This window comes from Artemia sp. Qi Xiang Cuo, chromosome 6, assembly GCF_049724085.1.
Source record: "Artemia sp. Qi Xiang Cuo chromosome 6, ASM4972408v1, whole genome shotgun sequence".
Classification (NCBI taxonomy): Eukaryota; Metazoa; Arthropoda; class Branchiopoda; order Anostraca; family Artemiidae; genus Artemia; species Artemia sp. Qi Xiang Cuo.
In genome coordinates this window covers 1482570-1626748 of record NC_142799.1, presented here as the reverse complement: position 1 = coordinate 1626748, position 144179 = coordinate 1482570, and the positions used below count along the sequence as shown (strand labels likewise).

The window sequence follows — 144179 nt, the reverse complement described above, 5'->3', positions numbered from 1 at the left end:
ACTTGTGACTCAGCCTCTTTAACAGCCCCCGACTGTGCCTCCTAATCCCTGTACGTTTTAAGGGTCGACCTTGTAACTCAGCCTCTTTAACTCTTTGGAAAACGTAATTTTTTTCAAATAATTTAAAAAAGAAACTGAGTTTATTTTTAAAGTTTAAATTCAGTATATAAAAAATTTGCTCTAATGGTGAAACGAACCCGGGTTTTCCGCCTGATAGTCTGGACTATCAACCGATGGACTATACAAACACAATAGTAATTGTTGTTTAGCAAATGGAAGCTATTTTTGACGCAAGCAAATTCCCAAAAATCTTGATATGTGGTTTTTGGAAAACAGGGAAGGTGTGTTCAGATTGAGCTGAAATTTCGAGGATAAGCTCCCAGGTCCCAGGAAAGCTTATCCTCTAAATTTCAGCCCGATCATACAACGTTAAAGGGGGGTTGTGGTGGGAAAAATTAACATGGGCTAATATAGGAAAACGAGGTTTTTCGTAAATGTAAATTCGGGGGATAATTTTTTCGGTCTGAAAATATCAAAAGGCCCTAACAGGTCGAATTCTGCTTCGAATGAGTCCTCATTCAACCAGATCCGTTGCCAACTGTGGCCTGTAGGCGTGGCTAAGAAAAAAAAAAGAAATGATGATGATGAATTTTAAGTGGCTATATTTGGTTTTTTGAAAACAGGGAAGGAGTGATCGGATTGAGCTGAAATTTCGAGGATAAGCTCCCGGGCCCTAGGAAAGCTTAACCTTTAAATTTCAGCCCAATCGGACAACGTTAAAGGGGGGTGTGGTGGGAGGGTCCAAACTTCCGGCCCAGTTTACCCCATGAAGATAAAGTCGGAGGAGGATGAAATTTTGCAAGTTTCTTAGTTTGAGCTTGGGCTACAAATTGCGATTACCGCCGTCTCTCTGTGACCTCTAGGACCTGAAATCGCTTAACATTGTGGTGGGTCGCCTCTTTATAGAGGCACAAGTGTGCCTCCTTGATTCTTCCAAACTTTTTTTAAGTGTGAAAAAACCCCCTGAACCTTGGCTATTCTACTTTTGACATCTTCACTGCTGCCACCATCTTTACTAATAATACTACCAAGGTAAATGAAGCTGCCCACCTGATCAATCTTTTCATTACCCAACGTCGCCTTTTCATCTTTACTTATTCCTAGCCTTAGTGACTTAGTATTCTTAACAATAATTTTCAAACCTATTCTAGCACCCTGAACTCGCAAAACCTCTAAAACTTCATTCATTTTGCTCACACTTTCATCTAGGATGCTCAAATCATCAGCATAATCCAAGTCCAGGGGACTTTTTCCTCCCCATTTTATTCTTCGGTCTCCCAGTGCCTTTCCTGTGCTCCTTAAGACAAAGTCCATCAAAATAATCCATATTAAGGGGGATAGAACACATCCCTGCTTAACTCCTGATTTAATAAAAAACCAGCTGCTAACCTCATTTCCTACCTTAACTGCAGCAGTGTTATTCTTGTACATAAAAATAATCACTTTAATGTATTTGTCTGGTATACCATACAAGGACAAAACCTTTACTAAAGCTCTTCTATCAACAGAAATCAAACACTTGCTAATAATCTATAAAACTGAGGACCAGAGGTGTTTGAAAACTCAGGCACTTCTCAATTATTAGCCTAAGAGTGAAAATTTGGTCGACACATCTTCTACCTTTTCTAAAACCGCACTGTTCTTCTCTTAAAACTTTGTCTACGGCATCTCTCAGTCTAAAATATATAATATTACTAAGTAATTTACTACCTACAGAGACCAGACTAATCCCTTGGTAATTACCACACTCACTCTTATCACCTTTCTTATGAAGTGGTTTAATTAAAGTTTTCTTAAAATCATTAGGTACTTCCCTTTTTTTAAAAATCATATTCATAATCTTTAATAGATTATTTTTAACCTCAGAGCCACCATGTTTAATAAACTCATTTACCACCCTATCAGCACATGGATCCTTATTATTTTTTAATCCTTTTAGTACTGTCGCTAATTCCTACTCACAAAACAAATCTTCCTTCAGATCCAAGGTATCACAAACTTTTTTATTTTCCTCTATATCTTTTCCTGCAACTCTTTCTCGGTTAAGCAAATTCTCAAAATGTTCGGCCCATCTCTCTTAAGTTTTTTCCTTATCGCTACTTGCGGCCCTATTCCTATCTTTAACTGGGCAAAGTCCGGATTGACTACTCCCTCTCAATTTGTTAAACATGTCAGTACAATATTTTACTATCATGATGTCTAGCTGCATCTTCAAGATCCTCGGCAATTTTATCCATGGCCTCCACTTCACACCTCCTTAGTTCATATTTTAATGCTTTCTCCACTTTCTTTACGTTCCTTTTGTTTTCATATGATGTATCACTCAGATAGTTCCTGTACAAGTCCTTTCTCCTTTCTATTAAACATAAAGCTTTTTCACTAACATTCTTAGCCGCAGTTCTAGCTTTCTTCCCTAAACACCTTCAGCAACTCCAATCATCTTCCACATCATCAAAATTTAAACTCTCAAGTTTAGTATTCAACTGTTCCTGGAAAGTTTCTTTCAGATTCTTATCCTGGAGTCTACCATTATCATAACTTCCCGGGAGGTAGTTACCCTTCCGATATTTCAGCTTTAAATTAACCCTTGACACTACTAGCTAGTGATCTTTACTCTTAACATCAATAACGGCACTCCTATATACCCTAGTATCTTGTATTGATCCTGCCAGTCTTCGGTTTGCAATAACATAATTAATAAGGTTTGCTGTCTTACCATCATGTGAATACCATGCTAACTTATGAGCCATTTTATGACCAAACACCGTATTGGTTATAACTAGATTGTTATATCTACAAAATTGCCAAAGTCTGTATCCATTACTGTTTTCTTTTCTTACACAAAATTTACCTAGGCTAGGATACCATCTATCTCTATTTCTACCGACCTGGGGGTTATAATCTCTAAGTAAAAACATCATACCTGTCTGTTTGCTCCTGTAACTGTAAGTAAAATTCATCTGAGTCACTGGTATCTCCGTCAGTCGGTTTTACAGGGGTGTATACTATTATAACTGATACTCTGAACTTTTTAGTCATACGATGAGCAATTAGTATTCTATCATTAATACCTTCCAAGCCTAAACAAGACTTGGCAGCTTCCTTATTCATCATGAGCCCTACTCCCTGTTTATGTACCCCATCCTTCCTGCCTGAGTAAACAAATTCTATATCACCTAATTTCATACTTCCCATCCCTGGGATAAGAGTTTCTGAAACTCCTAATAAATCCAGTTCGATTCGTCTTAATTCGTCAGTCAAAATGTCGATACGATAGTCATTTTTTAACGTCGTAACATTCCGAGTTCCGATTTTCGTGTTCTTTGAATCATTGAAATTATTTTTGCCTCGGGAAAAGCAATGATCCCGGATACCAGTGCAGGACGGGGATCACATCTCTTCTCAAGTCTACACCGAAGTGCTTAAGCCGGCTTAGAAGCGGATAGCAAGAAGTCCCTGGGACCTCCATGAATGGAGGCTTTGTGCAATCCTGGGCCCATCTTGGTCACAACATGGTTTTCAGCACTTGGTGATGCTCTTCTATCAACAAGAGTGGAAATCCTGCACAGACAATTTCAAGCCTATTACCTCTGGTTCATTAAATATTCATGCCTACAAATATTATGCTACAACGGGGAGACAGCTCTTAATAGATAAATTAGCTAGGAAGAGGTTTTTCAGCCCGAAGACGCCCGTCAAAACATACCAAGCCAAAGCATAGAGGTTTAGAAAACTACTTATATTAATTTCTGCTCGTTCTGAGTTTACTCTGTTATTTATTTGAATTTCTGTTCGTTTTGGGCTTCATTTGTTTATTGATACTCATTTGTGGTAGTTGTATGCTTGGTAGATTATTTGATTCTATTTTTGTTCATTTTTGGTGTAATGGAGTTTTATAGCTTTCACTACAAACAAGAGTTTGGCTACTGCCCCTTCCCTGATTGTAAAAGTTTAAAACCTACTTTGTAATTGGTGCTTTACTGAAAACGAATTATATTACAAATATTTCCTTTTTTACTTATTACAACATTAAAAATACAAGTCGCTAAAACCTTGAATTCGTTAGCTTTCAGCAATTAATATCATTATATATTAAAAATTCAGTTTAATTTTATTATTTCTTTCCAAGATTGTTCAAAACACATATAGTCTTCAGTGAAGCCTCGACGCAGTAGGCTTTAGACTTTTGCAGTTAGGGAAGGGGGCAGTAACCAAACTCTTGTTTGTGGTGATATTTATTCGTTTTAAGCGTGATTTCTTCATTTAATTTAAGTTTTACTCGTTTTAAGATTTTATTTTGGGAATTAATTTTAAGGCATTAACTTTCAAGGAAAATTGGGAGGGGGGTCATAGACTAACTGGAAAACAATATTTGCCACCAGGTTGTTAAATAGGCGTACCTACAGTATCTCAGGAGTGTTTAAGGGTGTTAAGTAGAAACTTCTAGGTCATGTTAGGGGGGGGGGGACTGTAAAACTAAACTAAAGAGGCTATGTTTATCTGGGTTTCTAAAAGGACACATCTGCAATATCTTAAAAACAGCTTAGGGTATTACGTTGAAACTCCTAGGTAGCTTTGGAGAGAATGTTGATTTGAATCAAAAGACACCATCTGCATCTATGCATCCTTATTTTCAAAACAGTATATCCACAATATCGGAGTACCTCCGCAATACGCTTAGTATTAAGTGGAAATTTTCAGGGTATGTTGAATAAATCAAAGGACATTATGTGCATTTAGGCTGTCAAATGGGTGTATTTGTAATATCTAGGAACGGCTAAAGGTATTAAGTTGAAAATTTCAGGGCATGTTGAGGGGGATCATGAACTATGCAAAGGACACAATGTTCATCCATATTGTCCAAATGGCATGTGTGCGGTATTTCAGGAAAAGATAAGGTATTGAGTTGAAAATCACTTGAAATTTTAAAGGGGGTGTTGAAGTAAATCAAAAGGTTTCAGCATGTTGACACAATATGCATCCAGGTTGTCAAAATGGTGTATTTGCAGTATCTCAAGAATGGCGAAAGGGTGTAAAATAATAGTCTAATGAACTCAGCAAAAAATTTGAGGGAAAATTAGAAGGGGAAGATCAATGAGATTCCAAATATTCCCTTAGGAGGGAAAAAGAAACAGGGGGCGGGGGTACAAAAAAGTTTGGAAAATGTGCTTGTGTTGATTCATGGTGGTGATGTGTTGATTCATGGCTTTTTTTGTTGATATGATTAAAATTTGATGACAGCAAAGGGAATCTCAATTGTAAGCAAATTTGATTGCTTTGATTCTTGACCTCGTACTTTCCTTTAAGCAACAAAGCAAAATTTTTTTAATTTATGAGTAAAAAATTTAAAATGACTTCGACTTTTTAATTACAATCACTTTTTGATTAAAAATACATTTATTTAAATAAAAAAAAGTAGATAAAACAAAATATAATACAATAAGAAATTTAACCCTGAATGATCGATCAATTTATGTCTATGCTCAAGGTTGTAACATAAAGGGGGTCAGAATGGCTTCTGCCCTATAGAAGCCCGAAAATCATTTTTTTTTAATCCATTTATTTGAGTAATATTCCCCGTACCCATCATATAGTAAAACTATTATTAAGGGAAAGGTTGCCCAAAATACAAGTAGGAAGTCAAAATTTTGTTGTCATCGACGTCAAAAACCCTTGACTGGAGGTTTTGAGTCTTCCACCTTTAGCAAAAAAGAATTTAAATTTTTGTATGGGTAGTACTGATGTGCCTATTTTTCTTCGTTTTGTTTATCAGGCGTAATGGTATGGAATTAGTGGAGCTAATTTACGGAAATATACGGGTGAGGGGTAAAATTTATTTTCAAAGTCTAGAAAGGGGCGTTCTTGTTGATTTTTCGATTTTTTCAATGAAAATATCAAAAAAGGTCATTTTTCATTGCCCCCCCCCTCCCCAAGAAAAAAGGTATTTTCCAAAATATACTGAAATATATAGAGGAAAGGGAGCAAATGCCCTAAAATTCGAGATGTAACGTCTAGACCCTGTTACTTATATATAATTAAATAAAAAAAAACAAGTTTTTTTTTTAACTGAAAGTAAGGAGATTAAAACTTAGAACGAACAGAAATTATTCCGTATATGAAAGGGACTGTCCCCTCCTCAACGCCTCGCTCTTTATGCTAAAGTTTTTTATTGTTTTAAAAATTAGAGTTTTGAGAAAGAGTAAAACTTTAGCGTAAAGAGCGAGGCGTTGAGGAGGGGACAGTCCCTTTCATATACGGAATAATTTCTGTTCGTTTTAAGTTTTAATGTCGCTCCCTACTTTCAGTTAAAAAAATTTGTTTTTTTTTATTTAATTTCTGAACGTTTTTGAATTAATGCAGCTTTGATTTTGGTTCACCGTACATGAATAATTAAAACAAAATTTGCTTATTAATTTTGCTTTTTTTGGCTAAATTGCTTTCTCGAAATTTTACTCTGACGTAACTTACGCAACAAATTTCTATATTCATAGGTTTTTATTACGTATATTAGGGAGTTTGCCCCCTAGTCAATACCTCGCTCTTTACGCTAAAGTTCGAATTTTGTTCGAATCACAAACCCTTGAATCACAAAGGCCGGTTAATTAGAATAGATAGCTCTTTTAAAAGTACTAAACAAACTTTAGCGTAAAGAGTGAGGTCTTGACTAGGGGGCGAACCCCCTCATATACGCAATAATTTCTCTTCGGTTTAATTTTTAATTTTGCTCCTTACTTTCACTTGAATAAAACTTGTATTTTTATTTAATTTCTGATCGTTTTTTAAATAATGCTGGGAAATCTGGCGCCCCCTTCATAGAAATGTCCCTTCCACCAAGGAAACATGTTCCATGGACATATTCTCCCTTTTAACCCCTACTCCAACCCCCCCACCACCAAAAAAATTCCTCCGTAAAACGTCTGTAAACTTCCCAACAACCAATACTATCAGAGGCAACGCTGTAGTGTTGCCCCAAGCAAAGGTCAATGTTAATTCGGCTCACAGATGTTATTATTATTATTTTTTTTTTCCCAGAGGCACTTCATATGAAAGGGGTCGTCCTAGAAACTTCAAAGGGGTCTCTTTCGATTTGAAATCGAGAGTTCTAGTGCCCTTTTTAATAGTAAAAAATGATAGTAGGGCAACTTGCCCCCCCCCCCATACCCATCATTCCCCCAAACACATCCAATCAAAATTTTGAGATAGCCATTTTATTCAGCGTAGTTAATTTCCAAATAGAAAATATATTTTAGAGGAGGACAATCCCCCACAACCCTCAGGGTAATGGTTTTAAGTTATGCCCTGGGGGCATATAAGGTTTTTATAGAAAGTGTTGTCGTAGAAACTTCAAAACAGGCTCAATCGATTGGAAATTAAAGGGCTAGTGCCCTTTTTAATAGTCGAAAGTGATTCAAGCGTAACTAGCCCCCCTCCCCCCCCCCACGCCCATCATTTCCCCAAACAAATCGAATGAAAATTTTGAGATAGCCATTTTGTTCAGCGTAGTTGAGTTCCAGATAGAAAATACATTTTTGAGGAGGACACTCCCCCACAACCTACAGGGCAATGGTTTTTAAGTTATACCCTGGGGGCATATAAGGTTTTTATAGAAGGCGTTGTCGTAGAAACTTCAAAAAAGGCTCATTCGATTGGAAATTCAAAAAGCTAGTACCCTTTTTAATAGTCGAAAATGAATGGAGGGCAACTAGCCCCCCCACGCCCATTATTCCCCCAAATACATCCACTCAAAATTTTGAGATAGCCATTTTGTTCAGCGTAGTTGATTTCCAGATAGAAAATATATTTTTGAGGTGGAAACTCCCCCACAACCCTCAGGTCAAGGGTTTTAAGTTATGCCCTGGGGGCATATAAGGTTTTATAGATGCTGTTGTCGTGGAAACTTCAAAAATGGCTCATTTGATTGTAAATTAAAGGGCTAGTGTCGTTTTTACTAATTAAAAATTATTTGAGTGTAGCTCGCCCCCCCCCCAAGCCCATCATTCCCCTAAACACATCCACTCAAAAGTTTTAGATAGACATTTTTTTGCGCGTAGTTTATTTCCAGATAGAAAATATATTTTTTAGGTTGACACTCCCCCACAACCCTCAGGGCAAGGGTTTTAGGTTATGCCCTGGGGGCATATAAGTTTTTTATAGTAGGCGTTGTCGTAGAAACTTCAAAACAGGCTCATTCGATTGGAAATTAAAGAGCTAGTGCCCTTTTTAATAGTCGAAAGTGATTGGAGTGTAACTAGCCCCCTTTCCCCCCACGCCCATCATTTCCCCAAACACATCCAACCAAAATTTTTAGATAACAATTTTGTTCAGCGTAGTTGATTTCCATATAGAAAATATATTTTTAATGAGGACACTCCCCCACACCCCTCAGGGTAATGGTTTTAAGTTATGCCCTGAGGGCATGTAAGGTCTTTATGGAAGGCGTTGTCGTAGAAACTTCAAAACAGGCTCATTCGATTGAAAATTAAAGTGATATTGCCCTTTTTAATAGTCGAAAGTGATTGGAGGACAACTAGCCCCCCCCCCACGCCCCTCATTTCCCCAAACACATCCAATCAAAATTTTTAGAGAGCCATTTTGTTCAGCGTAGTTGATTTCCACATAGAATATATATTTTTGAGGCGGACAATCCCCCGGAGCCCTCAGGGAAAGGGTTTTAAGGTATGCCCTAGGCGCTTATAAAGTTTTTATAGAAAGTGTTATCGTTGAAGCTTCAAAACAGGCTCATTCGATTGGAAATTCAAAGGGATAGTGCCCTTTTTAATAGTCAAAAGTGATTGGAGGGCAACTAGCCCCCCCCCCCCTACGCCCATCCTTCCCCCAAACACATCCAAGCAAATATTTTGAGATAGCCATTTTTGTTCAGCGTAGTTGATTTCCAGATTGAAAATCTATTTTTGAGGAGGACACTCCCCCACAACCCTCAGGGCAACGATTTTAAGTTATGCCCTGGGGGCATATAAGGTTTTTAGAGAATGCGTTGTCGTATATACTTAACAACCGGCTCATTTATAGTGAAATTAAAGGGATAGTTCTACTCCCAAAAGGAAACAATGTTTGAAGTAAACTGAGCCCCCCCCCCCCACGCCCATCATTCTCCAAAACACATCCAAACAAACTTCTGAGATAGCTATTTTGTTCAGCGTAGCTTATTTCCAGATATAAAATATGTTTTTGAGGAGGACAATCCCCCAAAACCCTCAGGGCAAGAGTTTTAAGTTATGCCCTGGGGGTATATAAGGTTTTTATAGAAGGCGGTGTCGTAGAAACTTCAAAAAAGGCTCATTCGATTTGAAATTCCGAGGGCTAGTGCCCTTTGTAATAGTCAAAAGTGATTTGAGGGTAACTAACCCCTCTCGCGCCCACCTTTTCCCCAAACACATCCAATCAAAATTTTAAGACAGCCATTTTATTAAACGTAGTTTTAAGTTCTGGAAATTAGGTCTTTGAGGATTACAACTCCCCCAAAGCCCTCAGGGCAAGGTTGTAATTTAAGGATTCTCCGAATCTTTCATATTATTTTTTATGGAAGGGATGCTCGTATAAACTTTAGAGAGGACTCATTTGATTGAAAATTGAAAGTTCTTGTTGACATTTTAAGAGTCAAAAGAGATTGAAGGGCAACTAGCCCCTCTCCCTCCTCCACGCCTTAAATGCATCAGATAAAAATTTTGAGATAGACATTTTGTTAAAATAGTTCAAAGTTCTGATAACAAAAAACTCCGGTGTCGACATAGTCCACCAAGGCCCAGGAGTAGGCGTTGTAAGTAATGCCCTGGGGCATAACTTATTAAGGGGGGTTTATAACTTATGGGAAGGGGTTTTGTATGCGAAGAACACATAGGAAATCTATTATAATTATACAATTATAAGGTTAAAATACATACTCTGTGATAGATGCAAAATTGCTTTGGCACACAAATTCATATTAAGGTCAATTCCAAACAGTCGTGATCCCTTTGTGTCAGCAAGTGAAATGGTCTAAACCCCCTTATTGGAGCTATTTTTTCAATCCATTCATTGTTGTCAAACGCTGTCCACAAGTTATTCAAGCTGTCTATTGTACATATATAAGGTTTTTATCAAAGAGGTAATCGTATAGACTTTGAAAAAAGCCTCATTCGATTTAAATTGAAAGTTCTAGATCCGTTTTTTAAAGTCAAGAATAATCGGACCGTAAGCACACTCCCCCCCCCATGCCAAAAAGACTTGAAACTTTTTTTAATCAAAAACGAACAAAAATTAATTTAAAAAAAACCTTTGTGAAGTTTTTCAAATAAAATTAAAGGCCATTTTAAACTTAACCTCAGGAGATACCAATACCTGTTAAAATTCAAACTCAAAGCGACCAGAAATTAATGTTAAAGAATAAATGAAACCCAATACGAACTGACATTGAATAAACAATCATAGCAAAAAACATCCAACAAGTAATAACATAAATGAATAAATACATCTTAAAGCGAGTAATGCTTACATTGAATTTGAAAATCAAGCTTAAAACGAAAAAAAATATTTTGCTATTAAAGTATAAATGAAACTTAAAACGAACAGAAATTGAATAACAATCAATGCGAACAAACATACAATATATATTAATGTAAATAAATAAATAAATCTTAAAACGAGTGAAACTTAAATTGAATATGCAAATCAAGTTTGAATCGAATACAAATAACTACAAACAAGAGTTTGGGTATTTTCTCACTGCAGAAGCCTAAAACCTACTGCGTCATTGGCGCTTTACTGAAAACGCATTATATTACAAATGTTTTCTTTTGTACTTAACATTGAAAATAAATATTAAAATTACAGTAAAATTTTGAACTGATGAGCTTTTAGCAATTAATATCATTATGCATCAAATATTCAGTTTAATTTATTATTTCTTTTCAAGATTGGTCAAGACAAATATAGTTTCACTACAAGCAAAATTTGGGTACTTCCCCCTTCTTTAACTGTAAAAACCTAAAGCCTTCTGCGTCATTGGTGCTTCACTGATTTCGAATTACTCGTATATTACAAATTTATTATTTTCCAGTTCTTACAGCATTGAAAATGAAAATAAAAATTACAGTGAAAAGAAATCCTGAACTGATGGATCTGTCAACTATTAATATCATTATATATCTAATATTCAATTTGATTTTGTTTATAATTTCCAAGACTGTTCAAGACTCATATAGTTTTGCAATTTTTTTTTAACTCTGCCATTTTTTGGAACTAATCGTGTTAGTTTGTTATGAAAACATTCTATGGCTTCTTGGCATTTCTATTTCAGCAGATAACTGCACCTCAAACTTTGTGGAACATGCATTTTCTTGCATGAAACACCAAAATATAATAAAATGTCAAGTTTCGGAGTGTTCCACCACTCGCAAGCAAGTGCTATTGGTATTTTTGAATCCGCATGGTCAATTTAGGGGGTGCAGGGTAGGCTAATTCTCGTAGCACCCCCATTCCGTCGTGGTATGGTTCACATTTTCAACATCTGGCGTCCGGACTATCATATAATCTACCAAGCACACAACTACCCCAAATAAGTATCAATAAATAGATGAAACCCAAAACGAACAAAAATTAAAATATATATTAGAGTCAAACTCGAAACGAGCATAAATTAATGTGAATAGGGTTCAAAACCCCTATGCTTTCTAAAATCCAGAATATAATTTGTACTTTACTGAAAAAAAATCAAATGAATTTACTGAAAAAAAAAAATGTGCATTGTCAGTTTAATATACATATGCTGATATTTTTTCCTTAAAATCTTAATTAATTTTTGATTTCTTAAAGTTACAAAAGTGAAAATATTTCAAAGAATTGTTTTCAGTAAAGCGCCAATGACGCAGTAGGTTTTAGGCTTCTGCAGTGAGGCGGTATCCAAGCTCTTGTTTATGGTTATTTTTATTCGATTCAAACTTGATTTGCATATTCAATTTAATTTTCACTTGTTTTAAGATTTATTTATTCATTTACATTAATATATATTGTATGTTTGTTCGCATTCATTGTTTATTTAATTTCTGTTCGTTTTAAGTTTTATTTATACTTTAATAGCAAAATATTTGTTTTTGTTTTAAGATTGATTTTCATATTCAATCTAAGCATTACTTGCTTTAAGATCTATTTATTCGTTTATAATATTACTTGTTGTATGTTTTTTGCTATGATTGTTTATTTAAATTCTGTTCGTTTTGGGTTTCATTTATTCTTGAATAATAATTTCTGGTCGTTTTGAGTTTGCATTTTAACAGGTATTTGCATCTCCTGAGCTTAAGTTTAAAATGGCCTTTACTTTTCTTTAAAAAACTTATTTTTCGGAAAGTTTTTTTTTAATTAATATGTACACAATGGGCAAAGATTATAACTTAGGCTACAGCCCTTCCCCTGGGAACTCTGGGGGATTAAGTCATCCTCAAAGACATTTTAATTAGATTTTTGACTCTGCTGAACAAAATCTCTGCTGAACTCAAAGCTATCTCAAATTTTTGATTGGGTGACTTCGGGAAAAAAGGAGCGTGGGAGGGGGCCCAGTTGCCCTCCAATTTTTTGGGCACTAGAACTTTCAATTTCCATTCGAATGAGCCCTCTCACGATATTTTAGGACTACTGGATCGATACGATCACCCCTGGGGAAAAAAATAAAATAAAAAAATAAACACGCATCCGTGATCTTTCTTCTGGCAAAAAATACAAAATTCCACATTTTTACAGATAGAAGCTTAAAACTTCTGTAATAGGATATTCTGATAGGCTGAATCTGATTTTGTGTTTTTCATTAAAGTTCCATGACTTTTAGAGGTTGTTTTCCCCTTTTTTTGAAAACAAGTCGAATTTTCTCAGGCACTTAACTTTTGATGGGTAAGACTAAACTTGATAAAATTTATATATTTTAAATAAGCATAAAAATCTGATTCTTTTGATGTATCTATTGGTATCAAAATTACGTTTCTTAGAGTTTCGGTTACTATTGAGCCGGGTCGCTCCTTACTTACAGTTCGTTACCACGAATTGTTTGATGAAAGCTTGTGGGTCATGGAATTTGAAAAGGACATGGAACGTGCTGCCGGAACGTGAAATACAAAAAATTACTTCAAACTTTTTTCTGTTAAACAGCTAAAAGTTTATTTAGTGAGGGCAGTTTCTAGGCATTAAAAAAACTTCAATAAAAATTAACTTTCAAAATAACAGAAATTTTTGCAATAAAATATATAGATATGGCTCCTCATCTGATTACAAAACAAAAGAAAAAAAAGGAAAAACATTGATACTTTATAACGTCAAACAAAAGCAATGATGCTTTACCCCATAACACAAACAAAATGACACTTTTACCAATGGTTATATGTTATGGATGAATGCGCCATTGCCCGGCAGTGACATCTCTAGAAATAGGAGTATATGGCAACAGCTTTATCAAAAAGTTCATGGTTACAAGCTGTAAGATAGAAGTGATTGGGGCTAACAGTAAACGAAACTCAAAACAGGAATTTTAATAGCTATTAATACATCAAATGGATTGACTTTTTATGCTGATTCCAAATATATAAAATTCATTAGGTTTAAAGCTACCCATCAAAATGTACGAGCCTGAGAGAATTTGCCCGAGTTTTAAAAAGGGGACGAAATCTCCCAAAAAAATTGAGTGTTCTTGATGAAAATCACACCATTCCATTCAGTGTATCATATAACCCGAATGTAAACGTTTCACGCTCCTATATGCAAAAATATGAAATTTTGCATTTTTTTTCCCAATAAGAAAGATGGCGGATATATGTTCATTTGTAGTTGTTTTTTCCTATGGTTAACCGTATTGAATCAATAGTTCTAAAAGATCGAGAGAGAGAGAGAGAGAGAGAGAGAGCTATTCGAACGGAAATTAAAAGTTCTAGTGCCTTTTTTAGGTAAACAAAAAGATTATGCTATGGGTGGCGTATTCTGCAATTTTGTGGGACCAAACTGCGATTTTGCCCCATGGTGGACCAAGCTACTATTGATTGAAAATTCTAAGACACCCAATGAATTTGGAAGTATCCAAAAACTATATATTGAGCTCCCCAGTTATGGAAGAAGTATTACCGCACGATGGCGCGTTCGTCCCTGAAAAGTTACGTAGTCCATAAAAGAGATGTCCGTTAATATGGACATTTGTCTTATTGCTTGATTTAACTAAATTGATTTGCTGGATTTTATATGAATTTATGTTCAGTGATGTATAATTGTGCATCAGCTATTTTACAAGAGAGGTGGAGGGTCGTTGTGTAGGTGGGGATAGGACAGGCGCCTAAAGCAAATTTCAATGACAAAATGGTCTAGATCTCCATGAGCCTTTAGATTATCATAGGAAGGGGTATGGAGGGAACGGAGTAGGAATTAATGTATCCTTTCATTTAGACTAAGCCTGAACAGGGGTGAACAGGAGTGATATCTTCCTTCTTATTGCAAAAAAATGTTTCTGATATTTATGTTAAATCTCCAGTTAACTATAGGATTTGTTTCATACTTCAAAAAAGTGGTTACTCCTGCATTTTGCGGGCACTGCTATATATTGTACAAGGAAACCAGTCACGAAAAATCTGTCAAACAGGTTTTCTGCAAGAGGCCGCTATACATAATGACTGTAAAGACGTGGTTTCTCAATGAGTTATAATATTTAGACGATTGTTTTTTGGGATTTAAGGAAGAAAAAGGTACCTAGGTTAGGTTAGGTTACGTATTTAATATATAGTATTTTTACCCTGCACCCCCCCCTAATGTGCAAATATATAGCCCAAGTTTGTTTATAAACTATTATATATTCATCCTATTTTATTTTATTTATTTAGCATTAACCAAACTTGACTTCTTTAGCAGTGCCTGCATAATGCACCAGTACCCAAAATTGTATGCAATGATGTTTAAGGGCACATCGGCTGTTATGAAAGAAGGATGGTGGGTTATTTTATTATCAGGGTAGGTAGGAGGGTAGATGCCTTGAAGAGTGCATTTTAACTCATAAACATTCTTACTCCATTGAGTTTTCAGGTAAATATAAAATGAGTTTTGTGGGAGGGTGGAGATAAAAATTGATGTCTAATTGCTCGATACCTGGGAATTTCTTGGTCTGTTCCTTTATTAATTAAAAACACTTTTTCCACAAAATAAGTTTTTCGATAAAAAGTAAAGAACTCCATTAAACAAAAAATGAGCAAAAATAAAATCAAATAATCTACCAAGCGTGAAACCACCACAAATCTGCATCGATAAATAAATGAAACCCAAAACGAACAGAAATTACAATAAATAACCGAGTCAAACTCAAAACGAGCAGAAATTAATTTAAGTTGAGCTCAAAACCCCTATGCCTTCCCAAGACCTGAACATAATTTCCACTTTACTAAAAAAAACATAAATATTTTTACTTTTATAACTTTAATAAATCAAATAATATTAACATTTTTAATACTAAATATCAGTATATGTAGATCAAATTGGCAATGCACATTCATTTGTATTTTTTTCAGTAAAGAGAAAATTATGTTCTGGCCTTGGGAAGCCAGAGGGGTTTTGAGCTCAACTTATATTAATTTCTGCTCATTTTGAGTTTCACTTGGTTATTTATTGTAATTTCTGTTTGTTTTGGGTTTCATTTGTGTATCAATGCTTATTTCTGGTAGTTTCACGCTTGGTGGATCATTTGATTTTATTTTTGTTCGTTTTTTGTTTAATGGAGTTCTTTACCTTTCTGGGAAAAACTTATTTTGTGGAAAAAGTTTTTTTTAATTAATTTCTGTTCCTTTTATATTGACATAGTCTTTTCAGAGAAAAAGAAAATAATACTTTAAATATTTCATTTTTTTAAGAATTTATAGTTTGACCTGCTATTTGTATGCTGGAGAAAAATTTTCAGCAATTTTTAACAACGTAAACCTTTTTAAAAATCTGGACTCAAATAGTAGTGTTTAATTTAGTTTCATACCTCCTCTAGTTGACCTGAAATGGAAAACTTGATACCATTCGCAAAAAAATCTCCTTACTTTCTTTGATAGCTTGGATACACTTGCAATATTTTGATTTGGTTAAATTTTTAAGAGAAGAAGGGGAGGGAGGGTTGATGAATGGGAATTGAGAATGGGAGGGTTGGCGTGGGAGGGTGGGTGTTGGAGGGTGGGCGTGGGAGGGTGGGAGTGGAATTGGAATTAGTTACCCTCAAATCACTTTCGACAATTAAAAAGGGCATCAGCCCTTTCTATTTTCAATCGAATGAGCCCTTTTCAAAGTTCCCACGACAACTCCTTCAATACGAAGTGTCTAAACAGCAACAACAACAAAAATAATACATTATACCCACTACGATCTTTACTATAGAAATGTCAAGCCTTCCAATCACTTTCGACTATTAAAAATGGTACTAGTCCTTTCGATTTCCATTCGAAGGAGCCCTTTTGAAAACGACAGCGATTCTATAAACACCTTATATGCCCCCGGGGCATAAATTAAAACCCTTACCCTAAGGTCTTTTAGGGTGGTTGTCATCCTCTAAGACCGAATTTCCAGAACTTTCAACTACGTTAAACAACAAGGCTATCTCAAAATTTTGATTGGATATGTTTGGAGAAATGGCGAGCGTGTAAGGGGTGTTAGTCGCCTTCCAATCACTTTCGACTATTAAAAAAGGCCCAAGCCACTCCAATTCCAATTGAATGAGGGCTTTACAAAGTTTCTACGACAACTTCTTCGATACGTAGTGCCCTGCTCTAAAAAAAAAAAAAAAATATTACATTGTGCCAACATTGTTCTTTTATGCCCCCAGGGCATAACTTAAAACGCTTGCCCTGAGGGTTGTGGGAAAGTGTCCTCCTCTTTACTTAGTCCCCGTTTCTTTTCTTGTCCTCGAGTGTCCCCGTTCTTTACTTAGGCAGCGCAATCGTGCTGCCTATGATTTATCCAACAAATTTCTATATAAATCTTATATGCCCCCAGGACATAACTTACAACCCTTGCACTGAGGGGTCTGAGGGGGTTATCATCCTAAAAGACCTAATTTCCAGAATGTTCAACTACGTTGAACAAAATGAATATCTCAAATTTTTTATTGCATGTGTTGTGGAAAATGGATGGCGTGAGAGGGGCGTTAGACGCTATCCAATCCCTTTCAACTATTAAAAAAGGCACTAGCCCTTTCAATTTCCAATTGAATGAGCCCTTTTGAAGTTTCTACAACAACGATTTCAATAAAACTTTACCTGAGGGCTATGGTGGGAGGGGTTGTCATCCTTAAAGACCTAATTTCCAAAACTTTCAACTACGTTAAAGAAAATGGCTATCTAAAAATTTTTAATGGGTGTGTTAGGGGGAAAGGTGGGCGTGAGAGGGGGGTTAGTTCCCCTCAAATCACTTTCGACTATTAAAAAGGGTACCATCCCTTTGAATTTCAAATTGAATGAGCCCTTTTTCAAGTATCTACGACAAAGGTTTCAATAAAAACCTTATATGCCCCAAGAGCATAACTTAAAATAGTAGAACCCCCTTATTGACTCCCAGACGACACCATTGCTGCCATCTACAATTTAGTCTAACTCCGACAGGCTATAATTTATTCAAGGATTATCGATCCACGAAGGGGAGAGAATTTCTGAGAAATTGATTGCGTAATCGATGGGGGACTTTTATTGATCCGATAACGGGAAACAGGAAGTACATGCCTCCTTCTAAGCCAATCAGAGGGTTGGTTACAACGACATATAATCCAAACAGAGGGTTGGTTACATATTAGCGGGAGAGGATTGCAGAAAATATAAGGAAAGGCTTTTTGCTATAGTTTTTATTAGTCTGTGAATTGAATTCAAAGGAGTGAGAAGAACAGTTTGACTTTACTCATTTGGATATATATTTGTGTTGATGATGAGTGGAATGTTTACCCTATTAGAAGTTGATAATGGAGTTGATGGTAATAATACAAGAGCACCAAACATTGTGGTGGAAATCACGAGAGGATCACGGCTTTGTCTGGAATGGGATGAAGTATATGCAAGATATGTGATATCCTTGAGCAAATTTAAAATGGAGGATCAATTATTTTTCGCTGCAAAAGTTGATATAGCACATGTAAATAGACTTCAATGTGCTTTAAGTGCATTAGTGAAACATATTGAAGACAATAAACACTATCGCTAATTGTACATGCTTAGTATTATTGTTGTTGTAATTATTCAATAAAATTGTTTTGAAATCAAAAATGTTCCCTTTCTTTTTGTTAGAATGTTAGAATGCTAGGGCTAACGATTCATCCCAGTCAGTTTAGAGTCAGCAGTCAGAGTGAAAGGATCGAAAAATGAATAAATTTGAGAAAGAGAGAATTAGATCGAATCTGATGTTTATGGAAAAACATTTTATTTTGGATGATGATTTTCTCGAGTTATCTCTTCAACGCAGGATATTCTCTCGGGGAATACTTGACAATATAATGAAAACTGATTCTCCCCCATTGGACTATTATATGAAGCTTTGTCGATGTGACTCAAATGCTTATACTCAATTTATTGATATATAAATTGGAACAAAGTAGAATATTATCGTGGATACACTTTTGAAAACATTACCAATAGATTCAATGTAGATGGCTCCCTCCACCATTCGAAAGAGGTGACGTCACAGAGTTACTCCTCTCTCATTCCTCCACCCTGAATTTATCCGTCAACAGGGACGATCAGTTTCTTTTTAGATGTGAGTGATTCAAGTGACATCGGAAACCAAAAAAAAAATAAATGTTCTATACATGTCCACTGTGCATGTTAAGACTTGGCAGTTGGACTCAGTATGATAATTGTTAAATTAGTGATGAATATAGTAAAAAGTATAAATTATGTAATCCTTGTAAATTACATAGAGGCTATGCAGTACATATTAAAGGATGTAATTCATGTCTTGAGGAGATTTGTGACTCTCACCCTAGAGGACACCTGTGCTCCAATTGTCACTATGATAAATGTGATCAGTGGGAGAATACTTACCTCGCTAGGATTGGAATGAATCCCAAACGTGATTTTAGTTTATTTCTACGAGATTGGTATCGTCGTGGATTTAAATTATTCTGGGAGGAGGAGCCAGGTCTACAATTAAACTGTTGGGGTAACAAGACAATTTGGTTTCTACGTCATCGTTGTGACGACACTGCCTTTTATGACTATAAACCAACTGATTTTTATTTGGCAGTTACCGAATGTGATTCACCATTTGAAAACACTCTATGTGATATTGCTTCAAATAGTCAGATTGAAAATCGAGAATTTCATAATATCAATGCAAATAGTATCATTGACTATACAAAGAGATATGACAAGAGTGAAGTTACATTATAATGTAGAAAATGTGACCCTGACTTTGCAGTCAATCAAGATCAATATACAGTGAATCCAAATGATTTACCAGTATTAGTGGTTCAAGACAGTTGCCTATACATCGAAGAAGAAGACATCTAAAATGAAGATTCAAAGACATTGTTGTATATATATATGCATTTTATTAATAAACAAATTTACAAACATTTTTTAAGCACTTTACTCTTAGGGCACTGAAATTTATACTGTACAGGTCTGAGAGAATATTTTCCACTAGAAAGTCGTTCACGAGTGGATTGTCAACATAAATGTTGAGAAACTGCTTGTAAGTATAGCCACGACGTCGGAAAACAAAATATAACGATGCATGGAGACCAGAGGTTTTAGTACTTGGACTCTGCACTTTCTTCCGATTTTTAATAATAGTTTTACCAGTGCTTTCAATTTAGTTGCTGAAGGGGGATGAGTAAAATGTAAAGTGTGGACCAAGAGAATCAAAGAATTCAATCGTCTTCATTTTTTGAAAGATACACAGCCAATGACCCGTCAGCACAGTCGACGGACTGCTATTAACAATAATTAAGGTATTGTTTCCACTTTGAATTTTTCCAAGAAAGTCCGAGGTCAGACAATAGTATTTGTACTGGGACATGTAGGGATCCATATTAAATACATTGATTATTTGACTGGTGTTCGTGGCGCCAAGTCTAGTAGAACACTGCCTTCGGGAGTGATTTCCCAATAGGTTTCATATTGATTTAGTGAGATTAGTGCAATACTCTCAGCCAATGGGTCGGCAAATGTACACTCTAAACTCACACTCCCCGTACGTACTATACTCATATCCTGCGTGCCAGACAAATCTAGTACAATAATACCATGTGTTTTAGCAAACATTTCTTCGGTTATACCATTTTCAAATAGTTGCGAATCATGATCCAGGGTTTGCATGGTCAACTCATACAATGTTCTATAGGATTTTTCAAAAGAAAGATTGTAGAGAGGGATGCCGTTTACTTTGCACACAAAAGATGAAAGTCCAAACATCTCGAATTTATGTGGGCATCCAGTCCACGATCCTATTGCACTAGCGCTTTTTAAAAATGCCAAAGCGAGCTTTGACGGAATTTCGCCATTGATAAAGGATGAGTCGGTGAAGGTGCGTGACCCCATGGTAATATGACGTTTATTGGTTATTGTATGAGGAACAAGTAGTTTAATATTATTTCTACTGAATCTCAGATTTTCCACTGCCAAAGCAACAGAACTCATGACCTGTTGTTTGCGCACATGAAGTATTGCCGAGGTGAGGGAGAGACTTACATCAGGATTGGCAGCAAGTTCTTTTCTCAATATGAAATTGGATGGTGCAAGCGTCAGTTTTATATCCACTTTAACATTGGGCGGTAGTCATTGGGGTATATTAAATATTTCATGATATATTCTGCCAACTAGATGTAATTCGCTATTTGTAGCATTTTTAAGCGCATCTGTACTATGAGTATTAGTAATATATTCATATCTATTGGAGGTGCCTCTCAGTTCCTTATGTGAATTTGGTGTCATCAACATGAATTGTATATAGATTGTATAATTTTAGAGATTGCTGCTTGTGCTCACCAACGTGCCATTGATGTAGACACTGATTTGACGAAATAAATTATGTAATATACAATTTTCATAGGATATTCCATCGGCCCGAATTGGCAATGTATTATCGGATTTCCGGACTTTCATTTTTAAATCTATAAATGTCGAAGACATGTCCATAAAGTAGTCTTCATTGGAATAAATTTGAAAGTGGATATTATCGAAGAGGGGTTGTTGAGGATAAAATTGTTCATAGTATTCCATCGGCCTGAATTATAATTCGTATCCCTGTGCTGTCAACTTGAACTTGATGTTCATCACCAGTTTCCAACATGAGATAAGATAATACTCTTTTACTCTGTTCACGATAGTTCACTGGCAATAGGTTTCCAATTTTGAATACAATTGAATTCAATTCCTTCTCCTTTGAATGCGCTGCTGCTACTGCAGAATCTTGGGGAGATGATTCCTGTTTAGAGGGATTGGTGACGGTAGCAGTGGTGGGTCTCTCACGATACGGTCAATGTTTGTCCACACGTCGCAATGCATCTTGAAGTAAAAGCAGTTCTTTGTTATCAGCAATATTCTCATCATTAATGAATTTGCTTAGATTGTCTTCAAAATGTTCGACGGGCGAGAGGACAAGTTCAAATGGTGTCAATATATAGGGTTTAGCCATTCTCTAGAGAAAACTGTTTACAGGTCCTGCAATTATTGGCTTTAAAGTGTAAAAAAGCTACCGCCCGCTTGAAGGAGACGTTTTCTTTTAGAAATTGTCCCTTGTTTTTGCAGGCCAAGGCGCGTACGGTGGAATGATGTTGCTTTGTCTGTTGTCTAACACCTTCTGGCAAGTGTACATTGCCCTCAGTTAAATTTAAACAAAGTTCAGATATTAGATTACTGAAATCATTGTCAACACCGTGTTTGAGCATAGCCTTCCTGAGTGGAGATTTTGAAGTACTTAAAATGGAAAATAAATGCCGTTGTTCGTGTAGTTTCTTCAGTGTCATAATGGCAACTAATAGTCTTTTCTACTGTTCACCGGAAGATATACTGTAATTTCTTTGTCAAAAATGTCGGTGACTACAAGTAGATCCTCGGGTGTGCTCTGATTAAGATCTAGCAATATGTAGCCGTAGGGCTTATTTGTCGCCTGAGTGTACGCTGACAGCAGAAATTTAGGGGCGCCGGGGTATATTTGCTTATTGAGTGTTATTAGCGAGCTAGAATCACGAACAACTCGATAGATAATATAGATGGTGCAATACAATGCAAGGGTTCGCATACATTTGCTCTGATGAAACAGATTGTGTAGAACTAGGGTTGTGGAAATCTGTTCATGATGAGATCGAACGGTGAACAGCTGTAGCATTTCCTGTGAAAACTGTTCAATGGATTCAGGCAAATCATCAATAATCAACCATGAGTTTGTTTCAATACTATTGAAAACATCAAGTCCTCGTATGAATTGTATTGGTATGGTTGTTGCAATAGCTTTTATTTGATCTTAGGACTCCTGCCAAATACTATAGCAATAATAAATTTTCTTTGGTTTTTCCAAAAACATTTTCTGACAATTTTGAATTATTTTAGCTAAAAGTGTCGTTTTTCCCGACATTGATGGACGACACAGAAACGATCTGAAGGGTGTTTTAAATTGATACATGCTGCTGCTGTTGACAACAGTCGGACTACAACTAATAGTTAATCACACTTGTCCAGTGAATAAGTAGTAGTAGTAGTAATAATTTTCCCATAGATCTATCTACGTTAACAAGAACAACAAACACAATATTTCATGGTCTTTTATTCAATATGAAAACTCTATTTGTTCAACATGAACAAAAAAAAATGACACTTGTTCAAACATGAAAACTATTTTTTCAACAAGAACAACGATAAAAAACACTTTATGTACAACATTTATTATAAAAACACTTTTGTTCATCAAGAACAACAACAACAACAACAACACTTATTGTCATAAAAACACTTTTTGTACAAAACACACACTTTTTGTACATTAGCATACACACACACTATTTGTACAACACATGAAAAAAAACACACTTGGAACACGAACATGAACTTTAAAAAAAATTTAGCACTGTTGAACATTATGAATTTAAAAGGGGCCCCTGTCCACCCTCCGGGGAGCCGCGGGGCCGAAGGCCGACCGCGGGCGGGACCCTTCAACCCCCGGGGCTGCGGTGGAAAAAACTGTATACAATAGCCGCTGTCACTACAGGTTCGGTTGGGTTAGGTTGGGTTAAGGTGAGGTTAGGTTAGGGTTAGTTAATTTATGAAAGGCTAGTGGTTAGGTTAGGTTAGTTAATTTATGAAAGGTTAGTGGTTAGGTTGGGTTAGGGTTAGTGGTTAGGTTAATTTTTCCAGACTAAGTTGATTGCGATAGTCTATGCATTCAACCCGGTCTGAAATAAGGTAGTGGCCATGTGGTAGTACATTTATACCATTCTCGAGCACATAGACTTTGTCAGATATACACGACATTGCATTCTTTACCACTCTTACAGTATAATTTTTATGCCGTAGAGAGCGAATTGCAATTACTTGTGCTCTCGGCACTAGGCTACTCTCTACACAGTCTCTGTACACGCTCATGTTGAAATTGCTCTTTACAAAATGTATAGGCACCCCTTTACACGCCAGCTTTACATCCCCATTATGTGTTTCTACGCAATAAACTTTAGGACCTGGGAACACCCCCCTGGATATCAAATCACTCCCCGTCTCTGATTTTAACATTAGTAGTTGGTTGGGGGCTTGACGTTTCACCAGCTCGGGGTAGAGGGATGGATTCCAGTAGGTGAAATCCATCCGCGAGCTCATATAAGCCCCATTTTCTAAATCACTCAATAAATCCTCAGTTTTTATTTTTAACAGCAGATAATCTGTATCCCTACTTTACAATTGAACCTCCCCTCCCGTGGCCATTGCACATTGCACAATTTTTAAAAAAAAAACAACATTAGCCTTTTGAAAATTTCAAGTACTGAACTACCTCCTGCTATATTCTTTTTCAGTACCACATTTCTCTTTTTCCTGTGTAGAGGGACTATGCCAGTCTCTATGCTCGTGAACGTTGTAAAATTGGTGTCGGCAATAATCCGTGCACACTCTAGAGGGTCAGTCATGACTTCGCATTGAGATCTGTTGCGTACGCTTTCACATATTTTGCCAAACGCTGAATTTAGAATGAGTTTGTACATTTCCTTCTCTACTTTACTGTTTGCCCGAGAGCGTTTATAAACAAAAATGTCGATAAATGTCTATAAGTATGGTTTCTGACTGAATTGCAGGACCCTATGTATTTGGTGATCTTGAAACCATTGTTCACCATCCAGTGCAAAAGCACATGGTGAACAACGATATTCTCCTTAGGGTCCAAATCTGCAATCAGTTTTTGCTTAGAGGGGGTCCAGTGCATCCCCATATCCTCAACCAATGATCGATTGTAGGGGCTCAGTGAGTCCCTGCTCACTGGTCGATTGATACAGGGAAAAACAAAATCTCTGACTGAATCATGAAGCGCCAGTGGAATCTGCCCGTCAATTTCAAAGAACCATCCTAGTGGCCCATTGTCCTCGACTTTGTTAATGTCGGGGAACTCACAAAGATTCTCAAGCCGTTGATAGTTCCCACACGGCAAAGAGTTGTGAGACGTTGCCGAGGGGTACAATGAGTTCATGTCCAAGAACACTGCATTTGACTTTGCACCGGTGTTGCTGTTTTGTCCGCTCGGATGGGTTGTCAAGACGCGATCCCCATGAAAAACATACGCTCTCCTCATTGATCTTTCTACAAAAAGGTGTTGATCCACGTCGGTGATTAAGCCTATTTCCTCCCTACTAATTTTTAAAATCAAGTCCATCACCAAATGTGGCGTGGAAAAATAATAGTCTATATCTAGCCCGAACTCTGAATAGATTTGGTCTGTGTTCTTGCAGACTATGTCTAACAGAGTTAAAACGTCACTGGCCAAGCAAAGTCTACAATAATCCCAACCATTTTTACAATTCCCCTTAGACCACACCTTCTTGGCAAACTCATATTCCTCGTCTGAGCATTCACTGTTGGTGAGTGAATTGTACAAAGCTTCAATCGTAGGTAGTTTCACCTCGCTTAAGCGAGCGCCAGAACAGTAATAGTCGGTTGCGTATACACCTTTACAGGTCAATAGGTCATAAGTTTCACTGTCTGGAAAGTGCTGTTTAAGCAAAGGAAAACTATCAAAATTGTCACTTTTCTGCACTTGAATCAATTGACTCAATGCCTTGGGAAAGAAACTAAAGGAATATAAAAACCTGATTTTATTCCAATACGTATGCCCATTATTTACTACCTGCCATTTCAGCTCGAGAAGCAACAACTTCTTGGCCGATTTGGGAATGATGTTATAGGTAAATGCATTATTTACCCAAGGACTATCTACTCCTCCTTCCTCCCTGTGCTTACGTGCCAGTGCCGGTAAAATAAATTTTAAATCGTAATTTGAAATGTGAATAAAAACTGGAATAAAAAACTACTGGCTAACGTTTAAGTTACACGATTGATGCGCAACCCCTCTAAAATTACTACCCTCCGAAGATATGTCCTGTCCCACGTGCTTTTGGTCTCTGACGTTCCCCCTACCCCCCTCTTTTCCCTTTAGTCCCCTTATCCCCCTCTTCAAACTCCCCCTTACAAACCCAACATATGTTTTGATTTTTAATCGCAAGACGATCTTCTGCAGACAGCACCATAGGGTAATGCGTATTTCTCCAACGAGAAATAGCACCATTAGTTGTGCCAATTAATTTAGTCAGTGCCTTGATCATGCACTCTCCCTCATCCAGTGTTTCTACTATCTCTAACAACTGCATAGTGTTATAATTGTGTTTTTGTGCGTGGGCGTAGGACGCTGGAATAGCTTAATATTCTTTGATTCAGTTTGTAAATTGAGGATCGTTCACTTCCACCAGCTTCGCTTCACAATCCAACGAGATTTTGTTTCTCTGGAGGAGGGGGTTTTGAAAATTTTTAAAACATAAAATGGCCCTATCCCCTGAAACCGTTTCCACTGACTGGTAGCCCTTCCGTCTACAATTCTTCATATCATCCCGTAGTTTTATATCGCTACAGAATCGAGACAGGCATGTTGGACAGTAGAAACATACCCCTTTTTTCTTACCCTCCCCCAGAACTCTACTGATGTCTGTGATTGGGTTAAAATGGCCAATTGAATTGGCTAGTTCACTAGATGGTGGTGTGTACAACAGCCATACCCAATTTTTAACCGATTCAATAGACGGACCCCTTACTGGGAACACCAACCCCTTCTTTTTTGAACGAACCTCATCTACAAATTCAATTTCGTACTGAACCACAGTAACGCCAATATTTAAATGGGCATTGGCCCTTTCAAAAATATCAATAGACCTGAGTGTTACTGGGTATTTTCCATCTAAACAAGTGAAATCTAAAATGGAAAAATTGGACCCCTCCTTCCCATGTACAGCCCAGTGATCTAAATTCGTCTTGGTAGCGTCAGGTGCTAGAGGCTCGAATGCTGATATGAGGAAAGCGTACTTGAAATATTTTTGATCTGTTTCAAAACAGATCCGCTGGACACCACGACAACCTACTAAATCAGGATTATATTTTAAAAGTGTAACCCTCTCAGACCCCCCACCCCCTCTTAAAATAAAATCTTTCTTAAATTTACAGATATAAACGCTTAAATTGTCAAAATAAAGAACTAAAGATCAATTCCCATTTTCGGTATAATTCTCGAGATGCGTGATAATATGACCTATCCACTCGGAAAAAAGACCCTCAAAATTCCTTAAATTTGGATAAACCCGTCGCATCTCGGTATGTATATAGTGATGGTAAACCTCACTTTTTCCCTCATTTAAATAAAACACCTTTAAAACAATAGAAACCTTAATTGAATCCCTCCCCACAATTGAATTTGATTTTCTAGCAGTGCACGAATTCTATCTACATAGTCATGTACAATTTCTACAGGGTCAAACACAAAATTATCACACAAAAGCGAATTAAATGGGCCACCAAAGGTTGCAGTGTAGACAACTATTGTATTTAAAATTGTGTTTGACAGTTGAAACTCGGGAAATGGTGTAAATTGGATATTACCCCCCTCCCCCACCTCCCCCTGTTGTATATTATTATTATCAACACCCCTCCCCCTCCCCCACCCCCTCTTGTTTATTATTATCAGCACCCCCTCCCCCACCTCCACCTCCTCTTGTATATTATTATCACCACCCCCTCCCCCGCATTGTTCAATAATAGGACTATGGGAAGGCACTTAATTCGATTGAAGTGGAAGTATGTTATCAGGGGCTAGAGGAGTTCCCTGTTAATTCCCAGGTAAAATCTTCTAAAATTTGTAGTGTGTTTGGACTCAAGTCTCCCGAATCCTGCCCAACAGTGCTATTATCAACATTTAAAAGAAAATCACTTAAAAAGTCATCAATGTTATCAGGAATAAATTCAAGTTAATTAACGCTGACCTTCTGAGATGTTTCATTGTTGTTGTTGTTGTAAAGCCCCATAGGCACGTCCTCTCCTTCTCCAACTGATGAGCAGGGGGGAGATGGCGAGTATGGAACTAAAACAACCTATAAATGAAAAAAAGCTTATTTTCAAAGTGTCTAAATCACCCTTACTGTTTTTAAAAAATAGAATTATTATTATTTAAAAAAACGTGCTGCTTAGCAGCAGCATTTACTTCTCTCTACTCTCTATATATATTCTGAAAGTTCCAACTTAATACAATCTAAAGGATGACATAGTAAGTTTTGGTTTTGTTCCAACAACCCCTCAAAAAATTTAATATTAATACTTTTTATCTGCATTGAAAAAAATGGGTGTCTTTACTTGATTTGAGATGGATAGCCTATCCCTTTCATAACTCATTCCGATAGAAAGTTGTTTTTATAATATTTGTAGAGGCAAGGTGAACCATTCATTAATAAAGCAGTTTATATCACAAAAGATTTTGCTACTTATTATGAGCGGGATATAGTGCCTTTTTTTGGCTCCGTGACCTAATTCAGCAGACTGAATGCATGCACTTGTTATGATTCAAAGGGGGAATATTATATTTTATCAGGTTGAAAAAATAGCGAGAAATAAAATCTTTGACTGACTGACTGACTGACTGACCGACTGACTGATGAAATGAATTGATTTTTGAAGGACAGAATCCTTAAAAATATAATATTCAATGGTGAAAAATAGCATTCTGCTTTGACTTAAAAGAATCTAGTCAATCTATGATCAGTAATTAACAACACTAGAAATTAACGAAAAATGTCATTCTGAGATAGCGAAGAGATAGAGAAGTTTATGTCCTACAGTGGGGACAGAGAAAATAGGAAAGATTAGAAAAAAAGTGGTTTTCGTTGACAAGCAAGCAAAAAAAAAAAAAAAAAAAACATTACATTTAAATATCTCTGAGTGAGAAAGGGAAGCAGAGAAATTTAGAACTGGTTGGGGCGGGGGCTTAATATTTGAACATCTCTGAGACACGCACACACACACTTTTAGAGTGGGAAGAAAAATAGCTGTGTGGTTGTTTTTCACATATTTTTATAAGCTAGGTAAAAAAAAATGCTCACATTTTTATATCCCGGCTGCAGTTGACTGCCTGAAGCCCCTGGCATCGCATGCTGGAGGGCAACCTCCTGAACTTGTTTAGGTGGGGCAGCGAAGTCACGGGCTTGAGGGGTTGGAGCACTGGGGCTTGCCATCATGTGTGCAGCCGTCCAATATCTTTTTAACTTTCTGACAGCGACATCAGGTTGAGCGACAGCTCGATGGTCAGGGGCTTACGTTGAGGACGTAGCGTGCCCAGACTGCATAGGGGCTGGCCTTGATGGGGCTGCCTCATCCTCTCTTGCTCTCTTAGGTGGAGGGGGGACAATACATTCTTCATAATTGTCCTTAATAGAAGAGAAAAAAATTAGTATTGAAATAATTTTCCTCTTTTTTCACAGAATAAAAACTAGTAACCCCCTAATCTAACCTAGCCATAATTTTGTCTAGAAAACATTTGTTTCAAAGAAGCCCCTCCCCCCCATTTTAAGTAAAGCAAAAGGTAAAATTTGTGAAAAATATACTAAACTCAGAAATCAAATGCTATTCAATTTACGGATAATAAAGTTATGTATTCTTTTTCTTAGAAATATCGGCCCCTTTTCAGTAAAGCAAAAGTCAAATTTGCGATGCAGAAGCTATGATGTTAATTTGATCAAAAGCATCCTTTTTTTCTTTGAAACCTTTTGGTTAAGCCTGAATTATTGATTTTTCAATCCTTTCACTCTGACTGCTGACTCTAAACTGACTGGGATGAATCGTTAGCCCTAGCATTCTAACCTAACAAAAAGAAAGGGAACATTTTTGATTTCGAAACAATTTTATTGTATAATTACAACAACAATAATACTAAACATGTACAATTAGCGATACAGTTTATTGTCTTCGATATGTTTCACTAATGCACTTAAAGCACATTGAAGTCTATTCACATGCACTATATCAACTTTTGCAGTGAAACATAATTGATCCTCCATTTTAAATTTGCTCAAAGATATCACATATCTTGCATATGCTTCATCCCATTCCAGACATAGCCGTGATTTTCTTGTGATTTTCACCGCAATGTTTGGTGCTCTTGTATTATTGCCATCAACTCCACTATCAACTTCTAATAGGGTAAACATTCCACTCATCATCAACACAAATATATATCCAAATGAGTAAAGTCAAACTGTTCTTCTCACTCCTTTGAATTCAATTCACAGACTGATAAAAACTATAGCAAAAAGCCTTTCCTTATATTCTCTGCAATCCTCTCCCGCTAATATGTAACCAACCCTCTGATTGGCATAGAAGGATTTGTAACCGACTCTCTGATTGGTTTAGAAGGAGGCATGTACTTCCTGTTTCCTGTTATTGGATCAATAAAATTCCCCCATCGATTACGCAATCAATTTCTCAGAAATTCTCTCCCCTTCGTGGATCGATAATCCTTGAATAAATTATAGCCTGTCGGCGTTAGACCACATTGTAGATGGCAGCAGTGGTGTCGTCTGGGAGTCAATAAGGGGGTTCTACTTATAATCCCTGCCCTGAGGGTTGTGGGGGGTCTCCTTCTCAAAAAATATATTTTCTATCTCGAAATGAACTACGCTGAGCAAAATGGCTATCTCAAAATTTTAATTGGATGTGTTTGGGGGAATGATGGGTGTGGGGTGGGGCTAGTTGCCCTCCAATCACTTTTGACTATTAAAAAGGGCACTAGCCCTTTGAATTTCCAATCGAATGAGCTTTTTTGAAGTTTCTACGACAATACCTTCTTTAAAAACCTTATATGCCCCCAGGGTATAACTTAAAACCATTGCCCTGAGGGTTGTGGGGGAGTGTCCTCCTCAAAAACATATTTTCTATCTGGAAATCAACTACGCTGAACAAAATGACTATCTCAAAATTTTGATTGGATGTGTTTGGGGGAGTGATGGGCATGAGGGGGGGGGGCTAGTTGCCCTCCAATCACTTTCGACAATTAAAAAGGCCACTAGAACTCTCAATTTCCAATCTAATGAGCCCATTTTGAAGTTTCTACGACGACCCCTTCCATATGAAGTGCCCGGCTCTAAAGTAAAAAAAAAAAAAATAAATAGTAAATTGAGCCAACATCGTTCTTATATGCCCTCAGGGCATAACTTAAAACCCTTGCCCCGAGGGTTGTGGGGGAGTGTCTTCCTAGAAAACAAATTTTCTTTCTGGAAATCAACTACGCTGAACAAAATGTCTACCTCAAAATTTTGATTGGATGAGTTTGGGGGAAGGATGGGTGGGAGGGGGGGGGCTAATTGCCCTCCAATCACTTTCGACTATTAAAAAGGGCACTAGCCACTCCAATTTCCAATCGAATGAGCCCTTTTCGAAGTTTCTACGACAACTCCTTCGATACGAAGTGCCTGGGTGGAGAAAAAAAACACATTGTGCCCACATCGTTCTTTACTGAGGCAGCGTTAGCGCGCTGCCTATGATTATCTTGGTCCTAGTATTTTTTATGTAACTTCAAACCACTGTATATATAATTAAGCTAAAGTTTACGCTAAAGTTTTTTGTTGTTTAAAAAATAAAGTTTTGAGAAAGTCAAACTTTAGCGTAAGGTGGGGGTTGAGCGAAGCGTTGAGGAGGGGACAGCCCCTTTCAGATACGGAATAATTTCTGTTCGGTTTAAGTTTTAACGTCGTTCCTTACTTTCAGTTAAAAAAGCCTGTTTTTTTATTTAATTTTTGAACGTTTGTGAATTAATGCAGGTTTTCATTTTGGCTCACCGTATATGAATAATTAAAACAAAATTTGCATATTAATTTTACTTTTATTTGGTTAAATGGATTTCTCGAAACTTGTTCAATTTTATTTACGAACGTTTTAATTAGTAATAAATATGCGTAACTTGCGAACGTAACGAACTTCTATATTCATATATTTTTAATACGTATATTAGAGGGTTCACCCCCTAGTCAATACCTCGCTCTTACAGCTAAAGTTCAAATTTTGTTCCAATTCTTTAAAAATGACCCCTTAATCACAAAGGCCGTTAATTAGAATAAATAGCTCTTATGAAAGTACTAAAAAATTTTTGGCTTAAAGAGCGAGGTATTGACTAGGGGGTGAACCCAATCATATATGTAATATTTTCTGTTCGTTTTAAGTTTTGATGTTGCTGCTTACTTTCAGTTGAAAAACTTGTTTTTTTTTATTTAATTTCTGATCTTTTTTTAAATAATGCTGGGAAATCCGGCGTCCGCTTCATAGCAATATCCCTTCCCCCGTGAAAAATTCCTTCATAGATAGATCCTCCCACATAACTCCCCGCCCATTCCCCCCCCCCCCACTACCAGAAAAAATCCCTCCTGAAAACGTCTGTATATTTCCCAATAACCAATACTACATATGTTAACATTGGGTAAAGTTCATAACTTTCAGCCCTCCCCCGAGGACTTCAGGGGATTAAATCATCCTAAAAGACGTAGTTACCATATTTTCGACCATGCTGAACAAAATGGCTATCTCAAAATTTTGATAGGGTGACATTGGGAAAAAATGAGCGTGGGAGGGGGCCTAGTTGCCCTTCATTTTTTTTTGTCACTTAAAAAGGGCACTAGAACTTTTAATTTCCATTCAAATGAGCCCTTTCACGATATTCTAGGACCACTGGGTCGATATGATCACCCCCGGGAAAAAAAAATAAAAAAATAAACACACATCCGTGATCTTTCTTCTGGCAAAAAATGCATAATTCCACATTTTGTAGATAGGAGCTTGAAACCTCTACAGTGAGTTCTCTGATACGCTGAATATGATGGTGTGATTTTCACTAAGATTCTATAATTTTTAGGGGGTGTTTCCCCCTTTTTTCGAAAATCAGCCAGATTTTCTCAGGCGCGTAACTTTAAATGGGTAGGACTAAAATTGATGAAACTTATATATTTGAAATTATACTTTGATTCTTTTGATGTATCTATTGGTATCAAAATCCTGTTTTCTAGAGTTTCGGTTACCATCGAGCCGGGTCGCTCTTTACTTACAGTTCGTTACCTCGAACTGTTTGATTAATTTAAAAACTTTTTCCACAAAATAAGTAAAGAACACCATTAAACAAAATATGAGCAAAAATAAAATGAAATAATCTACCAAGCGTGAAACTACCACAAATCAGCATTGATAAATAAATGAAACCCAAAACAAACAGAAATTACAATAATTAACCGATTCAAACTCAAAACGAGCAGAAATTAACATAAGTTGGGCACGAAACCCCTATGCCTTCCCAAGGCCAGAACAAAATTTGCACTTTACTGAAAAAATATAAATGTTTTTACTTTTATAGCTTTAATATAATTATAAATAATGATTGGATGTGTTTGGGGGAATGATGGGCGTGGGGGGGCTAGTTGCCCTCCAATCACTTTTGACTATTAAAAAGGGCATAAGAACTCTCAATTTCCAATCTAATGAGCCCCTTTTGAAGTTTCTACGAAGACCCCTTCCATATGAAGTGTCCTGCTCTAAAGGAAAAAAAAATAATAAATAGTACATTGTGCCGACATCGTTCTTATATGCCCTCAGGGCATAACTCAAAACCCTTGCCCCGAGGGTTGTGGGGGAGTGTTCTCATCAAAAACATATTTTCTATCTGGAAATCAACTACGCTGAACAAAATGGCTATCTCAAAATTTTGATTGGATATGAATGATGGGCCTGGGGGGTGGGGGACTTGTTGCCCTCCAATCACTTTCGACTGTTAAAAAGGGCACTAGCCACTCCAATTTCCAATCGAATGAGCCCTTTTCGAAGTTTCTACGACAACTCCTTCGATACAAAGTGCCCGGGTGGAAAAAAAAACACATTATGTTTTCACTCTGAAAAACTTTGTTTTTTTAATAAATACTGTCTAAGAGATAATACTTATGCTGAGTTTTGCCTAATTATTTAAGTCTTGCACCATTGATACTGTTCAAGAGTCCCGATTAGAAATAGTGAATGTTCTTCCAGGTTTACCGATGGCATCATTTCTTCAACAATTTTACAATTGGTAAAACCCTTCAAAATTTGTTCAAACTATAATTTAACTATAATTTTTGCGAATAAACTTTGGCAAAACCAGGAGTTAATCTGAGCAAAAAACTTATCAGAAATTTCGTTTATTCACATTTTCACCTAGCACAACTTGGACGCTTTAATTTCCTAATTAAACTGGGTTTAGAATAATTTTACTACATCTTGCTACATTAGTGTTTCCACTTGGAAAATTTTAAATCCTGTCCCGCCGGCCAAAACTCCGGAAAATTCTTGTCAGCAGAAACGAAAAATCCTTAAATTTTTCCTGGCGGGAAATAGCTAGAACCCTGTATAGCTATGTTGATTTTCCAGAGCAAATGTAATTTCTGTTCATATTTTAACACATAAGTGATGCTGAAAGTCAGAAAAAGGAATAAGATCTAAAGTACGCGTGTCAGTCTTAAAAATAAAAGAAAGTAGTCTACCGTCAGCGGTATTGGTCTCCCTTTTTGGACGTATTTTTTGTAGCTAAATCCGATTTTTTATTTTTCCCTTAATGCAGTTTAGCTACAATTTAAGGTAGTTTTAAAGATTCTTGTTCCTTTGATTTTTGTAATCGAACTGTGAGGAAGAACGAAATCTTATTTTCTACTAATTCCAATGTAAGCGGATTCCCTGGATTGGCGGGGAATAAGATTTTGAAGTTTCATTACAGTTGGATTACAGTCTTTGACTGAGGGGATCGTCGAACTCACCTTTGGTAAGGTTCCTTCCGTACGTATAATGAAAATCTGCAAATCGCAAAAACCTCGAACTATCTCAGAAGATGAGATTGCAAATCTTTTACTTCGCAGAACTTCTTACAAAAAAGAACAAAAGATTGTCGGATAAATAAAACATATCAAATATGAGAGGACCAGTAGAAAAAAAAAACAAAAAACAAGAGACTTCGAGGAAACCGACTTAGACACATCAGCACTTCAAGACTGCACCATAGATAAAGTAAGTTGACCAAGATGAAATCTCACACTAATCGCCACATGTCACATCTCCTAAGATTTTTCGCTGTGCAATAATGGAGGATAGGATGGCGAGGGCTCCTCTCCGGGACTCGTGTTTTTTGGAGCCAATTCTGAGCTGAGTTTTCCATTTGAGTTTACTTTACCTATTGACTGCAGTTTGAGACTAATTTATTTAATCACATTCGTCAACTGTAGCGTTTGATTTCACATTTTTCATTTTATCAAGAAGCTGTCTATCCAAGCACAACGAATTCGAGTTCTTATTGGCACGTCTCCTACCGATTTTTGACTGTAAAATGGATCTTAGCGTAGCAGTTTTCAGCTTGTAGCGCTTTTCTGTTTCATTCTTCACGACGCTGAAAAATCTTTCAACAACAGCGTTAGAAAAGGGCTAAACTGAGTAAATACTTAACCACCGATAGAACATTCCCAAACCGAGGTGCCCTAGCTGGCGTTCTAACCCCGCCACACTCGTCAAAAAGTCAATAATTTCATCTTTGTCGGTCATGGTTACCTGCATCACCCTCCATTCCTCAACAATTTGCCTGGTGTTCCAACCGGGCATCTTGTATTTTTTTCAGCAAGCACACCAAGAACTGAGCGGCTGACGAGTCCATGGCCTTTTCCGGAAATACATTCGGCTAGCAAAAACATTTCCTATTCAAAAACAAATCGCCTTTTCATCTGAAGTATGGGTTCAATATAGAACTTCCTAGCTGCTTCGTGTATCAGAAGTACCGACGACTCGGTAAGATCGTCCGATTGCAAAGTCTCGAGACTTTCATGAGCTGCAACACCAAGGTATGTTTCGCAAAGGGGTAAATATTCGTCTTCTAGCAAAGGATCCAATTCCAGGGCGACCGTTCCCGCCCTGCGGACGTAACTGGGTTTCATAAAGTTCATTGCCAGTGTTTTGAGAAGAGTCTTAACCTCCGGTTTGATCTTGTGGAAAAGTTGTTTTTCACTCTGAAAAACTAAGTTGAAGCTGCAAAGAGTACAAGCACATAACTTTGAAATTCCATTTGGATCCGGAGTAAGGGGTTTTTAAAAGCTTGAAGGGCGCGGTCATTAGCATGCGTTGGGTCTTCCAGAGATACTAGCTCAAAATACAACACTAGAGCGTTCCACTGTTCCAAGATCCTATCTACACACATCTTTAAGGACAGCCATCTGGTTTGGCCAGGTGCTAAGATGCTCCGCATGTTTGTCTGCGTGAAAGTTTGAAACTGCTCTGGGTCAGAACGGCATTTGGCAGTGACACTAAAATGGGTGTAACTGGTACTGCAAAGGTCCCCTAGCTGCTTGGGTAGCTGTTTGCAAGTGTAAGAGGCTACAAGATGAATCATGTGGCTACTACAATTTACACAGGTGACCCATGGAGGCTGAAGAGAGTCCATCATTAAACCAAATTCGTCTCAGATCTTCCATCAGAACACTATGAGATTTAAAAGGTCGACCTGCATATTATGTGGGAAAACGTCTTTTCCGACACCACAAAACTGTTACGGCAAGCTGTTTCTGTATACCAACATCTGTGGTTTCATTTATCATCACTGTAAAGAAGCTTTTCTTCAAAATGTTGATAAGCTGCTCATCAAACAGTTCGTGGTAACGAACTGTAAGTAAGGAGCGACCCGGCTCAATAGTAACCAAAACTTTAAAAAACGGAATTTTGATAACAATGGATACATCAATAGAATCAGATTTTTGTGCACATTTCAAATATATAAGTTTCATTAAGTTTGGTCTTACCCTGAGAAAATAGGGCCTGAGAAAATTTGCCTTATTTTCGAAAAGGGGGAAACAACCCCTAAAAGTCCTGGAACTTTAATTAAAATCACACCATCAGATTCAACGCATCAGAGAACTCTGCAATAGAAGTTTCAAGCTCCTATCTGCAAAAATGTGGAATTTGTATTTTTTGCCAGCAGATCACGGATGTTTTTTTTTTTTTTTTTTTTTTTTTTTTTTTTCAGGGATGGTCGTATCAATCCATTAGTCCTAGAACATCGTGAGAGGGCTCATCTGAGCGGAAATTAAAAGTTCTAGTGCCCTTTTTAAGTGACCGGAAAATTGGAGGGCAACTTGGCCCTCTCCCACGCTTTTTTTCCCGAAGTCACCCAATCAAAAGTTTGAGATAGCCATTTTGTTCAGCATAGTCGAAAATTTAATAAATATGTCTTTGAGGATGACTTAATCTCCCAAATTTTTCGGGGGAAAGGCTGCAAATTATGAATTTGCCCATTGTTTATAGAACTTTGCGTAGTATTGGTTGATGGAAAGTATACAGACGTTTCAGGAGGGATTTTTTTCTGGTGGGGGGGGGGTTAGAGGAGGGGTTTACAGGGGAGGATCATTCCGCGGAGGATATTTCCATGGGGAAAGGGACATTTCTATGAAGGGGGCGTTGGATTTCACAGCATTATTTTAAAAATGTTCAGAAATTAAATAAAAAAAACAATTTTTTCAACTTAAAGTAAGGAGCACCATTAAAACTTCAAACAAACAGAAATTATGAGGGGGTTCACCCTTTAGTCAATACCTCGCTCTTTACGCTAAAGTTTTTTTTAGTACTTTCAAAAGAGCTATCTATTCTAATTAACCGGCCTTTGTGATTCAGGGGTTTGTGATTCGAACAAAATTCGAACTTTAGCGTAAAGAGGGAGGTATTGACTAGGGGTAAACTCCCTAATATACGTAATAAAAACATACAAATATAGAGGTTCGTTACGTTAGTTAATTCGTAAGTTACGTCAGAACAAAATTTCGAGAAAGCTATTTAGTCAAAACAAGTAAAATTAATATACAAATTTTATTTTAATTATTCATGTACGGTGAGCCAAAATCAAAGCTACATTAATTCAAAAACGTTCATAAATTAAATAAAAAAAATTTTTTTAACTGAAAGTAAGGAGCGACATTAAAACTTAAAACGAACAGAAATTATTCCGTATATGAAAGGGGCCGTCCCCTCCTCAACGCCTCGCTCTTTACGCTAAAGTTTGAGTCTGTTACACAACTTTATTTTTTAAAACAGTAAAAAACTTTAGCGCAAAAAACGAGGCGTTGAGGAGGGGACAGCCCCTTTCATATACGGAATAATTTCTGTTCGTTTTAATTTTTAATGTCGCTCCCTACTTTCAGTTAAAAAAAAACTTGTTTTTTTATTTAATTGCAATAAGGAACTAGTCCTTGGCGAATCACGTTGGTGACTTTTTATTTCCCAAGTGGCACGTTTTCAAGGACAGACTTGGGAGGAAGGTTTTTGATCATTGGCAAAAGTCTATCCACAACACTTAAGGGCAAGTCATTTTCTACAGTAAATACTGCTGTTTTGGCCTCTGCTGTCTCCAATCCGTGCTTGTTTACAGAAAGCATATGATTGAGCGGTATGGTACCACACTTTGCATCATCTTGGCTTCTGACATGATCTTTGTAGTAATCAGACCCCATATGTTTTCTCAGCTCCGACTTGCCATGCAAACTTCCAGATCACTCATTTTGTAGAACGATAATTTTCCTACAAAATTCATAAATAAAAAATATAGGCTACCTTGTGCAGGTAAATTTTCAAGATGGATCGAGATTATTTCCAAAATACTATAAATTATTTTATCGTTTTCGTCAATTTTTAGGTAGTTAAATCTGAAAGGCAAAATATAAAGCAATTTTGAAAAAAGAATATTGATCTTTATTGAATTTCCTTTGATTTGAGCTATAGTTGAGTAATTTTGGAGCAGCTTCGAATTTTGTGTTGATTTTAAGGGAATTTGAAGAAATGGTTATGATGCACCACTTTTTCGACTATATAACGTTGGTTTTCGTATTCAGCATGATCGATTACATCAGATTGCGTTATCAAGCCTTCTGCTGATCCCCCAAAACCTGAAATATCAACATTTCTCTCGGGTGACTCCCTGACTAGAATTTTTTTTTTCCTGGCAAGAGGAGAGGTCAAAATCCGGGCAATTGGCAATACTGCGCTACATTAATCTCCGCCATCAGGTTTAATTGGGAGACACGAGTTCTTTTGGGTTGGCCAATTGAATCGTTTCTTCGACAACTATTCAATTGGTGAAGCCCTTCAAAATTTGTTTAACTAAAAAACATTGGGAAGATTCATCAATTAAAAATGAAACGATTGTAGGTTTATTTAGTTTCCGTAAAACTAAACAAAGTATTTCTCATTCTTTTGTTTTATAGCATAATTATTATCAAATATTCAAATTTTAAAATTTATTTTGTTGTCTATTTATTGTAAATTTTTAATCATAAGAATATTTGATCAAAATGATGTAAAAAGAGTAAGAACAAGACTTCCAAAGAAAGAATAAATAAATAATTGTTCTATTAAGGGGTTGACTACTCCTAGTTGAAATTCATAAGTTGTTGTATTCCAGTGTTTTTGAAAATTAAACGAGGTTCAACAGAATATACTATTTTAAGCTTTAGGCTAGTATATAAAATCGTAAAAAATGTATATATTATTCGGAATTACGAGTAAAGTTGTCCGGTTTAAGTTTCAAAAGCTCAGTCGTGGAAATTACAGAAGAAACATTACTAAAATAAGAATTTGGAGCGGAAGAGGAAGAGGGGGGAGGGGGAGAGCATACAATACGTTGAGTAGAAGAAGCATGATTCATTACCTCAAGCCCTCCTATATAAATATTCCATAGGTAAGTTATCTTGGTGGTTTTTTTCTCCGTTTTAATCTCTTTTTTTTTTGCGGATTTTTTTTTTTAAGAGATGTGTTTACTACCATAGCCTATAACCTGAAAAAAGGCTAAATTATCATTTTATGTTTTTACTAAACTAAATAAAAATAAGTTTTTTTCAACTGAAAGTAAGGAGCAACATTAAAACTTAAAACGAACAGAAATTATTACGTATATAAAGAGGGTTTCCCCCTTCAACACCTCGCTCTTTACGCTCAAGTTTGAATTTTTTGCTAATTCTTTAATACTGACTCCTGAAACACGGGGGCCGTTTAATTAGAACAGCAAGACGTTTTTTTTTTTAAATACTAAAAAACTTTAGTGTAAAGAGCGAGGTGTTGAGGAGGGGACAACCCACATTATATACGTAATAATTTCTGGTCGTTTTAAGTTTTAGCATTGCTCCTTACTTTCAGTTGAAAAAACTAGCTTTCTTATTTAATTTTTTAAAAGGAGTAGTACCTAGTGGTTTTCGGATAGCTTTAATTAAACCCCATTATAAGAAAGGTGATAAAACTGTGTGTGGTAATTATAGAGGGATTAGGTTGATTTATGTAAGAAGCAGATTACTTAGTATGATGATAATTTTAGGCTTAGCGATGATATAGATAAGGCTTCATGAGAAGAAGAAGAACAGTAAGTCTCCCCTTAGGAAGGGAGAGGGTGCGTGAACCAAATTTTTGCCCTTAGGTTAATAATTAAGAACTGCCTGAGTCATTAGACCTCTTAAGCCCTCAGATTTATAGATTAGGAACAGGGTGTAGTTTGAAGAGCTTTACTGAAGGTCCTATCCTTGTACGATGTATCAGATAATAATCAGATAAGATTATTAGCAGGTTTGGTATTGAGTCAGGAGCTAAGTAATATTGTGCTCTATCTCCGTATATACGGATAATTTTGATGGATTTTGTCCTAAGGAACACGACAAAGGCCATGGGAGAGCTTGGAATTAAATGAAAAAGTAAAAATCTAGAAGACTTAGATTACGGAGATGATTTCAATGCCCCCCAAAAAAGCATAAGTAAAACAAATGAATTTTTGGACGTTTTAAGAGTTCAGAGTACAAGAATAAGCTTAAAAATTAATGTTAAGAAAACTAAGTTACTTAGACTAGGAATAATGAAGGTAAATATTTTTTAAATATTTTCCACAGATATTGTCAACAAATAATTTTGCATACAAGTTTAACTGACCGTATGTCAAACAACAAGCTATATCAAAAATGTGATTTTATCCTATTTTCTAGGACTATAATAAGAGAAAGGTTGAGATGGACACATCTTGCGGATGAAGGATGAAAGATTGCTATAGATTGTTCTTTTCGGTCATCGTTCTTGCACCAAACAAAAATGGGTTGTCTCGAAATGTGACGGAAGAGATCTCAAGGAAGGATTTAAAGACGATAGGAACCTTTGGGGAGGGAGAGAAGGAAGTTTCGAGATAAAGAGATTGAGCTCGAGGAGGGGCGTGCAATACCATGTTGACGTCAGGCGGATTGGTGCTGCATTTAAATATTATTAGGAGTAGTCAACGAGAGGTTGATTTAAGGATCCCAGACAGCTTTTTGTAGTTTTATTGTGGCTAAGCTTTGTACCGACATTTGGAAGAGACGGAAAAAAGAGAACCAGATATATTTGCACAGTTTTTAAGTGCCACTGGCGAAAATGGTTACTTTGACATCAAAGAGGTTTGACCCAGGGAGGGGCGGGGGGGGGGGGTAACCACGGAGTCCTTGTCATTTTTTCAAAAGAATAAGTTTTGAAGATAGCGGTTTTATTTGTAATTTAGATGTACTAGAATTTTATATTTTTTTAATTATAAAACAAATTTTGGATGATTGTACGTAAGAAATTGTATAAGAAAAACTCTTGAAAAACATTGCTGAAAAAATGATAATAAGTTGTGAATGCTTGAGAAAGGTCAAGTTTTTAAAAATGTTCTGTTTTGTATATTGGAGTTTGAGTTAAAATAACAGCCAAATTGATATTTAAAAGGTACTGTTTTATTAGCTGGGAAACTCGCGGATAATTGTATAGCGAACATGATAAAAGAAACTAGTCAAGCGGGTTTTTTTCAATGCCTATGGAGAATAATGCCAAAAAATGCCATAGGAGAATTCCTATGCCGAGCATGGCAAACAGTGGTTTCTCATTCCGTTTACAATATTTAAACTTTAGTTTTTTGGGGTTTGAGGGAAAAAAGGTACCTAGGTTAGGTTACGTATTTAATATATGTTATGCTTTACCCCCACCCCCTGATGTGCAAATATATAGCCAAAATTTGCTTTCGGCTATATATATATATATATATATATATATATATATATATATATATATATATATATATATATATATATATATATATATATATATATATATATATATATATATATATATATATATATATATATTTCAGCTTATTTGATATGATTGTAAATAGTAAGTATATATTATTACTAATGATGTTAAAAAAGCTGAAATTATTTCTTTCTCATTCTTTGGTGGGAGGCTCATAAAAGTAGGTAATTAAAAGTGGTTTACTGGCATTATTCTAAAAGAGAAAGCAGTTTTGAAAATAAGCTAGTCATCGTAACCGGGGACTTTCTGTGACGGAGGGACTTGCTCTTTGCGGCAGAGCACAATTTATAGAAGTACAATAATGTGAAACCATTATTTGGCTAATATTTTAAAATTGAAAAGAATGTTTTGTATAAGAGCTAACTTTTAAAGTAGACTTACAAGTAGTGGGATTTAAAGCTGAATTTTATGATTGTCTTGTAGAGGTTTTGAATTCAATGCCAGTGATGGGATAGGAGGTGGGATTAAAAAAGGATCCTCAGCAGGAGCTCATCATTACCATACATTTTGGAGGAGGGGAAATTTTTTTTTTTTACAATTTTTTTTTTTAAACATTAAAGATTTGTTAATGTGCATTTAAGTTACATTTTTACGAGTCAGACAAACGTTTCAATACGAGGGGGGGATAAAAATCCCTAATTTCTATCAATCTTTTGTAAACCCTATATACATCAAACTTGTTATTCCGAGAGGTCGCACACAGAATTGTGGAAAACCAGTGGCGTGTGCCACGCGTGGTGAAATATACCATCCATCGCACAGAGATGCAGGTAGTGGTGGAAGTGTGCCACTTAGGGCAGAGCATGTGACGCTCTGAGGTGTAAAATAGGGGGCGGAGGGTTGGCGGCGGCTTGGGATATTAATTGTATGGTCAGAAGGTTTTTGTTCATGATAATTTTTATCAGGAAGTTCACTTCGATGTTATCCCAACTTTGTTAGTTTATTTTGCTAGGCTAGTGGAATAAAATATCGACAGGAGACAAACCCGGACACTCACTTAAGGTTGTTTTTAAGTGATAATGATATAATAGTACAGTCAATATAAGGTTTGACCGCAAACAAATTGCAACAGAAATGATTTTTACACCATCTTGTAGAGAAAAAAAACTGTACAACATATCAAAAGTTGAGAAACCTAGCGAGGTGAAAAATAAGTGTTTTTAAGCGGTTTGTGTTTTATTTTTCGTTTTTAAGCCTAAATTTTCAATTTTCTCAAGGCTTAGAGTTTACTTCATGGGAAACACATTTCTGATGTAGTTTTATGTGCTGAACTCGAATATTACATCAGATTTAAGATACGGTGGACCAAAAGTGTTTCACATTCATCACCATTCACGAAGTTCGCGATTCTATTATAACATAGTCGTTTGACCACATTTCTTGAGTAGTTTTATACGATGAAGTCGAATATCATATCAGATCAAGGATATGTTCAACCGACAGTGTTTCACATTCATCACCAAAAGGTTTCTTTAAAATAATCAATCATCTCTTAATGTATTAACTGACTAAAATCACAGGTAACAAAAATTACATTGGTAAAAGGCAGGCAACTTTTCAAATGACTTGTGACATTAATCACTGGCAGTGTAGTTTGAAACTTCGTCGTCGAGATCGTCGATGAGATCTTCTGATTTGGGAGAATTACCACATTCTGCTCCCTGACAAGTTTTGCACGCGAGAGTGCAAGACATGCCGTTTCTGACACAAGTGCACCGAGCAGAGGTGCAGTTTGAACGGCAGGAACACTTAACAATCTTAAGAAGTTGGGGAGGTGCTGGGGGTAGGTCCGTCATCACAGGGGATAATGTACCATTTCGGTCCTTCCAGCCCCACTCTTGAGGGTCCAATTCTAGATTACGGTCGTCATTCCAGGCGTGTACCTGAAAGTAAACTCTATAGCTGTGAAATGCTGCCGTTGCTGTGACGAGCTTTCTTTCGAAGAGCTGCTTTCGAAGCTCTTTCAGATTTCCCCCCTTCTTTCCACCATATATTATAAGAAGTGCGTCTTCTCCGGCTTCCTTGACTTCGATTTTTGTTGCTGCCTTCTTCATAAAGACCTTGGCAGATGCTCGAAAACTTTCGTCTTCTTTCACTTTTTTCAGGGTAAGACCTTTTCCGATGTTGTGGACACGTGATGTAGAATCACAACCAAGGAATGCATGGGCAAAGAAGATCAGACCACATACTTCTTGGCCTAATCTTTTTTTCATTTCATGAACATCCCAGCACCTTCGCTCTTTAATTTTCTTTGGCTCTGGGGCGAAGTACACCTTGTTAGTGGAGACATCACAGTGGTAGCAGAGAAGGACCAGAAGATCCGTATCTTCTCCAATAACGGCAGTTACCTTCTGTTTAGCTGATTCGATAGCAGCTTTTACAATAGGCACGTCTGCATCACTGGGGGCTTGGACTACAAAATATCCTTTTTGCCGGAGATGAACTGCAAGCGCTCTAATGAATCTTGACTTGTTTTTCTTGTTCCCGAGAAATTCTTCTTTCTTAACTTTCAGACGCATGTCATTCGTGAAGAAAACCTCGCGACCAATCGTTCAATTACGATACGAATGGGCCATATCTTTGATGGAAGGTCCACTATCATACCCATCGAAAACAACAGTAGCGCCAGGGTACTTCCGCGAAATTTACAGAGAGTAGCTCTGTATGATACCCGTATACGTGTCATTTTTTATCCATGGGACTCGGTGCAATAGAGATCCGCCGTCAAGTACGTAGTGTGTCCCGTCGTTCAGCACACACGGAATTTCTTCAAGTTTGCATGCAAGTGCACTGGCCTTGGCGAATTCAGCCTTGTTCGGCACTCTCGGCATAAATGAGCTGTCAAACAGAGCAGCGGGATACGAACAAAGTTCATACCGGAAGCACTCTGATTCAGGAAGTCTTGTCCTTTTGGCTAACGCAATGAAGCGTTGGAATAGCAAAGCTGGATCTAGTCGCTTGCAATCTCCTCCAGATGTTTGCTTTGTTGTTATCTGGACTGCCTGTTCCTTTCTTCGGAAGACAAAATCCTTCGCCACTTTTCCAGTCATAGCATCAAGAATTTTTAGCCCGACAGCCTTCGCACGGTCAACGTTTGCAGATTCATATGCAGTCAAAACGGTAGCAATGCTTCTAAGCTGGGTATCCCCTCCGAATGGTGAGCCGTTTTCAAAGTACGTGACCATCGCCTGCGTATCCTTGAAGTCTCGTTCTTGTCTGGGGCTTGCGTTCTCCTTGTGCTGCTCGCTTGTCCCATAGATAATTTGCGTCAGATCTTCCATTAGGAGGTTAACAGCAGAGTAGGTTGGGCGTGCTAAAACCCACAGTGACCTCTGGGTTTCGGTCATGCCCGTACCCCTAGTCAGTCCACCTGCTGTTTTCAACGAGCGCATAAGCTCTTGTTCAATAACTAGATCCGTCGACAAGCCAGCCCAATAGCGATCAGATCGTCTGACGACGTGCATTCCTTGTTGGAATGAACTGTGAACAGTAGGATGGGTTTCTTCAAGCTTCACCATCTTCTGAAGGTATATTCGGCACGATTTGGCATAGTTGTTGTGACCACAGGCCGCAAGAAAAGGTAGCATTTCAGACACAGACTTTAGGTGTAAGTCCCAAAGCCCCATTCACTCAGCTTTGATGAAAGAACGAAGTATCCCAACCATATTCATAAGCTGAAACCACAGCTTTGAAGTTCTGTGCTGAGACGGATCAAGTATCTTCTGGTTAACAAAACCTTTGATCCGCTTGAGTGCAGAATTTTTTTCAACCTCCGTCATTGTTGCCTCTCCATTCATTAGCTTTCTGTATAGTGTTTTAAGGTCTGCAACTCCTTTGGTGCCTAACTTTGTTTCAGGTTCTGAACAGGGATCATCATCAAATAACTCGGAGAGCAGCACGGCATGTAGAGCACTATCAACTAGCAAGAGACCTCGAACAGCTCGTGAAATAGCCTTTCCACTTAGGAGATGGGGAACAGTGTTTGGGGCATATGCAAGTTCCAGTACTTCACGGAGACCGGATCCTTCCATTGTGTATCCTATGCATCCAATAAAGCTCATGGTTGTGTGAAACTCACCGAGTTTCAGAACTACTGCTGAGAGCTCACTTCCTGGTTCAGAAGCCTCAACCATTTTCATAGCTTTCCACCACAATGGCTGATGGAAGGTCACGACTGGGGTGAATCCATGGCGTTTAGCTTGGTCTGCGATGAACATCAAGGTAGAGTACACACAGGTGTCATCCCTGGCAGACAGATCAATCATCGGGAGAAATATTACAGACGCTTTCCCCGGATGGTTTCCAACCATGACAGTCTGATGTGTCCCATTCCATCCCGGCCTTGGAGTCTTCAGATACCACGACGAAAGCCAGAAAGTATCGAGACTAGCACTGGGATCCAGTGCAGTGAAGTCAGGAATACGAACGTATCTGATTTTTGAAAGAACACTGTCGTCACATCTGACATGAAGCACACGGATTTTGTATGCCTCTCTTATGTCTGCCGCTGACGGACTTGTTCGGGGAATTTTCCTCGGCAAATACTTGGGCGCGGGGGTTATTGAGGCGATGATCCCCATGCCATGGAAGGTGTTCCTGCCGTCAATGGTGCAAATTTCATGGTCAACGTTGTCAGCGATGTGGTGGATGAATCCCTGAGACATCATTCCATCCAGGTCAGTTACTGCATGGACCGCTGAACTTCTTTTAAACATCGTTACTTCTGAGTATGAAGAACAAAGCCCAAGTGAGTTTAAATTGTCAATAAGCTATTGCGATGAAAAATGGTGGTGCATTTGGACGCGAAGACCCAATTGCAATGGTGCGATCAGCACTCTCGGTCGTATTGCTTGGACAATGGCATGGCCGATCGTTGCAATTTTCAGATCTAAGCTATTCCAGACAAAAAGTTCACGAAGCACAATTCTGAGACTTTCAGGTACAAATTCTAGAGCATCAGAAACTGATGACACCCTTTCCAAAAGGTCTTAACTTTCTTTGTTCGTCGGAATATCTTTTACGTCGCTTTTCATCAGCTTTGCTGCAGCAATCAGAATTTGTTCTTTTTGCCCCTTCAAATCTCCAGATTTCGACTTGGCATAATACTGTTGCAGAATATTTGCTACATTTTCTCTAAGAGTAACAACATCTGGTTTGTCGTTTACAGTTGAAAAGATAATTCGAGATCCAAAGTGCTCGACGACCTTCTTCATGTAAACCTTACTGTAAGGTTCCAGATCTCCATACAGATTCTCATGTATCTTTTCAACTAATCCAATAATCATTATTTGCTCCTCATCATTCCCTTCTAAGTACACCATAGCCTTTAAAAATGCTTTTGTTTTGACATCATCTTCTGGCCTGCCAAATCTCCTTTTCTTACGCTCAGGCTCGTTGCCACTTGCATCGAATTTACTCGGAAGAGCACGCATTGTTCGAAAATTTGTACTGCAGATCGATGGTAAACGGCGTCAGCTGCATGGAGATCTGACACTGTGCATATTCTGCGATACACTTCGACTGCCCATTCGTCACTTCTCATTTCACAGATTTCTTTTAGTTTTTCATCGAAGTCGACTGTTCGGACGGAAAAGATCTCACGGTTTTTCCTGTGTGTGGCCGGAAAGTCGATTACCGTCCCACAAAAAAAAGCAGCAGTCCTTAAACATGAATGTGGAAGTGTCAGATCTTAGAGCACACTTTTCGGACGAGATCTGTGCAAGCCACTATACTTTACGATTTTGTTGTCCCTTTCGATGTAGAATCGGTGGTTGTAATTCCGTCTGCAAACGATGTGGGCTTTTTCTCCAGCATTTGCAACGAGGGTGGTTTTACGCAAGCGACTGGACTCATGGATAGCGGCAGCCCCAGTCTCTGTGAGTGTAGTATACTCAGCTTCTTCGTCAATCTCTTTGAGACATATCAAACAACGCCCGTTTTCAGTCACCATAGACCTGGAATAGAAATACAGACAGAGGTTTAAACCTATGTTTGCAAAGTGCCATCTCGTCGTCTGATCATCTTATTAATCTTTACTCAGAAGATGACGCTCTACAAAAAATAATAAGAAAATGTCTGTAACCTTTTATTGTAATTGAAATTGACTTCAGTTTGATTAGTTGTTTCTTACTATCAGTAGTAGGCTGTTCTACATTGCAAGTAGGAAATTTACTCACCTACGCTGTACTCTCAAATTCACAAGATGCTATTCTGCCGGTCATACTGACCTTAGCGAAATACGCTTCGAAATTTTCCGCTAGATGGCCGTATATGCTGTTAAACCTTAATGACGACTATTGGAAGTTCTTTGTGCGGGGTCACCACTTTTAAAGGCAAAAATGGCGCAAAGAGTTGCTATGCCACTTACTGGAGGGGGGACGGTCCCTCTTTGGCCCCAAATTAGTGGGATTTCCGCAGTTACTCCAACGGTTCCTTTATACTAACGTGATCGGGTGGTCTATGGCGTGATATCTTTTCCGTTCTAATATGGCCTCCATATTAGCCTTTCTTTCTATTTTCCTACTTTTTCTATGGGCTTCACTCGCCCTTTTCGGTCTAGAGTTAATCTCATCTCTGTCCGACACAATTTCAAAATTCCGTTAACTTCAAATTACCTCCTCAGTCTATGAAAATTATTCCGTTCCTCTCGCTCGAACTTCCGGTTCTCTCGCGGAAAATTTTTTGACACGCAGCAATTTTAGCCTTATATTTTTGAATACTAATTAGTTGCGTGATATATTGATTCGTAAATTTTATTACTTATTATTATCCGACTAAGCACAGCTCAGATAAAAATTTCTCTTTGCGATTTTTTTTATATATAGCCTCTGTAACCACAATAGGCTACTTTTGTAGGCTAAATTCCTTGTCTCTTCGAAAGCGCAAAATTATTTTATTATCAACTCCGTTAATAATTCCTGTTCTTGCTGCCACCAATGTTTGTAGTGCTAATTACTGCTGGCACCACTTATTGGGGTGTATGTGCGGGGTCACCACTTTTAAAGGCAAAAATGGTGCAAGAAAGGTTGCTATGCCACTTACTCGAAGGGGAGAACCCCTTGTCGGCCCAAATGTTAGTGAGATTCCCGCTCTTACCCCAACGGTTCCTTTATACTAACGTGATCGGGTGGTCTATGGCCACATTTAAAGCCAAAGTTTACCGATAAGACTTTCTAATTAACCCTTTAGTCTCGGCCTAAGCTGAAAAGTAAAATAGGTACATAGAAAAATTCTTACTATATTCACAGTCACACGTATAAAAAGAACTGAACTGAAAAAAGGACAAATTCTCCCAGCCCGCTAACCGCAGCACGCGGTGGGGGTTACTAGGGGTGGTAAATGAATATTTCCAACCAATCCCAGGGCTCCTAATATACTGGCCAATCTCCCTAACTGCGCACTTTTTCCCTCGTGGTGAATTAAACACGTACGCAGTTAAGAGGACCCAAAATGGCGTAAAAAAATAATAGGAAAATTAACATTTATTACAAAAGGAAGGAAAATAATTAAGGGCCCAAAGAAATGAATCTGGGAAGGACATTTATCTGACAAAAATAGGACCAAGGGTTCCAACAACGAAAATCTTAGAATGTATGAAACTTTCCAAAAATATAGTATTCAGTCACTAGGGCGACGTTATTCCTGACTTCATTTACCCCAAAGGACGAAAAAAGGGAAATATGGCCACGAAATACGAATTTCTTTTTTGGTGGTGAATGTGAAACACTAACGGTGGGACATAACTTGAATCTGATGTGATATTCGAATTCAGCACACAAAACTAGTTCAGAAACATGTCTCCCATGAAGTAAATGCTAAGCTCTAGGATAACGGAAAATTTCCGCTAAAAACAACAAAAGAAAAAAAACGGAAAACGCTAAAAAACACTTATTTTGCACCCCGCTGGGTTTCTCAACTTGTGACATGTTGTACAGTTTTTTTTTTCTCTACAAGATGGTGTAAAAATCATTTCTGTTGCAATTTATTTGCGGTCGAGTCCTATTTGACGCTAGATTGACTGTACTATAACGTCAATATGATGTATAGTGTTAGAAAAACTTCCATCAGCAAACACTAGATCAGTTGAACTTAAATAATCCCTAAATTACTGGATTGAGATCTTGCAGAAGTTTTGTTTTTAAACCTCTCAAATTCTGTAATATACGGAAAAGCTACAATAATTTTCTAAAAAATAACTCTTTTTTATAAAGTTGCCCCTCTCCCTCCTGGAAAAATATTTGCAAGAAAGTTATATTTGAGGAACTTCTGAGGAAGCCCTTGGCACAATGGTAAACATTCAATGCTTGAAGGACGAGTGTGACGAGTGGCAGGGACGTAGCTCCAGCATTTTTATTATGGGACAGTTTGTCCATATCCGGATAGCCAAGGAGCATGGGGAGGGCCGTATCCAGGATTATTTTTTTTCAGGGGTAGGGGGTGGGGTTATAAAAGGATTCTTTTTTTGAGGGGGGGGGGTACAAAAAACTTCAAAAAACGCATCAATTTTTTTTTATATTCATTTTGTTACGTTTTTACGAGTCGGACAAACATCTCAAGGGGGAGGGGTTCGAACACCCTAAATCCCTTGAATACGGCCTTGGGCATGGGTTAGGTCTACATAACAGTTTTTCTCCAATTATTGGGGAGGGGCAACTTCACCCCCTCCCCGAAAAAAAAATGACGCCCCTGAAGAGTAAGATAGGAATTTTTTGTCACTAAACCATTCCGAATAGGACACACTATTTGCTTTTAAGTCCAATATAATGCATTGAGGTTACGACATAATCTGACATTATTGCTTGAGAATAATATAAGAATAGGATACCGTTGTCGGAGTGGGGGGAATTGCCTTCCTAGAAAAAAACTTTTTTTCGTGTTTGTATTAAGAAAAAAATAATCATTGCCTCCCACCATCCTATATTTTCTTCAATTGGCACCACTGAGTGAATCCCCTATCTTATAATATGGCCTCGTTTTAGCTGCAAATGGAGGAGGAGCAGGCTCTGGACAATAAATTTTATTGGTAGATCTCGGAGGTAAATGTCAGACGTTTGGTTAATGTTTTTATGTATTTTTGTTACGGTTTTACAAGTCAGACGAAACTCTCAGGGTGGAGGTTCAAACCCAGTACCCCCCCCCCATCGATGCGGCCTTAACTGTCATGCAGATTCATTATTGCAAATTGCCTCAGAAACCAGCCCATCTTTTTATTTTTCAGCTTTAGCAAGAAGCATGTACGCAGGAATTTTTTTGAGAAAGGCCGAGCTTTTTGGAAGACAGGCTAAATTAAAAAAAAAATCAAAAAGGAGAATTGTTTGAAAAAGAGAAAATCGTAAGAAACCGCCAAAATATACAGATTATGAGAGAGAGAAACACCCGCCGGAAGGCCCCCTATCGTACGCTCCGGTTTTGTGAACCCACTCATGAGGATTACAATTACTGAAGTGTATCACTTCGGTTTTCTGGAAGCATCACCGAATCAATGATTATGAGAAATACCACTCCTTCAATGTAATGGACTGTAGACAGTTCGTCTATCACTTACGTTCAAGCGCGAGCTATCAGCAGTCAAGATCTTCAAACAAACCTTCTTAAGACACACCTCCTGCCACGGGTAGTATCTAACTACCGACAAATCAGATCTCAGAAACGATCGTATGCTACCATGGTAGCTTCTTCTCTGATTATGGGTAGTCTCGTGGTGACAAGCAGACAATAGACAATATGAACTTGTGTTTTCCTGGGTTTGTACCCAGCTTACCGGCTATGATACCACCACCAATGTTACCCTTACAGGAAACTTTGAGGCCACCTCTATGGCCATATGGTCAGTGGCTGAAGCCACCGATAGACCACAATAAAGAAATATTACTTCGGCTAGATATGCATTTTCATCAAGAGACCTTGTTAAACCAAAGAATTTTGCTTCACAATCAGCTACTACAGCATAAGCTTCAATTGTCTAAAACCTTAGAAACAGCAGACACTTGGATACTCATGCCAGATGTGTTTGATACAGTGATTACCGGCAAAAATGTAGAAATAATCGCAAAACAACCAATTCATCGAGGACAAAAATTTCTTCCTTCAAGTGGAGCTGCTCGGTTTGGTCTGTTACCAAAGGAATCTAGCCAAGAAGGAAGCCAGGTATGATACCACAGTCTATGTTCATTATTTTCTGGAACTAACAATGTGATATGTTGTGGCGACAGAGCAATGTCATAATTTCATCAAAAGCCTGGGGCGGAGGGGTTGGAGCCAATTCTTCCAAGTCAAATGAAAATGACAGTTAAAAATTAAAAATAAGCCATATAGTACCATAAAGGCAAATATATACTAAAGAAAACTGACCTGTTTCTCTGGATGCTTAAATTGTTCAGGCTTATCTTAGTTTTGACAAGATTTTTGAAAAAACAAAATTTCAGCTGAAGTGGCAAACCGGGGTCCAGAGAGGGCAGTTGTTCCCCTGCCCCATAGCCAACTACGCCCCTGCAGCAGAGCTTTGCAAGTCATTACTCTACAAATACGTGATTGCATGTGTGATAGCCAAACATACCTTTGCTGCTACAATCAGGATTTTATGCTTCTTGAATCTATTTTAAACTTTCATTTTTCTGTTTAACAATTGTGAGTTTTTTATTAAGTTACTATAAACAAATTGTTATTCCCAAAATCAATTTTACACTTTCTGATTTGAATTACCGTGCTCTTGAACATCTGACCTCGTATGTTAAGGGGATGCTAAAGTTCGTTGAGCTCTCATCATGAACTCTATCATCTGGAGAATTATCCGTAAATTTGCATTGTAACACAGAAATCAGATAGAAGAAAAAATGTTCAAAAAATTCTCCAATTAATACTCTTTCTAAAGTAATAATGACTACTATCGCAAATAACCTCTTCTTTAACTCTCTTCCTACTACCTTTACCTCTACCTTTGTCTTTATTTCTTCTTTACACACCAAATTGAAGCCAAATTAAGGAGTTACAAATCTCCAGCTACCATATATGCTCTTCTATAAAGTTATAGAAAGACTCAGTTATAGGCTATAGATATATAAGGACAGTGGCGGATTCAGAGGGGGGCGCCCCCCTAGCGTAGTCTAAAGTAGTGTAATTTACTTAATTAACTCAAGTTTGCATTAATTAAACTTGCTCCTAACGCAAGCTTATCGGATCAACCTATTTTGCGCCCCCTCCCCCCTAAATTCTTTTTTCGGATCAACCTATTTTGTGCCCCCCACTAAAAATCCTGGATCCGCCCCTGTATAAGGATATACAAAGAAATCATTTCCACGATCTGAGCCGTATCTGTATTTTTTTTTGGGGGGGGGGGGGGTTGGGGGGTGGGGTAGGGTATTTTCTTTGAGGGGGGAAGGGGATTACAAAAACAGGCATCAAACCCTCTAGCCCCCCCCCCTGGACATATCCTTGTGTATGATATAAGATGAATTTACCTCTTCTTTATGCCCTGAAAAGAAGTCAATTATACATTTCGAATCCTTTTTTTTCTGGCCAAAAAAGAGGGAGGTGGTAAATAAGATGATCATACCCTTTCGAGGACCAAAATGCCTTATCATTGAAGCACGATCCGTTTCTGACAAACAAAAAATTTCAAACCCAAGCCTCCGCTTCTTAAATTATATTTTCAGCTTGCCTCAGGAAGGCATTTCTTTGGGCACAAAAAGGGACCTTCATTTTGTTTCTATTTCTGAAATTTTAATTCAAATGAAAGGTAGGACCAAAAACAGTTAAGTAATCTCAAAGAATAATTCAGGTTATTATTAAATCACAACACTAAAGAACATTTTCTTGTAAAAGAACTAAATAATCACTACATGATTGAGCTCAAATTTGGTAGAATATATGAAAAGTTATTTCCATGAAATCTGCTCACTTCTATAACTTACCATAGTTCTAGGAATTTTTCTTCTTTTCTTAACAATACTAAGTTGTATTTTATACCTGTAGGAATAATGCAGTCGTTTGGGGGTAGGGGGGCAAGGCAGGGCAGTTGCCCCCCAATGACGTGGAGAAAAAATTATTATATATTCCATGCCCCTTGACTATCCGGATATAGACCTCTCTTGCCCCCCCCCCAATAAAAGTGCTGGAGATTTGCCCCTGTATAAGAATAAGACACTATTTAAAAAACAAAGCTATCATAAAGTGCAACTGGAAGTACAAAAAATTAGAAAGGTTCAAAAACACTATAGAGGAGATTTTCATAGCGATTTACCAATATAACCTCTAGGGCAGCTATTAGGGAGCAAGGGATGGTTGCTATTTTAGAAAACACATCAGACACAATGGGGAAGGGACACGGGGCTTGCAAACCCCAGAATTTTTGCCCCCCGCGTAGATTAAAAATGTAATTTTTGGGGAAGGTATTTTCATTGAAAAATATGTTTTACGGTATTTGTACTGGAAAAAACTGAAATAACTATAAACTTGCCCCACTAGATTCTGGAAACATTTATTTAGCCCCCCCCCCATTTTCATGAATTGACGCTACTGATTATCCCCTAGAATAATAATCTGAAAAGAGTGTGCAGCAAAGTCCTGAACCTGGCATAAAACCAGGCAGCAAATTTTCCAGGGGGGGGGGGAACCACATACCATAATAGTGGAGATTGGAGGAGAAATGAATTTTCTGGTAAAAAAAAAACTGCAAAAAAGTATATCATTGACCAGTTAAGTATCATTTTTGAGTTTTAACGAGTTAGCTACTATGTCAAAGTCGTTGACAAGCTATTGTCACTATAGTACCATTGAAAGAAGACAACTTCCGTAAATCTCCTGTTCGGCATACTGTCGACTAAGCAGCTATAGTTCCGGGTAAAAGCTTTTGCAAAAGTTAAAAATCTGCCGTATTGAGCCGGTTGCAATCTAGAGAAGGATTACAAATTGTAGACTGGACTGTGACAATTTTTCCTATTTTATTATCATGATATTGACACCTGAGTACAGAGACAAACAAAAACCAAGACCAAACTTACTACTGGTAGGGCACGACGCTATATATATATATATATATATATATATATATATATATATATATATATATATATATATATATATATATATAATGAGATTCTGAACAAGTTTCATAGTAGTTATTAAAGACAAAACAAAATAAGAAATTATTTTTCTTTGATTAGTAGTCACACTTCTATTTTCTTCCTACTCTGGTCTAAATTCCAGGGGGCCATGGCCCCCTTTGCTCCCCTCCCCCCTGCCAGCACCTACGGCGTCGAAGAAGCCTCTTCAATCGTCCTAAAGCAGCTCTTCAGCAATGAAGTCTTCCCATTGCGGTACTAACGAAGTCTCAGCTGTCAACAGATCTCGGTCATAGGTTACCTGCAAGGAGTTTTTTGAATGACCCCGTCTTTTTTGACATTTGACAGTATCCGATTGTAGGCCATCAAAGGAAGGAAGAAATCATTGAAATAAAATTTTTAGGCAAAGAAGTATCCCCTTCAAAATTTGTATAATAAGACGGCTGAATTTGGCAACCCAAGGGTTACAATGCACCCATGTGTTACAAGTCCAGTGGACATTGTCCGTCACGCGACAACCAAAAATCAATCCAATCTTTCATCACTTAATTCTATGACTATCTACATTAGTTCTGGCCTATGAATGACCTATGGATGGATGATAGATAGACTTAGGCATCAAGACATGGCTAAGTGTAGGAAAAGCCAAGATAGATAGTCCAAGTAATTGAGAGGCAAATCTGGGATAAGCTCTTTTTAGGATTGTATAAAAATTATGTCATTTCATTTGTTAATCCAGCTACTGCAGTAGCTGGATAATGAATTTGTTGTTTAGGCCACAATTACTGGTTTTACTAGAGCTAAAGTTTGCGCCTGGGAGTGTCCACAAAAGAATTGGAAGAGTAAAAATGATTTAAATTACAAGAAAAATAGACCTTTTTTCCCAACAGTATGGTTAAGTAGTCTACTCGTGAAATGGAGATCAGCATTGTCCTGTCAAATCAGAGAATATAGAAAGAAATACACAAGAAGGGATTGCCCTTCTTTAGACCTGTTCTACTTCTTTTGCATTCCTTTATTTCTATCAGTATTTGATAATTATCATAACAAGATTTCAAAAGTCATATTATAAGTTTTAAAGAACGAAAAGTTGTTCCAAAATTAAAAAACATGGTCCCTTAGTAAAAACAAGCAAGTTCTGTGAATTTGGAACTTGAAATTACTGTTGTATGGGAAAACAAAAGCAAATGCAGCATTTTTAAACAAGGATAAATGTTAATATATGTCAAATAGTTTTACAGATGTCACCACTTGATACATCAGCGCCATAAACAATGAATAGGGTAACCAACTCTAAGTCCCAGAGTCCATTGGCGCCCATAAGCTGAATTTTAGGGGGGGCTTAGCTGGTTTAATCGACACTTCCAGTGCTGTATGATAGCAATATCAAAACAAAAATATATAATATATGGCATCATCATTTATCCAGGAGGGAGGGGGGGCGGGAGCCCCCCTCTGCCCTCCCCCGATATGGGCGCCCATGCCAGAGTCTTCTGCTGCCTTTTTACTTCTAAAGTTGGCTTGGAAATCTTCAAGTATTAACATTTTTTTAAAAGTTTTTAATCGATTAGTTTTTATGTGCGTTCTTCCTAAACCACTTTGAAACCCATTGGACAGTAAACCTCAGTTAATCAACATGTTAAATAAGGTCTTTTGAATTTCGGCAGCTAAGATCCTAAGGATTTTAAATGGTCATTTTCAAATATTTCAATTTTTTACGTTTTTCCAACTGAAAAAATGTAGGGAACATAAATTGGTCGTCTGTGTGACACTTTGTATGTCTGATTTCATGAGCAGACCATATTCGCTAAAAAAAAAAAAAAAAAACAAAAAAAAAAAAAAAAAAAAAAAAAAATTTACAATGGCTTTTTAGTCCATTCAAAGCAAAGAAATCCGAAATCAAATTTTTGGCAGATACAATGGCATACAGAACGGGCGATGAAATGAATTAATGTTCTTGGATATCGTCTATTTCTTCGGCTTCATATTCATTCTAGGAACCTAAAAGTCCTTCTAGTCCGTTTTTCTTGGAAATTATGTTGAAGAATATTAGAATATTCATATTAACACTTTTTGAAGTTCTCAATTTAACACTTTTTAGTTCGTTCTTCGTAAGGAAATAGATATCCAATGGATAGTTAACCTCAGTTGCACAAAAAACACAAAAAAAACAGGATTCTACAGTGTGATTTTAAAAGATTTCAAAATTTTCTATATTTTTCAATCAAAAATTTAGCAAATTTGAAGCTTTCATTTTGGTCTTCCGTATGACCCTTTGTATTTTGATGTCATCAGCTGACCACATTCACATCGCTTACAACCATAATTGTGTGTAATAGTGCAATTGTTAGGATTACACAAGCCATAAAATTCATCATAAAGATAGCTTACAAAGAAAATGACAGCCTAAACATGAGTGCTCTTAGCAAGTCTCATGTCAATTTCAAGTTTTTTTATGCTCATTCTGGAAGTTCATATTTTCAGTAGTTAAGAACAAGAGATTCTGATAGCACACAAGGAAAAGTACAGGAAGGATTTTCAACTTTCAAAGCCTGAAAAATTTTAACGCTGAATGCTTTCTAGAGAGTTCATTTTTTTTCTTCCCTCTATATTTAATTTTTCTAAGGGTTTATTTTTCTCTGTCTTTATTTTTTTCTGTCTACACTCTATTTTAAGTCAAACCCAAAACTCTTTTTCTTTAGCATGAAACTCATAACTTTAAACTTCATTCTATATTTCATAAATTAAGAAAACAAATTTTTTTAAATTAAGAAAACAAATTTTTTTAAATTAAGAAAACAAATTTTTTTCGAATTAAGAAAACTAATTTTTTTCGAATGAAAGTAAGAGCAGTATTAAACTTAAAGCTGAAAGAAAAAATTCCGTTTAATAGGTGTCAGCCCTCCCCCTTAATTACCACTGGTTGTTCTAAAGTCTTTTGGTTCTATGCTGGAATTATTTATGAGTGCAACAAATGTACAATCCATTGCTTTTTAAAACATTTGAAAAAGTTTGATAAACATTTTAACGAAGTTAAATGTTACAGGACTCCATAGATCTGGGCTAAAGAGCTCCATAGATCTATTTCGTGAATAGAAACCAGATAATATAGAAAAAGCATTACAATACGCGAGTAGATGAACGGGCACCAGGTATCTGCCGAGAAGGGTAGAAACGAACGGTTATCACTCAATCTGATTAGAGAAGCGCACCTAGATATTCCGTTTTGCCTGCTTCAAATCTTTTAAGGTCCATTCATAGTGAGATTTTACTAATACCAGGATCTAGCTAGCACAAATTTCAGCCAATCAGATTTTTCGTAAAATTTTTTGATTGGCTCAGAGAATTCTATGAAAAGTATGTTTGGCTCAAGTTAGTGCTAGTCAAGTCTCGATACTAGTAAAATCTCATTGTGAATGGGCCTTTAGCAACATCTGCCGGTGGTATGAAAGAAAAAGCGCAATAAGCTCGAGAAAACACATCTCAATTTTTGTTTTAAAGGTTTGTTTTCTGTTTCCTATTATGGACTTCACTTCACACTATATTTTAATTTTTCCTCTGGTGAGAACAACTGAGTGAAGGTCTCGGTTGGAATATCTAGAGTTTCCCCTGTTTTCACTGGCTGTGAACTTTCCTTATTTTTTCTAACTGTAAGGCAAGATAAAAAAAATGACTACCAAGAATTAGCCTACATTAGCCTACAAGAATTATCCTACATTAGCCTTCCCCTCGATAAAGTGGAATACGATCAATTACCCAAGAAAAGTAAAAACAAAAATACTCCACTACAACAGCTTACTGATGAGATAGCCTCACATCGAGCATACAGTAAAGCTTTATTTCAGGAGTCTAGTTGTTTTTTTATCTACTTTATTTCTACTTTATTGTGTTTTCATTTGATCGTGAACAACCATAGGTCAACGTTAAAACTAAAACATTTTAAGAAGTTTGAAAGTGTGTTGCTTAAAGCACTAAAGTCAAAACCACCTTGAATGAAGTAAAATACCCTTTTCTCAATCGTTACTATGGATTCCTCGTCCCTGAATCATTTTTTATTCTTAGCACAAATTTTCCTAAGAAAATGGAAGCCTTTAAATCTTCACATTAAGTTCAAAACCTGGACGTCATCGAACGGGGTTCGGACAAGGTCAAAAGATAGAATAACTTAAAGAGGACCGAATTTCATGGTGGGACTAAAGCGTGCAGCTTTGAACAGACTGGGGTGAACAGGAGCATGCAAATCTGTGCTGACCTCACGCAGCCTGGTGCAATGATTGGTAGTAGCGGTAATAGGAGTTACTGCTGTGAACATGTCTAAGCTCATCTTTTATTTGGTATTATCCGCCATATATTGACACCTTCAATCAATGTACTTCTGAAATTAAGAAGACAGTGACAAATATTAAGTTTTTAGGTATTTAAATGCTGAATATATTTTGTCAAATATTTCTTATTTATATTTAATTACCGTACTCTTCTAAGTTTTTTTCCGCACTTGTTCAAAGTATACTTCAATAATGACTGAAGTATAATTAAAAAATCGTATTTATCAAGAAAGTCTTAATCTCGCCAATACAGATTCCAACACCCCCACAACTGACGGCCTCATGTTTAATATACTGGTTCAAGGTGCGCTTCCATAACAATTGAATTGAATGGACAAACTTCACACAGCAAGAAAACTTAACGTTACCAGAATATATTTCAACACCCCCACAACTGACGGCCTCATGTTTTACATAGTGGCTTCTAGTTAGGTACATAAGCGTCAGGTTTGTGCATTTTATAATAAAAGCATGAAATTTGGCATACATGTGCAGAAAATATGGAGAATCTGACTGGGGGCAGGACCACATTTTCCGACGCGATTATCGCGCCCTTTTGCGTTTTTCCGCGCGGGAAAAAATAACTGATTTTCAGAGTGGGAAATTTTTCTCATCCGAGGATCGTTTATGATTAATTTGTCTCTCTTGATCCCAAAAATGTGCTAACTTTTTTCGTCCTACTCCTGGTTGCTGAGTTATCATCATTTTCATCACTACGCTCCATGCACTTCTGAGTAATTTCCGCTTTCTGACTTTGTAAATTTCATCGTAATCGGATAGAAACTGGTGAACATGTTACGGAAAATGTTAAGAATTGACTAAGTCGCCAATTCAAATTTGTCTCCGCGGTTCCACGCTACTTTGCATTTTTCCGCCTGAAGAAAACAAACGCGAATTTTGAGAATGAGCGATGACCCAGTTAAAAATCTTTTTTCTGGCTAATTTAAGTCTCTCGATTCCAAAAATGTGGTTATACATGCAATCGGATCAGTTTCATAACCACAGTTTCTATGCCATACTCTAACAAGAACTCATACCCTCCTTATAACATTCCGAAGGATATCATTCGTTTTTAGGATTGTAAGTAATTAATTACCGTTTCAGATCTCTTCAATAAGCTTACAGTAAAAAAAAAAATAAATCATTTATTCAACTCAAACAGCTCGACTCAAGGAACTTCGGACGTAAGAAGCATACTGTTATGATGATAAAATGTAGAATAGTAAACTACTTCAGGTATTTCAAAATGCTTAAACAATCACATGTATCATAGGAATGAAATTGCCAATTTTGACTTTTTTCATCATAAAGGATGCTAAAAAAGAAAACGAGGTTCTCAAGGTCAGGATACCGGTCGAAATCGCCTTCTGACAATTATTAAATAAAAAAAACAAGTTTTTTTTAACTGAAAGTAAGGAGAGACATTAAAACTTAAAACGAGCAGAAATTATTCCGTATATTAAAGGGGCTGTCCCCTCCTCAACTCCTTGCTCTTTACGCTAAAGTTTTTTATTGTTTAAAAAAAATTGAGTTGTGAGAAAGTCAAACTTTAGCGTAAGGAGCAAGGCGTTGAGGAGGGGACAACCCCTTTAATATACGGAATAATTTCTGTTCGTTTTAAGTTTTAATGTCGCTCCTTACTTTCAGTTAAAAAACTTGTTTTTTTCATTTAATTTTTGAACGTTTTTGAATAAATGCAGGTTTTGATCTTGGTTCACAGTACAAGAATAATTAAAACAAAATTTTCATATTAATTTACTTTTATTTGGTTAAATGGCTTTCTCGAAACTTGTTTCATTTTATTTACGAACGTTTTTATTAGTAATAAATATACTTAACTTACGAATTAATTTAAGTAACAAACTTCTATGTTCATAAATTTTTAATACGTATATTAGGGGGTTCACCCCTTAGTCAATACCTTGCTCTTTAAGCGAAAGTTCGAATTTTGTTCCAATTCTTTAAAACTGACCGCTTAATCACAAAGGCCGTTAATTAGAATAAATAGCTCTTATGAAAGTAATAAAAAATCTCTGGCTTAAAGAGTGAGGTATTGACTAGGGGGTGAACCCAATCATATATGTAATATTTTCTGTTCATTTTAAGTTTTGATGTTGCTGCTGTTGCAGTTGAAAAACTTGTTCTTTTATATTTAATTTCTTATCTTTTTTTAAATAATGCTTGGAAATCCAGCGTCCCATTCATAAAATTGATCCGTGCCCAATTAAAACGAAATTCTTGGAAATTACCACCTACATACCTATCGACCCCCCCCCCCACTATCAGGAAAAATCTCCCCTGAAAACGGTTGTACTGTATACTTCCCTATGACCAATGATATATGTTAACATTGGGTAAAGTTCATAACTTTCAGCCCTCCTCCCGGGAACTTCGGGGGATTAAGTCATCCTAAAAGACAGACTTATAATATTTTCGAATATGCTGAACAAAATGGCTATCTCAAAATTTTCATCAGGTGACTTTGGGAATAAAATGAGCGTGCGAGGGGGCCTAGATGCCCTCCATTTTTTTGGTCACTTAAAAAGGGCACTAGAACTTTTAATTTTCGTTCCAATGAGCCCTCCCACGATATTTTAGAACCGCTGGGTCGATACGATCACCCCTGGGGAAAAAAAACAAATAAACACGCGTCTGTGATCTTTCTTCTGGTAAAAAATACAGAATTCTACATTTTTGTAGATAGGAGCTTGATACCTCTACAGTAGGGTTCTCTGATACGCTGAATTTGATAGTGTGATTTTCACTAAGGTTTTATAACTTTTAGGGAGTCTTCCCCCCTTTTTTCGAAAATTAGCCAAATTTTCTTAGGCGCGTAACTTTTAAGGGGTAAGACTAAACTTGATGAAACTTATATATTTCAAATCAGAATTAAAATTTGATTCTTTTGATGTATCTATTGGTATCAAAATTCCGTGTTTTAGAGTTTCGGATACCATTGAGCCGGGTCGCTCCTTACTTACAGTTCGTTACCACGAACTGTTTGAAAGCTACAAAAAGTGTACTATTGATTGCATTGATTATCACAACCCTTGCACGAACAGAGATCTGTACATTTAAGGGAAGCTTTTGCACATTTGCGCCTGTTTTCGCACTTTGTTGTGCTGTCACATTTGAACAGTTCTTTGCAAATTTTTGCTGTCTTAGGAAGTTTAGTCCAGAAAGGCTCCCAGCTTCCATCATGCTTCACCCAGCCGTATAAACCTGGATCCAGTGGGGAAAGTTCCAGACAACACGATGATGCCCTTGGCTGGGCCTGCAAGTAAACGTGTTTGGTATACTGCTCAAGAGCAGCTGCTGTTGGGGGCAGTCTTTCCATTCAGGCTATTTCTCGTGTGAAAAGCTCCTTCCGCAGAATGTTCACTTTAGACAAGCCGCTTGATTTTCCGAAAAGAACGACGACGAATCGTTGGATGTCTGTAAAGTAACAATCTACGAGCGGGGCTCCTGGTGTACTTAGAGTAATGAAAGTCGGAAGAATGGGTTCCACGGCTTTCCAGGTCTTCCAAACACCATGCTTTCCATGAAAAGCAAAAGAAGAAGTCGTACCACATCCAGAGAAGGCATGCAGAAAGAGAAGGATGCGAGACCTGTCAGGTCCTAGACGACAAGTAATATCGTGAATGGGCAGTATTTTCGTCATTGCTCCATGCCCATAGATGACAAACAGGTTTTCAATCTGAAGCAGCTGGAATAAAGCTATTGCAATCACAACTACATCAGAATCTACAGTTCTGATGGCTATGAAGTTATAATCACACTGGGTCTGATGAAAGGCATGGAGCACCACACAAGTGTCACCTTCTTCGTGGTTGGTAAGTGTGAGCCCTTTGCGAAAAGTGATATCGCGCGTTGAAATAACTTTGTCTCAAAGAGTGTCCACTACAAAAATGTCTTGCAATTCCTGGACTACCATGGTCACCAAAAAATGGAAGAATCGACTCTTGTTCTCAGTTGATTTCTAAAAACCACACCAGTCCATCCAAGGAACGGGGGTTTGGTCTGTGATTTTCACGGCATAAGACGAATTTCCTCTGGGTTCGCGCGCTCTGTATTTTAGGCTGTTGTCAGTGTAGATATCAAAGACTAGAACAATCCTTTGAGTGTCGGTTTGGGACTGTTGCTTTCTAATGTAGGTAGCGAAGTTCGAGCGAGCGTATTCACCGAAACTAATTTTAGGCTTAGGAGCGATGAGGTGTACTAGAAAGGACCCTTCTAGTACAATTGAGTCGACGGTTGGGAGACTGCTGAGCAGTGGCTCTTCAAGCTCTGCCGTCAAACAGTCAACCATGTTAGATTTGTTTCCAAATCGTAGCTTGCCGTACTCGGACAAGGAAGGTGGAAAAGGCTGGTTCTCGTGCTTGAAAAGAAGACATCACTTATTAAAGGTAAATTGTACGTTACTTGTTCTCTTCTCATACGCTTTCTCTTTAAAAAGTACGTGCCACGTGGATTTTCTTCTTTTCTTTGTTAAACCTACTATCGATATGAGGTATTTTGAGTCGCGTTTTTAAACCCGCAAATGGTCCATTCATTCAGACCACAGTCAACACTTGCACATTAAGGTGAAACAGAATTTATAATGTAGAACTATGAAAGATAGCCTACCCCCAGCGATAATGAAAGTGATGATAACTCAGTAACGGATGGCTGATTTTAATAGTAAGCACATTTTCAGACCCAGCATACTCGATTTAGCCGTGAAAGATACCCTAAGCGCATCTAATACCTCAGTATACAGAAAAGAGTACGACTCGCGATGATGAAAATGGCGATAACTCAGAAAGGATTTAAAAGTGGGCATATGTTCAGAATCAGCACGACCCTTCAAACGTCTAAATCCTTCAATTTCAAAAATACACCATTTTCCGTGCGGAAAAACGTGGTGAAATGCGGAAAAACGCGCTCAGAAAATATGGTTCTGCCCCCTTTCAGATTCTTTGCATTTTTCTACATATGTGTGCCAGTTTTCGTGTTTTTACCATAAAATGCACAAACCTTGTGGAAATGGGCGCTTATTTACCTAACTATTCAGGTGTACCTAAAAAATTACTGAAGCAGAGTTGACTAATCTCATACACTAAAAAAATCGTTACATTAACAAAACTTATTTCAACACCCTCATAACTGACGGCCTCGTAGAAGGTTTTAACGGCCTCATTTGTTTACATACAAAGTGAACTTGAATGATGACCGAAATATCAACGACTAATCCCATAGAGAACTAATTTAGAAACTATCATAACGGACGGCCTCATAACTGACTTAGAGACCTTATTCCTTTCTAACCTAGCCACCACCAGAATTCCCTTATGATAGCCATCACCACCCAGGGTACGGACCCAGTTTGTTAGGCATTGCTTTGCCGCCTGGTTCTGAGATGCCTCACCCAGCATTTGAAATGCAATCTATGGGAAACATCCGGCATGTAAAAACATGGGTGGCCGGCGTTTACCCCCCCCCCCTTGGCAATTACACCCCTGAAAATACCCCCACGGAAAATACCCCTCCGGGAAAATACTCCCTCGGAAAATACTCCCAGAAAATACCCCAGGAAAATTGGGGGTATTTTCTGGTAGTGAGGGGATGGATCGGGGTATACGTGAGGGGATCGTTCCATGGAGGAGGTTTTCATGGGGGAAGAGAAATTGCTATGAAGGGGGTGCCAGATTTCCCAGCATTGTTTAAAAAATGATCAGAATTTAAATAAAAAAACAAGTTTTCAACTGAAAAACTTTTCAACTGAAATTTTTCAACATCAAAACTTAAAACGAACAGAAACTATTACGAATATGATTGGATTCACCCCCTAGTCAATACTTCGCTCTTTACGCTACGGGGTGAGCCCCCCTAACATACGTAATAAAAATATACGAATATAGAAGTTCGTTACGTAATTTAATTCGTAAGTTACGTATATTTTTTACTAATGCAAACATTCGTAAATACAATTCGTAAAGAGTGAGGCGTTGAGAGGGGGATAGCCCCTTTCATATAAGGAATAATTTTTATTCATTTTAAGTTTTAATGTCGCTCCTTATTTTCAGTTAAAAAACTTGTTTTTTTATTTAATTTACTTAACGTATTGCATTCTGCGCGGCCTGCTTTCCATAATTCTCTGTTGTAGTTTCCATAATTTTGTTTCTGAAGTATTATATTTTCATCATATTTTGGTATATTTCATTATGATTAACCCAACTTCACTTCTTGGATGGGGTTGGGGTAATACGTAAGTACCCCTAGTACTTGTATGATATAGGTTACGCCCTATCTAATGTTCTTCTAATATGTTTCTCTGACACTCAATCCTAATGAAATATTAAAAAGTAAGACAAAAATATAATACTTTAGAAACAAATTTAGGCCATATATTTGCACATTATGGGGGAGGGGATGAAGTATAGCGGATCTGCATGCCTCATGTGTCAGGTACAACTATTTGGCATACTATGTAGAACTGTTTTCTAACTTCCCACTGTCCAAATACTTTACCCCCACCCCCTAATGGGCAAATATTTAGCTCTTATTACATATTTTCCATCTATTCTGTCACAAATCTTTGTCTTGTCTCACGCTAAGCTGAAAAAAACTAACTAAAAAAAACTGTTCTATAATATGTCAATGAATGAACAACTTGGACGGTAGGGCGTTTATCATACAAGTACCGTACCCCTTTAAAACAAAACAGTGGTCTGTAAGAAATCTAAGAGAGTCTGACTTACAAGCAAATATCCCCAACACCCATTGGGGTCCTATGGAGGAAGTAATTTTTCCAAGCCTTCTATAATCAAATTTTCCAAATTTCTAAAATTTTAGCTTCATCAAATTTTCTTCCTTCTTCCCTCTTCTTGTCTAAATGACGCATAGAAGATTTAAAGCCGAACTAACAAAACACGACAAAGAAAAATAAAATTTAGCGATGTATAGAGCGGAGTGTGCGTAGCTGTGTTGACCTCAGGCAGGTTGGAGCTGCAGTGAGTTGTTAGTAGTAGTAGTAGTAGTATTTAGCGTCACCATGTTTTTGTAGAAAAGGCTCTCAAGTTTAGAAAACCTCCCTACATTTTTGATTGGGCTTTGGCTGAGCATATTTTCAGTCAAACGTTTTGTACAGTCTGAGAATGTTTCTACTTGGAATGAAAAAAACTCTTAATAAAGGAAGCAAAAGTTGAAGTATATATAGAAAAAATGTGTAGTAGTAACTTATTCGTTGGAAACGAAAATTTATCGTCATATTAATCAAATTATTTTCTCAAAACACTGTATATGATTCAGTCGGTAGTATGTTTCTTCTCTTCTTGATGGCAATATCTAAGGTTGAAAATACGTTATGATCAAGATTTTTTTTAGCTCTTTTTAACATATTCCCAGATCATACTTCCATTACATGCATGAACCCCAACTGTTCACTTATCCTTATGATCTACTTATATACAAATTAAAATTGGTGTTATACGGTGATCAAAGCTATCAATTCATTATTAAGCTTCTTGACCTACCAATTACAAATTTGCAGCCTAATAGCTCATCTAATCGAGAGGCGAACATACGATGAAACATTGTTATCATTTTCAGATCCATCATTGTAGGTCTGAAGTTGTGTTCTCTGCTGCTTACTTATAAATTACTATCATCGATCAGGATTGAGTAGTGTGAGTTACATCGAATTGATCGGCTGTATTCTTTAAAAGAATGCAATTAGAAGTAAAGCCCTCCTAGGTTGGACATTCGTTTTCCCACATATGACGATGATATAAATTGGATTAGATAAGATAAGATTTCAAAAAAAATAACAAAAACCATTCAATAGCACAATCTCAAACCCCAAAAAAAGCTCCATGGCCTGTAAGGAGGGAGGTCATGATACAAAACTCTTAATATTAAGTTATATAACATTTAAACACATAATATGTAAGACATTTACTCATAAAAGAAAAAAGAGAAAAGAAAAGCTGAAAGAACATAAAAGAGAAAGGAAAAAAGGAGGAAAGAAAAAAGGAGACGGAAGGAAAGAGAGTTCATTAAGTAAGTTTTATGACAACTGTAATCGATCCCAAGGTCTAAAATTATTATAATAAATAAACAAATAAAAAAAGGTTAAGGTGATTTGATAACGTCAACATGCAGATCGTTGTAACGAACTTCTTAAATTTTTTTTTTTCACATTTCTCAAATTTCCTGAGGGTAATAATTTGTACACGTCAATGACGATAGAGTCAGGGCTTGTACATAGGAACTCTTTTTGGGGGAGGGGCCAATGATAAAAATAAAATTTGTTAATTCTAATAAGAAGGGCTCAGAAATTCAGGAAATTTTAGGATTTCAGAGACCTGGGTTCCAAGGCCCCTGCTAACGTTGTATTAACAATCGGCCAAGTTGTTAATAGGACCTGACTCGTTAAACCATTCATACAGTGGAATTGTTAGACTTGTTAATCTAGGCAAAATTCGAACCAGTATTGCGAGGAGAAAACAAGAAATGAGTAATAGACTACATAGATATCAGTATCGATTTTTTAAAGGGTTTAAGTAATATTTTGAAATTAGTATTCCTATCGATTTGGGTGCTCCCATACTGTTACTGATGTTTAAAGCCTAAAAAGAGAATTTTTGAAAAACATTCAAACTTCCCTTGAGAGACCTTCCAGATAAATGAGAAGGGGGATTTGCCACTAGCCTCCTTTTATTTGAAGATATTTTCTCTGCTGCTTACTTACAAATTAGCTTCATTAATTAGAATTGAGTACTATGAGTTACATCGGATAGATAACGGGGGTGTGTGGCGTGACTCTATAAGCTCAGCCAGAGTCGACCCAGCTCTAAATGGTACCTGGAGAAAGATGGGGAAGGTAAAAAGGAAAGGTGTGCAAAAGCACAGGATGGCTGGCCCCTGACCCTCCCCTATCCCCCATTGTAATTCTTGGCAGAGGGGTCATAAAATGGAGATCAGCAACGCCAGTAGGGACTATAAAGGCTAATGCCGTATTAATTTTTTTTTTTTTTTATTGAAAATAATTCAACTAAATGTGAAAACCTTCTAGGTTGGACATTCTTATCTATTTTCCTTAACACGACGATGGTATAAATTTGATTGGTTCTCCTTAAATCAGAAAAAAATTTGATGAAAATAAAGAACAAAAACAGAATTTGAAGCGGACAAAACTGTTGCTTATAAGATTCTACAGCATATGTCTATAGGAATTACTGATCTTACTGACTGCTGATACTTCCCTAGATTAATGGAAATGTGCGTAGCTAGCTCTTTACTGAAATAAAAAAAACAAGGAATTTTGGCACAGAACAAACCAAAACAACGCTATGGAATGTTTATTTTCTTTTTTTCAGTAGAAAACAAAGTATTTTAGGGCGTTCTCATTGGTTCAAACTCGTTAATTAGTTACTACTTGTGCAAACTGAGCCGAATCCAACGAATGACTCTCTCAGACACATGCAACGGAATTTTTCGGGGGGGGGGGAGGAGGTGACAATAAAAAAATTAATCAATAGAATAAGAAGTGTCCAGGAATTACGGAAAGTTTATTGTATGTTGCTGGGCTCTCCTTTCAGCTAAAATGGATCTTCCGTGGACTTTAGACAAGTCCAAAGTGAAGGCATTTTGATTGTGTTAGGAGAGTAAACAACCTTCAGAAATTCATAATTTAACTTGAAATTCTCCGTACTATGGATAGGAATTTCTGGATTTACGGAGTTCATATAAATATAACTGGTATATACCTTAAAATTATAGCTTTTTAATCCCCATTTTAAGTACTGTTAACAAATTAGATCACTGCCTCTTAGGCCTACATTAGGTATTCTGAATTTTTATCAAAGTCCATCAAAAGGTCAGTCTTTAAACAAAAAGGATTTTCTGCGGTCTGACTATGAGAAATGTCCAAATAGATTTTAAAGTTTGAAAAAAAATTCTGCTCAGACAAGAAAATTTGCAAAGAACATTTTCTTAGGAAAATTAAAATTAGAAATCAATATTGAATTCAGGGCAACGCAAGCCTGTTAGGGGGAAGGAGCTTAATGAAATAATATATTATTGTGAACTTTATCTGGTGATCTGGAACAAGAAACCAGAACTTGTTGAAGGACCCATTTGGCTTTTCATTGTTTTACAGGCGGGGAGGGGGGAGCAAAAATGCCTTTATTCTATTTTAGAATTTTGAAACTCCGACGATTATGTTTATGCTCTTACTTATACATAATAGATTTAATCATGTCATTTTTACATTTCAGCCCCCTCCTGGTAGTTACGATACTACCATCCAATTGCCAAATGGACACTTTATTCGTCAATGTAATTGGGTCCGATTTTTAGAAAATACTGTACAACCCACAAAAGAGCCTAATATTGTCTGGACTATTGAAAATGGTAAGTCTCTTAAGAACGGTAAAGTTTCTGAAGCGTCTCTTATAAATGTGGACTGTATATTTCCAACCCGTGATTTGTGTCTTTAATTGTTCAATATTTTGTTAGTATGTCTAATCTATGCAGTAAGTCTACTGTATAATTTTTGATGACAATGTCGGTCAAAATAGCTAAAGGATCAACTCCCATCAAGGGTCTAGGCGGCTCGTTTGTTTTTCTTAATGACTTACAAGGCCGTACCCAGGATTTTGTGGGGGGGGGGGTACTCAAAGATCTGTTTTTGGGGGAGGGGGTCCCCTCGAAAAAAACCCCTCAAAAAACGCATAAAAATTTGTTTGTATCCTTTTTTGTTACGTTTTTACGAGTCAGACAAACATTTCAGGGGGGTGGTTCAAACCCCCCTAACCCCCCCCCCCCTAGATACGTTCTTGATGACTTACCAGAAGTGCCTATTAAGATCATGCCAGACAGAAAACTGAAATTAGGAGTTAAAACCTTGCCAGGTTTAAAGGGAAATTTTCATAGGAGTTAGTGCAATTTAAATAAAAAGGAGAATGCAAAGAGCAACATTAAAACTTGAAATGATCTGAAATTTTCTTTTAAATTAGACGGGTGGCAGTACCCTGCACTCCTCCTCCACTCTTTGTGCTAAAGTTTAAGAAGTGCTTTTCTGAAGGGATTTTAAAGTGCAGCAAATACAGCCAATATATAATTGAACGCAACCTTATCACAGTTCCGTCACACTTAGCACACTTTCGCTTGGTACGCATTACCATAAAAATAAAATCAAATTTTTATCACATTGATTTTGTGTTAGAGCATTAGAAACTGATCAAAAACTCAAACTTGAACATACAGAATACAATGCTGAGGGGGTGGGACCCTTCTCCCACCCCTCAGAGACAGGAATTCAGGAATACCTTCCCGTGTCCAAATTTCAAATGTATATCAATTCCCGAAAGTTTCATTAACATAGCAGTATAAATTTTAGAGCTAGAGAAACCCCGTTCTTTTACATTTTAAAATGACAATGATAATATCGCAAATTTTCAAATTCAAATATTTTGGCTCTTCGTCCAGAAGCCTTTATCAACGGAAAAAAAAGAAGAAAAAGAAAAAACTAAATAACCTAAAATAAACAGAACATATAAAGAAAAGGGAAAACCTCCCAAGCGCTGTAAAAAAAAAAAAAAAAAAAAAAAAAAAAAAAAAAGTAAAAAATAAAAAATGAAGATAATAGGAAAACTCATATCTTAACGTTATTAAGATCTTAACATCTTAACTTTGTTAAATTTATTAATAACTGGACATTGATTCTTTTGTTATAATTTTTTGTTTTGTATTTGTTTCGTTCTCTTTTCTTTATATTTTAAGTATGTTTTGGTCAGTTTATTTGTTCTTTTTCTTTTTTTTTACATATTGATACTGCTCCTGGACGTGAAACCGAAATATTCAGTTTTTTATTATCATTAGTGAAGAAAGGATTTCCTATTATTTTTATTTGTCTAATTGAAAAATTATAACAGTTTTTCTATATTTTCATTTTTTTTAATTGTAAACGAAAATTCAGTGAGGTCTAAGAAATTACAATATATATATATATATATATATATATATATATATATATATATATATATATATATATATTATATATATATATATATATATATATATATATATATATATATATATATATATATATATATATATATATATATATATATATATATATATATATATATATATATATATATATATATATATATATATATATATATATATATATATATACTATCTTTATAAGTGAACAATAATTGTGTATTTATTTATTTTTTATAAAAAAAAAACGGCACCATATTTTTTCGGGAAAATTGGTATCCAGATATATTCTTGCATAAAACAAAAACATCTAGATAGGTCAGAAGTCTGAGAAAATTTGTTAAGAGCATAAATTTTGGTTTTTGCAAATGATGCCATGAAGTAAAAATTGCAATGACGTCATAACATTTGTCACATTTAGGCCTATGTGGGAAAAATTGAAGATTTTCATGTATGGAGAAGTTTATATTAAATTGCTTAAAGAACAAAAAACTGGCAAATGAAAAATTATTTGCATATATTTTGACAAGGGATTACAACAATTCAAAAACCTTAAAAAAGAAAAAAAAGTTTGAAGCTTAGTGGAAATCACTGTTAGAAATCAGACTTGCGGTAATAATCAACTATCTTTAAATAGCCTCAGTATGAAAAGATGTTAAATTGCGTAAAGAGTTAAAAACTGGTAATTGAAAAATATTTGTGTATATCTTAACAGGGGACTACAGCAATTCAAAAAACTCAAAAAATATAACCAAAAGTTTGAAGCTTAGTAGAAATCGTTGTTAGAAAAACATCATTACCAAATTGCTTTTCTTATAAGTATAAGCAATGTCTTTTTAAGACACGAAAAAAATTTGAAAAATTTTTAAGTTCAGTTCAGAATCCCTAAAGATTTTATGTGAACTGCAAAAATATTTGCGAAGCCTGAGTAACAATTTTAATGTTTTAATTCAAACTAGAAAAATGCCTGGCAATTTTAAAATTAGTTTGTTGTTTTGTTAGATAAAATCCACTCGCTACGTGATTAAGCTAACAGGTTTGAACGCAACCATTTATACACTGTCAGTAGGAAGGCCCCCCAAAAAATTGCAATTATTACAAATGATGATTCTATATTTTGACAAGGGATTACAACAATTCAAAAGCCTTACAAAAGAAAACCAAAAGTTTCAAGCTTAGTACATATCGTTTTTAGAAATCCGGCAAGCTTCAAGATATATATATATATAGGTTTTTAGATATATATATATATATATATATATATATATATATATATATATATATATATATATATATATATATATATATATATATATATATATATATATATATATATATATATATATATATATATATATATATATATATATATATATATATATATATATATATATATATATATATATATATATATATATATATATATATATATATATATATATATATATAGTGTCGGGGCTCAGCACTCGGAAGGCTTCTATATATGGGTTCCTTTTGTCGCTTGTCGTCTAACGGCAGGGAATTTCAGACAATTTGCTGTCTTTTCATGTTGCAGACTTTTTAAAGATATTTGAATACTAAAGCAAGTCCCGTTTCTGACAACGATATCTACTAAGCTTCAAACTTTTGGTTTTCTTTTTGAATTGGTTTTTGAATTGTTGCCATCCTTTGTCATCCCTTGTCAAAATAGAGAATCAAAATTTGTAATAATTGCAAATTTTCGTTTTTTGGGCCTTCCTACTGACATTACACAAATGATTGCGTTCACAAAGGTTTTGTATATGCCTGCTACAATTATGCGGCGAACCACAGGAATAAACTGTTAATTTACTAAGTTCGGTAGCTTTGGATGAAAAAAAAGAGCTATAAATCTATACAATACTGCTTGCTGACAATGAGACAAGCGACAATGAGAATCCATATATAGAAACCTGCCGCGCGCCGAGTGACGTCAAACGGCAGAGACGCTTTGAAAAACCCATTTTTACAAGATGATTCAAGACACCGCTGAGTGAAATACTTTGTCTAGCATGGTTTTAAGATATTTAAAGAGTTGTTTTTTGGTGTTTAGATGGGGAAAAAGCTACCTAAGTTACGTTAGGTTACGTATTTAATATATGCAATGCTTTGCCCCCCCCCCCAATGTGAAAATATATAGCCCAAATTTGTTTCTAAACTATTATATAGTCATCCTATTTTATTTTATTTCATTAGCATTAACCAAACTATATATATATATATATATATATATATATATATATATATATATATATATATATATATATATATATATATATATATATATATATATATATATATATATATATATATATATATATATATATATATATATATATATATATATATATATATATATATATATATATATATATATATATATATAATCTGTCTAGATCTTTCTCTCAAGAGAATCATATTTAATACCTGCTACAACTATGGCGCGAACCACAGGAATAAACTGTTAATTTACTAAGTTCGGTAGCTTTGGATGAAAAAAGAGCTATAAATCTACACAATACTGCTTGCTGCGAAAGATATTTAGTGCTGGACCAGCAAGACGTCACTTATTTGATAACAGCTTTGTTTTTGTAGCTGCCCAGACCACAAAAAGCCACACAAATTTTGATACAAAGAAATCATATCCAATAATTATCCCTGTTGTAATGTATTTTTATGACTTTATTTCAGCTGAAAGACTTCCCTGCGCGAAACTGTCAAAACATCTGGTTTATTGCGTTAATTACGCAGCCTTATTGTGAAATAAAATGGGAATAAAATTGGGGTTTCCGGTCTTTCAGTAATTTTCGAGCGGTAAAAGTCTCACTTTGTTCCATCCCATGTCTTAACCTATTCCTACCTAGTAATTAGTAAAACATAAAACTTTAACTACCTCTAAAATACATAACGGGAAAAATAACTTAAACAGCTTAACGTGATCAATTCTTTCTCTTTTACGCATATCTAGTTGTTTCTTCTATCCTATATTTTTGTTTTTACTTTTTTAAATTCTTTTTTTTTAAAAAACTAAAATTTGGGATTTATCTTTCTTATTTTTTGCATGTACGCTTTGCAATCCTTGTTTCAAATTTGAGTTAGTAGGAATATTTTAGTTGAAGTTTCCCAAAGTGAAGAACTCGTTTGGACCAATGAAACGCAACCACAGAGGAAAAATAGGCGTTCAACAAAGAGTAAAATATCCTTTCGCGCGGATCCTTGAAATGTTTCCACGGAGTTGAAAGTTATAGACTATTTAAAGCAGCTAAAGCAATTAAATAAGATTTTGATATTTGGACTTCGAAAATACCAAAGACATGAAATGAAATGTCATTGTTTGAATCGGTTGAGTGAAAACTTACAGAACCGTATATATCCTGAATTGAATAAGGGGAAATAATTTTTAATGAAAAGCAGTAACAGGCTCCGAATTTAAAACAAAGAAACGTGGGTGAAAAATCAGCAAAAAGTAAGCAAAAAAAAGAACCAAACAGCTTAATAATTAACTGTAACTTCCCATTGAAGGTGCAGTTGTCACCAGGAATCAACAGATTGTTAGTTTTTCAGTTTTTACGGTAGAAAAGCGTTGTCAAATTTTAAGTAGCAAGTTTTGCTTATTTGATTTCCTGGTTCAGCATGGCAACACTGACAAAACATGGTACTACCCTAAAAACTTCATAATTTTGAAACAATCAAAAGAAAACTCTTAGAAAATCCTAGCTTTCTGGGACGAATAGACCTAAATAATTTCTGAGACCCCGCTGGCTAATCAAGACAAACCCTTTCAATGTTACTTCGAGAGGGCTTTCCTATTTTAGTTTTTTGTGTTTGTTTCAAGGTTTGGCTTTTTATATTTTCTTTGGATTTTTATCGGTATCGATTTTATTATTCGGCACTGAGGATAGTCAAGAGGAGGTCTTGACCGAAATATTTGCATTGTAATCTACGTTTTTCACTGGCTGTTATTATCCTCGTTTCTCTCTTCTTTAGGATTTTTTTTATGTTTTGACGAATAAACCTAAGATGAAACAAGGACGGGGATGGCTCTGCTATTATGTCCTTAGTACTCTGAAGAAGATTAGACAGTAACAGGGCAGTATCCAGGAATCTTTTTCGGTGGGATTTACAAGAAAAAACTTTAAAAAACGCATCAAAAATTTGTTTTTATACTTTTTTTTACGTTATTTATGAGCCAGACAAACATTTTCTGGGGAGGGTGTTCATACCCTGTAACCCACCCCCTGGATACGGCTTTGGACAGTAACCAGGATTTTTGTTCTTTTCGAATTACACGATAGGCTACGTCATTTATAACGCGTCAGCTAATGATAGAATGATGTAGGACCGCGATATGCATCACACGCGCCATTTGAAATACCATATTTCATAGCCTGTTTAGAACACAGTATCATCTAATCTTTTACCCCTGGGCTAGGTTTATAAGAGTTTACAGACGACCTCCCCCCTCCATTCCCAAAGTTTTCGTGAAAGGGGTATAGACAGAGTACTAAAGATCTAATTTGGAGCTTGGGGAATATTTGAAGACAGTTGAAGACGTTGGTGGAAAGTTGCAGTCCTAGGGGGAGGGGGTAAGTTCTCAAACATTCTTCTATCTACTTAGCCCTAACACTGTTATTACGTATAGCACAAACTCGAGACAGAACCGGCTCTTTGCCTTTAATTTGTAACATTAACACAACTAAGAAATTATTTTGGTTAAAAAAAAGTATGTGACATCAGTTATTTCGCATAAGATTTTGTTTATAAGACGCACCGTTTTGGAAACTTTGAGGGGTTGATACCTTTAGTATTTTGGCCCACAACGGGTGAAAAATTGTATACGAACTTTTAAACAGTTTGTGGTAACGAATTGTAAGTAAGGAGCGACCCGGCTCAATAGTAACCGAAACTCTAAAAAACGAAATTTTGATACCAATAGATACATCAAAAGAATCAGATTTTTATGCTGATTTCAAATATATAAGTTTCATCAAGTTTAATCCTACGCATCAAAAGTTACGTGCCTGAGAAAATATGCCTAATTTTCGAAAAAAGGGGGGAACAACCCCTAAAAGTCATAGAACTGTAATGAAAATCACACCATCAGATTCAGCGTATCAGAGAACCCTACTTTACAAATTTCAAGCTTCTGCAAAAATGTGGAATTTTGTATTTTTGCCAGAAGAAAGATCACGGATGCGTGTTTGTTTGTTTTGTTTTTTCCAAGGGGTGATCGTATCGGTCCAGTAGTCTTAGAATATCATGAGAGGGCTCATTCGAACGAAAAATGAAAGTTCTACTGTCCTTTCTAAGTGACCTAAAAAATTGGAGGGCAACTTGGCCCCCTCCCACACTAAGTTATTTCCCGAAGTCATCCAATCAAAATTTTGAGATAATCATTTTGTTCAGCATAGTCAAAACTTTAATTAATATGTCTTTGAGGATGACTTAATCCCCCACAGTTCCCGTAGGAAGGGCTGCAAGTTATGAGCTTTGCCAATTGTTTACATATAGCCTACTATTGGTTAATGGGAAGTATACAGACGTTTTCAGGAGGGATTTTTTCTGGTGGGGGGGGAGGTCAGAGGAGGGGGTTACAGGGGAGGATGTTTCCTTGGGGGAAGGAACAGTTCTATGGGGGGGCGCCGGATTTCCCAGCATTATTTAAAAAACAATCAGAAATTAAATAAAAAAAACAAGATTTTTTCCTCGCTCTTTAAAGTTTTTTTTTAGTATTTTCAAAAGAGCTATCTATCCTAATTAACCGGCCTTTGTGATTCAAGGGCTTCTGATTTGAACAAAATTCAAATTTTAGCGTAAAGAGCGACGTATTAACTAGGGGGTAAACTCCCTAATATACTTAATAAATATGTAAGAATATAGAAGTTCCTTACGTAAATAAATTCGTAAGTTACGCTAGAACAAAATTTCGAGAAAGCCATTTAGCCAGAAAAAAGTAAAATTAATATGCAAATTTCGTTTTAATTATTCATGTACGGTGACCCAAAGTCAAAGCTGCATTAATTCAAAAAAGTTCAGAAATTAAATAAAAAAAGAATTTTGTTTTAAGTGAAAGTAAGGAGCGACATTAAAACTTAAAACGAACAGAAATTTTTCAGTATATGAAAGGGACTGTCCCCTCCTCAACGTCTCGTTCTTTACGCTAAAGTTTGACTCTTTCTCACAACTTTGTTTTTGAAAACAATAGAAAACTTTAGCGTAAAGACCGAGACGTTGAGGAGGGGACAGCCCCTTTCATATACGGAATAATTTCTGCTCGTTTTAAGTTTTAATGTCGCTCCTTACTTTCAGTTAAAAAAAATCTGTTTTTTTATTTAATAGAGACAAGAGAGAGAGAGAGAGTTATAAGAAACAATCGGCTACTATACCCATGTCATTTTCAGTGACAAGAAGGTCAACATCTTTTTATAGCGGGTGTACCTTCAATGCTTTTGGTGTAATTGAGGATAGATTAGAAGAATTCCGTCCCACGTCAGGGATAAGGATATACTTTTAATTTATAAAAGGATTTATTAGCTTTAATGAAGATAATTTAGATAAGAATAAGTTGTAAGACCACGGCTGTCTTCAGGGAGGACGGTTTATATACTTATTAACCTGCTTAATAGAATACCGTAAATATAAATATAACGCGAATAACTTTGAAGCCGTGTCACTGTTTTGTTACAAGAATACCGAGCTTCTGACTGTGTTCATCTTGCAAACGTAGCTACAACCTCCCCCCTTTTGAGTTATGTCAATAGACAATATGTTTATCCATGTAGTTTGCGCCAGAAAAATTGATGAGTGTACCTGTAGTTTTACTGAGGTGTAATTATCAAGCATGCCATGAAAATCATAGCGAATAATAATAAAAGTTTATAAAGTAGGCTACCTATAATTTGGTAGTTGTTACATCCAATCATTTTATACCCAATAAGTGGCACAAAATAGGAGTTAAGGTTCGATACCATAAACCGACGAGAGCTCCTCCTTGTCATAAAATTGTGATAACAACGGCAACAGAGTCTCATAAAATGTTTGACGTTTCGTAAATTGCGCTTTTACGACCGATATGATGACCCAACCTGACGATTACATGTTATGGTTTCCTATCTCATTATCGAGGGACATCGAAATTTTTGATTTCATTCTGTGCTAGCCTTTGTCGGTAGCAATCAAATCTTAAAATAAAAGTGCAATTCAAAAATTTTGGGTTACACAAGTTAAATTGATTGAGCTCCACGTTTTAAAAGGAGAAATGAAACATTGACTTTTTGATTGAGCTTTTGACTTCATGATGGGGTAGATTGGACATTTATAAAAGAAACTTTATTGTGGCGAACTTAATGTTACATTTTATAGTATTTGCCAAGAAAATGTCTTCGCATTGTTATTATTATTATCTATGTTATTAAACGAGCAATAAATGCATGTGTATACAAATTTTTCTCGAAAACAAAACTATAATCTTTTATGAAAAGTGGCATACTACCATTTTCCAGTATGAAAACATTATTTGGATAGGTTACAGCTTTGGAAAATTTCTTTTAGAGCATTTATTTTGGAAAATATTTTCATATACATGACGTCACACTCACATGTGTTTCTTTTTTTTAATACTAAATTCTACAACATTTTTTAGCGAAATGAATTGGGCGTGGAACTTCTAATCTAAAGGTCGCAGGCTAAACTCTTGCAGCTGTCGAATTTTCTGTTGGGATGTTTTACATAGTCGAATTTTCCCAACTTTTTTCGTATGAATGACGTCACAAATACTTGGAATAGTTATAATAAATTTTGCTAATGATGAGTATGTGATAAATATTTTAAAACGTACACTCTAATTTGATTGTCAATAGCATCTGATTTTTCGGTATAAATTTGTAAAAAGGTTTTCCAAATAAAATCAAATTAAAGCTTTAAAAAAAACTGTCTTTCCTTTCACCATAGCGAAGCTCTGTCCCCTGGTACTTATTATTAGGTGGATTCGCAAAACTGAGTTGGGGCTAAAAAGGTCCATTGCCTCCACGAAACTGAGTTTGCCTCCAAACCTAAATAGCTGATGGGCTGTTGTCGCCCTTTTAGGCGTAAGTGAGATACGGCTTCTCCATTGTTTTTTCTTTTGTTGAAGAGCCTCCTTTGTTGTTGTCAAGAAGTCCACCATTGCTTTCCCCCCAAACGCTTTTACATATTCATTATGTATTTAGGGCTCATAGTCTCCGCATCAAAATACCCGTTGGGTTATTGGTTTCCCCTTTGGCGTAATTTGTAATAGATTATGTCTTTTTTTTATTTTCAGAAGAGCCTTCCTTGGTAGTGCCAAAGTGTCCATAATTGTTTCCCCCATATAAAACACTTTCTCCGACTGTATACACACAGCCATTATGTAGGTAGGGCCCATAGTCTCCACGTCCAAATAACCACTGCGTTATTGGTGTCCCCTTTGGCGTAATTTGTGATAGGGCAGGGCTCGGGGAGGGTTTGTCCTAGAATCACTCGTCTCTGTGGCTACACTAATGGTAGGGCTCAGCCAAATGACTCCAATTGTTTTTAATGGGTTAAAAAAATTACAGTGGTGTGTTTTTCTTCCTTTTTGTTAGCAACAAAGAGTAAACTGTTGCATTGTATTCACTTCAATTCAAGTCCCGAGAACAACCAATTAATATTTTTTTCTAGATATTTTGTGGTAGTTTTGTGACTTCCATAGTTATTTTGGTTCCAGGCGTCTACCCCCCCCCCCCCCCGGCAATTACCCCCTCGGAAAATACCCCCCTCGGAAAATACCCGCATCAGAAAATACCCCCGTGGAAAATACCCCCCCACACACGGAAAATACTTCCGCAGAAAATACCCCCCTGGCAAAGACCCCCGGAAATTCCCCCCCCTCCCGTGAAAATTAAGCCTTTCCAAATTTGAGAATTTTATTTGAGTTTTATTTTTTTATTTCCGTAGGGGGAACGAATTTCGGTACTTGTGTATTATACGCCACTCACTCAAGTTTACACTGTGTAAAATTCGAGAACACACCAGTTTTTTCGTTAGTTTTTTCGTTACTTTAGAAATAAGTTTGGGCTACAGATTTGCATATTAGGGTGGAGGGTAAAGTATAGTGGGTCTGCATGCAAAATGTGTTTGGTACAATTATTCTGCATATTAGATAGATAGATAGAGAAGTGTATTTTAAAGTCAAATATACGGCCATGAACATAGAAAAATAACATAAATGAAAGGCAAAAATAACATACACTTTGATCAGTGATCATCATAAAACACTTCATTGAAACACGACACTAGCCTGATAATAGTACTTAATACTTGGAAAATCGGTCATTGAAAAACAAAAAAAAACACTTAAGACTTGGAAAAAAAACCTAAATGAAACATTTTTTTTTTTTTTAAAAAAATTTCCAGATACCTCACTATTCTTCTGTAATTTTTTAGTGGCCATACCTAGAAGGAGTTGTTTTCTGATTTCAAACTGTGTAAATATTTTACCGTCACCTCCCCCCCCCCCTATGTGCGAATATATAGCCCAAATTATATATTTCCCATCTATTCTGTCACATGTCTTTGTCTTGTCTCATGCTAAGATGAAAGAAACCGGTTTGTTCTCGAGTTTTAGACAGCGTAAACTTGAGTGAGTGGCGCATAATACACAAGTACCAAGTTCCGTCCCCCTACATAAATAACAAAAATAAAACTCAAATAAAATTCTCAAATTTGGAAAGCCTTATTTTCCACGGGGGGGGGGTATTTTCCGGAAGCGTATTTTCCGCGGGGGGGAGGGTATTTTCAGCTGGGGGGGGGTCACTGGGGAGGGTGAACGGAGGCCACCAGTTTATTATACTGTTTAACGGTTGTAGAGGTAGCTGCAACATAGTAAAGATCGAAACACGGCCCATAGTGACCAAAACTTTAAAAACTCGTTTTGAAAAAAAAATATGTAGTGAGGAAAAATCGCTACTGCACTGGAATTGGATTCAGAATGATAACCATTATTTGTATTAATCTTATTTGTTTGTTCATTAATATATTATGTATTTATTAATCTATTATATGCATTATTTTCATTAATCTTTATAGTAAAATGTTATTGCGAAAACAAATGTAAAGGAATTTCGCCAAACAGCCCGAAAATACTAAAAACGTCGTCAGATTGAAACGTCGACCGGTTGACATTGAGACTAAAAACGTCGACCGGTTACTAAAAAAGAATTGAATGACGTCGTAAAAAATATGCGGAATAGTACTGCGGGGTCTAATTTGATATCAATGGAGGTATTTAAGGCAATTTTTCCTGTCACATTGAACCAAATTTTGTAACCGATTAATGGAAATTTTAAAAATGGCTTACATCCTGATTACCTTGAAGGGGCTAGGGTAATCCCTTTCTTTAAAGGAGGAGAGAAGAATAATGTAAATAGTTATAGGTCAATATCCCTCCTTTCTGCTATAGCGAGGTTAATAGAGAAAATTATCTACATTAGAGTATCTGAGTTTTTGGAGAATAGATAGCTTTTTCATCCTAATCAATTTGGTTTTCGTAAAGGGATGTCTAAATACGTCAGATTGAAACGAAAAGTATACTATTTAGATTACCATGGTCAAAAATAGAGAATTAAAGACCCCCGTCTTGAACGACTGGGAAGATCATTTTTTACGTGTAAAGCACTGACTTATCTCTTTTTTTCTTTTTCTTTTTTCTGCGGCTAGTGGGGTAGTGGAACGTGATAGTGGACAATTTGAAGGCTCCTTTAAAAGTTTATATGTTATCAATGAATGAATTTCATTAATAACCCGTCTTACAATTAACAGAAAAAGACGGAGTACAAGCAAGAAAAGAAAGAAAAAGCAACACTGACAAGAAAAACAAATACAAACACAAAGAACTACATATTAAAATAACTATTTGAGAAGGTGGACATGGTTCAAAATAAGAACCCTTGAATAGTTTACCCACTTTCAAATAGCTTCTGCCAAAGCTGGTTCAAAAGAACAAACAGCACTCAGAGTTGGGGGGGGGGAATCAGCAACCAACTCAGTGGCGTCAGTTCATGAGAATTTAGGGGGCTGGTGGCAAAATGATTTTCAAAATCTAGGGTAGGCAAATTTGCCGTTTTTTCTATTTTTTTCAAATACAAATACGGAAAAAGGCATCTTTTAATAAAAACATCCCCCAAAAGGTATTTTCAAAATCTAGGGGGCTTTCATCCCCTATACCCCCAATCGACGCCGCTAAAACAGTTCTTTATAGGATGGAATAATTAGTGGAGTTAATTATACGAAGGAAAACGCCGGAGGCCACGCTGAGATCACAAGTCGTTGATAAATGTAAAATTTTATAACATCTCAGAAGACTGGTGAATACAACCCTCATAAATAAAATTGTCATTATCAATAAAACTAAGGTAAAGGAATTCCCTCACAAAGAACAGTAAAATATCACACATCTAACCATCTATCACGCATCACACATCTAACACGTCTATTCATCACACATCGGACTGGTGAAATAACGGCGACAGTGTCGTGGTGAAAACATGCACACTTGACTCTGTGAAGCTTTTTTCTTTTTTTTTTTCTTTTTTTATCTTCAAATTCGTCAAAATTCCCCTAAAACTGATGCGTTACATGAAAACACAAATAATCATTATAAAATTCATAATAATTTGCGCATCTTGAACAAGAAAAGGGGGGTAGGTGAAGTCCCTACAGAATGCATGACATGAGTTTGTCTTGTATCTGAACATGTCGGCTCACAGGCAAATTCTTGTCATGGAGCATAATCGTCAATTCAGCAGTCAAAGGTAAATTGAATGGAATTTGGGGAAAATAATAGGATAAATATCCCAAGTACCAAGGCCTATTATGTATACCGCTCTGTCGTGACAGGTACTGTTGCTGCACTGTCCTTTCTTTCTTCAGGATTCCGTTATTAAAGGAAACATAGGGGGTGTTCAATCATTGATTAGTCTAGAATCTCGGTAATTACACAAAATATGTTCCCTTCTCATGACAATATTAGATAACTTGAGAGAAATACTAGTAGAAGGTCCTTTATATCAGCCATAAACATCTCAGGTTGTAAACATAATCTATTCAGTGTCATAATTCTGATAGTTCATTGCTGTATACCGGTTAGATACACAGCTCCTGCGTAAGATATGCAGATTATTCTATTCAAATGATGGAGAGGAACTCGATGATTATTGACGGACGATGTTTAGATTCAAAGCCGTTGATAAGTAAAGTAAAAATTTATATGAAGAACTGGTAATCAGTACCTTACTAGAAAACCCATAAGTCACGTATCTCCGTCGAGTTTGATGTTCAGGGTTGGATCCAGGGGGGGGGGGTTAGGTGCACGCACCTCCGAGATGGTTGAAAGCTGTACTATATACAGGGTTGAGATATACAAAATACTAATGGAGAAGCATAAATTGTGTCGGTGCCAGTATAAATTAGGGCTGTAGAAGACAAATTTAACCAGTGATTTTAAATAAAATTTCAAAGATAGGAATGATAGCTAGAAAATACTCAAAAACAGGTTTACTATATAAAAAAACATGAGAAATTGTGGGTAAAACTATTGAACTCTCGGGCAAGTTTAATTCATACTAAACAGAAAGCAGATTATTGGCTCAATTTCTTCAGTCCCATGTTAGAAGTCTTTCTAACGCCTTTCCACGTTGGAAGTTATAAAAAGGAGAGACTGAGTTTTAAAAGGAGAGGCTGAGATTATAAAAAGGACAAGTCTTTCCATTTTAGAAGTTATTAAAAGGAGAGGCTGAGTTTTAAAAGGAAAGGCTGAGATCTTAAATAGGAGAAAGGAGAAGTTTTTCCTCGTTGGAAGTTACAAAAAGGAGAAACTGAGTTTTAAAAGGAGAGACTGAGATTATAGAAAGGAGAAGTTTTTCCACGTTCAAAGTTAGAGTTTTAAAAGCAGAGGATGCGATTATGAAAAAGAGAAGTGTTTCCACGTTAGAAGCTATGAAAGGAGAGGCTAGTTTAGCCCTTAATAGCGCTTTATTTGGAGGAATGTACTTGGACTAATCCTGTAGTATTGGCCCTAAGGGAGGGGGGTGTTCTCCTCTAATTGTAGAATTGTTTTCAGCACAAAACCAGCTTCAATACCGTACCTTATGTGACTTTATGTCTCGGAGGCAACCTCCTGCATCTTCTACCCTGCTTCTTGTACCTCTTAACGCCTCCCTTATGCCTCCAGTGCATACGATGTAATCCAATATTTTGTAACTTAATCAGTTTTTCAACTGAACTTTAAATTAAGCTCTCTTTCTCATGTATCATGAATTCTACTAATCTTATTTTAGTAATTATATTCTAATTTATAAATAATTTATGAGTAAAGTCAATTAATAAATCTTAATTAATATGCATTAAAATGGTTGGTTAATTGAGAGATACTTTTGAAGGCCTGTTGCACGGTTACTCTGGTATGAGAAACTGTAATTAGGTTGAATGAACGAACACCCAAAAGGATTCCTTAGCTGCAGTTAGAGTAAAAAAAATACACGGGATCGGAGTTGTCATTGATACGTCGACTACACATTATAAAAAAATCCAAATCAAATATAGCCGGTTATTATGTTCAAAACGAACAAGTGCTTTGCTAAAAACACAAGGGTTCTTTCGGTACTAAGCTAGTGTCTATGCATTGTTGGGTGGATGTTCCTCAAAGAGGAACTTTCCTTTTGGAATTACGCCTCTTTCCTTACGACCCTTTCCTTTTATGTGTAACGAACCTACGAATTTAAGGGAAATGATGGTAATGTTAGACTACTACTGGGCAAGGCCGTATCCAGGGGGGTCACTGGGTTTGAAACCCTCCCCCCCAAGTTTATGTCCAACTCGTAAAAAAGTAACAAAATGCATATAAAAAAATTTTGAGGCTTTTTATAAATTATTTTTGTATTCTTCCCAAAAAAACACACCCTGAACAAAAATGTTCGGTAAGTCCTTGCTACTGGGAATATTTGAATAAGCCTTTAGATATGCCCTAGCAATAGGTTAAACAATATAGGCCGTAGACAACAATGCACTTAAGGGGGAGGGAAGGCTCACCCCTCCCGAAATCCTGATTTTTCTTGAATTTCTGGGTGCTTTTTGTTCAAATTATAAAATATTCTTTTATTATTCTCCCCCCCCCCAAAAAAAAAATTAGTAACACGCCTTCTCAAACAGTTCGTGGTAACGAACTGTAAGTAAGGAGCGACCCGGCTCAGTAGTAACCGAAACTCTAAAAAACCGAATTTTGATACCAATAGAAGAATCAGATTTTTATGCTGATTTCAAATATATAAATTTCATCAAGTTTAGTCTTACCCAGCAAAAGTTACGTGCCTGAGAAAATTTGCCTTATTTTCGAAAAAAGGGAAAACAACCCCCTAAAAGTCATAGAACTTTAATGAAAATTACACTGTTAGATTCAGCGTATCAGAGAACCCTACTATAGAGGTTCCAAGCTCCTATCTGCAAAACTGTGGAATTTTGTATTTTTTGCCAGAAGAAAGATCACGGATGAGCTTTTATTTTTTTTTTTCCGCGGGTGATCGTATCGATCCAGTAGTCCTAGAATATCATGAGAGAGCTCATTCAAACGGAAATTAAAAGTTCTAGTGTCCTTTTTAAGTGACAAAAAAATTGGAGGGCAACTTGGCCCTCTCCCATGCCCATTTTTTTCCCGAAGTCACGCAATCAAAATTTTGAGATAGCCATTTTGTTCAGCATAGTCGAAAATCTAATAAATAAGTCTTTGAGGATGACTTAATCCCCCACTGCTCCCGGGGGAAGGGCTGCAAGCTATAAACTTTGTCCATTCTTTACATATAGTATTGGGTATTGGGAAGTATACAGGCGCTTTCAGGAGGATTTTTTTTATGGTGGGGGGTCAGGGTCAGAGTAGAGGTTATAGGGATGGATCTTTCCATTAAGGATATTTTCTTGGGAGAAGGGACATTTCTATAATTTACCAGCATTATTTAAAAAACGATCAGAAATTAAATTAAAAAACAAGTTTTTTTCAAACGAAAGTAAGAAGCAAAATTAAAACTTAAAACGAACAGAAATTATTACGTATATAAGGGGTTCGCCCCCTAGTCAATACCTCGCTCTTTGCGCTAAAGTTTTTTAGTATTTTCAAAAGAGCTATCTATTTTAATTAACTGGCCCTTCTGATTCAGGGACTAGTCATTCGAAGAAAATTTGAACTTTAGAATAAAGAGCGGGGTATTGACTAGGGAGCGAACTCTCTAATATACGTAATAGAAACATACGAATATAGAAGTTCGTTACGTAAGTCAATTCGCAAGTTACGTCAGAACAAAATTTTGAGAAAGTCAATTAGCCAAAAAAGGAAAATTAATATGCGATTTTTTTTTTTTATTATTCATGTACCGTGAGCCAAAATTAAAAGCTGTATTAATTCAAAAACGTCCAGAAATTAACTAAAAAAACAAGGTTTTTTTAACTGAAAGTAAGGAGCGACATTAAAACTTAAAACGAACAGAAATTATTCCGTCTATGAAAGGGGCTGTCCTCTCCTCAACACCTCGCTCTTTACGCTAAAGTTTGACTGTCTCACAACTTTATTTTTTTTTAAACAATAAAAAACTTTAGCGTAAAGAGCGAGGCGTTGAGAAGGGAACAGCCCCTTTCATATACTGGATAATTTCTGTTCGTTTTAAGTTTTAATGTCGCTCTTTACTTTCAGTTAAAAAAACTGTTTTTTTTTAGTTAATTGTAGATATATATATATATATATATATATATATATATATATATATATATATATATATATATATATATATATATATATATATATATATATATATATATATATATATATATATATATATATTCTTTGTGCATCCAAAATTCTTTGTGCATATGCCTGCCCCTTATTGCATGATATACCTTCCATAGGAGCTACCAACTTCTGTCGTATGCGCAGTTTTACGTATTTCAGTAAAAAAAGGGAAACAAAGCTATCGTCTTGTCTTGTGGAAAAGGGGGAGTGTCCATGATCTTAAATTTTCCTATTTTTGATGCGTTTAAAAAAAAAATTGTTAAAAAAAAACAGAAAAAATTGTTTAGTAACACCCCCGAAAAAAAAAAAAAAAACAGATATAGGCCTGGTTGTGCCTCCTCGCCGAAACAAATGCCAAGTTCAATCGTGTTTTCTTACGTACCATGTCAATTTTTCCAGACTTTTATCTATGTTTTCAGGAATGGTTGTGTATGAAATTGTCTGTGATATCCAGCCGGGAACTAAACTTGTAACACACGCAAGCCTGCCGAAGACACTTTCTGCTGTCAGTCCGGATGTTCGTAACATTTTGAAAAAGGAATCAGTCAAGTTGCAAGCAATAGAGTCTCTTTCAACATCTAAGGACCCTATAGTCAAAACAGGTATGTTACATAGCGTATTCAGGTAAAAAAGAGAAAAAAGGTGTCTTTCAGACCTATAAGAAACCCGAGCTGTTCGACCTCTGTAAACTTGCTTGGTTTTGAACACAGTATATAGATTATAGGAAGTAAGATCTTTCCCCATCTCACCCATTATAATAGCCCGGACCGAGGTGCGAGTTCTCCAGATAACGTAGAAACATAAGCGACATTATATCTTTTCACGTGTAGACAAGTCAGATTTCTCTTGAACGCGAAACTTGGCTTCAACGTTGGAACACTAAATTTTGAATAAACTAATCTTAAGTTAATTTATTGTAATACATATATGAAAATCGGTAATTAGTAGTGCAATGTTATTATTAGATGTTTTTAGGAATTAAAAGTAGGTTTCGAAGTCTCAAATTGGTTTCAAAGGCATTTTGAGAAAGTTTCAGCCAATATAGGCCTACGTGTTCCAGGGTAATTGGACCGCTGATGGCAGATCAAGTGAGAAGAGCTGTTTGTACGCGCTAATGCAAGAATAAGTGGGAGGAGCTGTTTGTTCGCATCGAGAATGAAGAGCCAGAAATTATCTGCGGTAAACTTACTGCTATATCTTTATACTGTGGTTTTGAATTAAAATCAAGTTCTCATCAAGCCATGACTAACTGGAGAAAAAGCCAAGACAGTTAGTCTGAGTGAGAGGTAAAGCTGGCATAAGCCTATTTCAAGAGCCTTATCGTTGACACTTGCTGAATTGATGATAGCAGGGACATATGGAAGTGGTCAGTGGTCAGGACAAGTGGTCCTCTCCCCTCAAAATCCCGTTTTTATTTATTAATGGGTCAGAGACGGTTTTAGGGGGGGGGCAGAGGGTCACTTTTCCCGGGCGCAGAAATTTTAGGGGGATATACTTTCAAATAAATAATCTGGCGGTTATAATCATTTTTTAATTGTTGAAATTTTATTTTTGTTAAAATAAAGCAGAGGGCGCAGTTGACAGTAAGAATAAGCAAATTCAATCCGAAGTTTTTATTTTTCCTATATCTTCATCACCGTTCCTTGAAAATAAAAGTAAGTAGACCGAATTTAATATATGTTATTGTTTTTTGTAATATTTTGTATTCAATTTTGTTAATAAATGAAAATTCGTTAAAATCTGACCTGAAAATTTTTCAGAGGTACTGGGGGGGGGGGGGGCTAGTCAATATTTTGCCCCGGGGGCAATAGAGGTCAGAAGCCACTGTTCTGGGTACATTTTATCCGAATTCTAAATTAAATTGTTTTTTATGCATGCTCCCTCCCCCGAAAAAATTCCTGTGTAAATACCTAGATAACAGGTTGTATATATTCCGAATAGTATTTTACTTGTCAATCTCAAATAATGACGGTTTAGAGCAGTAGTCTTCAAAAATAATATATTGAATGTCGTTTAATTTGAGTCCTTGCTCGAAAGGACCAATCATCAAAACAAAATCAATCTAGTAGTTCATATTGCAATTTTAAAGTAGTCACTATTTATGATATTAAATTAAGACCTAGGCTACGCTAAAAATCTCCCGAGGATTTGATGCCTCTTCTGGAAAAGCCGAAGGCATATAAAAGATTATTTTACATCTCATTTTTTCTTCCATGTTTTCCTGTTTCAGAATAAAAAGACCCAGATTTTGTTGTAGACACAAAGACAAACTCGTTCGATGTTTTTCCTTTGCTTATTTTACTGGGCATGTTATATATATAATATATATATATATATATATATATATATATATATATATATATATATATATATATATATATATATATATATATATATATATATATATATATATATATATATATATATATATATATATATATATATATATATATATATATATATAATGTTATAGACCGGATCAATTGTTAAACGATTTATATTTTTATCATTGGAGCGATACCGAAGGAAAATTAATTTGCTAAGAAATTGACTCTTACAATTTGCTATTGCATTCTATGTCGTTTTCAACCCTGTAGTGACGCAGTGGATTGATCTCTCCTTGGTAATATGGGCCCCGTAGTTCAGTTCCATTTGACCTAGGGTCTGGAATCACCTGGAGAGCATGCCTTAGCGTTTGCAAATGATCAGAAAAGAAAAAGAAGAATATGTCTGACTGGTTATACCTTATGGATATCATAAGATAAACCTATTTTTCTTCTTCTTTTTTTTGTGCTTTACCAGTTCTATATTCCGGACACGAAACTTATCTTTCAGGCAAAACAGATTCTGTAAAATTCTTGCTCGGACGCATTGAGAAAAACTTCAAGATTTTTCCGTTCGTTATTCGGGTGTGGCATAATTGCGAGCCAATTAATTTATTTAGTTGGAGCTTCGCAAAAACCTGTGAGACCTATCAGATTGGGTGCAGAGCAATTAAGAACCGGATGGCTCCAATAATGGGGAATCCAGGTTCAATTGCAACATGCAATTCTTGAACTGAGCCTTTTTCTTTTAGTTCAGTATTCTTTAATTTAACAATTGCATGTCTTTGCGTTGATCTTGTTCTAATTTCCCTGTTTTTTTTTATAGACCACTTTTTAGGCAACAATATCGTATAAAAGCACATATTCGTGATGGGGCATATGAAGTGCACGTTTCATTTCTTTGGGTTAGAATAGCAAAGTTGACAGATAGTCTACATCATGTAGACATTTTGCTCTTTAATGTTCGATTTGTGCCTTTTTATGTCAAATAGAAAAGCATGCCGGACTTTGACTCTGTTATTTATTTTAATTTCTGTTCATTTTGGGTTTCATTTATTTATTGATACTGATTTGTAGTAATGGTATGCTTGGTAGATTATTTGATTCTATCTTTGTTCATTTTTGGTTTAATGGAGTTCTTTACTTTTTTTGAAAAACTTACTTTGTGGAAAAAGGTTTTTTTTTAATTAACATCTGCTCGTTTTATATTGACATAGTCATTTTCAGGAAAAAAGAAAATAATAGTTTGAGTCTTTCCAGTTTTCCTATTTCGGTTCCGTTCTCTAAAACGTTACACAAATCGAATGCCCGCCGTGCTAACAGAAAATCAAATAAAAAGTCAAACTTTACATGTTTGGTCGACAGAGAGGCTATTTCAAACGAGGCTCTTATTTCTAATCTAGAAAATTGTGTTATGGGCTTAATCGAACCTGGTTTAAGAGTAAAATTTAGTAGTAAACCCCTTTCACTGCTTCATACTTGCTGCAGCATTCCACCACTTGAAGCCAGCAAACAGGAAAACACTCACACCCCAGCCCAGCCGATTTAAAGCATCTTCGTTATTTCTGATTAAACTGAAAAAGTTGTGTTTCATGTGGCACTATCAAACAGTTTGTGGTAGCGAACCGTAAGTAAGGAGCGACCCGGCTCAATAGTAACCAAAAATCTAAAAAACGGAATTTTGATACCAATAGATGCATCAAAAGAATCAGATTTCAATTCTGATTTCAAATATATAAGTTTAATCAAGTTTAATTTTACCCATCAAAAGTTACTTGCCTGAGAAAATTTGGCTGATTTTCGAAAAAAGGGGGAAAGACCCCCTAAAAGTTATAGAATCTTAATGAAAATAACACTATCAGATACAGCATATCAGAGAACCCAGCTATAGAGGTTCCAAGTTCCTATCTGCAAAAATGTGGAATTTTGTATTTTTTGCAAGAATAAAGATCACGGATGCGTTTTTTGTTGTTTTTTTCAGGGGTGATCGTATCGACCCAGTGGTCCTAGACTATTGTGGGAGGGCTCATTCAAACGGAAATTAAAAGTTCTGGTGCCTTTTTAAGTGACCAAAAAATGGAGGGCAACTAGGCCCCTTCCCACGCTCATTTTTTTCCCAAAGTCACCCGATCAAAATTTTGAGATAGCCATTTTGTTCAGCATGGTAGAAAATATAATAAATATGTCTTTTGGGATGACTTAATCCCCCAAAGTCCCCGGGGGGGGGCTAAAAGTTATGAACTTTACCCAATGTTTACGTATAGTATTGGCTATTGAGAAGTATACAGAAGGTTTCAAGGGCGATTTTTTTTTTCTGGTAGTGGGGGGAGGGGTCGGGGGTTATGTGGGAGGATCTTTCCATGGAGGAAGTTTTCATGGGGGAAGGGACATTGCTGAGAAGGGGGCGCCAGATTTCCCAGCATAATTTAAAAAAACGATCAGAAATTAAATAAAAAATAAACAAGTTTTTCAACTGAAAGTAAGGAGCAACATCAAAACTTAAAACGAACAGAAATTATTAAGTATATGATTGGGTTCGCCCCCTAGTCAACCTCGCTCTTTAAGCAATAGATTTTTTTAGTAGTTTCATAAGAGCTATTTATTGTAATTAACGGCCTTTGTGATTAAGAGGTCATTTTTAAAGAAATGGAACAAAATTCTAACTTTAGCTTAAAGTGCGAGGTATTGAATAGGGGGCGAACCCCCTAATATACGTATTAAAGGATATAGAAGTTCGTTATGTAAGTTAATTCGTAAGTAACGTATATTTATTACTAATAAAAATGTTCGTAAATAAAATTAAACAACTTTTGAGAAAGCCATTTAATCAAATAAAAGTAAAATTAATATGCAATTTTTTTTTAATTATTCATGTACGGTGGTTCAAAATCAAAACCTCCATTAGTTCAAAAACGTTCAAAAATTAAATAATTTTTTTTTTCTTTAACTGAAAGTAAGGAGCAACATTAAAACTTAAAACGAACAGAAGGACGAGGAGGAGGAGGCAGTCCCTGCCCCCCCCCCTCCTCTGCCCCCTCCTCCTCAATATATACATCAAAAGAATCAAATTTTAATTCTGATTTCAAATGTATAAGTTTCATCAAGTTTAATCTTACCCATCAAAAGTTACGCGCCTGAGAAAATTTGGCTGATTTTGGAAAAAAGGGGGAAAGACCCCTAAAAGCTATAGAACCTTAATGAAAATTACACGATCATATTCAGCGTATCAGAAAACCCTATTGTAGAGGTTTCAAGCTCCTATCTACAAAAATGTGGAATTTTCCATTTTTTGCCAGGAGAAAGATCATGGATGTATGTTTATTTTTATTTTTTTTTTTTTCTTTTCCCCAGGGGTAATCGTATTGACCCAGGGGTCCTAGAATATCTTACTAGGGCTCATTGGAATGGAAATTAAAAGTTCTAGTCCCCGTTTTAAGCGACCAAAAATGGAGGGCAACTAGGCCCCCTCCCAAGCTCATTTTTTTCTCAAAGTCACCCAATTAAAGTTTTGAGATAGCCATTTTGTTCAACATAGTCGAAAATCTAATAAATATGTCTTTTAGGATGACTTAATCCCCCACAGTTCCCAGGGGAAGGGCTGCAAGTTATGAACTTTGCCCATTGCTTACATATTGTATTGGTTATTGGGAAGTATACAGACATTTCAGGAAGGATTTTTTTCTGGTGGGGGGAGGGGCTGGAGGAGGGGTTACTTGGGAGAATCTTTCCGTGGAGGATGTTTATTTGGGGTTAGGGATATTTCTTTGAAGGGGGTGCCGGATTTCCAAGCATTATTTAAAAAACGATCAGAAATTAAATAAAAAAAAAACAAGTTTTTTCAACTGAAAGTAAGAAGCAACGTTAGAACTTGAAACGAACAGAAATTATTACATATATGAGGGGGTTCTCCCCCAATTCAATACCTCGCTCTTTGCGCTACAGTTTTTTTAGTGCTTTCAAAAGAGCTATCTATTCTATTTAAACGGCCTTTGTGATTCAGGGGTTTGTGAATTAAAAAAAAATTAACTGTTAACGTAAAGAGCATGGTATTGACTAAAGGGAGAACCCCATCATATGCGTAATAACATACAATAAAAAAAAACAAGCGATACGGCTCAATAGTATTCGAAACTTTTAAAAACGGAATTTTGATGTCAATAAATGTATCAAAATAATGGGCTTATAATGCTGATTCTAATAAATTTTATTAAGTTTAGTATTACTAATCAAAGGCTACGAGCCTGAGAAAATTTACCTGATTTTTTAAAGAGGGGGGAAACATTCCCTACAAGTGAAAGAATTTTAGTGAAAATCACACCGTCAGATTCAGCGTATCAGAAAACCCTATTACATAGGTTTCAAGCTCGTATCTGCAAAAATCTGCAACTTTGTATATTTTGCCAGAAGAAAAATATACGAATATAGAAGTTCGTTACGTAAGTTAATTTGTAAATTACGTCAGAACCAAATTTAGAGACAGCCATTTAGCAAAAGAAAAGTAAAATTTTTATGTAAATTTTGTTTACTTATTCAATGAAGGGTGAGCCAAAATAAAAGCTGCATTAACTAAAAAACGATCAGAAATTAAATAAAAAAAAACAGGTTTTCTAAACTGAAAGTAAGGAGCGACATTAAAACTTAAAACGAACAGAAATCATTCCGTATATGAAAGGGACTGTCCCCGCCTTAACGCCTCGCTCTTTACGCCAAAATTTGACTTTATCTCATAGCTTTATTTTTTAAAACAATAAAACACTTTAGCGTAAAGAGCGAGGTGTTGAGGAGGGGACAGTCCCTTTCATATACGGAATAATTTCTGTTCGTTTTAAGTTTTAATGTCGTTCCTTACTCTCAGTTTGAAAAACTTGTTTTTTTTTATTTAATTTACTATAAGAGATGGATGTGCTTCTCCTCTTTCAGAAAGATCAGTAACATCTCAGACAGCCCCAGTTCCCTCATTCTGCTCTCCTCCCAGACAACATCCCACAAAACTGTAACTTATATTTGCAAAAACACTACTGGACCTAACTGTGCTAAGAGGAGGATCACCTACTGAATCATCTACTATAAGAGATGGATGTGGTTTTGCTCTTTCAGAACGATCAGTAACATCCCAGACAGCCCCAGTTCCCTCATTCTGCTCTCCTCCCAGACAACATCCCACAAAACTGTACCTTATATTTACAGAAACACCACTGGACCTAACTGTGCTAAGAGGAGGATCACCTACTGTATCATCTACTATAAGAGATGGATGTGCTTCTGCTCTTTCAGAAAGATCAGTAACATCCCGGACAACCCCCGTTCCCTCCTTCTGCTCTCCTTGTAAGGAAACCCCCGCAGCGAGACAGAAGAATTTACTCCCGTGTCATGTGTGTGGCAAAGCTTTTGACAGACCTTCATTGCTAAGTAGGCATATGCGGACACATACAGGTATGTAATTTTTTTTTTCTGTTTTCACTAAAATATTTTGTTCCCACATATAGCATAACCAGAAGTTAAGCCAATTGCAGCCTAAACAGCTCTCTGAATAGGAAATGACTTTAATCTTGATTTGGCAGGACTATGAAGTAGTAGCTTATCGTAGATTAAAATAGCATGTGAATTAGTGCATACAGCTTGTCTGTTCAATGAATCATGTTTGAAACTTCAAACTCTGACTGAAAAAAAAAGAAAAAAAAAACAGAAACCATAGGTTCCTCTTTTGCCTGTTCCTGGCTCATTTGAATTTTGTCGCTTCAATTTAATTGGTAGTCTATTGACCATGTAGGAGTTTATTTATTCTTATAAGTTCATTCATGACTTTAGTTTTTAACATTTTATTTTCCAAAATTTGGTTTCTGACATTAAAAACGGTTTTATTCATACTTTATCAAGCTAAAGAGCCTGTCGAACGGCATGAAAAAAAACGCGAAAAAATAGCTTACGCCCTTTCTTCAAAATTCTAAGTTTTCTTACCTCTCCTCCCTAAAAAAGCTTTCCTAAAAGTTCCAATTCGTTCCCCAACTTGTCAAATGAAACAGAGTATACTTAAAAAAATGCATATAAAAAGTTTAAATTGTTACCTTTTAATGACGCTTACTGACCAAGTAGCCTCTATAAAGAGGTAAAGTCAGTTCTCTTTAGGCAAAACAACGTACACTCTCTTGTGAGCATCTTAAAACCAATTGACCGATCTAATCGCCGCTCTCCGCGGAAACTGTTCTGTTACCCACTCAGTAACTTATGTAGCATCACATCATAGTTTTCTGGCTGGCTAAATCTCACCGACACTGTCAATTATATAGTAACTATAATTTATTCGTCAATTTTATTTTTCAGCATTTCCGTCTCCTACTAAGTGTATTAGGCGGGAGAAGATTAGGTCTTTAAAATATTTTCTCCTTTGATGTTCACTCAAAGTTGGTGCTTGGGGTAATACATATTTAGCATGCATAGTATATGTATAAAAAAAATCCCACCTATATGAGCCCCGTATATTGATTCATATATGTATACTTACATATTCCTCCAGCTTATATTTTAATTTAATATTTTACTCTAAAGGTTCATTTAAATAAATTATAAATTAATCTCTAATCCATCTTGATTCCCATGAAAATTTTTGGACAATGCCTCTAATAAATGGTAGCACTTTTCATCTCTTTTGCATATACAACGTTTAGTGTCTTCTCGACACCCTACTGGTGTCCATAGAGAACACTCTAAAGGTTTGTTCGAAAGATTCACTTATAAAAGACAGGAAGTGATAATACTTTAATTTTTTTCCAAACCCAACTCTTCTAACAATTATTTAAGGGGTGCATTTTTCAGGGATAGATATTACTCTCAAAGCATTGTTTTGGGAATATTGAACTAGAATATAAAAAAGCGAGGTTGAAGGAGGGAGTACTATCCCTCCATCATATTTAAAAGAGCCGTAGATGAAACTACTAAAAAACCATAAGTAAAGAGCAACCTTTGCCATTAAAAACTGAAATCCTAAAAAACTTAAGCAAAATATATGAATCAGCAAAATCTATCATTCGTGATGATTCAGAATATGCAAAGTGTATTAATTTAAAGTTACTCAATAAAAGCTATTGGCACAAAAAATTGTATAATTTTAGAAACAGGAATTAAATTTCCAAAAAAAGGGTGTCGCCTTACTGGAAATTATGCAAGGGAATTGAACTTGCATGAGAGCTCTAAAGGCACTATCTACAAAATGTGAAATTTCTCCTTTTTCTTATGAAGTGAATGTATGTAGAAGAATGAACAAAATAATTGAGAATGTATATATGCATATATATATATATATATATATATATATATATATATATATATATATATATATATATATATATATATATATATATATATATATATATATATATATATATATATATATATATATATATATATATATATATATATATATATATATATATATATATATATATATATATATATATATATATATATATATATATATATATATATATATATATATATATATATATACACACACACACACACACACACACACACACACACACACACACACACACACACACACACACACACACACACACACACACACACACACACACACACACATATATATATATATATATATATATATATATATATATATATATATATATATATATATATATATATATATATATATATATATATATATATATATATATATATAATGGGTATAGATACCCATTAAATGGGTAGAGGTATTTCCATCCATTTTATGGGTAGAGATATTTCTACCCATTTTATGGAAATAGATGGGATATACTAGTAAGAACGAACAGAAATTAAATACATAAACTCGTTTTCTAAAATGAAAGTAAAGAGTGGAATTAAAACATAACGAAACAAATTACTCCGCACATTGCCCCAACCTAAGCCCCCCGCTTTTAACGTTAAAGTTTGACTTTTGTTCCAGTTCCTTGAGAAAGACTGCTCAAACACAAGAGCCGTTGCATTGAAACAAGAACTATTTTTAAACCACTATAAAACTTTAGCGTAAAGAGTCGGGAGTTGAGGAGGGGGCATCCCCCTCATATACGTAACTATTTAATTTTAAGTTTTAATTTCACTCTTTACTTTGAGAAAACTTATTGCATTTTATTTAACTACCTAAGGAACAGGCTTCTTATACTACAGTTACTTAATAATGTGCTCTTTTTCCATTGGATTTAAGCACGTGTTGACTACCTATTTCTTCGTTATCTTGTTAGCCATACCCAGGCAAGTTCACACATTTTCTACAATAATATACAGTAATACAAGTAATTTTACACATCTAGGGTTGGGACTCAAAGATGTTAATACCCTGGATTTAGCCTTGATAGTGCAGTCAAAATACTATTTATTTTTATCTTATACACAAACCTCCTATCAATTTGTTTAAATTATTTAGGCGAGAAACCACATTGTTGTGATGTTTGCGGCAAGGGGTTTTCTACTTCATCTTCCTTGAACACTCATCGACGAATACACTCTGGAGAGAAGCCTCACCAATGTCCTGTTTGTGGAAAACGGTTTACAGCTTCCTCTAACCTATATTACCATCGACTTACCCATGTCAAGGTAAGTCTATTTTTGCGAATAGTAGAGTTTCTATACAAATATTTTATTGTTTTACAACATCATAACGTTTTATGTACTGCGTGGTTTGGTACTTTTAATTAAACGAAACACACTCAAGAATTACGCATAGGTTAGATCACAGAAAATCGGTGTCATAGCCACAAAGAATAGTGACGGGTTATAGAATGCATTGGATTTTTATAATTTGGGCTATATATTTGAACATTAGACGAAGAAGGTTATGATAGGTTATGTTAGGGGTGCTGTCCAAATACTTTACCTCCACCCTACCCCATAATGCGCAAATATATAGCCCAAATTATATTATTATATAAACTAAAGGTTATATAAAGAATATATTTCATTAGGTTTAACCTAATTTCAGTTTTTGGGTGTGATTCGCTTAATTAACAAGTACCCGTGGTTTTTATTCTAAAAAAAATCTTAGCTAAGAAAATGGGCCTTCTCCATAAAAAAAGCTAAAAAAAAAAAATATTACCTCTTACTCGGTTTTACAACAAAATATGAAGAAAATACATTTCGTTAATTCAAACGTTTTGTTCTAATGGGTGTTTTTTACATTTCCATCAGGGAAGCCTAGTTTTGGCTAAAAATGGGCCTTCTCCATAAAAAAAACTCACAGAAATAGCAAAAAATATGACCTTTTAATCGGTTTTACAACGAAATGCGAAGAAAACAAGTTTTGTAGATTCAAACATGTTGTTCAAATGGGTATTTTTTTTACATTTCAATCAGGGAAGCCTACTTTTGGCAGAAAATGGGGCTTCTCCATAAAAAAAAAACAAAAAAAGAATAGAAAAATATATACCTTTCAATCTGCTTTGCAACGAAATGCGAATAAAATTTGTTTCGTTGATTCAAATGTGCATGTTGTTCGAATGTGTTGAGTTCTTGCATATTACAAAAAGAGACAAAGATGAAAAGAAAAGAAAAAGAGACGAAACCGTCGTAAGACCAAAATATGGTGTTACCAAACTAAATAAGCTAAAAACACTTTGTGACTTCTCAAATGTTTGAAGGCTTTTATATATATGCAAGGTATTTCTTTCGTTGTACCGATTTAAGATGTATTTTAGAACGATTACTGTGATTAAAAGTTATTTTAAAAGTGCATGACTGTCCAAAAAAGGAATAATAAATCAAGTTCCTGTTATTGTCTTCATCACTCACTTGACTTGATTTTGTATGTCTGAGAGTGGGAGTTGACTTATAAACTTTTGTTAAATAAATTCGTATATATTGGCCATCTAATCTAACAGCCAATTTAAGATATTCAAAATTTACCAGGCAGATCAAATAACGCATAGCGTTGAAGTGTTTTTGTTTTTACTTTTAGACTCATAATAAATATAAATAAAATTCAATATACAAAATAAATAATAAAAATAAATAAATAAAAATAAAAGTTCGATGTTTGAATCAGTTTTCCGTTGGATTATGAAAATGCAAGAGTAAATAGTGGATTGTGTGTCTGATAATTTTTAGATGTTCCGTTTTTATTACAAGAGTTTTGGGGTTTTGTTTTAATTAGGCATTGAAGGTGGGCCATGAACTCCAATTTTAAATATCCTTATTTTTCTTGTTTTCTCTATTAGTCCTTTTTTCTTTCTTTTTAAATGTTGCTTCATAGAAAATGAGGTTATGGCTTCGGTGTCTTTTGAATTTTGTCTGCCATGCATTGAATTACGTGACTGCTTCCAATTGCTGGGGATATTTTTTTTACAGTTCTGGTTTTATCTTGTTATCTCTTCCAGTGTATTAAACACACACACACATTGTTATATTCTTAACATCTATTCGAATATTCGTATATATCTACCTATCCTATACGCACTATCAAACAGTTCGTGGTAACGAACTGTAAGTAAGGAGTGACCCGGCTCAATAGTAACTGAAACTCTAAAAAACGGAATTTTGATACCAATAGATACATCTAAAGAATTAGATTTTTACTCTGATTTCAAATATATAAATTTCATCAAATTTAATCTAACCCATTAAAAGGTACGCGCCTGAGAATATTTGCTTTTTTTTTAAAAAAGGGGGAAACAACCCTTAAAAGTCATAGAACTCCAATTAAAATCACACCATCAGATTCAGCGTATCAGAGAACCCTACTGTAGAGGTTTCAAGCTCCTATCTGCAAAAATGTGGAATTTTGTATTTTTTGCCAGAAGAAAGATCACGGATGCATGTTTTTTTTTTTCAGGGTTGATCGTATCAATCCAGTAGTCCTAGAATATCATGAGACGGCTCATTTGGACGGAAATTAAAAGTTAAAGCTGTGAGACGGAGTCAAACTTTAGCGTAAAGAGCGAGGCGTTGAGGAGGGGACAGCCCCTTTTATATACGGAATAATTTCTGTTCGTTTTAAGTTTTAATGTCGCTCCTTACTTTTAGTTTTAAAAAAACTTGCTTTTTTTAGTTAATAAGGGCAAAGTACACTGTTTTCTAGCAATAAAGAGGAACGTGTTAAGACTCCTGAGTTTCTGGAAAATTAAATCGACAAGACGCATCTTTACATTACTTTAACAATTTTGTGTTCAAAACCCTATACCTGACCATTTTTTGGAAACACTGTTCACAATCAGGTCGTAATTTGCTTTAAAAAAATATTTTGACACTGAAAGAATTGAGAAATAAACACGAAAATACGGGAAAGAAAAACAACGGATAAAGTAAAAGAGGAAGAAAAAAAGGACTACCAACTGAATTATAAGCATGTCACTTTACCTTCTGGTAGTATCGTGAGCCAAATTCTAAAACGAGGAGAAAAGGTGAAAACTCCGCAAAAAATAAGTCAAAAACATATCAAACCAAAAAGCTTAAGAAGGTATAGCTGTCCTTTGAAGGTGTAATTTCCTTTGGGAATCAAGTCGTTGTTCCTGCTCTTATTCTGATGGACAAAAACTTTGTGAAATTTAACTAAATAGCTTCCTTTATTTATCTCCAAGCTTCAACGTGTAGACCGACCAAAATATGTCATTACCCAGAAACGCTTGATAATTTTGAAACAACGAAAAGAAAATTGTGGTCTCCATATATAAATAGACCTAGATGGATCTAGGGCAAAGCCGTATCCAGGGAGGGGGGGGGTTCCGATTTTGAACCCCCATCCCACCCCAGATTTTTGGCCGTCTAGTAAAAACATAACAAAAAAGTATGTAAACAAATTTTTGATGTATTTTTTAAAGTTTTTTCCTATGACTCCCTCCGAAAATACTCTCCCCCTAACAAAAATCCTGGATACGCCCTTGGTCTAGGGGGAGGGTAAAAAAGGCTGTATTTTGATGTCCTTGGTAGCTAAGTATACAAAGACTGAAGATATTGTTGGAAATTTTCTCTTTTGTAGCATTATCTTTCTGTGTTCTAGGAAAAGCCTCACAAGTGTACACATTGCGGAAAATCATTTCCAACTCCCGGAGATCTTCGAGCTCATGCATATGTTCACTCTGGAATGTGGCCTTTCCGGTGTCCAGTCTGTGGGAGGGGCTTTGGAAAAGCCACTAACTTACGAAATCACCTATTATTGCATTCAGGTAGGAATAATCTAGCATGTTGCCATCCAGGGGCGAATCTCCAGCATTTTTATTCGGGGGCAAGAGGGGTCCATATCTGGATAGTCGAGGGGCATGGGATATATGATATTTTTTCTCCACATTATTGGAGGGTTACTGCCCCTTGCCCCCCCCCCGCAAACGACACCCCTGTTGCCATCATACCCAAAAAGTAGGAGTAACTGATAAGAATGGAGACTGGCATTAGTGTTTAAAAGAAAAAATCACCAACACCATCTAGTGTTTGGTAATTTTGCAAACGCCAAAAAACAAACACCTTCCCATTGCATATTTTTGGCTTCACGTCCATCCCAAGAAGTTTCTGCGTCCACCTGACTCAACTTCTTTCCAAAATAGTAAAAAGTGCCTTATTTGCAATTTCACCCTAAAACTGGTTAGAAATCAAAGTTTCTAGATAGATGCATACATATATAAATGTATTTCAAAATGCCAGGGGCCATATACACAAAAGCACACAAAAACAAAAAACAAAGTAAAAAATACCTAATCTACAGACAAATAACTGAATCGCATAAACTTTTCCTTTCTTCCAAGTATTTTTCTATATGCACACCCAAGGCCATATCCAGGTTTTTTTCGGGGTAGTTTTTTTAGGGGAGGGGGGGGGGGTACAAAAAACTTCAAAAACCGCAGCAAAAGTTTGCTCATATGGACTTTTGTTACGTTTTTACTAGTCAGACAAAAATTTCGGGGAGGGGGTTCAAACCCTGAAATCCCCTTCCTGGATAAGACCTTGTGCACAAAAAAAATCGCGTATCTGTTGCTGTATTTCTACTGTGGAGAATATTAGGAAGCTGCAAATCGATCCCATGTAAATATCATCCCCTGAAAGTCTCGGGTACTCCCAGGGAGAATAGTCCAGATCTTCGTCATCCTCCTCTCAGGGGGACAAGTAGACCCCCTTCTGGAATCACAGTCTTTCTATCAAATACCTTTTGCCTGCTCTGCATTGGAAGGCAGTTTGTCTAAACAGTATAAAACAGTTCGTGGTACCGAACTGTGAGTAAGGAGCGACGCGGCTCAATAGTAACCGAAACTCTAAAAAACAGAATTGGATGTCAATGATATATCAAAAGAATTACCTTATTATGCTGATTCCATATACATAAGATTCAATAAGTTAGTTCTACCCATCAAAGGTGACGAGCCTGCAAAAATTGACCTGAGTTTCTAAAATAGGTGGACTCCCCCCCCCTAAAACTCAAGGAATCCTAATGAAAATCACACCATCAGAGTCATCGTATAAGAGAGCCCTGCAGTAGAGGTTCCAAGTTCCCATCTTCAAAAGTGTAGAATTTTATATTTTTTGCCAAGAGAAAGATCAGGAATGCGTGGTTGTTGTTTTTTTCCCCAGGGGTAATCGTATCGAACCAGGGGTCCTAGAATATTGGAAGGGCTTTTTCGAACAGAAATTAAAAGTTCTAGTGCCTTTTTAAGTGAACAAAAAGATTGGAGGGCAGCCAGGCCCCCTCCCACGAACCTTTTTTGTCAAAGTCGTTTGATCAGAATTTTGAGATAGCCATATTGCTTAGCATAATTTAAAGGTCCAATAATTAATCTTTTGGAGATAAAATGACTCCCCAAAGCCTCTTAGGGAAAGTTTTTAAATTTGATCATTGTTTATGTATAGTATTTGCTATTGGGAAGTATGCATAGATTTTTCGGATGGGGCGGGGAGGAAGATTTTTCTGCTGGATAGATTTTCCACGAAAGAATTTTCCAGGGGGAGGGAAGTTGCCGGGGGGTGAGCTTTTCAGGGGAAATTTTACACTGGGGGAATTTGCCAGGATTCCTATACACATTCTTTTTAGTTGTCTTACTGTCTCTCTGCCAACTCAATTTTACATGGGAAGATGTTAATGGTAATTATCCGGGCAAATATTCATCGGGATTGAATTGTCTAGAGGATATTTCTGTGAAGGGGAGGGGGCAGATTTCTCGGCGTTATTTGAAAAACGATAAGAAACTAAATATAAAAAACAATTTTTCAACTGATGAAAGTAAGGAGTAACATTAAAATTTGAAACGAACAGAAATTATTACGTATATGAGGGGGGGGGGGTTTCCCCCTCTAAATGCCTTGCTCTTTAAGCTAAAGTTTGAATTTTAGTCCCAATTCCTTCAGAAAGACTCCTGAAACACAAGGGCTGGTTAATTTCAACAATGAAAAGCTTTTTTAGGAATATTACGAAACTTTAGCGGGAAGAGCGAGGTATTGAGGAGGGGACACCCCCGTCATATACGTAACAATCTTTGTTCGTTTTAAGTTTTAATATTGCTCCTTACTTTCAGTAAAATTGTTTTATTATTATTAGTATAGATGCTGGATGCATTGAAGATGTTAAAAGTAGAATAGCCATGGCCCAGGGTGTTTTTTCACAATTGAAAAAATTCAGAAGATAGTCTGCGAACCAATATTAGAATATTGGATGCCACAGTGATCAAGTATGGTTCTAAAACGTGGGTCCGAAAGACCGAAGAGGATTTGTTATATGTTTTCCTGAGGAATTATCTACGGCTTCTTTTGAATACCCGTCCGACTGATCGTATTTCAAACAGCAAGGTTTTGCGAAAAATGAGGCTCTGTCCCGTTTTCTATGGCTATAATGAGAGACAGATTGAGATGGCTATGGCACGTTCTACAGATAAAGGATGACATATTGACAAAGATCGTCCTTTCGGTCAACCATCTAGGGTAAAAAAAAGCAGGTCATCCCAAAATTGGTTAGGAGGAGGTCTTAAGGAAGGATTTAAGGGAAACTAGGACTTCTTGGGAGAGTGTAAATAGAGAGGCTTTAAATAGATTGGAATGAAGGAGGAAAGGAGGGAGGAGGCTGCTTTGGCCTTAAGTAGCTTGATGCTACAGTGAGTAGTTATTAACAGTGTGTTTAAATAGAACTGTCTAGTGAAAAAATTCTACTATTTGAAACTTTTTTTAGGAATGTAATTAATAAACCGAAAGTACACCATTAGAATCATCATTGCCAAAACCCTATTCAGGCGTCTTGCCGCCCCCTACCTTGAACAAGAAGGAAAATCACTTTTTTTGCATGGGGGCGCTGATGTGTCGTGTGTTTTACCGTTAGCAGGGCACTGGAACATAATAAAGAGCTGTATAAAAGCTCATTTAAAAGAAAATTGCTATATCTAGCTCTTTTTGTACTTATCGAAAGATGATTTTAAAATAAAACACAATTTTAACAAAACTGTTTCTTCTTATTCAAAACGATGTCGCATTGGGTATGATGTCATACCCCCTGAAATCCTAATTATTCTGAATCGGTGGGCACTTCTTACTCAAATTGTCAAATAGATTTTGTTGATTGCTATTGTCCACCCCGCTGCAAAACTTTATGTGTATGTGCCTGTAAACTTTCTGTGAACTAACATTTTAAAACGAATGGGGGCTTCCAGGATTTTTTTTATCAGGGGGGGGGGGTAAAAAAAATCGGAAGGTTTTACCAAAAAAAAAATTAAAACGCCTTAAGAATTTGTTTATATGTTATTTTTTTACATTTTTACGAGTCAGGCAAACATTTTGAGGGGAGGGGGGTCAAAAATACTAGCACCCTGGATATGGCCTTGGGCACTTCCATATCCTTTGCACATCTGATTGTTCTATATCGGTCTGTTTCCTGCAAGTTTTAAATAATAGCCTACTCGTTTAACTTAACATTTTGGAAAATCTTTTGCGTTATTACGTTGTAAGAATGCTAGCCCAAATTACGTGGAAATTGTGGTATTGTCAACCACAAAGATTATTTTTATGGTAAGGGGCATGTAAATTGAGATAGTACGGTATATCCCTTAGTCACAACCGTAGAATCACTGGCAACAGACTTACAAAATGACATAGTATTAGGATCCTATAATTCCTTGCCAAATTGCAAAGTGCGTTTGAGGAGTTAAAAATTCAAATACTCCAAAGTAAACCCATCCACGAGGGCAATATTTATTAAAAAAAAAAGGTAATGTTACCTCTAGTTATGTTAAAGCTTTGACCAAATACAAAAGTCCTTTTTTATATCCAACCTATAATTTAGTCCATTAACGGCACCTTAGAAAACTAACATTTTAAGAAGGGAAAAAGCACTTCCATGTCCATATAAGAGAAGCACGTTGCCTTTTAAGATGAGATAGTTGATCTGTTTCTGCCTTAATGCAAATCTAAGTGTCTCTCAAAATGGATTGAAAGCATGCGGAGAAGTTGTTTGAAACTTATCCAAGACAGTAGCTAAATTTCTCAAGTTCTCATACTCTGTTTGCCCCTACTGTGTGGCAGCTTGACACTTCGTCCATCTATTACCTCAGTGCTGAAAGACTTTAATCTTGGCGAACGCGGGCGCAGACATCAAATTGCCATAAATATCCCAACACCGTGCTCGGGAGCCAATCTAACGCACTCCGGGTGCCTAGACGTACACGCTGCGTCTATTTATGCATAATGCACACCCATACTAAAACAAGCATAAGGTATGCCACAACTATCATACGCAACTCCAGGAGCAATGTAAAAATCTGCTTTTAAAAATTAAAGTTTTGAGTTGAGAATTTCTAATTTGAATCTGTTATCAATGATGTATTTTGAATATGTAATTCGTCAATTTTATGCCTTGATAAGAAATCACCCTCTGAGCTGCTAACCAGGAGTTTAACCCTGAGGTCGTGAAAGAAGATCGACAAATGATAAGTGATTCTCATAAATAAATATAACTGATCATTCATATTTTATCTGCAGATACATCTTTTGGCAGCAAGATTTCAGTTTCATCTTTCGATATTATAACTGGCATGTTGTATTGCTGCCTTTATTGAAAATGCTTAGAATTAAATTTTTAAAGTGCCACAAACGCTAAATTTTAATTTTTTGTGAACAGACTGGCTGGGGTACCCTTTTGGGGGAGGGGGAGCGCAATCACCATATATTTTAAAGCCTATTTTTAGTGCCATAAATGCTAAATTTTCATTCTACTGAATAAGCCAGGGTTTATGATTTGGGGCTTAATCATGTCGCTGCATTCTGAAAGTAAGAATTCGTGGATTCGATGGAACTCCAAAAATAAAATAAATTATGGATTATTTTCCCAAAAATAAAACAACTACTCTATTACCACGCTCGTCTTTCAGAATTTCTTTTGTATGTTTTTTTACTATGCTGTCTTGCTACCTCTGTCAAAATTGATATGGAATTAAATTTTTGCAGTGCAATTTCAATACCATGAACAATAAATTTTCATTTATATGAACAAACTTACAGGGATATCAATTTGAGAGAGGTATGGGGGAGGGGAAATACTTCTCCTGCCTTCACCCTACCTCTTAGATCCCCTCCCCCCACATTTTTGAAAATAATACTCTTTTTGGCTTTCGTATTGAAAAAAATCGGGGGAAAGTCTCCCCCTCCCCTAGATATTGAAAATTAATTTTTCGTATCCATTAAAAACGGAAGAAATATTTTCCAGGTCCCCCCACCAACTGAATTTTGGCGGTCCTGTAGGCTAGTTTTCAAAAGATTGTGGGTTCGATAATATCGATGCACATTGAGAGTAAACATTTATTAAATCAATGGAACTCCTTCAAGGTTCTTCTTTCACCATGATTTGCAGTAGGAACAATAATGCTGGAATAGTGTAGACTGTAGGAACTCTAAACACTTTTTCAGTCTCTAGGTCTAATATGGACTGAAAGGATATTCTTAAGATACCCTCTCATAGGGTTTTCAAACAGTTCGTGGTAACGAACTGTAAGTAAGGAGCGACCCGGCTCAATAGTAACCGAAACTAAAAAAAACGGAATTTTTATAACAATAGATACATCAGAAGAATCAGATTTTAATGCTTATATATATATTTCAATGCTTTATAATATATTATATATATATTTCAAATATATAAGTTTCATCAAGTTTAGTCTTACTCATTAAAATTTATGCGCCTGAGAAAAATTTGATTTATTTTCGGAAAAATGGGGAAACACCCCCTAAAAGTCATAGAACTTTAATGAAAATCACACCATCGGATTAAGCGTATCAGAGAACCCAACTCATATAGCCAAGTATTGGTTATTGGGAAGCATACAGATGTTTTCAGGGGAGCTTTTTCTGGTAGCGGGGGGGGGGGGTCGGGGGTAATGTGGGAGGATCTATCTTTCCACGGAGGAAGTTTTCATGGGGGAAGGGACATTGCTATGAAGGGGGCGCCGGATTTCCCACCATTATTTCAAAAATGATCAGAAATTAAATAAAAAAACAAGTTTTTCAACTGAAAGTAAGGAACAGCATCAAAACTTAGAAGGAACAGAAATTATTACGTATATGATTGGGTTCGCCCCTAGTCAATACCTTGCTCTTTAAGCCAAATATTTTTTAGTACTTTCATAAAAGCTATTTATTCTAATTAACGGCCTTTGTGGTTAAGGGGTCATTTTTAAAGAATTGGAACGAAATTTGAACTTAAGCGTAAAGAGCGATGCATTGACTAAGGAGCGAACCCCTTAATATACGCATTAAAAATATATGAATATAAAAGTTCGTTACGTAAGTTAATTCGTAAGTTACGTATATTTATTACTGATAAAAACGTTCGTAAATAAAATTAAACAACTTCCGAGAAAGCCATTTAACCAAATAAAAGTAAAATTAATATGCAAATTTTGTTTTAATTGTTTATGCACGGTGAGCCAAAATCAAACTCTGCATTAATTCAAAAACGTTCAAAAATTAAATAAAAAAACAAGTTTTTTTAACTGAAAGTAAGGAACGACGTTAAAACTTAAAACGAACAGAAATTATTCCGTATATGACAGGGGTTGTCCCCTCCTCAACGCCTCGCTCTTTACGCTAAAGTTTTCTATTTTTTAAAAAAATAGAGTTGTGAGAAAGTCAAACTTTAGCGTAAAGAGCGAGGCTTTGAGGAGAGGACAGGTTTTTTTCAATTATTCATGTACGGTGAGCCAAAATCAAAACCTGTATTAATTCGAAAACGTATTTTATAAACTCTATTTTTTAAAACAATAAAAAACTTTAGCGTAAAGAGCGAGGCGTTGATGAGGGGACAGTCCCTTTCATATACGGAATAATTTCTGTTCGTTTTAATTTTTAATGTCGCTTCTTACTTCCAGTTAAAAAAAACTTGTTTTTTTTTATTTAATTGTAATCAGGGTTGCCTCCAACTTTGACCCAAAACTCTTGAAAACGAGCATTTACTGCCTGATTTAAACTAAAATTGGAAAAGAGTATAAATACCCTAGCACTGAAAATGGAAGTCAAACTTGCCATTCTGACAGCAATCTACATCAGATGGCAACCCTGTCATGACCAAAAAAAATACCTAAATGATTCGTGACAGCAGTCTTTGGCAAATGGAAATAAACGCTACTGGGATTGCGTGCCATTTGATAATCTTCCCGGGTCTCCATGGATTACTTGCTTGATAAGGAGAAAAACGCAACAGCAAAAACGGAATACACAGTAATTATGACGTTTGATTCTTGGAGCTGAAGGAGTGCTGAATGAAATACTTGTTTTGTGATGTTCTTAATTGCTAGTTCAGTTATTCGAACACAAGCTAAATACTGATATTGTTTTTGTTGTTGTTTTTTTTTTTTTAAGGCGACAATATGGTCCTTTTTCAAGCGTTCTGTCTGTGCATTTAACTTGGTAGTAGTGTTGAATGAATACTAGGTTATTTAATTAATTAGCATGTTTGATAAGATTATACATGCTAAGTCCCCTTTTTGTTACCCCCTGAGATGTTAATCCCCTTGGCAGCCAGTAGGGTTAACAGCTAACGGCTAGTAGCCCATCCTAGCCGAGTGGTTAGCGCTCCGGTCTTAAAATCCTGAGGTCAGGGGCTTTTAAACCTGGCGTCACTGGATATTTGGTTTGGGACAGGGTCAATGGTGTGACTCTGTAAGCTCAGCCGGAGTAGACCCAGCTCTAAATGGGTACCTGGAAAAATTTGGAGGAGAAGCATGGGAAGCGTCGGATGATTTGCCCCCAACCACGCATTACACTTCTGGCCGAAGGCATCGAATCAACCTCCGCAACGCAGACCATTGGTCACCATGCGAAAAAGTTTTTTTGTCAGCAAGTTCAGGTCATAGTGTGAAAAGTCTTTTTTTATGCTCGTGTTCGTTGTGGAATGTGGATAGATATCTTTGCACTACTTTTGCGCTTTGAAGCAGTTGTGCAGAAAATTCTCACAACTTGATTTGACTTGATCAAGTTCTCACAACTGATCAAAATTCTCACAACTTGATCTCACAACTCTTGATTTTTTTCAACTACTATTTTGTTTATACACGCTATACCTTTGACGCAAAATCACTAAAAAAAAAAAAATAGTTTCTTCGGTGCATTTTTGCTTTTTAGCAGCTCTGTTATGTACGAGTGGTCTTGTACTCTACATTTCGTTTTCAACACTTTCTAGAGTTGTGGTTTTTTTGCGTAAATTGTCTGTACAGCGATGATTGAACAAGATGGGACTTTGGCCTAAGGCTAAAAATCTATGGTCCTTTAGGTGTTCTATTGTACATTAAACAACTTGTCCTCCATAAAATAATGTCATATTCACATTTTACTTATTTCAACCAATGAGAACCATTATGAATAGAATCGACCAATGAAAATTTGCTTATGCATGTCTCAAAATTTAAAGTCTCTTTGTTCTGATCTCCTCCTTTGTTTACGCAATAATACCTAAAAGTTTCAACTTTATTCCTCATGTCGTTCATAAGATATTGCAGAGATGCTGTTTTAACGACTATAAAGACTCGACTTCATCCCCTGAGCTGTTCCCAAGACTTTACATGCAAGGTATGGACACAGTGGCCTTGATATATTTAGCTGAACCCTCTCGCCAATGGGAAGGCGTCATAACATCAAACCGTCAGGAGCACGAACGTCAGGAGCAGTACAAAATCCGTCATAACATCGACAAAAAAAAAAAAAATCCGTCAGAACCTTGAACCGTCATAACATCGAAATTTTTAAAACTTTAGTTTTTTAGGGCTTAGGGGGGAAAAGGTACCTAGGTTAGGTTACGTATTTAATATATGCTATGCTTTACCCCTACCCCCATGATGTGCAAATATTTAGCCGAAATTTGTTTCTAAACTATCATATACTCATTCCTATTATATAAACTTATAAACTTTTTTTTTTAGATGTTATGACGGTTCGAAGTTCTGACGGTTCGATGTTATGACGTTTCGTGCTTGTCACGGTTCGCCGAAATTGTAGCACCCTTCCCCAATGACATAGCTCGTCACTCACTCCCCCCTCCCTAGACCCTCTGTAAAAGTTTCAATTTGAAACCCAAGCCATTCTAAAGATATTGCAAATACACTATTTTGACTGCATAGGAAAGCATGTATCTTTTGATATACCTCATTATTTTACTGTATAAAAATTATAAGTCCCATAAGAGCTTAGCTTATAGTGCAAAATTTCTTTGTTGACCAGAGACACAAATTGTATACCACCCTGCCCTTCCCCCAGCACTAAATATTATAACCCTTACATAATCACCCTTCTTTTCCCAGCTTTGGCTTTAACTTCAACCCCCAGCCGTCCTCAAAGAATTACAGACATGCAATTTCGATGACCTGGATGCACACAGTGTCTTTTTTTTTTACCTCTGCCCCACTTAGGTGACAAAGTAAAAATTGGATGTCCACTTAAACATAAGACTCCCTGAAAGTTTCATTTTAACACTCTCAGCCGTTCCTGGGATATTGCAGATAAACCGTTTTGACTTGGTGTATGCACATGGTGTCTTTCGGTTTATGTTAAAAACCACCTCAACAGTCCCTGAAAGTTTTAACATATACCCTTAACCATCGCTGAGCTATTTCAGATCTGACATTTTGACAGCCTAGTTGTACTTGGGTTCTTTTGATTTAGTTCAACATCTCCCTCGACATTCCCTGAAGCAGAAAAGAGCGAGGAGGGGGCTAGATGCCCTCCAATCCCTTTTCATTCTTAAAAGGCTAAAATTCGATGTCCACTTAAACATAAGACTCCCTGAAAGTTTCATTTTTACACTCTTAGCCGTTCCTGAGATATTGCAGATACACCGTTTTGACTTGGTGTCTTTCGGTTTATGTTAAAAACCACCTCAACAGTCCCTGAAAGTTTTAACATATACCCTTAACCATCGCTGAGATATTTCAGATCTGACATTTTGACAGCCTAGTTGTACTTGGGTTATTTTGATTTAGTTCAACATCTCCCTCGACATTCCCGGAAGCAGAAAAGAACGAGGAGGGGGCTAGCTGCACTCCAATCCCTTTTCATTCTTAAAAGGCTTCTGGAATTTTCATTTCTGAATAAGCTTCTCCCAAAGTCTCTACGACCGACTTTTCCATATGAAGTGGCTCTCGGAAAAAAGTACAATAAAGCAAACCATCATAGACAGCGCTTTGGCGCTACCAGTAGTAAAGGGCCATAAGCCTTCAATATACTATTTATTCATTTATATTATTTTTAATTTTTTGAAATCTCAACAATTCTTTATTGTTGGAAGTTACGGCTATGATTATTTATAACTGGACACGTAATTGTGTATATGATTATGCAATTGTAATCATAAAAGAGCGAATATTTAAAGTAAGTTTTCAGTAAAGCGCAAATGACGCTATGGCCATTAGAAAGTTTAGATGGCAGTAGGTTTACTCCTATTTGTTGTAATTTCTGTTTGCGTTGAGCCTCTACAGACACGTCAGTAGCTTTTTTGTTGAATCGGTGGATTCTTCTTCGTTATTTTTAGCTTGATCATCAATTTTCAGGGTTCTAAAATATATGTTACATTGGACTCTATAGGCTGCATCTTTTATCATCCTTTTGCTCTATACTAATTTCAGTTTGAATCTTACCCTGGCACGTACGCAGGCGGGGGCTATGGGCCTGGGCTCCCTGAAACCTCACGATTTTTTTTTATTTTCCCGTAGTTTTCTGACATTTCTCACAGAATAAGGGATTTGAAGGATCCCCCCCCGAAACAAATTCCTGCGTATGAGCCTGATCATACCTTCTTCTAATGGATAAGTAGCTTGCTCAAAAGAAATCGTCTCTCAAGTCCAGGTCATTTAGTACCCAGATTAGAGACATGATACCGATTTTTACGGCTAGTAGTTTGACTGGATTAAATATATAATTCACCATGCAAAAAGTAGGGTAGGATAGTAGCAATGCTACTTGGCCGTTTTCATGGCCTTATAATATTTGTTGGCAGGTTTTGTCTGAAAATACCAGTGCTTTGACTATCCCCGAATGTTTCGGGATTTCCCCAAAAATATATCTGCTCGATGTAGGCCTATATATATATATATATATATATATATATATATATATATATATATATATATATATATATATATATATATATATATATATATATATATATAAATATATATATATATTTAATCGATGTTACCCAAAAACAACCTTTCATTACCACGGTTATTGAATAGGTTTTGAGATTTAATAATAGGTAATGACAGCAGTTGTGCTACCGGTTGAAATTTCGTAGCACCAAAAAACCATTGACAGATAGACAGATTGACGTGTTGGTTATCAGATGCAAAAAGATTGGTTGGCGTGACTTATCTTAGCAAGTCCAGGTCATTTAGCCCCCAGCTTGGAGACATGATACCGATTTTTATGGTTAATTGAGCAGTATAATATCGCGTGATTAATGCAAACTAGTAGCCATCACGGGAATTTCTTTGTTCTTCAGCGTAATTTTATTCATATTCGAGTTTTTATCCTAGCAAAATTATTAAGTAGTATAAATTGGCACGAAATTCTAATTGGTCTTCGATCAACAATTCGCGCTAATGAACGCAAGTAAATAAGGACCAGTACTGATAGTAACCGAAACGCTAAAAACAGGAATTTTTGAAACTATACATACATTTAAAAAAATTCTACTTTATGTTCCTTTCAAATATACGAAATATGTTAACTTTAAAGGTACCCAGCAAAAGTTATTATAAAAAAATTAATTTGCATAATACATGATTCTGAAGAAAATTACATCATTAAACTTTTGATTTCCAACAGCCCCATGGACATAAGTTCAGCATTTCGACTAGGGGGGACAAAGGGGTCCACATCCGGAATCTGGGGGATATGGGATACACTTCAGAGGAAATGGTGGTTTCCAGGGGCCTTCCCCTGAAAACTTGTAAAGAACACAAGCCTAAATGTTATTAGGTACTGGTGCGTTATATGGGCACTTGTATATATTGAACAAGGAAACCAGTCACGAAAAACCCGTCAAACAGGTTATTCTCAAGAGACCGCTATACATAAATGACTGCAAAGCCGTGGTTTCTCAATAAGTTACAATATTTAAACGATTGTTTTTTTGGAGTTTAAGGGGAGAAAAGGTACCTAATTTAGGTAACGTATTTAATATATGCTATTCTTTAGCCCCCACCTCCCCCCTAATATGCAAATATATAGTCCGAATTTGTTTATAAACTATTATATTTACCTCATGTAATTTAATGTCGTTAGCATTAACCAAACTTGACTTTTTAGAAGTGTCCATATAACGCACCAGTACCTGTTATTATTTTGTAATGGATTTTGCACACCAAACGGTAAGAAAGTAAAGGTGGCATGGGCCTGCCCTAAGAGTTCAATAACACATTTTTCTTCAAACAGTAACGAAGGAAAGTTGCTTTTTAGCTAAGACGCTACTTGGTTAATTTAAAAAATTACACTGTACGTAATAAACAATACACAAACTTTAACTAAACGTAAAATTAAGTTGACGGTCCTGCTTCTACGCCAGTCCGGTTATGGAGGCTTACCAGCGGATTCTCAGCGGCCGGTGTGCAAGGCACGTACCTATTTTTGTACACTTACCATATTCTATCAAACTTCAAGCAAAAATAAGGCTATCATAATTTTTGTCGTGTTAACGATAATTTAACCAAAAGTTAATTTAAAGTGTGCCTCTGAAGTCTGAACCTTGTTCAATTTTATGTTTTGACAGAAAAATGAACCTGGTAACACACAAACTAATGTATTACCAATTATCATTTATACGTTTACTTAATATATTAAACTGTTTTCCAAATTGTTGGGAGAAGGCAACTGCACAAATCAACTAAAACAAAAACAATCATGTTAATTTTTTTTGGTTGCCACACGCATCGCGAATGAAAGGGCTAAAAGACTTACTTGACTTGACAGAAATGTTGCATTCTAAACTGCTTTCAATAAAAACATCAGTCAAAACTTAGCGTAAAGAATGAGGGTTTAGAAGGGTGACAGCTCCCTCCCCATGATACACAGAATAACTTCAGTTTGTTTCAGTTTTAATGTCACTATTTAATTTTATTTGAAAAAATTGTTTTGTACGTTTATAATGTCCAGGATCCTGGTAAGAGTACGAGTACAAAGTCATTGCGTGTCCATTGATGCAGTGTCTTGTTCTGGGCAACAATCCCTTATCCTGGAAAAATATAATTGCATGTTCTTCGGTCCTTTGCAAACCCCAAATCTTAATTTGAATATCCATGGTGAGACACTTTATTATATCACTAGTCAAAGCAAACTAACCGGTTATTATCCTATCTGATCTTTGCGATCCAAATGATCGAGAATGTAAAAATTCTCGAGTGTTTATTATATAACCGATAAGTACCATTATTTTTGTAACGTAAGCAGTTCTATATAAAATAAAACTTTACAAAATTTGTTACGTAAATTTATTTTACGTTAAGGAAAAGGCAATTCAATAGTAACAGAACACAATTTCTGGGGGATCCATCAACAAATTTTGAAATAAATGATTGAATATTTCCCAGAAAGCCTTTCATGATTAATTGGAGCTTGAATCTCGATCTCCATTCCACATTTTGAAATTTCAAACAGTTTGCTTATGGTGATTGTAGTGGTTTTAAATGATGATTATGATGAGTTTCAACGTTAGTCTAGTGTGAAAGGGCTCGTTAAAGTGTTCGAGGTTATACTTAAAGTAATATACCTTAACCATTTAGCTTAGAATATGGTGTTTGTAATGTGCAAGTCGCTTAACTCTACTGCAAAACTGACAACTTAAGACCAACGAAGAAAGAATTTGGGTGATTCGTGGCCAGACAGTCCGTACTCCGGGATTGTTAATTGCTTATTAGCTGTGTCATTCACCTATGAGAATTAGCCTCCCCCACTAAGAAAAATTTAACCTGTATTGGTCTTGATTATTCATCTGGGATCAAATAAAAATCGGAATGTCCTTGAACGGTACAAGAACAATGGCCTTCTCTGACGCCTAGACTTTCATAAATGGTGTGCCAAAAAAGAAGAGAAAAATCTCTGGAAACTGGGTGGCCCTGCCATGAAATTTTTCTTTTTGCTTTTTCAGATTCTGCTTTTACTATGAAAATTCTTTAACTCTCTTTTAAAATTATCTTTTTCAGGGATGTCAATTTGGGTGTATTTTCATTAAAACGAACGAAAAACAACAGAGTTGTCCTCATCTAAATTTGGGAAAATTGATTTTGCCCCTCTCCCGTACATTTTCGATAATTGTTATTCTGCTTTTTTATATTATTCACATTTGTCTTAAACATCTTCAGGAAAGATCTAGAAAAAAAGATGATAGAAAGTATTAAATATTAAAAAAATCTCAACCAGGCACGTAAGAAGGATTTGTTCCCGGGGAAAGGAGGGCAATGATCGGAAAAAATATTTGACAGCTTAAAGAAGAAGTGGCAAAAAATTCGAAAAAATAGGATTTCAGGGGGGATTCTTTAGGCCCCTCCGTCCCCCAGCGCATTTGCTTGGTCCCCAATACCTGCTTTCGAAAAATAAGCGTGGTTTTTTATCTGTCTATGCTTTATAGGTTTTATATTTCTGTGATTCGTAGTCAGACGATTTATACCCCCTGTAATCGTTAATTACTTATTTGCTGTGTCATTTGGTCATCAGAAGCAGCCTCCCCCACTAAGAACAATTTAAAATCTACATACCATTATCTGCCAGTCATTTTAAGGGTATAACGACATGCGGTCTACTACCTCCCTGAATCTGACAATGTGCGAAATTCAACACAGGAGTGCACAGTATGAATTATTCAAAGAACCTTTTTATATCTGATAGTATCAACATAGCTTAAACACGGTGTTGGCAACATTGTTATTTAGGTATTAGTAATGTACACAGGGTAGTAGACCACAGCCTTAGAAACTATTACATTCTGAATAACAAAAAGATGCTGGATAAGTAACCATTTTAGGGTTGCCTGCCCTATGTGATTATCCTTGTAAAACGTTTGATAATGCAAATAGGCAGAGTATACAATAAATTTAATCCGAAGGATCTGAGTCCAGTGAAGCACTATTCAGACTACTATAAATGGGCCAGGGATTGAAAGCCAAACTTCAAGAATAACCGCAACTATATAATTAAAAAAACGCCCAGTGGTTCATCACTGATTTAGTAATTAATGATTAAATCAAATTAAAAACTTAAAAATTACTGCCCTGAATCAAATCTTTAGAAGCTTTTGATAATTGATCTACAAGAGGTATAACAAGAAATCCATTTTTGAGGGAGTCCAACTAATGAAAGGGTGAGCAGCCCAGCGTCTGGAAATCATCTTCAAGTTCCCATAGTGTGTTCGAAAGTGCAAGTCTAAGTTTAGACCCCTCTCGTTGGGGCCCACTGGTTCCAATAACTTTGTCCAATGACTTTATAAATTACTTTTGGATTTGGCAGCTGGAGAAGTACAGTTTATACAACTCAGATGAAACAATGATATATCTCTTAAAACATCATTAAAGATATACTTTGAATAGATCATAGAGTACCGTACAGTGGCGGATCCAGGGGAGGGGCGAGGGGGTGTGGGCCCCCCTAAGGTAGTCTAAAGTGGTGTAATTTACTTAATTAAGGCAATATTGCGTTAACTAAACTTGCTACTCACGCAAGTTTATCGAATCAACCTATTTTGCGCCCCCCCCTCTAAAAAAAATCCTGGATCTGCCCCTGGTTCCATAATATCAGAAAACTGTTTGTCGTAATGAACTTTAAGTAAAGAGCGGCTCGTGCGAACATTAGTCAAAACGATTTATTCAAAACAGGCACGTACCCAGGAACTATTCAAGCGTCCCGACAACAACAAAAAAATTTCGGTGGGGGGGGGGTAATAAAAACAAATTATTAGTGGGGGGAGGGGGGATAAAAAAAACTTTATACGATAATCTGAATGAGAAGTTCCCGAAAATTTAGGATTTCGGGGGGGACGCTACGGGGCCCCCCTTGCGTAAATCCCTGATTCCAAACACTTAGAATTCACCAAGTTTAAAATTATTGGTCCAAAGTTACAAGTCTGGGAAAATATACCTATTTTCAGTTAGGAAAAGAAGGAGAAGAGCCATAAGAAGGGTATAAGAATCTCACTAAATTGCTCAGCTAAATTTAGCGTATTAGAGATTCCTAGTGCAGAGGGTTCAAGCCTATCTAACATAGGTTTTTTTTTCTCATGAAGGACAGTCTATTTTTTATTGTTTTACTTTTCCCCAAGGGTAATCATACCGAACCAGTGGTCATAGAATATCAAAAAAGGGTTCATTCGGATGGATACTGAAATTTCTACAGGCTTTTGCCCCCCCCCCCCTGCTTAGGTTCTTCCAGCCTTGATTTTAGAAATTGCCTGATTTGGGAGTATCTTCATTGAACTTTTTTGAGGTGTTTTCTTTGAAAAAACAGAATAATGACACATTTGGCCCCCTTTACATTTTGAAAAACGTATCTTGCCCCCCTCCCCCTAAATTTTTGTGAATTGACGCCAATAAAAAGTACCAAAGGACGGAACAATGACTGTTGTTTTAAGTTCTAATGTTGCTCTTTCTTTCATTTGAAAACAAAACGTATTTTTTAGTTTTATCTAATTACTTTAATGAGCGCCCCTTTACGACATCAGGGGCGTAATTTATTATAGGGCAAGGGGGCAAATACCCCCACACCCTAATTTGCCCCTCTCCCAAGCTGAGACTTCTCCTCTCCCCAGCTGAGACTTAGCGTCCTCAAAAACCTTGTCAAAGCTGAGATAGGCCTACATAATTGAAGACTCCACAGAAACAGATCAGTTTTCTTTAGTATAACTTTGCCTTTACAGTACTGTATGGCTCATTTTCTATTTTTCAATTGGTAATTTTCAGTCAACCTGGGAAAAGGAAAATTAGCTCCAACTTTGCCTCCCCCTCCCCTGCATTTTGAGGAAATTCCGCCCTTAATCAACATAATGAGTCTCTATATTTTTGCTCAGCAACTTCGCATTCCAGATTCCGAGCGTAAGCTTGTGAGAAAGATTAGGTAATAATAAAAAGCTTTAGCGTAGAGAGTCGGGGGTTGAGCAGGGTAACACCCCTTCACATACAAGATAATTCCTGTTTGTTTTTAATTTTAATGTGACTCTTTACTTTATTTGAAAACAATTTCTTTTATTTAACAAGAATCAAAGACGACAAACTTCGAATTGAATTTAAAGACACTTCAAAAACTAGAAAACAATGAGTAATGTATAATTAAAAGAGAAAACAAGAATAAAATTTTGAAATTTAAGTAGTATCAAGAAAAAAGTAATAACATTGTTAGGTTCGTTATTACTGTTATCCAGCAATAATGAAATATTTTAGTTTTCTTTAATTTATTTGTAAATTGTTCTTTTCTAGGAGACAAGCCACACGGATGCGATCTTTGTCCGAAACGATTTGCATTGTCATGTAATCTAAGAGCTCATGTAAAAACCCATGGTAAGTGAGAACACATAAGTTTAAAGTTGTTAGTTCTAAATTCCATCTGTCTTTTGTAAGCAGCTCTTCTACCATCCCCGATTTTCTGAGGTTGGCACAAATTTTCCTGAAAGTAAGTTGGGCTCTGTGGCAGTGGGGGATCCAGAGGAGGGCAAGGGGGCGTGCACCCCCTAACGTAGTCTAAAGTAGTGTAATTTACTTAGTTGACGCAAATTTCTGTTAATTAAACTTGCTCCTAGCGCAAGTTTATCGGAGCAACCTATTTTGCGCCCCCCCTATACAAAAATCCTGGATCTGCCTCTGCTCTGTGGTAGTTTTTCCCAAAATTTAAGTTAATCAAAACTAAAGATTCGTTTTTTATGTTGAGGTTTGTATATTTACGAATGCTAAGTTTCCGGAAGATTTCAGAGAATCTAGTTTTCTTAAGAACAACCTTGGGGAAACCCCGGAAATTCAGGGACTGGTTGTAAGTGAAGATGGCTTGGTGCATCTTATGCTTCTTAATAGAGTTCCTGCACAAAGGAATTCTTGTTAAAGTGACATTATTTTTACTTTTTTTTCAATTTTCAATTTTTAGCCAGATTTATGCTTGAAGTTTCTTATTTAAGTAAAATGTAACCATCAAAATTGTTGGTTAAAATGGGATATCGTCAGGGTGTCAATTCACGAAAATACAGAGGGGGGGATACAAAATCCATTTTTCAAAATCTGTGGGGGTATTTTCTTTTCCCGTTTGTTTACTTTTGCATCTACTTATCCGTGCTCACCTGCAGATATTCAAAAGATGTTATGTTACAAAATATAAATCTCTTTAAAAGAAAAGCGTCTTAACACGCCTATAAGAAAACGCCATTAAAGAAAAACGTCTTTTTTTGGTGGTATTAGGAAATTTTGGAAGAATTTCATAACAACTCTGCCTCTGCAACGATTCTTAGTTTACTTTTGCAGCTTCTTATCCATGCTCAGGTGCCGGTGTTATGTTAGAAAACATAAATCTATGGCTGAAAAAACACTAAAATGTGTATCAGGTTTTCTTTTATTGTTATTAACAAGTGGTTGCTTGTTATTATTGCTATTAATATTCTTGTTATTAACAAATAGTTGCTTGTTATTATTGTTATTGTTATTAATATTATTGATACTAACTAGTAGTTGCAAGGATGATGAGATAAAATATAAGATAAATACTTTATAAATATCGAAATTTGACATTTTTTTACTGTATTAAATGTGAGGAAAGGAGGCATATCACATTTGGAGTAAAATAGAAACTTTCTAAGCGTCTGAAGAACTAAGTCAAATTCAGTAACTCAAAGTGATATAATCGATGGAGCGTTCTGGATTAGAGACGGTAATTTAAGAATCCCTGTTGGACAACGTGTTATACAACATCTTTTGAATTATCAAAGTCGTTCTTTGGTGTAAATAAAGCAATCTAAGGTTTGCAACCCCTTAGTTCAGGTATCTCCATTGAGTTGAGCAGTCATTTGCATTTTAAATCTCGGGAACTCACCTAGGATTATCTTTTAATGAGTCAAATTGTTAGGGGGTCATATTACTGATTAATTCGAAAGTCTAAGTAATATTTGGTTTAAAGTTACATTGTAAGCGGAGATTGCAATGTTGCTAAAAGCTTAGCAGGACTAAGAGTGAGCGGGGTTAAATTTACAATACAGTGGAACAAAATATTAAATATTAAATGAACATCTTAAAAAATAGTTTTATCTCCAAATTCACTAAAAAGTAAAAAAAACAAGGTTATCTGAACGTTGAAATTTTTAACTCTAAAACTGAAAACCTGGGACGGCCTTGAAGCAGAAAATCGTCCTTAAATAGTTATAAAATGTAAAAAAAATACATCCATGTTATTATTAGTATTAAATTTATTAATAGTATTAAAATAGTATTAATTTTATTAGTCTTAAATAAATGTTTTATGACAAAATAGCAAAACTTTCATGTTTTCCTAGTGATTGTGATTTCTATTAGCAAATCTTACGTATTGGACTTAACAATGAGACCACCCCTACCTCTCTTCAATATTCATTTGCCATAGCTACGTTCATACTATGAATGCCATGCATGTAAACAGGGACATTGATTTCTGGAGGTCCAATCCTGTAACCCGAGGAATTTAAACACGATTATTTGAAAAGAATTGAGAACGTGAATATTTGGATTCAACAAGCGACAATTTTTCTCTGCGGAAGCATTATCAAACCATCGAAACAATTAAACTACCTTAAAACAACGTATCAACAATTGTGATCTTGGTGTTCACTATCATAATACCAAGATCATATTCACAACTGGGTTTTACTATGCTAAAGGGCTCGTAGTTTTACACATTTATTGTAAGATGTGTTAATTCTTTATTGATTTGATACTGCTTCTGCTGATGATGAATGCTGCAAATATTTGAGAGTCTCTTTGCGAGGTTTCCTATTCCCTTGTATTTGAAAAATTAACCCTATTTGTTCCTTTGCTTTGCTTTATCATTCCTATGATAGCAAGATAGCGCGGTCTTTGTAATTACTTAAATGCTAAGCGTGTTTAATAGCGTTTTAGTATTTTTCATTGCAATGGGTATGATGGTAATAAAAAAACTTAAATAACTAAATAAAAAATAAAATAAAAAAACAAGTTTTTTTAACTGAAAGTAAGGAACGACGTTAAAACTTAAAACGCACAGAAATTGTTCCGTATATGAAAGGGGCTGTCCCCTTGTCAACGCCTCGCTCTTTACGCTAAATTTTTTTATTGTTAAAAAAAAAGAGTTGTGAGAAAGTCAAACTTTAGCGTAAAGAGCGAGGCGTTGAGGAGGGGACAGCCCCTTTCATATACGGAATAATTTCTGTTCGTTTTAAGTTTTAACCTCGCTCCTTACTTTCAGTTAACAAAAAACTTGGTTTTTTATTTAAATTTTAAACATTTTTAAATAAATACAGATTTTGATTTTGGCTCACCGTACATGAATAATTAAAACAAAATTTGTATATTAATTTTACTTTTATTTGGTTAAATGGCTTTTTCGAAACGTGTTTAATTTTATTTACGAACGTTTTTAATAGTAATAAATATACGTAACTTACGAATTAACTTAGGTAACGAACTTCTATATTCAAAGATTTTTAATACGTATATTAGGGGGTAATCCCCCTATTCAATATCTTTCTCTTTAAGCTTAAGTTCGAATTTGGTTCCAATTCTTTAAAAAGGATCCCTTAATCACAAAGGCCATTAATTAGAACAAATAGTTCTTATGAAAGTACTAAAAAATCTTTGGCTTAAAGAGCGAGGTATTGACTAGGGGGTGAACCCAATTATGTACGTAATGTTCTCTGTCGTTTTAAGTTTTGATGTTGCTCCTTACTTTCAGTTGAAAAACTTATTTTTATTATATAAAATAAACTGATCTTTTTTAAAATAATGCTGGGAAATCCGGCACCCCCTTCATAGCAATGCCCCTTCCCCCATGAAAACTTCCTTCATGGAAATATCCTCTCACATACCCCCGACCCATCCCTCCCCCCCACCTACAAGAAAAAATCCCCACTGAAAACGTCTGTATACTTCCCAATAACCAATACTATTTGTAAACATTGGGTAAAGTTCATAACTTTCAGCCCTCCCCCTGTGGACTTTGGGGGATAAAAGCATCCTAAAAGACATAGTTATCGTATTTTCGACCATGTTGAACAAAATAGCTATCTCAAAATTTTGATCGGGTGACTTTGCGAAAAAAATAAGCTTGGGAGGGGACCTGGAAATATCCTCTCACATAACCCCTGACCCATCCCCCCCCCACCTACCAGAAAAAATCCCCCCTGAAAACGTCTGTATACTTCCCAACAACTAATACTACCCTATATGTTAATATTTGGTAAAGTTCATAACTTTCAGCCCTCCCCCCGGGGATTTCGGGGAATTAAGTCATCCTAAAAGACATATTTATGATATTTTCGACCATGCTGAACAAAATGGCTATCTCAAAATTTTGATCGGGTGACTTTGCGAAAAAAATGAGCGTGGGAGGGGGCCTAGTTGCCCTCCATTTTTTGGTCACTTAAAATTGGCACTAGAACTTTTAATTTCCGTTCCAATTAGCCCTCCCACGATTTTCTAGGACGACTGGGTCGATACGATCACCCCTGGAAAAAAAAACAACAAAAAACAAATAAACACGCATCCGTTATCTTTCTCCTGGCAAAAAATGCAAAATTCCACATTTTTGTACATAGGTTCTCAAAACCTCTACAGTAGGGTTCCCTGATACGCTGAATATGATGATGTGATTTTCAGTAAGGTTCTATATCTTTTAGGGTGTCTTTTCCTCTTTTTTCAAAAATAAGCCAAATTTTCTCAGGTGCTTAACTTTTGATGGGTTGGACTAAACTTGATGAAACGTATATATTTGAAATCAGCATTAAAATCTGATTGTTTTGATGTATCTATTGGTATCAAAATCCCGTTTTCTAGAGTTTCGGTTACCATTGAGCCAGGTCGCTCATTACTTACAGTTCGTTACCACGAACTGTTTGAAACTTCAGGCCCGTGGCTAACTTGAACATCTAGGAAGTCCTCTTCCGTTTTTCGGAGCGCCCACGCTTCAGAACCGTACTTGACCATTGTCACAATTTCCAATATTATAAATTTGGTTCGTGGACTTATACTCCTATTCTTCCAAACTTTTTTCAACTGTGAAAAACACCCTAAGCCTTGGCTATTCTACTTTTAGATAGATAGATAGATAGATAGATAATTTAATACGAAATATCACAAAACGGATAAATAGTCGCATTTACAAAAAAATTATGAAAACTATTTGTTGTAATTTTCAGTGAAGTATTGTCGGAATGAATTTTTGTAGCGTTTCGTGGCACTTGGAGTGCTTGGTTGTAGTTGGTTTGTGTGGCGGGTCTTTGGTCGGTTATCTTGTCTGATATCAGGTGGGAGAAGGTCGCGGTGTTTGGGAAGTCAAGATGGACTGGCCAAAGCTCATGAGGAGCTCGTGTCTTCTTTGTTCAAGTGTTGTGAGTTCTAGCTTCGCCAGACATTCCTCATAGGGCAATTGGCTGTCTCCTAGAATGATGCGCAAGGCTCTCTTTTGAATTGTTTCGAGCTTATTGCTCTGCTCTTTTGTGAGACCAGGATGCCAGAAAGGGCAGGCATATTCTAGGATTGGTCGCATGCGGCTCCTATAGTAGGTGACCAGGGCATTTTTGCTGAGTTGAAAGCGACGTAGCTTTGTCAGTGACCTAAGCAGAGGCATAGCCTGGGACAGCAAGTGATTTAAGTGGTCATCCCAAGTCAGTTTATCATTGAAGATAACACCCAGGATCTTCATTTTGTGAACTGCCGGTATGCCGACGTCAGGCAAGGCCGGTACGCTGTGCTTTAAGAAGGAAATTCTCATTATTGCCGACTTGGTCCTGTTGATGCTGAGTTTTCTTTCTAGGTAGTCCCGTTCGAGCTTCACGACCATTTCTTCTAGGTTAAGGATTTCACACAGTCTTTGTAGCAGCATCATTGTTAGGTCGTCTGCGAACTTCGCTCTGTCTCTGTGCCATTTAGCTATCGTGTTGCAAAGCAACAGGAAAAGGGTCGGACCTATTTTTGTTCCTTGAGGAATTCCACATGTAAGGTCTGTAGAGTCTGACAGTTCGCCTTTGTACCTTGTTTTTTGCTTCCGTTTTGAAAGGAAGCTTTCTACTATCTTTCTCAGGAATTCGTGAAAATTGGTCATGGACTGTAGAATCTCCTCGTGGCTAGACGTATCGAACGCTTTCCTGACGTCCCCTTGAAGGAGGTCGACAAATGCCCCGTCAACTTCTAGGTGACTTAGGATAGTCTCGACGATCTGGATAAGGTAGTGACTTGTACTGCACCCTCTTTGGAAGCCATACTGCCGGGAGTCAATTACTTCGCTGAGTTCCTCCAGAAGCCATCTGTTTATGAAAGTTTCGAATACTTTCGAGAGTAGCGGCGTGAGTGAGATCGGTCGGAGGTCTCCAAGTTCTTTGGGGTGTGTGACTTTGGGAACAGGGATTACGACTGCCTCCTTGAGCGGCTCAGGAAACGTCCCTGTTATCAGTGACTGGTTGATGATGGCAGCTATAGGCTCTGATAGGTAAGGAGCGTTTTCTTTGATCAAAATTGGCGGTGGATCCGCTGGGTGAGTGGCTTTCCGCGCAGGAATCTTTTCTAGGACCCTGCACACTTCAATAGGCAGAACGACTGGAATCTCAGATATCTTGGCGCTGAATGCACTCGTTTCGGCTGAAGGGTTGGATCTGCAGATTTTGGCAAACCACTCATTGAGATCATTTGCAGTGACCTGTTCACCTTTATCTTTTTGTATGTGAAAGGTCGTCGGGCGCTGGGGGCTTATTAAATCTCTAACTGTCTTGTGGAATGAGCGGGAGTCGGAGTTTACTGTTTTAGAGAGCTTTTCCCCATATGCTTTCTCAGCTTTCCTACATTCGTACACCACGGTGTTCCTCATTTTTTTCCAGCGCTCTCTGTTGCCTGAGGCGTGCACTTTATTACGCTTCCTGATGAGTTTCTTGATCTCTTGTGTGACCCATGGTTTGTCCGTAGAAGAGCGTTTGACACGTTTCTCTGGGAAGCATGAGTGGTAAGCGCTGGTTATCTCGGAATTTAAGAGTCCAACCATCTGGTTAACGTCAGATAATCTGTACAGTTGGGACCAGTTTTTATTTACGCACCATTTAGAGAATTCTTCTTTTCCTGGTGTAGTCAGAGGTCGGCAGACGAATGTTTCCTTGGTAGCCGTTGGCTTGGTTCCTTTGGGCTTCCACAGTACAGAGAAATGTGCGCTCCTTCCGAGGCTGGGGCTCGATTCGGGATCGTGGTAGAATTCTCCCATATCTGTGAAGATGAGGTCGATAGTTGATTTTTCCGTAGTAAGAATTTTTACTACCTGCTTCAGATCAAGAGATTGACTGATCCAGCGCCTGTCCAGATCATTAAAGTCGCCAAGCAATACTATACCGCTATTAGGATACATGCATCGAATATCGTCGATAGAATTTTGGAGGTGGTTGATTAGGGTTTTGCGGTAAGCGGCTCGCGGTGGAAAATAGAGGACTCCGAAAGTTATTGACGAAAACGCTCTTGGCAGTACTTTGGGTTTGATTTTCACCCAGAGCAGCTCATAGGTATCTGTGTGTTCAGCGAATGTCAAAACTTCGTGTTCAATATCTGCATTTATGTAAACACCCACTCCACCGCCATGTGTTATAACGTTGCCATCTTTATCCTTGCGATTTTTTGTGTAAAGGTCATAGCCTGGAATACTAGCAGTCGATGGGGTAGCGGACCAAGTTTCTGTGACACAGCATACCTCAACCCTCTCACATTTCAGTCGAACGCTAAGTTCTGTGATTTTGTTGCAGAGTGACTGGGCGTTAACAAGCATGACTCTTGGGAGGTCAAAAGGGTTGCTTTGCTGAGTTTTAGGAGGTCGAGTTGGTATTCTGGTCTTTTGTTGCTATTGTTGCCCTTGACCTGAGGAGGCTTCCTCATTCCGGTTATGGGCAGAGCTTTCGGCTCTCTTGAGCCTTCTTTTCTCGGCTTGAGACTGGAGCTGGAGTGGGGTGAGATCAGGGCCTATGTAGATTTCGCGGCGGGTGAAGGCGTCATCAGAGGTTCTCAGGTTCCGAGCGTTTTTCAGGATGTTATTTCGTTTCACAAAGGTTGAAGTGTCTTCTCTGAGCTTGACGAGTAGTTTTCTTGGTCTGCCGTTGTCGCTTGGTCTTCCAAAGCGCCTAGTCTCAACTATATCCCCCGTTTCCAGGGTAGCTCCCAAATCGTTGGTTCGGCAAAGGCCAAGAGCTATCTGTGCGTCTGGAGTTTCAGACTCTGGGACCCCTGATATAACTAGATTGAATCGCTTTGAATCACTTTTAACATCTTCACTGCACCCGACGTCTTTACCATTGATTAAATAAAAAAAAAAAAAAAAAAAATTAACTGAAAGTAAGGAACGACGTTAAAACTTAAAACGAACAGAAATTATTCCGTATATTAAACGGCTGTCCCCTCATCAACGCCTCGCTCTTTACGCTAAACTTTTTCATTGTTTAAAAAAAAAGAGTTGTGAGAAAGTCAAACTTTAGCGTAAAGAGCAAGGCGTTGAGAAGGGGACAGCCCCTTTCATATACGGAATAATTTCTGTTCGTTTTAAGTTTTAACGTCGTTCCTTACTTTCAGTTAAAAAAACTTGTTTTTTTTATTTAATTTTTGAACGTTTTTGAATTAATGCAAGTTTTGATTTTGGCTCAATGTACATGAATAATAAAAAAAAATTTAATATTAATTTTACTTTTATTTGGTTAAATGGCTTTCTCGAAACCTGTTTAATTTTATTTACGAACGTTTTTATTAGTAATAAATATACGTAACTTACAAATTAACTTACGTAACGAACCTCTATATTCTTATATTTTAATACGTATATTAGAGGGTTCGCCCCCTAATCAATACCTTGCTCTTTAAGCTATAGTTCGAATTTTTTTCCAATTCTTTAAAAATGACGCCTTAATCACAAATGCCGTTAATTAGAATAAATAGCTCTTATGAAAGTACTAAATAATCTTTGGCTTAAAGAGCGAGGTATTGACTAGGGGATGAAACCAATCATATACGTAATGTTTTCTGTGGTTTTAAGTTTTGATGTTGCTCCTTGCTTTCAGTTAAAAAACTCGTTTTTTATATATAATTTCTGATCTTTATTTAAATAATGCTGGGAAATCCGGCGCCCCCTTCATAGCAATGTCTCTTCTCCCATGAAAACTTCCTTCATGGTAAGATCCTCCCATATAACCCCTTATCCACTCCCCCCCACTCCCAGAAAAAATCCCCTCTGAAAACGTATGTATACTTCCCAATAACCAATACATATGTTAACATTGGGTAAAGTTCATAACTTTCAGCCCTCCCCCCGGGGACTTCGGGGGATTAAGTCATCCTAAAAGACATATTTATCATATTTTCAACCATGCTGAACAAAATGGCTATCTCAAAATTTTGATCGGTTGACTTTGGGAAAAAAAATGAGCGTGGGAGGGGGCCTAGTTGCCCTCCATTTTTTTGTCACTTAAAAGGGCACTAGAAATTTTAATTTCCGTTCGAATGAGCCCTCCCAAGATATTCTAGGACCACTGGGTCAATACGATCACCCCTGGGAAAAAAAAAAACAAAAAAACAAACAAAAAAACAAACAAATAAACACGCATCCGTGATCTTTCTTCTGGCAAAAAATGCAAAATTCCACATTTTTGTATATAGGACCTTGAAACCTCCGCAGTAGGTTTCTCTGATACGCTGAATATGATGGTGTGATTTTGATTAGGGTTCTATAAATTTTAGGGGGTCTTTCCCCCTTTTTTTGAAAATCAGCCAAATTTTCTAAGGCGCGTAACTTTTGATAGGTAGGACTAAACTTGATGAAACTTATATATTTGAAATCAGCATTAAAATTTGATTCTTTTGATACATCTATTGGTATCAAAATTTCGTTTTCTAAAGTTTCGGTTACCATTGAGCCGGGTCGCTCCTTACTTACAGTTCGTTGCCACGAACTGTTTGATTAAATAAAAAAATAAGCTTTTTTAATCTGAAAGTAAGGAGCGACATCAAAACTTAAAACGAAAAGAAATTATTCCGTTTATGAAAGGGGCTGTCCACTCCTCAACGCCTCGCTCTTTACGCTAAAGTTTTTTTTTAATGTTTAAAACATAAGGTCGGGAGACAGAGTCACACTTTAACGTAAGGAGCGAGGTGTTGAGGAGGGGACAGCCCCTTTCATATACGAAATAATTTCTGTTCGTTTTAAGTTTAAAAATTGCTCCTTACTTTCAGTTAAAAAAACTTGTTTTTTTTTAAAATTCAGTTTCTAAACGTTTTTGAATTAATGCAGCTTTGATTTTGGCTCACTGTATATGAATAATTAAAACGAAGTTTCCATATTAATTTTACTTTTTTTGGTTAAATGGCTTTCTCGAAATTTCGTTTTGACTTAACTTACGAATTAACTTACAGAACGAACTTCTATATTCGTATATTTTGATTATGTATATTAGGAAGTTCGCCCCCTAGTCGATACCTTGCTCTTTACGCTAAAGTTCAAACGTTGTTCCAATTCTTTAAGAATGACCTCTTAATCACAAAGGCCGTTAATTAGAATAAATGGCTCTGATGAAAGTACAAAAAAAACTTTAGCGTAAAGAGCAAGTTAATGACTAGGGGGCGAGCCCAATCATATACGTAATGATTTCTGCTCGTTTTAAGTTTTGATGGTGCTCCTTCCTTTCAGTTGAAATTTTTTTTTTTTTTATATTTAATTTCTGATTGTTTTTTTAAAGAATGCTGGAAAATCGGGCCCCCCTTTCATAGCAATGTCCCTTCCCCCATGAAAACTTTCTTCATGGAAAGATCCTCCCACGTATCACCCGACCCACCCACCCACCAAATACCAGAAAAAATCCCCCCTGAAAACTTCTTTATACTTCCCAATAACCAATACTATATGTAAACACTGGGCAAAGTTCATAACTTGCAGACCTTCCCCCGGAGACTGGGGGGATTCAGTAATACTGAAAGACATGGTTATTGTATTTTTTGAACATGCTGAACAAAATGACTATCTCAAAATTTTGATCGGGTGATTTTGGGAAAAAATAAGCGTGGGAGGGGGCCTTGTTGCCCTCCATTTTTTTGGTCACTCAAAAAGGGTCCTATAACTTTTAATTTCTATTTGAATGAGCCCTCCCGCGATATTCTAGAATCACTGGGTCGATACAATCACCCCTGTAAAAAAAAAAAAAGCACATCTGTGAATTTTCTTCTGGCAAAAAATACAAAGTTCCACATTTCTGCAGATAGGAGCTTGGAACTTCTATTGTAAGATTTTCTGATACGCTGAATCTGATGGTGTGATTTTCATTAAAGTTCTAGACTTTTAGGGGGTTTTTTCCCCTTTTTTTCAAAAATAAGGCAAATTTTCTCAGGCGCTTAGCTTTTGATGGGTAAGACTAAACATGATGAAACTTGTATATTTGAAAATCAGCTTAAAAATTTGATTCGTTTGATGTATCTATTGGTATCAAAATTTCGTTTTTTAGAGTTTCAGTTACTATTGAGCCGGGTCGCTCCTTACTTACTGTTCATTTCCACGAACTGTTTGATAATACCTATGTATGTGAAGCTGTCCACTTGATCAATTTTCTCGTTATCCAACATCTCGTCCTTCGCTTAATCCTAGTCTTAGCGACTTAGTCTTCTTAACATTAATTTTCAAACCACAAACTTTCAATTTGTGTGAATTACAGCTAGCACTTAAATTGTTACTTAAACTGTATATTATGCATGATTTTTTTAAGGGTAGGATATTTATTACATTTTGTCAATATACATGTCTCACCCGTTTAAAGTTAAAAATTTTGGAGGATAAATGAGTAAAGATAAGGGTTGAAAGTTTTACCCCCTCTCGTAAATTTTCCAGATGGGACACAACGCCTTTTGTGAGGCCTTGGCCCCAGTTGCTCTGGCCCTAATTGTCCCTAGGTACTTATGGATCCACCAAGCGCTGCATAAGAAAAATCAACGGGGATATATCAGTGATTCTGACACAATGCGGTAAGGGTGTATCCAGGATTTCTTTCGGGGGGGGGATTACAAAAGGATTTTTTCAGGGGGTGGTTTACAAAAAAAACTTACAAATTTGCACCAAAAACTTGTCTGTATTTATATTTTTACATTTTTACGAGTCGGAAAAATATTTTGGTTGGTGGGGGGGGGGGTTCAACCCCTCCCCCTCTGGATACAGCCTTGGAATGAGGATACACCTCCGTAATCCAGTATGAGACCTCTTTTTTTAATTTTAACGTGCTCCAAAGTTTCACTAAGCCAATTAGCGAATCCGAAGCTAATACGAAAAACGGAGGACGATTTGCTAGATGTTTTCCAGAGAAATTGCCTACGAATTGTTTTGCGTACCTGACTGACTGACCCTATCTCGAACATTAAGCTGTTCGAAAAATGGGGGTCAATCCCACTTTCTAGAGCCATAATGAGAAAAGGGTTGAGATGGCTAGGGCACGTTTTATGGATGAAGAATCACAGATTTTCCCAAGATCGTCCTTGTCGGGCAACCGTCTAGGGCCAAACGAAAAGCAGGTTGTCCCGAATGGGGTTGGAGGATGTCGTAAGGAAAGATTTAAGGGAAATGGGGACTTCCTGGGAGAGTGTAAAGAGGGAGGCTTTGAATGAGGCGCGTGCGTAGCTGTGTTGGCCTTAGGTGGCTTGTTGATGTAGTGAGTTGTTAGTAGTAGTAGTCGTAATTAGCTATGTCAAGGAAAATATTGAAAATATTATTAAACATATTTTTAACCTTTCGTTTTTAGAACAAAACAGAACGTTTCGTATAAAAAAGACCTTGTTATGTGATAAACTTTGTCTATATAGGCAAAAGAAAATATATAGGTTTCGCAATTCCTATATTGCGCATTATCCCTTATTATTACACACTGCACAGAGCGCAAAACTATAACTGTTATATTATGATTATTACTGTTACTATTATTGTTTCTTTTCTCTAGGTAGTAAAAATGAACCTTAATTGATGTTCTAAAACTAAAACATACTTATTTGGAATAACTGCTATATTTGTGCCGCAACTAGTAAAATAAGCATAAAGGTTGTATTTATATAGCTTAACTAAGCGTAACGTTCTTCCTGTTGTACATTACGTGTTAAACAGTTATTAAAAAACATTTTCTTATGCTTGGCCGGTCAACTTGGCGAGCTGCCTACTTTTTTTCTACTGTTTTTACTAGTTACTTTTTACTGAATTTGAATATTTTCTTGATTATGTAAAATGAGTGTTAATACAACTATTTCATGAAAGTATACCTCAAAAACATTTTTCATATGTGAATCTGGGTTTGGGAGGATTCCATTTTTGTTTTGTTTCCAGTGAGACTTTCTGGAATGTGAAACAGAAATAGCCAACAAGTTTTTGCTTCTATGCCAAAAATATGTTGTTTTTTTTCTGTTCCTGTTGTGTTTTTTTTATTTTTTTATTCTCTCTCTCTCTTTTTTACGTATAAATAACAGTTCATTAGGGACAAATCTTTTTATCTGACAGCGAAACAGCAACAAAATTTCTGGATATTTCGGTCACACAGTGACTGCCATCAGCAGATAAACTAAAAAATGGAAATAAAACACCGACATCTATACAAAACAACAAGTGTTGGTTTGCTTTGTAAAAATATACGTATTTTATTTGTATTGTTCTAGTTCATTGGCTGACGACGGCCAATGCATATGCGACCGAAATACCCAGAGATTTTTTTGTAATTTCACTGTCAAATAAAAGGATTTGTTTCTATGGAACTGTTATTTGTTCGTCATGCAAAGGCATTGTGGTCTTCCAAAATACCTACGTCTCTTTTTTTCTAGCGTTATGTACATAATCTGTCATTTGTAGTTATGTCCCTGTGTCAAAAGTTTGTCATACCCAATTTTGTCTGTCATACCCAATTATTTCTCTCTCCTTAATCGATGCAATAGTGTTTTCACATAGTGCCATAAGACCTTGCCCAGTAGCATAACAAAAGACTTTATGTTACATTATACAATCTTACGGAACAAATTTTGTTCGGAAAGCAGAATCGAGGTCCACTTAAAAACAGCTCCACTTAAAACGCAAGCTCATGGCACGTAACGAAAAAGTCCAAACAGTTGCAACAAAATGGAATTTCTCGATGAGTAAGCAATAAATTTAAAAAATAAATTAATAAACTTTTTCTAAAAAGCCTTTGCTTTTTCTAAAAAAGCATTTACTAAAAAGCTAAAAACTTTCTTAAAAGCCTTGAACGGTTAAGCAGAGCTTGAATCCCCGTCTTCATTCCACATTTTTCATTTTTGCACAGTTTGCTAATGATGACTGTGGTGGTTTTAGACGATGATTATCGTGGTTTGATGGATTTTTACGTCAACACAGCGTAAAATTACTTGTTTAAATGTCAAAGATTATGTTTAACATACCGTAGCTTAACCACTTGGCATAAATAATTACGTACGTATTGTTAATTTTTGTCTATTTGCAAAGTGTAGTACTTTTTGTTATGTCTTTTTCGCTGTAATCGAAAGATCTAAACAAAGCTAGCATACATATTGTCTTAACTTTGGATAAATTAAAAGTTTCAATAAATTAAAAAGGAGGATAAATAAGAAATTTTTACTTTTATTTTTTTTTAGTAACCGAATCCTCATTTTTTATTGATTGATCCGAAAAAAATTGAAATGTCGTACTTATAACTGGATAAATTCAAGAAACAGACTTTATCTGTTTGAATCTATGATTGGGAGGATTGCTCTTTTGTCATAAAATTAGCCAAATTCGGCATACCAAAACGAAAATAGAGCTTACCAAATGTGTCAGACCACAAAGAAATAGAAAATTATCTTGTAAACAATGTTTTAACTCAAATTATTTTTTTCTTCTTACTGGTTTAAAATTTTCAACAAAAGAACCAATCAGGATAAGGCTATTCTTGCCGACTCGAAACTTGACATAGCAACAACATTAAAAAAGGCGGAGCTAATTGGTTTCCTTTTCTGACATATGCTTAAAAAATAATGTAGATAAAGTAGGTCCCAAAAAAATAAGCAATTGGAATTAAAGCACACTGTTACCACGGACGTATTAGGCAATAATCTCTTTTTTCTACTAGATCATGCCCGATTTTTTCTTGACTGATGCGAATCTGCTTTCAGAAATATCCTCATTATTCTGTCTATTTAAAAACTTCTGCTTGTTTTAATGGGTTTTGTTCAGACATAGTCTAAAATCTTATTGCTTTTTACTTCATAAATATTATGCTAGCTTTGTATCGGCAAATCATCAATCCTGTATTTTCAATTTAGGCTAATTGCAATTCTTCGGCTTGTTTTGTTTATTTATTTTTTATTTATTTATTTATTATTGTTTATTTTGGGTTATTTTTTTATCCATGGATTAAAGCTTTCATGCTCTTTGTTTACTTAGTATTGTACCCTATTCACCTAAGGGGAAAATTATCATGCTTCTATGTTCTGTGTCGAAAATGTTATCGAATTAAAAAATGAGCGTACCATGCAGGCAAGTCATCAGAAATCTTTTTCAGGGGGGAGGGGAGGGCAATAGTAAATAAATGGAAGGGGAGCTAAATATAAAAACTAAATTTATTTGAGAATTTGAATAAGAAGTGCCCAGATTTTGGAGGGAACGGGCACGAAGGCACACCCTTCCCCCTACGAACATCCCTGATACCAAATGTGTTATATTCAGCTTTTTAATTTGAGTGGTACGCTTACGAATATATTCCGAACATATTCTATATTCCGTCTATTTACGAAGCTCTGTTTGTTTTGTTCGTTTTTTCCAGCCCTAATCTAAAGTTATGTTTTTCTCCACTTGCTAAATAGTATGCTAGCTTTGTATAAATCGGAAATCATCAATAATTATCGAAAAAAATGTTTTAAGTGAGTCTACGCAAAAGATCGATAGCAAATATTATTCCTTAGTTTATGGAATATTACAGTCCACTTCTTGTCACTACAAGATGTATCTCTACTTTCAGGCATCCCCCCTTCCACCTAGAGGATAAAAATACACGAAATGTGCACATACTTGGTAATTTTCTGCAAAAAAATAAATCGCCACAGCTTCAAACTCCAAGACTCATCACTAACACAATTCCCAACCAAATAACTCCCCATCGCATAGCTCCATATCCAACAACTTGTCATACAACTCCCTACCATTCAAACTCTAATTTAGTTGGTAATTTGTAACAACACCAAAATTCTCAATTTTTGAATCACAGGGTAAAATGTAACTTGACTTCCGCGAAAATTGACATTAACAGGGCTTTTGAAGCCACTAATTACGTACAAATAGTAGGATGTGTCGTGAGGGGTCGTAGGGACATTCTTGGGTAGGCAATACAAAATTCTAGGAAAAACTTATATAATCTCCTTATTCTTCTCAATTCAATTTTCAAATATTAACACTTATTACCAGAAAGTCATATTTTATCAGAATAAACTGTCAGGTTAGTCAATATAGAAAAAATATGAGGATAAGGCGGAATTCTGAATAAAACTTATCTAATTTTCTTTTCTAGATTAACGTATTTTTAAATACCAATGTAAATTACAGCGAGTTCAGATATGTATTAGTAAAAACTGTCACCGTAAGTGTCCTACTCAGGTCAATCGCTTTATTTCTGCCCAAAATCTGACTTTAGAAAATACACTCTATTACAAAGATTATTCTAAAATTTTCACAAGCCTTTTTTTCATAAGCCTTCTAGAATATTTTTGTAAAGTTCTCCACCTGTGGTGTTAATTCTTGAAAATTAAGCCACGGGATGGGGGGGGGGGGGTGAAATATATTTTTCTAAATCTAGGAGGGGGCAAATTTGTCAAATTTTTTCATTTAAAATATTAAAAAAAGGTTTTTTGAATTTAAACATCCCGAAAAGGTATTTTTCGAAATCTAGAAGGGGAGTAAAAAGTCTAGGGGCCAACCGCCCCCCCCCCCCCTCATTTGACGCCACTGATTTTCACAGAAGATTTTTGCAAAGGCGTCGTAAATATTTTGTAGAATCCAAATTCTTTATTCAAAATGCCATTATAATGCTGATTAAGGCAAGGGTGAGGTATCTTGTTTATTTTTTTTAATTGGTCCAAGGGCGTTTAAAACTTGAAAATATTACGTTCAATTTTAAAATTTGATCAGACCAGATGCTGGAAGAGTTGTCCTCGAACAAGACGATACCAACATGCGATGTTTTGCTTTTCGACGCTTGCTCACATTTGTACAAAGTGACTTCAAAACTAGTAAACAAGCTTAGGTGGATGTCTAACACAATTTCTGAAATGCAGGGACGGATCCAGGACCTTTTTAAGGGGGGGCGCAAAAAGGTTGACCTGATAAACTTGCGTTAGGAACAAGTTTAATTAACGCAAATTTGCGTTAATTAAGTAAATTACACTACTTTAGACGACGTTAGGGGGGGGGCATGCGCCCCCATGGATACGCCACTGCTGAAATGGTGTGTTTACCATGTATTGATTTTATTGATTCTACCGTGTTATGTTTATGAACTAATCAGTAAGCTGAAATATCCTTGTTCAGCTTACTCAGCAATCCTTGTTCAGCAGAATAAGTAATTCTGCCTTGGATAGCAGAAATTAGTTGCTATTTCTGAATGTTTTAAGCTACTCGTTGTGTTTTGTTTAAGAAGTTCGCATGGAGAGGGGGGGGGATGATCTTCGTAAATTTTACCGAATCACTACCTGATTTGTACCGAATTTTCTGCAGAAATAAAGAATTTTGCTAAATTTCAGCCGATTTTGCTTAATTTGTGCCGAAATTTTCGCCTTCGGCAAAAATTTTACCAAATGCCAAAAAAGTTGGGGGCGGCACACCTCTCCCTGCCACCCCCTCGGGACGCCCCTGGCTGTAGATGGGGAGTTCAGTGATGGATAATAGGGATATGGTGGCGTGTGGTGGGTTGTTGCAGAGTAGGGGTAGAGTGGGAATACTAAAACCCTTAAAGGCGGGTTGTATTTTTCTAATGAGTCCTGATTAACAGCACATAATCACTTAGCTGTTATTTTTAATTCATTATTGCTTTTTAATATTTTAATTTTACTTATAGCCTCTTTTTTACTAAATTGAATACTTCAAGGTACTGTGTGATATTATATAGGCTATTGTTCGATACTTAAAGCTATTCATTAAAAAAAAACTTTTCTAAAAAAGTTTTTTCAAAGAAAATAAAGGAGTCCTCCTGAAACGAACAGAACGGTAATTTCATAGCAGTTTGTTTTGTTTGTTGCTGCAACATTTTGAATCGGAGAGTCTATACATTATCCACAATCCACTAATTGATCTCTATACATTTGAAAGGAATGTGTTGAAAAAGAGAAAAGCATTTATCAAGATTTACTGCATATCAGAATATTGAAACTGGATTGAAGGTTCAAAGCAAAATGATATATTAACACAATTCCTGGATGCTTGAGCTGTTTTTAATTTTTCAATATAATAATGATGAAAGACAAGCTGTTTAAACTATCTTTTACTTTCAGCAAAAAACAAAGGACACTCTGGGATTTAGTAGGTTTGAGGGGGTAAGTTCCATTCAATTTGTGGTAATTCAAGATTGGCTGAATTATTTACTTTAATTTCTGTTTTTTCCAAGTTTTTTTTCTAGTAATTCATAGCAACATTTGTCCTTTTTAAGGTTCACTTGATTATTTATTTTAATTTCTGCTCGTTTCAGGTCTCATTTGTTCATTCACGCTAATTTTTGTTCTTTTATAGAGTTACTTAAACTATGAAGCTCGCTATTTAATAAATTGCAGCTATTGCAGCAACCATGATTCTACTAAATTTTCTTTAAACACTTTTTTTAAGTTATTTTTCTAAATTAATTTTTCCTAAGTTCTTGACTTGACATTGTTTATTGTGTATTAATTATAGGAATATTTATAATTTTTAAAGCTTTTCTACTTAAGAATTTAAATACTGGATTGTCATTTGAATTACTGGCAAAATTTGAACGTTCCGTCAAAGCGTTCCATTTATCGCAGTTTGGCACGAGTTTTTTAAAATTATTTTTGCTATAAAATTTTGGGCTGTCATGAAGGGAATTTCAAGTTACACGGATTTAAAATTCTACACATTTTTCACTCTTCAATGGGTTTCCCAAGCCATCTCTTCCGAAGCCATCCTAACCTCCATCTTATGGACCCTTTAATATAAATGTATTTCATTATAAGCTTAAACTCGTTTCTTAATCCATCTTTTTATTAAGAGAATCTTGAAGGGCCCCTTTTGTATAGCTGTTATTTTTCTAAATATGATTTAAATATAATAAATGTTTAGGTTATTTATAAAAATAGTTCTCCTTTTTAGTCTTTAAAACAAAATTTTGGAGGTCATGAATCGATTCTGCTGAATTTTTTTTTCCGAAATGTCGTGTATTCATTGAACTTTCTTTATCTCTTTCTACATGCCCTGTAAGCAAGGTTGTATCCAGAGGGGGGGGGGGGGGTAGGGGGTTTGACCCTCCTGAAATTTTTGCCCGGCTCGTAAAAATATAAAAAAAATGTGCATACAATTTTTTTTCTGTTTTTATTGTAAGTCCCCTCCCTTCCCGAACAAAAATCCTGGATGCGCCCTTGCCTGTAAGTTTTAAGCAGATCGACAAAAGAAAATTTTGAATTTTAATTCAAGAATCGATACCACCATAAACTACACTTCTTTAAAATGCCTCTCAAAATTAAACATTGCCATGTTATGACTTTAGAAATAATTGAGTCTCTTTAATAATCGTAAACAATGGGCAGATATTTATGTTGGACTTTTTTGCGGCTGTTGAGGGGAGGGAAAAGAAAAAGCAAAACAAAGGGTAAGTATTTGAGAATAATCTGAGTTTACGAGAGCTTTTCAAGGACCTTGGGCCATTCGGGAGCCGCGCGGTGCCAGGATATCCCAGCCCAACAGTTCCCTGTAATATAAGATTTCGAGTTTGATTTACCTACAGCGATCAGGGATGTAACTGTGAGCCCACAACTTCTTGTTGTCCATGAGTTGTATTTTGATTTTAGGCAAAGATGTATGCTATCAAATAAATTTCCCAAAATCATATTTTTTTTTTTACTTTCTCAGCAATTTATTATTAAATTACGTATTACCGTAAATAAAATAAAACTTTGCTTTCAAACGAACTCCAAGACCTGTAATCGCTGTGAAAGAGCTTTCCCCTCATTTACGACTTATGCTTTTTTTTTTAGTCTTAACCCCAAGAGACCATGATTGTTGTGAGAGAATTGTATTCGTACCAAAAGCGTTCGAACGAACCAATGAAAAAACCTATATGTCAATTAATAAAAAATTAAAGAATTATTTTAACTTTGAAAATATTTAAATTTTAAAAAATATTATAAATATTTTGTTTGTATCTGATGAGATATTATACGTAATTAGGAATTAGATATTTTGAATACCACACTGCCTTTCTTGATCATAAATAAAGTTCAAATAGGGATAAATCCTTTTAATAGATAGTGACAATTCACACAAAAATACTGGACATTTCTGCTGATGACGGTAACTGCACGTGTGATCGAAATATCTAGTATTTTTTGTATTTATCCCTATATATATATATATATATATATATATATATATATATATATATATATATATATATATATATATATATATATATATATATATATATATATATATATATATATATATATATATATATATATATATATATATATATATATATATATATATATATATATATATAATATATATATATATATATATATATATATATATATATATATATATATATATATATATATATATATGTATATATATATATATATAGTTTTTCTATTAATATAACATTCTTAATAGAATATTGTTGGTATTCATTTATATTCAATAAAATATTATATGTAAATATTCCAATATTTGCCTTATTTCAGACGAACCGCAAGAGACCTGCAGTCGCTGTGAAAGAGTTTTTCTTGTACCAGCAGCAAATCCAGATGTTAAAGAGTGCAGTAACTGTAGAGTAGCTCATACGGCTCAAAATAAGCCAGGCACAACATAAAAATGAACGAAAACTGCAAGTGCCAAGGACTGTGAAAATAGAATCTGATTGTTTCAATCGGTTAAGTTAAAACTTATAAAACAAAAATATATCTTGAAAATTAGGAAAAATCGGGAACTCGGAAAAAGAAACAGAAAGGAATAGCATGTGTAGTTTTTGCTAGTAGTGGGTGTAAAAATAAAAAAAGTGGACGAAAAATCAGCAAAAAATTAGCTAAAAACAATTAGCACTAAATAGCTTAAGAGAGTGTTGCTTACATTTGAAGGTGTAGTTACTTTCGGGAATCAATAAATTACTAATGCTTGAATTTTTCCGGATAGAAGGCGCTGTTAAATTTAACTAATTAGTTTTGTTTATTTATTTCCGCGGTTGAACGTGGCAACACTGACTAAAATTTGGTAGTACCACCCACAAAAGTTACGTAATTTTAAAACAATCAAAAAATAAACCATAGAAAATCGCAGTTTTCAGATATGAGCAGACCTAACATAGGTCAAGGGGGGGGGGAGGCAAAAATATTTTAATTTTGATGTCCTTGGTATTTTAAAAGATTTCCAGTTGGAGCTTAGAGATACTTTATTTGATGATCCTGTTGTTATTTAGTTATTCGTGATTTTCTTTTTTACAATTTATGTTTATGAGAGTACCCAGTGATCAATAAGGTTGAAACATGTTACAAACGGCAATAAAATTTTTATGTTTACATTTTTTTTTTCGCGTGACCAATTTTGGTTGATGTATTATTTTATTACAACAATTTTATTGTATGTGTTAAGTTAGAACAAATTAAAGAAGTTCTTATGATATATATAGTGCAACATATCCATTTAGGTACTTTTCACCTCGTTAACAATCACTAGGGAAATGAAAATGGACGTATCTTAAATTACATTTGGACTTACTGTTTATAAATGAATTTAGTGAAAATGGAGGAAGAGCAATTTTGACGATTTATTCGTATGGTTCGTATGTTCTTAGGTTCTATGTTCGTATGGTTCGTATGGTTCATATGTTCTTGTTCGTATGGTTCATAGGTTCTTGTTCCATGTCATTAAGCAGAGTACCAAACTTACAAATTAGCTTAGCGTTTGTTATGCACCTCAGTAGCAGATGTGTCCATTGGAAAGGGGGGAAGCGGTCGGAGCAAACCCCCTCGATATTGAAAAATATTTTTTTGTTAAAAAATAAAATACGGATTTTTTTAAACTTTTATGTATTTTCATTTAAAAAGAAATTGAAAAAACCTCTCCCTCTTGTTAAATTTTCGTGAATTGGCACCCAAATAGTAAATTAGTAAATTAGACCGTCAAAAATCAGGATAATAGGCTTCCAAAGTTGTGATTTTTGGAAGTTAAACTCTAAATTAAGTGTGCGTAGCTGTGTTGATCTCAGTTAGCTTAGTGCAATGGCTAAAAAAAAGTGAATTCTTTTCAAGTGAACTTAAAGTTCAGTTTTACACAAATTTATCATAAACGCGGTGGTTGTTGCCTCCCTCCCCATCGTACTGCCAATCTTTTTTTTGTGTCTGACGAACACTTTATTCAAAGCCGTTTAGAATGCAGCAAATATTAGCCGGCTGTTAAATGTATTTTAACGTTTATCTAGTGCCTTTCGACACATTTAGACTGGAAGTTTAATTGTCTAAGCACATACAACTAACGTTCCCATTCGTTTTTCAAACATTATGATAAAAATGTCCTATCCTGGCATGCTTAGAAAAGGCCCTCAACATGCCCTGAAAGTCTTAATCTCATGCCTTTATCCGTTCCTGAGGTATTGTAGATGCATATTGACAACCTGGATGCATAAAGTGTCTTTTGAATTAGTTCAACATCCCTCTCAACGTTCCATAAAAATTTTAACTTAATACCCTTAGCTTCTTCTGGATTATTGCATATACGTCATTTGTACAACCTTGATGAACGTAATGTCTTTTGATTTAGTTCTGCATCAACTTCAACAGTTGAAACACTAACGTAGAAGTTTCAACTTAACACTTTTAGCCATTCCTGGGTTATTGCAGATATCCCCTTTTGACTATCATTGCGAACATTTTGTCGTTTGATTTAGTTCAGCATCCCCTAAAGAATGTCTTGAAAGTTTCAGTTTAAAGCCTATAGCAGTTCCTGAAGTATTATAGATACTCCCTTTTATATAAATTCGCTTTTTATAATAAGCTTTTTTCTTATAAAAATTCCTTCCACGCCAAATGGCATGAAGAGAAAAATGCATTTTTAGAAAATTTAAATAATTTATATTTTTTCAAAAAACACATAATAACCTACAGCTGACTATAGAAGTACAATGAGAACACTGATGGCTGTATCCCCTCTTATTTCGATAATATGTGTACGTAAAATAAAATATTACACACATATACTTACTCACTAGCATAGGGGGGAAAGGGATGACAGTACCCCTTAGAAAGGAAATTTTCAGAAGAAATCCCTCCCTTACAAAACCCGCAAATGATGATCATAAAATTTATATGCCGCATCCCCCCGCCCTGAGTTTTTCTTAGCTCCAATGTAAGAAAATGAAGACTGCAGTAGTAGCCCTCCTCATTTTTAAAATATTTTATCGTTTAAAAAAACGTTAGTCAAGAAAAAAAAGTCTCCTTAAGTCAAGGAATCAAGAGTCTAATTAGCTGGTACGTACATGCTAAACGTTCCAAATAGTACAGGGCCAGATCTAGATCAAACTGGGGAGGGGGGGCATTGTGACGAGGGTACCAGTAAGCAAAATCTTGGGGGGGTCCAACGTGACAAGGACGCTAATAATTGACTAGATTGACAAATTTATTTTTAAAAAGAGTGAAAAAAAGGAATAAGGATGCCAGAAAAATCTTGAGGAGTTGGTCCCGCCCCCTCCCCTCAGTCTACCAGTGAGATCGTATGAACGACGTTTGATTTTCCAGCTGCATTAATTCCTGAAATATTTAGCTTTTACCATAGTGGCACCATCACTTACCACAATCAAATTTATGTGCCGGAAGGTTTTAGAACCTAAGATTAACTTTCGACTGTGCGCTTGCTCAATATCCAGTTTATTTTAGATTGAAGAAAAACATGTGAGCCTACATGTAGAATAAACAGGAAGAGGCTACAAACTCGAATTGAATATGGCGAGGAGTTAATATTTTGCAAATAAGGGTAATCGTATTTGATTCCAAGTTAGCCGTCGGTAAGCTTTCTGCAAGAACCAGCTTAAAACAACGCCCGACGGTGAGAGTCAATAGAGATATTCAAGGTCTATTATCTATAAATTAATATTCGAGTTAGAAGGGGGAGGCAGAATATCCAGCCCCCTAGGTTTTTGAACTCCCTCCCTAAATTACTCTGTTGGTGTTTTTTTTAATTTTTTTTTTTGTATTTTCACTGAAAAAAGTAATCTCCCCCTAGAAATAAATATAACAACTATGATAAGATATATTCATATGAGTTACTCATTAATGACGGTTAATAATGATTTTATGTCTTGATTTTATTAATAAAAGTTTTGAATATATTGATCAGTAGTATAGGCTACTGGATCCGGTGGCTAGGACGCAGCTACTGGATCCGGTTGCTAGGATGCTCCGGTTGACTTATGTAAATTAGGCACTCCTCCTGTCTTATGTAACTAAGGCGCTCCCACTGACTTATGTAACTTAGGTGCTCTCACGGAATCCATAGGAGTTCTGGCAGACTTATGTAAATTAGGTACTCTCACGGGATCCATAGGAGTTTCGGCTGAATTATGTGAATTAGGCACTCTGGCTGACTTGTGTAAACTATGCGCTCCTCTTGTAAGGAAGCATATACAAAGGTCGGTAACTCCAAAGCGCTCCTCTTCGCGCAGCGGCTTGATACGGTTGCAAGGGCAAACAGCAGCCGGATCTGGTCGCTAGGATGCGCAGCAGCCGGTTACAAAACCCCTATACTACTCGCATCTCATATATACTAATCTTCTCATCTTCGCTTTCAGACTCGTCTTCATGACCGGAGGTTGAAGGGCTACATAAAGGTTTTCGGAATCGTAGAACCTTATCTGATTGCGTTTAGGGACGTATTCGCAGCAAACTATATATTTTGTTCTTAGTTGCAATTTCATGACCAGGATGGCTTCAATCCCACCTTTCTTCAACCTATTTGGCTTTTCTGTCTTGACATCACTCATCTAAGAAAAAATTCTTTCTGGGTCTCCGCTCGAATTCATTAGGGAAAGGATCCTCTCGGGTAGCTCTGCGATATCTGGAAAAACTCTTCCGTTAGTGAAGTTT

The 144179-nt window shown here is 36.1% G+C and overlaps 1 protein-coding gene across 1 annotated transcript; it reads left to right on the top strand.

The window, feature by feature from the left end:
* The first annotated feature begins 51404 nt into the window (after positions 1–51404).
* On the top strand, positions 51405–140699 carry LOC148950783 (uncharacterized). The gene is made up of 8 exons (XM_089090011.1): positions 51405–51836; positions 69333–69468; positions 87328–87510; positions 94420–94665; positions 97655–97824; positions 101219–101384; positions 119118–119198; positions 139791–140699. Exons 1-8 carry the CDS (start codon positions 51414–51416, stop codon positions 139916–139918), a joined length of 1533 nt encoding a protein of 510 aa, XP_088946137.1. The 5' UTR covers positions 51405–51413; the 3' UTR covers positions 139919–140699.
* Positions 140700–144179: the final 3480 nt, after the last annotated feature.

Excerpts from the sequence above, each read along its gene's own strand:
- LOC148950783 (XM_089090011.1), top strand. The coding sequence starts at position 51,414 with ATGAACTTGTGTTTTCCTGGGTTTGTACCCAGCTTACCGGCTATGATA. Across the intron at positions 94,666-97,654 it reads GCATATGCGGACACATACAG|GCGAGAAACCACATTGTTGT; the intron begins GTATGTAATTTT and ends TAAATTATTTAG. Across the intron at positions 101,385-119,117 it reads TCACCTATTATTGCATTCAG|GAGACAAGCCACACGGATGC; the intron begins GTAGGAATAATC and ends GTTCTTTTCTAG.